This window comes from Oncorhynchus kisutch, linkage group LG21 (assembly GCF_002021735.2).
Source record: "Oncorhynchus kisutch isolate 150728-3 linkage group LG21, Okis_V2, whole genome shotgun sequence".
NCBI lineage: Eukaryota > Metazoa > Chordata > Actinopteri > Salmoniformes > Salmonidae > Oncorhynchus > Oncorhynchus kisutch.
The window spans coordinates 14,238,963-14,383,141 of NC_034194.2; the positions used below are offsets into that span (position 1 = coordinate 14,238,963).

General features: G+C 42.9%; 7 protein-coding genes across 8 annotated transcripts in view; 3 read left to right on the forward strand and 4 right to left on the reverse strand.

Annotated features, from left to right (window-relative positions):
- Nucleotides 1-474, forward strand: part of LOC109866510 (E3 UFM1-protein ligase 1) — a 9,511-nt gene extending 9,037 nt beyond the window's left edge. The window contains exon 19 of the mRNA XM_020455211.2: nt 1-474. This exon is cut by the window's left edge and continues 1,171 nt beyond it. The gene's annotated coding sequence lies outside the window, so the exon portion shown is untranslated.
- Nucleotides 475-8,766: 8,292 nt separating this feature from the next.
- Nucleotides 8,767-21,840, reverse strand: LOC109866536 (probable G-protein coupled receptor 63). Its single transcript, XM_020455251.2, has 2 exons — nt 21,333-21,840; nt 8,767-10,635 (listed from the first exon to the last, which is right to left on the reverse strand). Exon 2 carries the CDS (start codon nt 10,504-10,506, stop codon nt 9,244-9,246), a length of 1,263 nt encoding a protein of 420 aa, XP_020310840.1. The 5' UTR covers nt 10,507-10,635; nt 21,333-21,840; the 3' UTR covers nt 8,767-9,243.
- Nucleotides 21,841-23,877: 2,037 nt separating this feature from the next.
- On the reverse strand, nt 23,878-27,120 carry ndufaf4 (NADH:ubiquinone oxidoreductase complex assembly factor 4). The gene is made up of 3 exons (XM_020455212.2): nt 26,879-27,120; nt 26,390-26,481; nt 23,878-26,299 (listed from the first exon to the last, which is right to left on the reverse strand). Exons 1-3 carry the CDS (start codon nt 27,009-27,011, stop codon nt 25,991-25,993), a joined length of 534 nt encoding a protein of 177 aa, XP_020310801.1. The 5' UTR covers nt 27,012-27,120; the 3' UTR covers nt 23,878-25,990.
- Nucleotides 27,121-28,988: 1,868 nt separating this feature from the next.
- Nucleotides 28,989-56,027, reverse strand: dse (dermatan sulfate epimerase). Of its 2 annotated transcripts, XM_020455183.2 has the most exons (6): nt 55,867-56,027; nt 53,230-53,704; nt 46,534-46,787; nt 38,403-38,642; nt 33,123-33,330; nt 28,989-32,431 (listed from the first exon to the last, which is right to left on the reverse strand). In XM_020455183.2, exons 2-6 carry the CDS (start codon nt 53,658-53,660, stop codon nt 30,685-30,687), a joined length of 2,880 nt encoding a protein of 959 aa, XP_020310772.1. In that variant the 5' UTR covers nt 53,661-53,704; nt 55,867-56,027; the 3' UTR covers nt 28,989-30,684. The 2 variants fall into 2 exon arrangements, with proteins under 2 accessions (XP_020310772.1, XP_031656568.1); XM_031800708.1 differs by lacking the exon at nt 55,867-56,027 and having other exon boundaries at nt 53,234-53,340.
- Nucleotides 56,028-56,227: 200 nt separating this feature from the next.
- On the reverse strand, nt 56,228-110,471 carry LOC109866463 (5'-nucleotidase domain-containing protein 1-like). The gene is made up of 12 exons (XM_020455148.2): nt 110,030-110,471; nt 109,262-109,353; nt 108,906-108,977; nt 108,605-108,714; nt 108,361-108,440; nt 108,163-108,244; nt 76,275-76,449; nt 73,659-73,756; nt 65,804-65,925; nt 61,633-61,806; nt 59,166-59,334; nt 56,228-58,138 (listed from the first exon to the last, which is right to left on the reverse strand). The coding sequence occupies exons 1-12, from the start codon at nt 110,120-110,122 to the stop codon at nt 58,023-58,025; spliced, it is 1,383 nt and encodes a 460-aa protein (XP_020310737.1). The 5' UTR covers nt 110,123-110,471; the 3' UTR covers nt 56,228-58,022.
- On the forward strand, nt 101,736-107,999 carry LOC109866462 (collagen alpha-1(X) chain). The gene is made up of 3 exons (XM_020455147.2): nt 101,736-101,861; nt 102,361-102,505; nt 105,509-107,999. The coding sequence occupies exons 2-3, from the start codon at nt 102,376-102,378 to the stop codon at nt 107,362-107,364; spliced, it is 1,986 nt and encodes a 661-aa protein (XP_020310736.1). The 5' UTR covers nt 101,736-101,861; nt 102,361-102,375; the 3' UTR covers nt 107,365-107,999.
- A 24,048-nt stretch (nt 110,472-134,519) lies between the features above and the next one.
- Nucleotides 134,520-144,179, forward strand: part of LOC109866598 (tyrosine-protein kinase SRK2-like) — a 14,997-nt gene continuing 5,337 nt past the window's right edge. The window contains exons 1-4 of the mRNA XM_020455350.2: nt 134,520-135,245; nt 137,072-137,193; nt 139,141-139,304; nt 141,289-141,457. Coding sequence (XP_020310939.1) covers nt 134,869-135,245; nt 137,072-137,193; nt 139,141-139,304; nt 141,289-141,457 — 832 coding nt within the window. The 5' untranslated portion in view covers nt 134,520-134,868. The remainder of the gene's footprint in view (nt 135,246-137,071; nt 137,194-139,140; nt 139,305-141,288; nt 141,458-144,179) is intronic.

Consider the following 144,179-nt stretch of genomic DNA (forward strand, 5'->3'; position numbering starts at 1 on the left):
TACTGTTTTTCTGATCCAGGCGCCTAGCTTTTTTTGTAAGGTATCTGTATTCCCAGTCATGTGAAATCCATAGATTAGGGCCTAATGAATTTTTCAATTGACTGATTTACTTATGAACTGTAACTCAAATTTGAAATTGTTCAATGTTGCATTTATATTTTTGTTCAGTATATTTGTAGATCAGTCAGTCACAATTTCCCCACAATGCAGATTTGATGTTCTCGAACACGGCCAATGAATGACCAGAAATCTAGGCAAAAATATGAATTAATGATGAAATACTGTATGTGGTAGAGTTGTAAATGGTCCTGTTATTGGTGGTAAATTCCAAAAGTATTCAGCCCCTTTGGATTTGTTCACATTTTATTATCGCAAAGGGGGTTTAAAATGGATTTAATGGCAATTTTTTGTCAACAATATTCTCTAATATCAAATGTTTTATAGATAATTTAAAATAAAAAATACAAAAGTGTGTACATGGCTATATAGTCGTTGCATATATATTCAGCCTCTTTTTGTTTAGGCAAGCCTAAATTAGTTCAGGAGTCAAATTTGCCTTGTCAATCCCTTTGTAACTTATGTGATTTGTTATGATTTTTGAAGATTTATCCTTCCTCTGTCCCACATAAATACATCTGTAAGGTCCCTCAGTCAGGTATTGAATTTCAAGCACTGATTAAATTACAAAGACCAAGGAGCTTTTCGAAAGCCTCATAAAAATGGTAGTGATTGGTAGATGGGTGACAATAACATTGAATATATCTTTAAGCAAGTTAATAATTATGCTGTGGGTGACGTATTTAACCACCCAGGCACAAAGATAGCCATTGGTGATTTTAAAACAGCTACAGAGTTCAATGGCTGTGATGGGAGAGGACTGAGGATGGATCAACAACATTGTAGTGACTCCACAATAATATACTAAATGACAGAGGGAAAAGAACACAAATATAAAAAGTATTCAAAAAAAATTATAATGTATGCAACAAGGCACAAAAGTAATAATGCAAAGCCCTATGTGTGGGGCAAATCCGAAACATCACTGACTAACTGCCTCATTTTCAAGCATGGTGGTGGCTGGATCATGTTATGGGTATGCTTGACATTGGCCAATACTGGGGAGTTTTTCTGGATAAAAAGAAATGGGATAGGGCTAAGCACAGGCAAAATCCTGAAACCTTTTTCAGTCTGCTTTACACCAGCCACTGGGAGGGGAATTCACCTTTTCAGCAGGACAATAACTGACAACAAGGCCAAATATATACTGGAGTTGCTTACCAATACGACGGTGAATGTTCTTAAGTGGCCACAAGTTTTGACTTAAATTTGCTTGAAATACTATGGCAAGACTTGAAAACGGCTGTCTAGCCATGATCCCCAGCATCTTGGCAGAGCTAGAAGAATTGTTTAAGGAGTAATAGGCAAATATTGCACAATCCAGGTGTGCAAAGCGCTTAGGAGACTTACCCAGAAAAGACACACAGATGTAATTGCTGCCAAAGGTGTTTCTATCGTGTGGTGGACTCAGGGAGCTGAATAGTTGTGCAACGACTACATTTTATTTGTATTAATCCTTTTAAAATACATATAATTTGGCTTCCGCTTTGACAGAGTATTTTGTGTAGATTGTTGACCCAAAAGAAATGACAAATCCATTTCAATCCCACTTTGTAACACTATGTGAGGGCTCCAAATAGTTTTGCAAGGTAATTCTGAGGTGGCAACTATCTTTGCTTATTTCACTTCAAAATTCACAAGTAGCTAGATATTTCTCCTTAGTAGTCCCAAATCACTGCTTCATCCATGCTACTACTGTGTCTTCAGTATTTTTTCCCCCTTGTAACAAAAGATGCCTAGAACACTGGCACCCTCCATTGGTAACGCACAACACTGGGAACAACTAAACACGAAACTTGTATTATGCTTTTACCCTATGACATTCTAAAGCACAATATCATAATCATAACCATTTGTGAGGTGAGTACTGAACTGCAAAATAGACTGGAATTATATCAAGTATTTTCTAAATTAAAACGTTTTTTCCCCCCTTCAATGTCCCATGTCAAGAGTGATAAACTGCTCAGATGTTGAGTGGCTTGGATAATATTATATAATATTATTAATATTGTCTGGGTTGCATGTCGGATGGAGAAAGAAATTGCCGCTTTCAAAGGGAATTCCAAAGAGGTTATGTAACTGGAAGGTAGTAATCAACATTCTATAGCTTGCTGAATGATACATTTAATATAGACTGCTTTAATAGAACAATTTTATTATAAAATGCTTGTTGTGGTTTTAGGAAGGTCCGTGTCTTGACCGTAGAGCTGTGATGGTCATGTAATTTTGGGTGGTGGTTATTGGGTCAGCTAAATGACCACGGTCACGTTATTAAAAACAAATGCTCCAGGCTGTATGTTTTGCAGAAAGGGGGGCGTTGCTTAGGCAACCAAAGACTTGTTTGCTACAACACCTTGTGTCAGCAATGAGCAAGAGTTCCATCACTTTGTAAATAGTCCAATGCTCAGGAGTTCCGTCTTCAGTCAGCTGTTCGTTCCACACACACACACAAAAAACGGTTATGACGGTTATTTTATTTTCATGACTTTTCGTCATCCGTAATCGTTGGTTACACGATTATGCAGTAACTATGCCAGGCCCGACTAGACGCATTTAATTTTCTATCATGCCGTAGTTGTCTGCACAGTAGTTATTTTAGATGTGTGGAATCAGATTTTCTGTTATGCAGTGTGACTGCTACACGTGTGCTTGACTGACTATGGCAACACAGAGCGATGGGGGAAGAGTCTGTCTCTTGGGTGGTTTTCACATGCTGTAGACTCGCATGCGCTCCACTAATGATCAGGAGGGACACATGCAACACACAAGCCTCTCCACAGGCACATGTCTGCGATTGCCATGGAAACCAGCAAGAGCTGAAACCGGAGGAGTTATGTGCATGAAAGTAATAAGAGACTGAACTGTCTTATTTTTTGTTCCAAGGTTTCAGTGGATTTTGTATCTTTAGCCTCTAATGTATTAGTCAAGTGAGTGGGCCACACTCGGAGGCCGTCCATCTCTTTTCAGATGCTGTCCATCTCCTGTCTACGTCCATCTCTTTTCGGGAGCAAGAACAGGATATTTGATCAAACTCACTTCGAAATGTCCTTGTCTTTGAAAAGAAAAGCACATTTTTTTGTACATTAAAATAACTTCAAATTGATCAGAAATACGGTTTAGTCATTGTTAATGTTGTAAATGACTATTGTAGCTGGAAATGGCAGATTTTTTATGGAATATCTATATAGGCGTACAGAGGCCCGTTATCAGCAACTATCACTCCTGTGTTCCACTGGCACATTGTGTTAGCTAATCCAAGTTGATCATTTTAAAAGGATAATTGATCATTAGAAAACCCTTTTGCAATTATATTAGCACATCTGAAAACGGTTGTGATTAAAGAAGCAATAAAACTGTCCTTCTTTAGGCTAGTTGAGTATCTGGAGCATCAGCATTTGTGGGTTCGATTACAGGCTCAAAATGGCCAGAAACGAAGAACTTTCTTCTGAAACTCGTCAGTCTATTCTTGTTCTGAGAAATGAAGGCTATTCCATGCGAGAAATTGCCAAGAAACTGAAGATCTCATACAACTCTGTGTACTACTCCCTTCAAAGAACAGCACAAATTGGCCCTAACCAGAATAGAAAGAGTGGGAGGCCCCGGTGCACAACTGAGCAAGTGAACAAGTACATTAGAGTGTCTAGTTTGAGAAACAGATGCCTCACAAGTCCTCAACTGGCAGCTTCATTAAATAGTACCCACAAACACCAGTCTCAACATCAGCAGTGAAGAGGCGACTCTGGGATGCTGGCCTTCTAGGCAGAGTTCCTCTATCCAGTGTCTGTGTTCTTTTGCCCATCTTTTCTTTTTATTGGCCAGTCTAAGATATTACTTTTTCTTTGCAACTCTGCCTAGAAGGCCAGCATCCCGGAGTCACCTCTTCACTGTTGACGTTGAGACTGGTGTTTGTGGGAACTATTTAATGAAGCTGCTAGTTGAGGACTTGTGAGGCGTCTCTATCTAACAACTAAAAAAAGACAATGGTATTAGTCCATCGTCATTATGTGAGTACTTTTCAGTATGTGCTGTGGAAATGCCCAGGGGTGGTTGAATTCTGGAGGAAAGTCAACTATGTCATCTCTGTACTTATAGAAAAAATACTGCCATTAGATACAATAGTGATGTTGCTTTGTGATATGACTGATTTGCACTTGTCAGAAAGCCAAAGGAGAGTGTGGTTGGCAGGAACCACAGCTGCTAAGAAAATACTTGTACAAAAGTGGATTCCACCTCATCAGTTACCATTTCAACAATGACTGCTTACATTTAAGGAAATTGTATTTATGGAGCTCTCCACAGCCAGAATCCACAGGGCCAAGGTGTCCACTCTGGACATTTCTGATCTCTTAGCCAACTCTTAACCTTTACATCCATGAATGTGTATCAATCATTTGTCACTATTTCTGAGGCAATATGATGAATTGTTCAACAGATTTACTATGTAATATTAATTGATTTGTTTTTATTCCATGATTTATTTTTTACATGCTATCAGATTGCCGGTGGAGATTTATTATATAAATCCTATGAATTGAAATCATAAAAATACTTATTACCTCAAGAGCTGACAGGATGACTCAAGGGGTACATGGGCAATGGGTTGTCTGCTGTTGCTGCTGACCTGATAACACTAATGCACTTTTCAAGCAAAACCCATTTCCGGGAAATATTTTTGATGTATTTGGCTCGTAGAAAGTACGCCAGCAACTGCAACATCATAGAATAATCAGGTCATGGCACAGGTCATATACCATTTATTGGACATTTTAATTGAATATCATGAGTGCTGTGTACAACAAATGCTATACACAAAAAAATATATATAAATACAACAATGATTTTACTTAATTACAGTTTATATAAGGAAATCAGTCAATTGAAGTAAATTCATTAGGCCCTAATCTATGGATTTCACAACTGGGAATACAGATATGCACCTGTTGGTCAAAGATAACTTTTTTTTTTAAACATCGAGGAGGTTCATCAAGGAACCTCCTTAGTTCTTGGGGAGTTCTTGCAAGAACTAACTGCCCAACTGAAACATTTGAATTTGAGAAAACAGCAGATGTAGGCACTTACAGTGGGGCAAAAAATTATTTAGTCAGCCACCAATTGTGCAAGTTCTCCAAAGGGTATATAACAAAGTATTGAAATAAACTTTTGTTATTGACCAAATACTTATTTTCCACCATAATTTGCAAATAAATTCATAAAAAATCCTACAATGTGATTTTCTGAATTATATTTCCTCATTTTATCTGTCATAGTTGAAGTGTACCTATGATGAAAATTACAGGCCTCTCTCATCTTTTTTAAGTGGGAGAACTTGCACAATTGGTGGCTGACTAAATACTTTTTTGCCCCACTGAACATTTTTAAGATCTCAGTTTAAGGTATGACCTAAATTGATATTGTTTTATGATGATGCCATCTATATTTTCATATTTGTGTAAGAAAGGTAGGGGGTGGATCAGAAAACGAGTCAGTATCTAGTGACCATCATTTGCCTCATGCAGCGTGACACATCTCCTTGATCGGGCTGATGATTGTGGCCTGTGGAATGTTGTCCCACTCCTCGCCAAAGGCTGTGCAAAGTTTCTGGATATTGGGATATTTTCAGCTTCCAAGAATTGTGTACAGATCCATGCGTCATGGGGCCGTGCATTATCATGCTGAAACATGAGGCGATGGTGGCGGATGAATGGTACGACAATGGACCTCAGGATCTTGTCACCGTATTTCTGTGCATTCAAATAGCCATTGATAAAATGCAATTGTGTTCGTTGTCCATAGCTTATAACTGCCCATACCATAATCCCACTGCCACCATGGGGCACTCTGTTCACAACATTGAGATCAGCAAACCATTCGCCCACACTATGCCATACATGCTGTCTGCCATCTGCCCGGTAGAGTTGAAACTGGGATTCATCTGTGAAGAGTGCACTTCTCCAGCATGCCAGTGGCCATCAATGGTGAGCATTTGCCCACTGAAGTCGGTTACGATGCTGAAGTGCAGTCAGGTCAAGACCCTCGTGAGGACGACGAGCACACAGATGAGCTTCCCTGAGACGGTTTCTGACAGTTTGTGCAGAAATTCTTCGGTTGTGCAAACCCACAGTTTCATCAGTTGTCCGGGTGGCTGGTTTCAGACAATCCCGCAAGTGAAGAAGCCAGATGTGGAGGTCCTTGGTTGGCATAGTTACATTTGGTCTCCGGTTGTGAGGCTCGTTGGATGTACTGACAAATTCTCTAAAACGACGTTGGAGGTGGCTTATGATAAATTGAATTCCCTGGCATCAGCTCTGGTGGACAATCTTGCAGTCAGCATGCCAATTGCACACTCCCTCAAAACTCGAGACATCTTTGCCATTGTGTTGTGTGACAAAACTGCACATTTTAGAGTGGCCTTTTATTGTCCCCAGCACCCGGTGCACCTGTGTAATGATCATGCTGTTTAATCAGCTTCTTGATATGCCACACCTGTCAGATGGATGGATTATCTTGGCAAAGAAGAAATGCTCACTAACAGGGATGTATACAAATTTCTGCACAAAATTTGAGAGAAATAAGCTTTTTGTGCACATTAAACATTCTTTGGGATCATTTATATCAGCTTATGAAACATGGGACCAACACTTTACATGCGTTTTTATTTTTGTTCAGTACATAATGCATGTTATATAAACACAAGGCTCCTCAAGAGGAAGAATACACCTTTTCCTGAACAATACCAGATCCACCTTCTCTTGAGACACCCCCAAGTTGCTGTTGCTTAGTAATAGTGCTCAGAGCTATGATTAAAGTGAGCTTCAAAGCCCCAAGCACACTCATTAGTCACTGCTGGCAGAATAATGAATTCCAAGGAGGAAGCCGATTAAGAAAACCATCCTTTATATTCTTCAAGCTGAGAAGAATCGCCTTGGTCCAACTGTGTTCTTTTCAATGTATCTTTATCTAAATGGACCTGGCCCGGCTGCAAAGGGCCACAGAGGCAGAAGTCTCTTTGAGGATAAATGTCACCATTGGAAATCAACCTTTTGACCTTTCAGTCTAGCATCTGTTTTAGATGATGTTGCCTGAGACCTGTCTGCTCACTCTGCCACCTCGTTCTCTCTCTCTCTGTTAATTGTAAAAAAATAAAAATATTTAGAGATTACCTTTGATTGTATGTGTCTTTTAGATTCACATTAAAATAAATGGCTTTGAAATTAATTTGACCAAGTTAGCTGTTTAGCTATTACTATCCATTCCAGATAAATACATCCGGAGAATTCCACTAAAACCTCTTAGCATATCAAACAGAGCCATATGCATAAACACTTTCAAACAGTCCAGGCATCAGACATGACTGGTAATAGGCCATGACCATTTCCATATTCAACACTGTTTTATAAGTGGTGTGACAAATGCAACATTGAAGTGTGTGTAGCTAATATCAACAGCCAAGATGGAGGCAGACTTATGGAAATAAGCGTATGGTGAGATCATGTGTTAATGCACAGTGGAAATGTTTCACACGTGTGTAGCCGCTCAGTGGAGGGGCTGACAGGAAGTCCGGTCCCTGATGAAGGACACCACTGGGTGATGCAGAGATGTGCTTCATTAACCCAAACCTTTAGAAAAACCTTAACTGGTAAACACAGAAAATAGTCTTGCTGCATGTGAAACACACTGATTGTACAAAACATTAAGAACACCTGCTATTTCCATGACAAACGGACCAGGTGAAAGCTATGAACCCTTATTGATGTCACTTGTTAAATCCACTTCAATCAGTGTAGGTGAAGGGGAGGAGACGGGTTAAAGAAGGATATTTAAGCCTTGAGACAATTGAGACATTGTGTATGGTGGGCCATTGAGAGGGTGAATGGGGAAGACAAAAGATGTAAGTGCTTTTGAACCAAGGCACTGGTAATGGATGGTTTCCATGTGTTTGATGCCATTCAATTCGTTCCGTTCCAGCCATTATTATGAGCCGTCCTCCCCTCAGCAGCCTCCACTGGTGTGAACGGAGTATTGTAGTTTTATTCGATTTTTTATTTAACCTTTTTTTAACTAGTCAAGTCCGTTAAGAACAAATTCTTATTTACAATGACGGCCTACCCTGGCCAAACCCTAACGACGTTAGGCCAATTGTTCGCCGCACTATGGAACTCCCAATCACGTCCGGTTGTAATACAACCTGGAATCGAACCTGGGTCTGTAGTGACGCCTCTAGCACTGAGATGCAGTGCCTTATATGGTAGTAGGTGTCAGGCACACCGGTTTGTGTCAAGAACTGCAACACTGCTGGGTTTTTCACGCTCAACAGTTTCCTGTCTGTATCAAGAATGGTCCACCATCCAAGGACATCCAGCCAACTTGACACAACCGTGGGAAGCATTGGAGCCAGCATCCCCGTGGAACGCTTTCGGCACCTTGTAGAGTCAATGCCCCAACGAAATGAAGCTGTTCTGAGGGCAGATGGGGGTGCAACTCAATGTTTGGTATACTGAGTGTATCGTCACTCATCCACAGTGTCGTACGTCTCTAAAGTGTATGGTACACAAATAGGATTCAAGCCAAGGTTGAGAAAAACATCTAAACAAATAGATTGCTGCAATTTACATTTGTTTAACCATTTTTCTATAAAGCTCTGAGTGTGTTTCTGAGTCAAACATTTGAGACATTTCTCTGCCTTTATGACATTTGTATAATTGCAGAAAACTTCCATGAAATCTAACATGAGACATAAAGAAGTAAACCAGAAGTAAAAAACAAAGACTGTATTAACAAGGTAAGAAATGTCAAAAATGTTTATTAGATTCAAGTACAGTACACTGAAATTGCAAATTTTCACCAGATGTAGCAGCATTATGACTGGTATAGACTAACTAATAGGCACAAAACAATTACATAGAAATATCAATGACAAAATGTAATCTTGGTGGCCTTATGACCATATTCAAAACCACTGAAGCAGTTAATTGACATGCTTTGTAAACAGATTCTACTCAGCTAAAATATACTGTCGAAACCGCAGTCTCAACTCATTCATTTGACTGGCGAGAACAAATTGGATAAGTGGTCAAACAAAACCTACATGGCAGTGAAGTCAGTGTTCTCCAAGTCAGTCCAGTGTTATTAGACCACAGAGCGATGCTCCCCACACACATACACAGCGCTGGGTCGGATACGTCGCTTTGTGTGGCCGGGCAGCTGAGGAAGAAACTTGAAATACTTGGGCATCAGGTCAAGGCAGGCGTCGCGGAACTTCTTGATCCGCCAGTAGTAAATGAGAGGGTTGAGGGCCGACTTGAGATAGCACAACAAAAGGAACCAGGTGCTGACTTCGAAGAAATTGGCCTTGTGGTAGAAGGGGCTGCTGAAGGTGGAAACCAGGCTGTAGGCGGTGAAGGGCGCCCAGCATACGGTGAACACCGAGAAGAGAATGAGGATGGTAGTGAAGGCACGCGTCTTGAAGCTCATGTCTATGTTCATCTGAAAGGGCCTCTGCAGGCTCATGAGGCCCAGCTTGCTGGCCTGACTCAGACAGATGCTGTCCGGGTGGCTGTGGATGCGCACGGCGTTGTGCCGTATGGTGTTCAGGATCCCCATGAAGGTGTACAGCATGACCATGAAGGGGATGAAAAAGAAGGCCAGCATGAGGAGCAACGCGTAGGCGTGGTAACGCGGCTCGCTGGTGTAGCCGAACACACACTGTGGAGCTCTAGAGGGGATCTGGAGTGATGGGTGGCCTATGGCTAGTGGGAAAGAGAAACATAAGGAGACAGTCCAAGCGATGACTATGAGCACTTTGGCTCTGTGGGGACTCAATTTGTCCTGTTTCTGGACTATGATCAGGAACCGATCTATGCTTATTATAAGCAGGATGACCATGCCCTCTATGACAAAGAGCCAGAAGAACATGGCCGACACTCGGCAGAAGACATCCCCGAAGATCCAGCGTGTGGTCACCACAGTAACCAGGGCAAAGGGCATGTTCAGGACGGCCAGCATCATGTCTGCGAAGGCCAGGCTGGCCAACAGGATGTTGATGGCGGATCGCATGGCGGCGCGCTGGTAGACCATCAGGACCACCACCACGTTCCCTAGGAAGGCCACCAACAGGATGGAGACCATGGCCATGCAGAAGAACACCTGGAGGGGCAGGCTGACGCCCTGAACACTCCCCTGGGCCTCGGCTGTTCGCGTGACTGTGTCCAGGTCCAGAGGTGAAAAGGAGGAGCCATATGAGCTGTTTTCCATAGACATGTCTTCCGTGTCAGGCTGGCCGTGGAGGAGGTGGTCAGAGAGGTTCAGCAGCCCTGCCGTGACGAGGCAGCAGATGCTGGCTTTATTGGTCTCCCCTGCCTCCACAGGGGGAACGACAGTGGAGTAAACCATTCTTCCACAGGGGGTGCAGGCTCGGGTTTAGGCATCGTTACTGGAGCTCTTCTCTTGCCAAACATGATGCCTCAGATGCTGTTCTTAGTCCAACTGAAGAACCCAGCATCTTAGCATGGAGGAGAGATCCTGGGGAGACAGAAAGGGAAATGGAGGCAAAACAGAAAGCGGGGACATTAGCAAGAGAACATAAACATCAAATGCTATGTCTGTTTTTCCTTGATGATAATACCTTAAAATGATTATTCTTTGTTTTAAAATGTTGCCTTTCTCAAAAGACAATATTGTGTATCAAGTGAAATTTTGTCAAACTGAAACGTTTATATACACATTGATCTGCATGTACAATGCCTTCGGAAAGTATTCAGACCCCTTGACTTTTTCCACATTTTGTTACGTTAGCCTTGTTCTAAAATGGATGAAATATAAAAACAATCTCAGCAATCTACACACAGTACTCCATAATGACCAAGCGAAAACAGTTTTTTTTTCTCCAAATGAATTTGAAATATAAATACCTTATTTGCATAAGTATTGAGACCCTTTGCTATGAGACTCAAAATTGAGCTCAGGTGCATCCTGTTTCCATTGATCATCCTTGAGATGTTTCTACAACTTCATCGGAGTCAACCTGTGGTAAATTCAATTAATTGGACATTATTTGGAAAGGCACACACCTGTCTATATAAGGTCCCACAGTTGATGGTGCACGTCAGATCAAAAACCAAGCCACGAGTTCGAAGGAATTGTCCGTAGAGCTGCGAGACAGGATTGTGTCGAGGCATAGATCTAGGGAAGGGTAAAACAATTCTGCAGCATTGAAGGTCCCCAGAAACACAATGGCCACCACCATTCTTAAATGGAAGAAGTTTGGAACCACCAAGACTCTTCCTAGATCTGGCTGCCCGCCCAAACAGAGCAATCGGGAGAGAAGGGCCTGGGTCAGGGAGGTGACCAAGAACCCAATGGCCACTCTGACAGAGCTCTAGAGTCCCTCTGTGGAGATGGAGAACTTTCCAGAAGGACTACTATCGCTCAGAAGCCAGTAAAAGGCACATGACAGACCGCTTTGAGTTTGCCAAAAGGCACCTAAGACTCTCAGATCATGAGAAACAAGATTCTCTGGTCTGATGAAACCAAGATTGAACTCTTTGGCCTGAATGCCATGCATCACGTCTGGAGGAAACCTGGCACCATCCCTACGGTGAAGCATAGGGGTGGCAGCATCATGCTGTGGGAATGTTTTTCAGCAGCAGGGACTGGGAGACGAGTCAGGATCGAGGCAAAGATGAACAGAGCAAAGTACAGAGAGATCCTTGATGAAAACCTGCTCCAGAGCGCTCAGGACCTCAGACTGGGGCAAAGGTTCACCTTCCAACTGGATAATGACCCTAAGCATACAGCCAAGCCAACGCAGGAGTGGCTTTGGGACAAGTCTCTGAACGTCATCACACACAAGAAGACTTAAGGCAGTATGCAGTTGCAGTCTGGCTATTTACATGTAAGCCTGGCTACTACACTATTATAAGAATGCCAACACAACCAGGCTGTATCACATCCGGCCGTGATTGGGAGTCCCATAGGGCGGTGCAAAATTGGCCCAGCATCGTCCGGGTTTTTCCGGGGTAGGCCATCATTGCAAATAAGAATTTGTTCTTAACTGACTTGCCTAGTTAAATAAAGGTTAAATAAAATTTTAAAAACTGGCTTACCAATGCTCTCTATCGCCAAAATGTCCTAACAATTTCATGAATTATTTGATCCGTGCCAGGGAGAGATTTTTTATTCCAAGTCAATGTTTTTCTGGGGACAACTCAAGACTTCAATAAAAAAGGCTTATCACTAATATAAACATTGGATACTGTTATTTTAGACCGGCTGGTATCATTTACAATGGCTCATTGGCAAACGTCAAACAGAAAATGTCGGACCCGCTTTTCCTATGGAAGATTAGGACTGGTGGTGTTAAAAGAGGCAGACTATAAGCAGTCTTATCCATGGAAGCGATTTTGTCTTAGATTTCCGCAGCACTTTTCAAATATGCTCTCTTCTCTCATTTCTAGGTTTAGTCATTCCATGTGGGTTGAACAGACAAAGCGATACAGGGGATTCAAAGCTTATTCAATAACTGTCAGTAAAAATGTAAATTTGTTCTAATATTTCTGTACACTGCCGGGAGGATATGATTGTGTGACGGCTGTCGCTAGTCCGAAACCTTGAGGCAAATTCTATCCATTTACCATGCTGCAGAACTATAATTATGTCAAAGTTACCCCACCAGAGTAAAGGAGAGGGTAAAATGTTGTATTCATTAGATAAACAGGCTACCATAATAGAACAGGAACAAGTGTATTATTAGGCAATAATAGACTGACTGAGGCATTGTGGGTTCTTCCTCTTACCTTGACAACAGGGATAGAATACGCACGGCTAGATTATGATTAAAACCAAAAGGATACGTGTGGATGTGTGCAAACAAGCCTCAGACTGAAATCTATGTCTGCCTCCCGACTTCTCACTGACACGGACTGATCTTAACGCTCTGCCCTCTCCTCTCATTAGGATGCTATGACAGACACTGCTGATATATAAAGCCGCACCAATTCTGCACTGTGTAGCAGTCTTTGTGCTCTAATTTGCACATAATTCCTGAAATTAAGTATATGGTCAATTTTGTCATTACAGAGTTTTCAGTTGTCCAAAAGACAATCCTTTGTGCTAAATGAAAGGGCGCATCATGGCCCTAGAGTATCTCTTCCCTTTTCACACAGAATGACTCAAAAGTGATTTGGCGGCTATAAAACAAAGATGACCCATAAAAGCACCCTTTTAACCTATCACTTATAAACATGAATTGGGGTGGTTAGAACAGAATATTCAAATATTCATCATAATACAGTCATTTAAAAAATGTGATGGAAGAGAAAGAAAAATATTAGAAGAACATGTTTACTATTTCAAGTACATATATCCACAGAAACCATAGTAACTGCTTAAAAGGATCTGCCTGGTACCTTGCAAGTCAATGATAACACTGCATGTTGAGTAGTTGTGGAACCTAGCAACAGGGACCTGCATCCAGCTAGTATTTCTATCGGGTGGCTTTGTATCTCTTTCAAAAAGCTTTTGAGAATTTTAATAACCACTACAAAATAAACTAGATATGTGTCATACTATTTTGAATTATTTAGTTGATGTATCATATAGTCCGTTTAGCCTTAGATGATTATTTGCCCCGGTAACTAGCCTGAGACTATGGGAGAAAGTTGAAAAAGCAGTCAACAATGGAAATTGTGTTTCTTATTTTTGAGTGTACGAATTGTAATTACACATTTGTTACTGAGCTGTATAATATTGTTCAGTTATCAAAAGGTGAAATAAAACATAATAAAGCTGAGTAATTCTTAGAGTAGCAAAGTTACAAATAATAGTAGCAGGGCTGCTGACTTTTGAAGAAAGCTTGGAGTAAGATTTTGCCTGGATGGGGTCTGGGGGTCCTCCCCTAGGAAAATTGTACTGTTTTAAAAGCTAATTTCCTGCAGTTTTACGTATTCGACATGGCTTAAGACCAGGGTGAAAAAAACACAGGTCAGGTGTTTGAGATTTGTTTTTTTGGTAGGGGTGAAATCTTAGGTGTTTTGACACTTTATTCAGACACTAATGAAATTAGAGGGGGAGATAGGCAAATGAGGGAAGCAGTGTGGAGGTTGGAAGCAGGGATCCCTGTTGTCAGGTAGAAAGTGTTGGGGGGTGTTACCACTACATCAATGCTCTGCACAGGAAATACTCATTTTAATGGTTGATGTCAGTGGGTAACCAAATCATAGACTGCAGTCTCCTTGTCCATAGATTGCTTTCAAGGTAAGGACAAAAACACATAGTATTTTGTCATTTGGGTGAACCATCTCTTTAAAATAGGTCCGGAAGAAAATCTTGATTGCTCTCTAGGAGGGTTGAGCACCCCTGATCTATGTTTCCCATGTGCTGGGGGTTTGAAAATATTATTTTTATAAACAATTCATTTCTCAAAATCACCCAACCTTCAAGAAAAATCCCAAATGCGTGAGCGTTGGCAGCTCTGCAGTAGTCCAGTTTAACATGGTAAGAGGAGTAGAAATTAGTTACTAGTGATTAAACTAAAACTATAGCCTACAGTCAGCCATTACAGCTGTCAATTTAAAATATTATGGAATATCTCATCACTGGAAATGATTGATTGTGAGGGTATATCATTTCAAAGCCTACACACTACTGGGTTGCAGGCATTGGGTCACTTAGTTGGGTTGTTTTCTTTAAAAATAGCACGCTTGGGTTGTTAATACTGGGTTATTGATGTTGGGTTATTGAGATATGACCCAGTGGGTCGGTTAATTCTCCCACCAAATCCAGATGATCAAAGTGATCTGGCAAGCTTGTGAATGAAAATTGTCGCAGCTGTTTAGCAAGTCTAACAGGCAGTCAAGGTTGCCATATATGCAACTTTCATGATAAATTGGGCTACTTTGAATACAATGTCGCGGTGAAAATGTATTGGTCGTGGGTTGCGGGTTTTTGGGCTACTTCTAAATTGCACCGCAGCCACCATGGCAATTTCTTAAAATATACAGTACCTGTTAATAGTTCGAACACACCTACTCATTCCAGGGGTTTTCTTTATTTTTTAAACTATTTTCTACATAGTACAATAATAGTGAAGACATCAAAATGATGAAATAACACATATGGAATCATGTTAGGAACCCCAAAAAATATTAAACACCCTTTGCCTTGATGACAGCTTTGCACACTTTTATGCAAAAAATATGTTGAAACGATATCACAGGAGTAATTGCAAATCAATTCGTGCCGCTTGTGTAGCATACCTGTACCTGGCAAACAGATTGAATAAAAAGCCTATCATTTCAGTTTATTGTTGTTGTAGCCTTGTGTTATTAAGCAATTATTAATGGCCTTATTTAGTTAATCAAGTTGGAAGTTATCAATTGTGATCATGGTCACAATCCTATCGCAATTGCCGATCAGCTGTTGTTAGAGTGCATTAGATTGATGGTAACAATCAGTCAGATTAGGCTGCAGGTAAAAAAATTAAAAAACAAACACTATTCAGTTCATATCCATATTTTTAAATGTGATTCAGTGATTGAAATTATGGCCCCATTGTCAGTAGCCTATTCCAGCAGGCTATTGGGCAACTCAAGCACTTCCTACCTAGAAATTGCCTCTGTTCATGTTGAATAAATTAGTCTGTGTATTTGAACTATGCAAGCTGCTAAATCGTTTATTTCACATCTTTCCTAGGCTACTGTACGCTATCTGAAATTAGATGTAGACCTATCAGGTGCTAGCCTATAGGTTACCTGCATCTAGCTAACCAAACCATGGCAAAGTTGAATTACAATCATAAAACCATATTTTAGTCAGTAGGCCCAGCCAATGCCTATTGAAATTATAAGTCAATCTTACAAATTTATAATGGTTTATAGTCTTAACATCTGGCACATAATAACGGCATAATTGCCAGAAAATTGCCTAACATTTGTTTTTTATATATTTGAAGTTTATATTTGAAATTATATTTACTCTTGCAACATATTCAAATTCCTTTATTAGCCACATTAGCTCGCAATAATGATTATTTAGATGGAAAACCAAATGTATCTTTTGAAGTCGTTAGAAGTTCAATTGAGATTCCTTCTTAATTCACCCGATAATGTAATGGAAAAAGGGTTTATTGGCTAAATGTGGCAACTCCTCTCTTGCTGCGAAAAAACACATTTTGGGCTAGTTTTCAGGCCTTGTGGGCAGGTTTTGAGTAGTCATTGGCTACAATTTTAGCTTGACCTGGCAACCCTGGACAAATGGGAAAGGTGTTGTGCTTGACCAAAAACAGTAAGTAAAAAGCTAGCTAACTAACATTACACATTTTCATTCTGGAATAAATTACCTAGCTATACTGACTTGCCTAATTAAACAAAGGTAAACATTTTTTATTTATTTTTTAACTCCCTTCCTTGACAACAGTTCTGCACTGATCCACAAAGCGCAAAAATAATGAATTCCCTGACCTCTGTTGAGGCGATATCACCATAAATCCTGCATGGCCAATGCATAAGTCGGCTTGACCATGCGCCCAGATGCACAATGCACTCCTCTCCAGAATGGACTCTCTCCCGTCAATTTGTGCACATACATTGTTTCATAATTGCATTTTGTGAATGGTTTGCATTTGATTGTTAGTGTATATCAATTCCCCATTACATATCACCAGTAGTACATTTACCATTCATTCCTATAATTTCTCATCTACAATGTTTGTTACTTTGATTATGGTCATTTATTTTCATGCATTCAACCTATGCTACACTTGTGACAAACACGTTTTGGTATATTTCATTCCATTCCATTTAGTTTTGTCAATTTAGTCATTGTCGTTTGTTTGGAGAGCTCCTGTCAATGTTGAGTAAGGACACGCATGGATAGAAGTAGGCCTATAGGCTACCTGGCCTTCGAACAAATGTAGGCATATAAATGTGCCCATTTGGGGATCTGATTAGTTTTTCTAATTGATTTAACGCACCAACACTAATGACCTGTGGAGCTTCTCAAAGTAATGTTTTCTTCACCTCAAACAACAAGCAAACAAAGTCTGTTTTTACATCCATTGCGAATTACGATAGTTCCTCAATGTATTTGGAAAATATTTCCAGATCTCTTTCGATAACCACTCAGCGTTAAAAGGGAAAAATGTAATGCTCCAATCCAGTGGAAACCTCATAAAATAGGCCTACCTGATTACTTCTTATCAGTGCTTGACTTGGACTGAAATAGGTTCCGGTAGTCATTTTGGGTGCTGCTACTGTTTATATTTAGGTGCAGGAGATACACAATACTTTTGAGCTAATACTCTATAAGAGGAACAGGAGCTCAAGCAGTAGAACATTTGAGGTGCCGGACAGCTGATCGTCCTCGCAGTGGCAGACCACATGTAACAACACCTGCACAGGATCGGTACATCCGAACATCACACCTGCGGTACAGGTACAGGATGGCAACAACAACTGCCCAAGTTACACCAGGAAGGCACAATCCCTCCATCAGTGCTCAAACTGTCCGCAATAGGCTGAGATATGCTGGACTGAGGGCTTGTAGGCCTGATGTAAGGCAGGTACTCACCAGACATCACCGGCAACAACGTCGCCAATGGGCACAAACCCACCGTCGCTGGACCAGACAGGACTGGCAAAATGTGCTCTTCACAGACGAGTCGCGGTTTCGTCTCACAAGGGGTGATGGTCGGATTCGCGTTCATCGTCAAAGGAATGAGCGTTACACCGAGGCCTGAAATCCTCCTCTCTCATGTGGTACCCTTCCTGCAGGCTCATCCTGACATGACCTTCCAGCATGACAATGCCACCAGCCATACTGCTCGTTCTGTGCATGATATCCTGCAAGACAGGAATGCCAGTGTTCTGCCATGGCCAGCGAAGAGCCCAGAACTCAATCCCACTGAGCACATCTGGGACCTGTTGTTGAATCGGGCGGTGAGGGCAAGGGCCATTCCCCCCAGTAATGTCTGGGATCTTGCAGGTGCCTTGGTGGAAGAGTGGGGTAACATCTCACAGCAAGATCTGGCAAATCTGGTGCAGTCCATGAGGAGGAGATGCACTGCAGTGCTTAATGCAGCTGGCGGCCACACCAGATTCTGACTGTTACTTTTGATTTTGACCCCCCCCCCCCAAATTTGTTCAGGGACACATTATTCAATTTCTGTTAGTCACATGTCTGTGGAACTTGTTCAGTTTATGTCTCAGTTGTTTCTTTTTTGCTGAGTTTTTTATTTTATTTATTTGTGTGTGTGTGTATACAGTGCATTCGGAAAGTATTCAGACTCCTTCATTTTTTCAACATTTTGTTACGTTACAGCCTTATTCACCCCTCATCATTCTACATACAATACACCATAATGACAAAGCAAAATCAGGTTTTTAGACATTTTTTTTATTTTTATAAAAATATATATAAACATATATATATCAAATTATATATCAAATTTACATAAGCATTCATCCCCTTTACTCAGTATTTTGTTGAAGCACCTTTGACAGTGATTACAACCTTGAGTCTTCTTGGGTATGACGCTACAAGCGCCAAACCCCTCAGGTTTGGAGGGGAGTGTCGCTGCACAGCTATTTTCAGGTCTCTCCAGAGATGTCCGATCGGGTTCAAGTCCGGGCTCTGGCTGGGACTCTGAAGAACATTCAGAGACTTGTCCCAAAGCAATTCCTGCGTTGTCTTGGCTGTGTGCTTAGGATTGTTGTCCTGTTGGAAGGTGAACCTTCACCCCAGTCTGAGGTCCTGAGGATCCTTATGTACCTTGATCCTGACTAGTGTCCCAGTCCCTGCCGCTGAAAAACATACCCACAGCATGCTGCTGCCACCCACATGCTTCACCATAGGGATGTTATTGGCCAGGTGATGAGTGGTGCGTGGTTTCCTCCAGACGTGACGCTTGGCATTCAGGCCAAAGAGTTCAATATTGGTTAAATCAGACCAGAGAATCTTGTTTCTCATGGTCTGAGAGTCCTTTAAGTTCCTTTTGGCAAACTCCAAGTAGGCTGTCATGTGCCTTTTACTGAGGAGTGGATTCCGTCTGGCCACCTGATTGGTAGGTTGCTGCAGAGATGGTTGTCCTTTTGGAAGGTTATCCCATCTCCACAGAAGAACTCTGGAGCTCTGTCAGACTGACCATCGTGTTCTTGGTCACCTCCCTGACCAAGGCCCTTCTCTCCCGATTTCTCAGTTTAGTCGGGCGGCCAGCTCTGGGAAAAGCCTTGGTGGTTCCAAACTTCTTACCTTTAAGAATGATGGAGTCCATTGCGTTCTCGGGGGAATCCTTCAATGCTGCAGACATTTTTTGGTACCCTTCCCCAGATCTGTGCCCCGACACAATCCTGTCTCTGAGCTCTACAGACAATTCCTTCGAACTCATGGCCTGGTTTTTGCTCTGACATGCACTGTCAACCGTGGGGCCTTATATAGACAGGTGTGTGCCTTTCCAAATAATGTCCAATCAATTGATTGACAGGTGGACTCCAATCAAGTTGTAGAAACATCTCAAGGATGATTAATGGAAACAAGATGCACCTGAGCTCAATTTTGAGTCTTATAGGAAATGGTCTGAATAATTATGTAAATAAGGTATTCATGCTTTTATTTTTGATACATTTACAAAAAAATTAAATAACCTCTTTTCACTTTCTCATTTTGGGGTATTGTGTGTAAATTCATAAGGAAAATACATATTTAATTCATTTTAGAATGAGGCTGCATTGTAACAAAATGTGGAAAAAGTAAAGTGGTCTGAATACTTTCCGAATGCACTGCACACAAAAAAATGGGTTAAAAATAACCCAATTTCGGCTATTTGGTAACTCAGCACTGGGTAAATATTGGACAAAACACACACTAGGATACTTTGACCCAGCCAGCTGGGTTGTGTGAATAACCCATGTTGGGATGTTTTATTTACAACAAAAACGTAGTTATTTTGACACAGCAGTGGGTCGCTTTTTACTCTTTTGCTGGCTTATTGTTTTATATGTATTTTTGACCCAGCAATGCATTATTTCTTACTTTATTGCTCGGATATATTTTTTGTTCCGTCTCTATTACAGAATCTGTTTTTCCATTCCACAATTGTCTAGTGTTTGTGATGGCGTGCCCACTGGAACCGATTCGTCTTGTTTTTAGCAGACAGGACTGGAACCCGGTGTGGTCGTCTGCTGCAATAACCCATCTGGGACAAGGACCGTTATTTGCCAGTTTGTGGCCCGCCTGTTAGCTTGCACGATTCTTGCCATTCTCCTTCGACCTCTCATCAAAGAGCTGTTTTCACCCACAGGACTACCATTGACTGGATGTTTTATGTTTGTCGCATCATTCTCGGTAAACCCTAGACCCTAAACCCTAGGAGGCCAGCAGTTTCAGAAATACTGTAACCGGCGCACTTAACACAAGACGATCACACCACGCTCAAAGTTGCATACATCAATCACCACATGACTCAACTCAATAACATCTTCAAAATAGGCAAACCATTTTCTTGAACGGGTTAGTGTACTTAATAATCTGGCCGCTGAGTTTATATCCCAACATTGGGATAGTTACCACTGTTATAATATGTATATAAGAATGTTATTAATCTTATAATCTTATATTTGAATATCTAATGTGCAAAAATAATCAAGGAAAGTTTAAATGTGCAGTGTACAAACTTAACATGATCAACAGGAATGACATGTACTCTCACAAGTGGCCAAAAATAAGTATCTGGATTGCATTAAAAAAGACCCAGCATGAAAGTGAATAAAAACCCAATTGATGGTTAAATTAAGCCTTGGGCTATCCCTACAAGCCCCGAGTCTCTTTACTTACAAATTAACCCATGTTTGTGTAATTCCAAAAACCCAACTGACTGGATCAAAATAACCCAACTGGCTGGATCAATATAACCCAACTGGCTGGATCAATATAACCCAACAGGCGGGATCCAAATAACCCAGCGCTGGGTTACCAAATAACCCAAATAGGGTTGTTTTTAACCCAGCATTGTTTTGAGTGTAGGCCTATTTATTTTGATATTTTTGATAACATTATTATTATACTGTGGAATTAAATGTAAGATCAAATGCTTGTTTGATGAGAACCTAAGATTAGTTCAATCAAACAAGCTGAATTGTTTGAAAATACGTTTATATTGTATCAATTAAACCACTTTTCAGGGAGTAGTATTGTTTGTTACAGCAGAATCCCCCAAGTGAAATTACCGTTTTCCTTCCAAAGTCAGGTTGACATCGTTGGGTTTCAGTAGACAGACAATTGCTCGCGGCTCATTTCAGTCTTTCAGTTGATCCAATTCGCTGTCCAGATGCTTTTTGTAATTCCTCGAAGTCACAACTAGATATACTGTATTAATACCTCATTGCACGCGAATTAATAAATCTAATCAAATAAGATTATTTACAGTGCGAAACACGGGCAATGCCACCTACACAATTCAACAAAAGCGGTAAGTAAAATGTAGTTCCGCGTATCATTCTGCCTTTGTTTTGCAGGGAATGGGTTCTCCGACAAAAGAAAACACCGCTAGATTGGTTTACAAGACTAAATCATGACTCAAAGAGGCATTAAACAATTTGATTGTCAGTCATTTCATTTTCTTTCCAACCCTCATCTTTCTGTTATCCTGAGAATGATCATTTCGTCTTCCACTATTCGGGGTTCACGGTATAATATTCCATCTCTGTTACGAACTACGATCACTGTCCGTATACTGGTTAACTGACAGTCTCATCATCCAATAGTATGGACAGCTCGGGTAGGGTCCTTTGTTATGACGCGCCCATTATCTAGAGCTCCAATTGAAATGACAAATGGCCATAAAGAGGCGTAACGTTGTGGTTCAAGAACTAGGCCTTACCGGGCACGTGCATATAAGCGTTGTATTGTTACGTTGTATACAATCAAACACAGAGATAAATACAATATTACAAGGTTCCATAAAGTATAGGGTTTGGTCATTAGATGTTCTTAATATTACACGTTTTGTGCATGTAATAGATAGCCTGCATCCCCTTCTTGGACATAAATTAATTATATACAGTGGCAAGAAAAAGTATGTGAACCCTTTGGAATTACCTGGATTTCTGCAAAAATATTGGTCACATAACTTGATCTGATCTTCATCTAAGTCACAACACAGTCTGCTTAAACTAATAACACACTAACAGTTATAGGTTTTCATGTCTTTGTTGAATATACAGTGTAAACATTCACAGTGCATGGTGGAAAAAGTATGTGAACCCCTGTTCACCCTCCTTTGGCAGCAATATCCTCAACCAAACATTTTACGTAGTTGCCGATCAGACCTGCACAACAGTCATGAGGAATTTTGGACCATTCCTCTTTACAAAACTGTTTCAGTTCAGCAATATTCTTGGGATGTCTGGTGTGAACCGCACTCTTGAGGTCATGCCACAGCATCTCAATTAGGTTGAGGTCAGGACTCTGACTGGGCCACTCCAGAAGACGTATTTTTTTCTGTTGTTGATTTAGTTCTGTGTTTTGGGTCGTTGTCCTTTTGCATCACCCAACTTCTGTCGAGCTTCAATTGGCGGATAGATAGCTTTACATTCTCCAGCAAAATGTCTTGATAAAACTTGTCTTGCCACTGTATACCCATTGATTCTTGAAGAATATAACTTATAAATGCCTAATGAGCTTGCTTCAACAGTCATACCCCATCAGAACCAAAAATACAAGATTGTTTTACTCCAATGTTTGTAAACAATCTCCATGTAAACACTGTACAACATTGTTAAAACTATACATTTCAATATCATGGATGGTTAGTCCTTGCATCCATAGCTCTGGGCTGGGAAATTGAGTTTTGGCGCCGGTACAGCCGACAAGCACTAGCTAATGCTACCTGTATACAGATTGATACTTGGAGCCAAATATCGATATATCCTCCCAAAATAACATTGTGATAAGTAACTGTATAGATTTCCCCCTCCATAACTAATAGCTCTGTGTACTGTTAGGGACCACTGTAGCAAGTGTTGACTTTAGTATCAGTCTGTTCCAGGTGCCCTGAGCTGTTGAGGGTAACCACTAGAGCAAGCAATAGTTCATGGGTGGCAGGTAGCCTAGCGGTTAAGAGCGTTGGGCCATTAACTGACAGGTTGCTGGTTTGAATCCCCTGAATCCCCGAGCCAACTAGGTGAAAAATGTGCTCGAGCAAGGCACTTAACCCTAATTGCTTGCAAGTCACTCTAGATAAAGAGCGTCTGCTAAAATATAAAATGTATGAACTTGAGTGGTTACATTTCTCAAAGGCCATCCCTCTGCTTCCTACCAAAACACAGGAGGAGTGTCCGCTTTGTCATTCTTTTTTAAACAATGTCCACTATTTTGCTCAAATAATGTGTTTGAGGGCCTCCCGGGTGGCGCAGTGGTTAAGGGCGCTGTACTGCAGCTGTGCCACCAGAGATCCTGGGTTCGCGCCCAGGCTCTGTCGCAACCGGCCGCGACGCACAATTGTCCGGGTTAGGGAGGGTTTGGCCGGTAGGGATATCCTTGTCTCATCGCGCACCAGCGACTCCTGTGGCGGGCCAGGCGCAATGCGCGCTAACCAAGGTTGCAGTGTTTCCTCCGACACATTGGTGCGGCTGGCTTCCGGGTTGGATGCGCGCTGTGTTAAGAAGCAGTGCGGCTTGAGTTGTGTATTGGAGGACTTTCAACCTTTCTCTCTGAGACAAGACAGTAGCTACTAAAACAATTGGATACCACAAAATTGGGGAGAAAAAGGGGTAAAAATTCAAAATAATGTGTTTGATTTATTAAATGAAACATCACAACAATCCACATCATCAACGGAAAGTAAACAGCATCATCATGATTCTTTTATGAAATAAATGGCCCTGCAAAGTACAGAGTGTACAAAACATTAGGAACACCTTCCTAATATTGAGTTGAACCCACTTTTGCCCTCAGAAATGCCTCAATGGACTTTTCAAGGTGTCGAAACCGTTCCACAGGGATGCTGGCCCATGTGGACTCCAATGTTTCCCACAGTTGTGTGAAGTTGGCTAGATGTCCTTTGGGTGGTGGACCATTCTTGATACACACAAGCAACTGTTGAGTGTGTAAAACCCAGCAGAAATATTGCAGTCATGCAAACTCCATAGACAAACATTGGCAGTAGAATGGCTTTACTGACGAGCTCAGTGACTTTCAACGTGGCACCGTCATAGGATGCCACCTTTCAAACAAGTCAGTTCGTCAAATTTCTACCCTGTTAGAGCTGCCACGGTCAACTGTAAGTGCTGTTATTTTGAAGTGGAAACGTCTAGGAGCAACAACGGCTCAGCCGCAAAGTGGTAGGTCACACATGCTCACAGAACGGGACCGGCGAGTGCTTAACCGTGTAAAAATCACCTGTCCTGAGTTGCAACACTCACCACCGACTTCCAAACTGCCTCTGGAAGCAATGTCAGCACAATAACTTTTCGTCCGGAGCTTCTTGAATTTGGTTTCCATGGCCAAGCATGCCTACGATTACTATGCGCAACGCCAAGCTTCAGCTGGAGTGCTATAAAGCTCGCCACCATTGGACTCTGGAGCACTCTCTGGAGTGTAGAATAACGCTTCACCATCTGGCAGTCTGACAGACAAATCAGGGTTTTGGCGGATGCTAGGAGAACGCTACCGGCCCGAATGCATAGTGCCAACTGTAAAGTTTGGTGGAGGAGGAATAATGGTCTGGGGCTGTTTTTCATGTTTCGGGCTAGGCCCCTTAGTTCCAGAAGGGAATCTTAACGCTATAGCATACAATGACATTCTAGATTATTCTGTGCTTCCAACTTTGCGGCAATAGTTTGGGGAAGGCCCTTTCCTGTTTCAGCATGACAATGCCCCCGTGCACAAAGCGAGGTCCATACAGAAATGGTTTGTTGAGATAGGTATGGAAGAACTTGACTGGCCTGCACAGAGCTCTGACCTCAATCCCATCGAACACTTTTGGGATGAATTGGAATGCGAACTGCGAGCCAAACCTAATCGCCCAACATCAGTGCCCGACCTCACTAATGCTTGTGGCTGAATGGAAGCAAGTCCCCGCAGCAATGTTCCAACATCTAGTGGAAAGCCTTCCCAGAAGAGTGAAGGCTGTTTTAGCAGCAAAGAGGGAACCAACTCCATATTAATGCCAATGATTTTGGAATGAGATGTTTGACAAGCCGGTGTCCACATACTTTTGGTCATGTAGTGTATATAATCATGATACAGTACTTAAAACACAAGTGCTTGCTTGGATACCCACGGAAGACAAACAAAATCCGACATCAAAATGTTTTCCCACTCTTAATAGGAATTACAGAAATACATAACATTGGCTCATATAAATGAAAAATTGAAGAGAGTACATTGCGATTTGTATAAAGATGCCAAATTAGCAAGTGACAGTCAATTTACTGTCAGTTGTGATACAGGGATGAAAGCCTTGTTAGGAAAGTAATTAGCGAAGTAGTATGAATGGATTTGCAGGCCAATATCGCATCATTCATACAATTATAGAATTGGTTGATTTTGTCATTATTAAAATTTGTATCGAGATTTATTAAAGACTGACACAAATCATACAGAGTAGTACGACCTTGCCATTTACAACACTGATCACCATTCCCACAATGAAGCTAGTTTTCTTGGGAGTGGCGGTAACACGTCTGGCTCTGAACAGTAGTGTACTGGGTTTAAATCATGCGTCTCCCTCGTTTCGTAACAGAACAACAAATAATCCCACACTTACTCTATTCCTATCCTGAACCTTGAAGCAAGGCAGACAACCCGATAGTACATTTACATAAATAAATAATTCACTTGGCTGATAGATGTCTTGAAAGGCCAGGTATACTGCATATCTGTCCTAGGTATCTTTGATCTGCTTTGAATCGTCCTTTGTCTTGGGAGGTATGATCTTAACCTCGAAGGGGATGAAATGCTCTAGAAGTGCTTTAGTGTCTTTCAAGTCAAGAGAGTACTCCTGGGCAACCTTGTCCAATGTCCACGTTTGGGGAGCATTCTTGTGATTGTTAAGAGCTTTTAGGGCCTCAGCAATAGACAGTTTGCCTTTGGGGACATCAGTGAGCTCCACGATCCCATAGGGGTCCCCCGGTAGGTTGAACTTCAGTGGCCTGCGCTCCTCCACGTTCTCCTCAGTCACCTCCTTTGGAGCCTGTTTGTATTGAAACAGAGTTGGGTGCCAATCAAGCAAATAGTCCTCATTTGAAATTTCAATTGAATAGTCATTATTTTAGGCTCTCACCTCGGTAGGATCCTTTGATTCCACATACACCGACTTCAGCAACCCCAGGAGGGGGTCGTTTCTCTTGTGGATGGCATCATTGATCTCAGTAACTGAAGGAAACAAAATCGTTTAGTCCTCAGGGGACAAAGAACAACATATTAAAGAAGTGTGACTGTGATACAGACTGGTATGTTACTGGCAGCAGATCATACCGTTAGAAGTAAAGGGTAAACCCTAGTGTTGAATGGGTAATTTGCCATCTTTGCTGCTAACTAGTTAGGTATCTTAGCTTGTGCTTGTTACAGAATTGGAAAACCACAAATACGTACTCAATACCAAAACCTTGGTTTCAAATAGCTACAAAGCTGTAACGTTAAGAAACACTAGCCAGGACAGCAAGCTATGGTATACTTGCTAACAGCCTGGCTGGCGTAGCTACAGGCTGAGTTGACCCTCCCGACTTACACAAGTTCTTCAACGCAATAACAAAAATCCCTATGTACTCACCCTCTGTACTCTGAACAGAATCAATATGGGTCAGATGTCGGGGTGCCACTTCGGGTTTTGCCTTCCCAATCTCACGATGTACTCGGTTTTCTAAATTAAAATCCCTAAACAACCGTGCAACGCGTGCCCCCATTTTTGACACAATCACCTCCAGGAACTCTCAATGCACATTCCATGCTCGAACCGTCTCAGCCCTCTCTCCGGAGAACGGGTTCCAACATTTTCGACGGAGAGCGAGACGGTTCTATCATGGTAGCTGGAAATTATACAGCGACCCCGTCTGGCGCAGAGGACATCGAGCATCTTGTTCCGCGTCCATAATGATGCGAAGGCACACAATTACCGACAGGTGGCAGCAGAGCCCTGGAGCCTATTCAGTACGAGCACAGTACAGTGTCGGTAGGCAGAAAGGATGGGAAACCTTTATGATGCCTCTAGTGTAGTGTACAGTCTGTTCTATGAGTGAGTGTGAGTTACACTTCTAATCTGACGCTCAAACCGAAGATGAGCTGGTTATCGTAGGTAAAGGTAAACACTAGAGTCTTTACAGGTCTTCAGTCTTTTTCCCCCCTTTAAAAAAAAAAATAGGAAAACATTATCATGCAGGTTTTACATCCAGAAATGCAGTAAATATAACATCTGTATTTGTTAGTGTATCTATAGGTTGAGTTTGAGTGAGTCTGACTTGGTTGTGGATTATATAGGAGCCTGGTTTGTGTTTTTTCTCTCTTGAGTAGCTTGGCCAGCCAAATCACCTTTACATAAGGGAACCCCACAGAGCACATCTGGCAATGATCTACTGCCAAGGACAAATATCAAAATACTGTAGCCTACAGTATTGGAGAGACAGACATTTTGCCTATACAGTGCCTTCAGAAAGTATTCACACCTTTTGACTTGTTCCACATTTTGTTGTGTTAAAGTGGGATTAAAATGGATTTAATTGTCATGTTTTTGTCAACGATCTAGTTGACAAAGTAAATATATATATATTTTTTTACATTTGTAAAAACAATTATGAAAAATAAAACAGTAATATATGTTGATTAGATAAGTATTCAACCCCCTGAGTCAATACATGTTAGAATCACCATTGGCAGCAATTACAGCTGTTAAGTCTTTCTGGGTAAGTCTCTAAGAGCATTCCACACCTGGATTGGGCAACATTTGCATATTATTATTTTCAAAATTCTTCAAGCTCTGTCAAATTTGTTGTTCATCATTGCAGGACAACCTTTTTCAGTTCTTACCATAGATTTCCAAACAGAGTGAGTCCATGTCACTTATTATGTGACATAAGCACATTTTTGCTCCTGAACGTACTTAGGCTTGCCATAACAAAGGGGTTGAATACTTATTGACTCAAGAAATTTCAGCTTTTAATTTTTTATTAATTTGTAAACATTTCTGAAAACATAATTCCACGTTGACATTATGGGGTATTGTGTCTAGGCCAGTGACCCCCCAAAAAATGTCAACTTAATCCATTTTAAAATCAGGCTGTAACACAACAAAATGTGTAAAAAGACATGTGGTGTTCTTTCTGAAGGCACTGTATATCATTGACTCGTGTGCCACTACTCACGTTCATAGGAATTGACAGCTTAAGTGGCATTTGAGCAATGATGAAAATGTGTCAAAGGTCAGGGACTACGTACATTTGATATTGCCTGGCTACCTCACTACCTGGGTCATGTTTCTGACAGTCGGATCAGTCATAAACACAGCCACGGCCATTGAGATGAATGATGAACTCATTGTACTACAGTACCAGTCGAAGGTTTGGACACACCTACTCATTTAAGGGTTTTTCTTTATTTTTGCTATTTTCTACATTGTAGAAAATAGTGCGCAAAGTAGCCATCAAGGAAAAAGGTGGCTACTTTGAAGAATCTAAAATATATTTAGATTTGTTTAACACCTTTTTAGTTACTACATGATTCCATATGTGTTATTTCATAGTTTTGATTTCTTCACTATTATTCTACAATGTAGAACAAAGTAAAAAATCAAGAAAAACCCTTGAATGAGAAGGTGTGTCCAAACCTTTGACAGGTACTGTAAATCACCACAACATTTGAGACATGATACTGGTACCCTTTCAATCACATTTGATTTTGCATAAAACTCTTTATTGAATGACATGACAATGATAAAAGGCAGTGAAAATTCATTTTTTAATGAGATGACAAAACAATGAATTCTGATTGTTGCTAGCCAGCTCTGACCAAAAGATGCTACCTGATTGTCACGAGGGCTTTCATAATCTCAGCACCCAGAACTAAATCTCTGCACTGTCACAAGAGACTAGGGCTTCCATGACTCATAGTTTAGGTAAATTCATTAGCAAGATACAGCAGACTTAGGCTGTAGTGGTATCGTGGATTGAGCTCCCCACCCACCTAATCAAATTGAATTCAACTAGCGGTGTGTTGTGTTGTAGCTCCTCCCCCTACAGGCAGAGGAGTCATGTGTCTAGAATCTAAACTGTAATGTTGGCGTACACATTTTCAGTAGACACACCTGGGAATTTACCTGAGACAGTGCCCACCCTCACATGTCCAAAACACACCAGAGGAAGTGAAGACTTGTTAGCATGTCTCTCCTTATTATCTGTGTGACTGAGCAGGAGTGAGTAAATATTGATACAACCAACCTCCTGATCGGAGGATAACTTTATCATACACTCATTTGACGACAGATATGCCAATACAGGTACAAGTCTATTTACATACAGTATTTCCCCTCCAAATCTCCTCCACCAATGCCCACCAAAAATCGACCCCTCTCCTATAGCATTTGAGTTCTCCCTTTCCTCACATATCCATGACTAGCATAGTAGTTGTTTCCTCCCAACCAAAGTAACACAAAGGTCAAAGGTCCTCATCCCTGTAGTGCCGCCTGTAGATCCATTAGTTAAGAGTCAGGAACAACAAGAAACATTGGTTCCCAACGATTCCACATCATAACATCAAGAGGAGGAGCAGGTTGTGTAATTATATTAGGTGGGTTTGGTGATGGACAATAATATGAATCTATGCTAGCATATAAGTGAATGGGCTTCACCAACATACTGTAAGTAGTCATACAGGTGAGAGCCTGAAAGCAAATCTGTTACAGTTGGAGAGTAAAATATACTTTCCCAAGTGTATTACTCTAAATGGAATTACATGGACCCTGACAGCTTAAGAACAATATCACAAGACTTAAATTGGGGTGGTGGGGGTGACAATGTGATCGGTTATGCGGGTAAGCCAATTTGGTTAAATGCAATGGTATTATACTGCAGTTATGGACACAGAGAGGACCACCGACTGAGGTAACATATTTCTATAGCTTTTTATCTGCAAAGTCCCCACATTCATCAGGCAAAAGCAAATACACAATGAAAAAACACATCTATGCATATTGTTCTTTTCTCATGACAAAGAGTAGAAATAATACCACAAAAATATATCTTGTTTGAACATATGTACATTCTTTCTATCATGGCCACAGAGAGAGGCAGATATATCTGCATTTTAGTGGCTAGCAATCTTTGATATAAAGCAACATGTTCCACTCTAAATGCTACATTAAAAAAGTTCACACAGACTCCATTCTAAAGCTCCACAGAAGCTTAGGATCTCAAAGGTGGTCTGGCTTCATTTCGAATCTATCAATTCCTATTTGGAATGAATTCTTTCCTGGACACTCATCAGGTAGACTTGGCTCAGACTGAGGCGTATGGTGCATTTGATTCACCCATGGCAAACGGTTCAATCGGTCTGCACATGGACTATTCCCCTCGCCGCACAGTGGTCATGTCAACACTGTGCGTGAGAGCAGGAGGAGTAGAGGCAGAGTAAGATGAAGCTGTCGATGAGCAGGATGCCATAGAAACACCTCTGGGTGTGCAGACTTCTGCCTCTCTGGAAGCGTGTCAATAACACAGACAGTAGCAGGAAGAAGGTGGCTATGTTTAAGATGAGGAATAGTCTGATATAAGAGGATGAGTTCGACAGACTGTCACTGTTGGCCGTCGCCAACACGTGGACCTCCTTGAACTTGCGACCCTTCACGAAGCCTCCCTTCCGGCCTTTTTTGGAGTCTCCATAATCCATAAAGGCCCTGGAGTCGCCGTCTTCCTCGGGGCTCTCCTCAATAATCCTCTTTGTTGTCTTCGATCTCTCCTTCTTCTCCTTTACCTCGATCTGTCCAAAGATGTCCGGCAGGCTCTCTGAGAACTTGTCCCCAAGGTTCCCCAAGGCTTTATTGGCCCCCTTGCCCTTGCCCTGTTTATTAGTCAGAGCAAACATTTTCTCAATGGCCTCCGTCTTCTTCTTGTCGGAGAACTGGAGGAGGCGCTCGGCCGTCTTGCGGAAGCTGGCCGTGTTGAGCACCCGGCCCAGGATGTGTCTCTCCAGCTGCTGGAAAACAGGCTTGGCGTGCTGGAGGTTGTCCTCTACTACGTTGACATACTCCTCTACCTCCTCCGGCGTGCTGTTCTTCACTCCTGCTGCTTTCTCAAATACTATTTTCTTCTGGTCCACCAGCACCATGGCGAACAGAGGCTTGGTGGTCACCTCCCCGGTCAGCAGGTAGATAGTGTAGGTGTGCTCGTTGGTGGCCAGGTAAATGTCCACCCTGTTAGCATCGCCACGCAGACTAAAGCTCTGCACGTCCACCCCTGGCCCAAAGAAGATGTAGGCCACCCTGGTATGGGGATACCTCAGAGGCATTGTCACATTCACATAGTTAGAGCCGTTATAGGGGTAACCACGGGGATAGTTCCAGTACCCCAAGACCCCTTTCTCACTGAAGCCTGTGTCATCCATCCAAAACATTTGATATGGGTCTTCCCCATGTCTGACAAAGGCTCCGTGCACACCGTCTATTTTGGTGTCCTTAAAGGGCAGGTCCGTGTTGTGGAAGAAGGCACTCATGGCCCTGGTTGGGCTGTCTGTCTCCAGATGGATATGATCAACCAGGACCAGCAACTGGGGGTGCAGGAGCAGCAGGTTCCTCTGGAAGCTCTTGATCTTCAGGTCAGGGTTGTAGGCCGACTGGCCCTCCCCACGGATGAACACCATGCCCTGCCTTTCCAGAGCCGCCTCCACCCTGCCCTGGGCGTCCGCCGGCAGCCCCACCTTGTACTTCAGCCACTTGGAGTCGCAGGCCTCTGTGACCTGGCCGTCCCATGGCTTGAAGCAGCTTCCCGAGGTAGCCGGGGAGAACAGCACTGCGTTGTTGAGGAAGGTGTACTTGGGCCCGTACAGAGCCTCCGTGATAAAAGGAACACCGTTAGGGGCGAACGTAAAGCTGTTCTGGTCAGGGTGCTCGTGGCCAGCGTTAAAGTTCCGCCACCCTTTGATCCAGTCTTTGTACTTGTTCCTGTGAACGATGTCAAATATGGCCCGTCCACCCAGCTTCCCCGACTTAAAGGAGAGGAAGGTGTGGTTGGTGTCTGCGGGTAGAGAACTTCCATAAGTGACGACCCCCCAGTCCTCAAAGTAGTGGAGTTGGGATGTACCAAAGTCTGATGGAGCCCTGGGAGTCAGGCTGGGATCATACCTGCAGAATGGAAATAAAACAACAAGAAATAAATGTCATACATTTGAATTCAGTTGCTCTAAATCAGCGTATACACTGAGTGTACAAAACATTAAGAACACCTTCCTAATATTGAGTTACATCCTTTTTGCCCTCAGAACAGCCTCAATTCGTCAGGGCATGGACTCTACAAGGCGTCGAAAAGCATTCCACGGGGATGCATATTGACTCCAATGCGTCCCACAGTTGTGTCAAGTTGGTTGGAAGTCCTTTGGGTGGTGGACCATTCTTAATATACACAGGAAACTTTTCAGCATGAAAAACCTAGCAGCGTTGCAGTTCTTGACACACCCAAACCAGTGCACCTGACACCTACCACCATATCCTGTTCAAAGGTACTTAAATATTTTGTCTTGCCCATTCACCCTCTGAATGGCACACATACACAATCCATGTCTCAATTGTCTCAAGGCTTAAACATCCTTATTTGACATGTTTCTTCCCTTCACCTACACAGATTGAAGTGGATTCAACAAGTGACATCACCTGGCCAGTTTATATCATGGAAAGAGCAGGTGTTCCGAATGTTTTGTACACTCAGTGTATGACAATACACTTCTACCAATAGAGAGAGAAAGAGCGAGAGAGAAAGAGCGAGAGAGAAAGAGACAGAACGAGAGAGAGAGAGAGAGAGAGAGAGAGAGATTCTCACCAGATGAACTCTGTGTGCAGTGTGCACCATCTCTGTCCCTTCCCGGCCTGTCCCGGCCCCTCCAACACCCGGTTCTGATGGATCCGCTCAGCCAGCCAGTTTCCACTGCCGTTCCTCATCACATAGCGATCCAGGAACACCAGCTGGCTTTCGGGCCCGTAGAACCAGTTGTAGTTGGAATCTGCTATGGCTACAGTCCTCTGGAACCCTGGTGAGATGGAACAGGCCAGGGCAAAAGATCAATATGGATTATTTTACAGTTAAAATATAGGAGAAGGCAACTTCAATATAGTGGCCTTTCATACGGGTTTGTTGGAGGATTATTGAATGTTATTATCATAAAACTCTGACAAATATGAAGTGACAGCTACATATTGTCCAAGGTCCAGTTCAGCTGTACTAACCACATAGCTTTCTATTTGATTGAATGCCACTTGGAGTCGCAGGCCTATGCTACAAAATCATGATTCATTTCTTTCCTTTTCTTACTGAATAGATCACAAAAGCTTTTACACCCATGCATGCCATGTCCTTAACATAAGGAAATGAGCCAAACTACAGGCCCTGTTGAGATCGTAGCTCCCTAGCTTTATCGATGAAGCCATTTCCCCAACACAAAGAATGGCAGTCTGGTGCCAAAAGAGATCTTAAAACCTAGCAACCGGTAGTAAATACTTAACCACAATAAATCACATGTAAGCCAAAAACAAGAACGGCAATAACCAAAATCAGTGCACAAGCGGTACGACAATACGCTTTTACATTCCTTCTGTGATGCAAAACTAGACCTTGGATAAACAAATGCCCAATCCAAATGATGTGGGGGTGTGTGTGCAGGAACACTCGGGTGATATTGGTTTGTTCACGGTCTGTCTTTGTAAGTCCAACACAAGATACATTTAAAACACGGCTCCTGTTTACAGTCTAACCTGTTGGAACGCCAACAAACCCTATCATTTGAACACAGAGACATACAGTGGGTTACGGAATTATTGGATCTCTTGATAAAGATCAGCAAAAAAAGACTGTGTTGTCAGCCTCCCGGCAGAGGCAACCAGGTTTTTGGCAAAAATGTCCTGCTACTTGGTCAAGTTCATAGTGCCGTTGACCTTAACAAGGACCACAGTACCAGTGGAAGCAAAATAGCCCCATAACATCAAAGATCCACCACCATATTTAACTGTAGGTATGAAGTACTTTTCTGCATTTGCATTTTTTCGACTCCAATCCAACCACTGGTGTGCACGGCCAAAGAGCTCTATTTCCATGTCATCTGACCATGAGGTGACATGAAAATATAGCTCTTTGGCATACAATATAGCTCAGCATTTGTATTCTTTACTTTATAGTCTTTTTCCACTCATCTTTATCAAGGGTGCCAATAATTATGGACCTGACTGTACAGGGTCAGTGAGTGCAGTGCAGTCACATAGTCCGCTCAGGCAGAAGGTAGTTAGGCAGGATAATCTGGGAGAGAGAAAGCTGGCATTGTGGGTATTGAGTCCAGCGTTCTCCTGGCTGCTGCAATTAAGAGCTGCTCTCTGAATGCAGCAGTGGCGCCCAGCCCCAGTCACAATACAGAGAGTGTTGGCAGGGGGCTATAAAATGTCCAGACCTGAGAGCCCCTCCTCCAGCGCTACCCTCCCCCTGACCATAAACCAGGAGAGGAGAGAAGAGGAGAGCAAAGGAGATGAGGGAAGGGGGAGATGGGGAGGGCTGGATCAGCATTATTCTGACAGCCCCCCAGGAAGGTAACGCATGCATAACCCATATCAAGACAAACGAGCAGTCACCCTCTCTAACATGGGGGTAATGCACCCAGGGGGGTTTCATGCCTAATCTACTTATAACTTGGACAATGTTGCCAAGAAGTGCCACAGAGGTTTGTTAAGGCATTTAGGAACACATACAGTTGATGTCGGAAGTTTACATACACCTTAGCCAACTACATTTAAACTCAGGTTTTCACAATTCCTGACATTCAATCCTAGTAATTCGCTGTCTTAAGTCAGTTAGGATCACCACATTATTTTAAGAATGTGAAATGTCAGAATAATAGTAGAGAGAATTATTTCTTTCTGCTTTTATTTCTTTCATCACATTCCCAGTGGGTCAGAAGTTTACATACACTCAATTAGTATTTGGTAGCATTGCCTTTAAATGGTTTAACTTGCGTCAAACGTTTCGGGTAGCCTTCCACAAGCTTCCCACAATAAGTTGGGTGAATTTTGGTCCATTCCTCCTGAAAGAGCTGGTGTAACTGAGTCATGTTTGTAGGCCTCCTTGCTTGCACACACTTTTTCAGTTCTGCGCACAAATATTCTATAGGATTGAGGTCAGGGCTTTGTGATGGCCACTCCAATACCTTGACTTTGTTGTCCTTAAACCATTTTGCCACAACTTTGGATGTATGCTTGGGGTCATTGTCCATTTGGAAGACCCATTTCCGACCAAGCTTTAACTTCCTAACTGATGTCTTGACATGTTGCTTCAATATATCCATATAATTTTCTTTCCTCATGATACCATCTATTTTGTGAAGTGCACCAGTCCCTCCTGCAACAAAGCGCCCCCACAACATGATGCTGCCACCACCATGCTTCACGGTTGGGATGGTGTTCTTTGGCTTGCAAGCATCCCCCTTTTTCCTCCAAACATAACGATGGTCATTATGGCCAAACAGCTCTAATTTCGTTTCATCAGACAAGAGGACATTTCTCCAAAAAGTATGATCTTTGTCCCCATGTGCAGTTGCAAACCGTAGTCTGGCCTTTTTATAGCGGTTTTGGGGCAGTGGCTTCTTCCTTGCTGAGCGGCCTTTCAGGTTATGTCGATATAGGACTCGTTTTACTGTGGATATAGATACTTTTGTACCTGTTTCCTCCAGCATCTTCACAAGGTCCTTCACTGTTGTTCTGGGATTGATTTGCACTTTTTGCACCAAAGTATGTTCATCTCTAGAGACAGAACTTGTCTCCTTCCTGAGCGGTATGACGGCTGTGTGGTCCCATGGTGTTTATACTTGCATACTATTGTTTGTACAGATGAACATGGTACCTTCAAGCATTTGGAAATTGCTCCCAAAGAGGAACCAGACTTGTGGAGGACTACAATTATTTGGCTGATTTCTTTTGATTTTCCCATGATGTCAAGCAAAGAGGCATTGAGTTTGAAGGTAGGCCTTGAAATAAATACATCCACAGGTACACCTCCAATTGACTCAAATGATGTCAATTAGCCTATCAGAAGCTTCTAAAGCCATGACATCATTTTATGGAATTTTCCAAGCTTTAGTGTATGTAAACTTCTGACCCATTGGAATTGTGATACAGTGAATTATAAGTGAAATAATCCGTCTGTAAACAATTGTTGGAAAAATTACTTGTGTCATGCACAAAGTAGATGTCCTAACCGACTTGCCACAACTATAGTTTGTTAACAAGGAATTTGTGGAGTGGTTGAAAAACAATTTTTATTTTTTATTTTTTATTTTATTTATTTTTATTTCACCTTTATTTAACCAGGTTGGCTAGTTGAGAACACCTTTATTTAACCAGGTTGGCTAGTTGAGAACACCTTTATTTAACCAGGTTGGCTAGTTGAGAACACCTTTATTTAACCAGGTTGGCTAGTTGAGAACAAGTTCTCATTTGCAACTGCGACCTGGCCAAGATAAAGCATAGCAGTGTGAGCAGACAACAAAGAGTTACACATGGAGTAAACAATTAACAAGTCAATAACACAGTAGAAAACAAAGGGGGAGTCTATATACAATGTGTGCAAAAGGCATGAGGAGGTAGGCAAATAATTACAATTTTGCAGATTAACACTGGAGTGATAAATGATCAGATGGTCATGTACAGGTAGAGATATTGGTGTGCAAAAGAGCAGAAAAGTAAATAAATAAAAACAGTATGGGGATGAGGTAGGTGAAAAAGGGTGGGCTATTTACCAATAGACTATGTACAGCTGCAGCGATCGGTTAGCTGCTCAGATAGCTGATGTTTGAAGTTGGTGAGGGAGATAAAAGTCTCCAACTTCAGCGATTTTTGCAATTCGTTCCAGTCACAGGCAGCAGAGTACTGGAACGAAAGGCGGCCAAATGAGGTGTTGGCTTTAGGGATGATCAGTGAGATACACCTGCTGGAGCGCGTGCTACGGATGGGTGTTGCCATCGTGACCAGTGAGCTGAGATAAGGCGGAGCTTTACCTAGCATGGACTTGTAGATGACCTGGAGCCAGTGGGTCTGGCGACGAATATGTAGCGAGGGCCAGCCGACTAGAGCATACAAGTCGCAGTGGTGGGTGGTATAAGGTGCTTTAGTGACAAAACGGATGGCACTGTGATAGACTGCATCCAGTTTGCTGAGTAGAGTGTTGGAAGCCATTTTGTAGATGACATCGCCGAAGTCGAGGATCGGTAGGATAGTCAGTTTTACTAGGGTAAGCTTGGCGGCGTGAGTGAAGGAGGCTTTGTTGCGGAATAGAAAGCCGACTCTTGATTTGATTTTCGATTGGAGATGTTTGATATGAGTCTGGAAGGAGAGTTTGCAGTCTAGCCAGACACCTAGGTACTTATAGACGTCCACATATTCTAGGTCGGAACCATCCAGGGTGTTGATGCTAGTCGGGCATGCGGGTGCAGGCAGCGACCGGTTGAAAAGCATGCATTTGGTTTTACTAGTGTTTAAGAGCAGTTGGAGGCCACGGAAGGAGTGTTGTATGGCATTGAAGCTTGTTTGGAGGTTAGATAGCACAGTGTCCAAAGACGGGCCGAAAGTATATAGAATGGTGTCGTCTGCGTAGAGGTGGATCAGGGAATCGCCCGCAGCAAGAGCAACATCATTGATATACACAGAGAAAAGAGTCGGCCCGAGAATTGAACCCTGTGGCACCCCCATAGAGACTGCCAGAGGACCAGACAGCATGCCCTCCGATTTGACGCACTGAACTCTGTCTGCAAAGTAATTGGTGAACCAGGCAAGGCAGTCATGACTCCAACCTAAGTGTATGTAAACTTCAGATTTCAACTTGCACTGCTTTAATTTCAAAATAGCCTGTCTTGCTGCCTATATGGTATCTGTATCACCTTTGCATCTATCACGTGACATCTAGACTAAATGCACTGTTAGAGATAAAAAGTCGATCGAACCAAGCAACTTCTTCAAAGGGAACATTAAGAGGAGAAAAAACACCATTAAGAGGAGAAATGAAGTTATATTGAATAGAATGGCAGAGCACACACACACACACACACAACATCTATAACAGCTGTATTACCTGGCAGGATGGTCCTGTACATGAAGGCAAAGTGTTTGTGGAGCCAGGGGTGGTCGAAGTGGCTGATGGAGAAGTGTCTCTGCACCAGGAACATGTACTGGAAAAGAGAGCGGGTGGTGTACGTCCCGTAGGCCACGCCCTCATACAGCGAGCCATCCGTCACGTCCTGCAGCAGCACCATAGACTTCTCCATGATGGCCAGGACCTGCTTGGTCCACAGGTAGGCCTCCTGCAGGTAACCTGGAACCAAACAGAGGAGAAACCAGGGTCAGCTTATTGCTTTTCGAAGGAAGGTCATGTTCGTCAATGTCTCTAGAGCAGTGGCTCCCAAACATTTGTACTGTCCTGCTGTCACCCAGCCAAAGTGTTTGTTTTCTTGAGACATACCCCAATTAAGCTCGGTGTAAAGTGTGGTCTCAAGTGAGGTTGATCCTAAATATAGTTACAGTAAGCTACTCAGTCAGTCACATTCCCATTTTCTTTCCCGGAACATCATACTGGAACCTCCCGTTATGCATGGAAAGTATGAAACTACCATACCAGACTAATGTATAGTCTCTCTCTCTCTCTCTCTCTCTCTCTCTCTCTCTATGAGAAGAAGTGACCACATAAACACTCCAGCCGCAGTTCATTGAGAATCCCAGTACATCATGGGTGCCTGGCAGCTACCCGGTGGACTGGATCCACCCGGACACCACAACCCACAGCCCACAGCCCAGCTCCGGAGCCGGCGTCCACCCCAGTGTTTGGTTTGGTCTGGGAGACCAGTGGCCTACACAGAGCAGGTATTTACCATCAAACAGGAACTGCTGGCACACAAAGACCACATTTACACAAACGACATCTCACTACGCTCACACCCCGGCTCCTCACAGTGTTTGGACTGTTCTGCATTTTCCATTATTAGACATAGGCATCATGTATATAGGAATTAATGAACCCCAAAAAAAATCCAATTAACCCTACGAATTCAAAAGCTAGAAATGTCTTCTCCCACCCATGGCTCAATCACATCCCATATAGTCACCCTGTGCTTTAGCAATGTCCTCCTCTACCCCTCTAGGATTTAATGATGTTGCCTTCGTTGCTGTTATTAGGGGCTTTTCTTCAGCCATGCTGTTAGTGATGTTACTGGCTCTAGATCTCTGGAGCTCCCATCAGTACACATTAGTCATCCACACGTTGAGAGCCACTGTTTGGGGAAGGTCTGGTCTGTTAACTCCCCAAGCACCATCACAATGAGACCTGTAGGAATGTGGGAGGTCAAGGGATGGTGCCATTTGACTTGACTTCTACTCCTTTGAGGTTCTTCGCTAATTATGATTAGATGAGACATTGAGACATTTCTGGTTCTTCTTAGTTCATTTTCAGGAATGGACAAAGAATGATTTCCTAAGAATGGAATAACTTCAAATGTTATGTAGGATCAATGAGTTACGCTCCCGAGTGACGCAGCGGTCTAAGGCACTGCATCTTAGTGCTAGAGACGTCACTACAGACCCTGGTTCGATTCCAGGCTGTATAACAACTGGACGTGACTTGGAGTCCCATAGGGCGGTGCACAATTGGCCCAGCGTCGTCCCGGGTTAGGGTTTGGCTGGGGTAGGCCGTCATTGTAAATAAGAATTTGTTCTTATTAACTGACCTGCGTAGTAAATAAGTGGTTAAATGTTTATTAAAAAATGTAACTGATAGTTGTCTACCAAGAGTTTATGCTTCATTTATTGACATGATAATCATGCATTGGGAGAATGAACAAGTCTAGACAATTGCTTCAACCTGCATCCAGTAGAGAGAAATATAATTTTCCACACTGTACCCAACGGGCAAAGACACTCGATAGACATTCAATTTTGCTTGACATTTGATTAAGTTGTCAACAATCTTAAACCAAACCTGTAAACCCTGTTTGTGGTTGAATATAAGGTCAATTACATTGAAATAACAAGGGAACTACGTTGACTCAACCCATTTGGTGTAAAATAGACACTTTACCACAAATGAATCAAGTGTTCACGTGTAACAGCTTTCAAGGAAGCAACACAATGTGGTGTGACTGTGGCTATGACTTTGAATGGTTCCCAGAGTCCCAACATTCTGCACCAGATAATAAAACTCAAGCACCTGGGTGGCCGTAGCAGAGAACTGGGTGATTGAGGCCTTAGGTTTAACTACTGATGCTTAACTATAGATGAACTCAGGGTAAACTATGCCACATATGACTGTCCAATTAGGAGCGGAGCTAGGCAGCCGCAAAGCACCAACATGCAGACACCTGCATCAGGAATGCACTGATCCCCTGTAAGCTGCTGTCCTGTGATCTAGTCATCTGGACAGAGCCCATACAATATCCCCTCTGACTCACAATCAAGGCATGGAATGATACGAATACAGTATACATACAGTACCTACATGCTGTGCTTAACATTCCCATACGGGTCTTAAGACGCTTTATGCTTTGGACAGATACGGTATGTCTCCCTTTATTTTCAACAGATGGAGCCTATCCCTTCCTTATGAATAAATGCTTCAAAATGGCTTTTTGGCTTCGCCCTTAAAATAATACACAGGAAAAGAGGTGCTGTGTTATTCCATAAATCTGAGTAATATAGACCTGTGCAATACAATAGCTCTGGAAGAAATGTGACACGAGGCCAATGTTTGCTTGATTTCTTCTGGCAGTACCTTACAGGCAAAGTTCCCTTTATTCACTGAGATCTTAATGGAATAATATTTGAGCGTAATGTCATACTTTTGCACAGGATATGAATGACAAATCCGTGACAAGGGAATGCAGGAAGTGAATAGGATCGTGAGCAGAACACACAGTCAAATACTTATGTGGGAGTTAGGCCCTTAAATGAACTGGTCCAAGAATGAGAAAGCGAACATTTAGCACGTTCCGTCAATCTGTCGCACTCAAAGCAAATACTGTATGTTAGTTAAGCCACCTTCTAATGAGAGTCTCTTAACAATTTGCAGCCAAATTAAAATGTTGAAGTGCAAAGTCAGAGGGGTGCTATAATTCTCCAGAGTCTGCACCTCCTGCCCCCCCCCCCCTCCCCCCCCACTCACTACCACAAACCAGCCTCAAAGAAAAACCACGGTGACCACAGTCATCTCCATGCCTGTTGTCATTTAGTTTACGTCGACTCTTGTTCTTTTTCTACCAGAAACATTTCCTTTGTAATCAAACTAGGCTGTACAGCAGTGCTGGGAACAACAAGAACAACTTCACGTTCCTCTGGCCTCGCTGCCTCTGACTTAAACATCCAAGAATATACAACCAGGACATTTCAACCAAAACAATAGAGGGAACAGTTTTCAAATGTACAGTAAATAACAAGGCTATTTTCTAGACATACGTTCCTTCCTTTCACACTGAATCTACTAAGGAAAAACATTGGGAAAAGGTCCATCCAGAATGTTATGGAATCGTGTGGAATGTTTCCATTGTATTTGTATTTTTTAAAGAAGAAGAAAATTCCCCTTTACTTTACCAGGAAGGCCAGTTGAGAACAAGTTCTCATTTACAACTGCGACCTGACCAAGATAAAGCCAAGCACTGCGACAAAAAACAACAACCCAGGGTTACACATGGGATAAACAAAAGTACAGTCATTAACACAATAGAAAATTATATATACAGTGTGTGCAAATGGCGTAAGGAGGTAAGGCAATAAATAGGCCATATGTGCAGATGATGATGTGCAAGTAGAAATACTGGTGTGCAAATGAGCAAAAAAAGTAAATAAAAGCAATATGGGGATGAGGTAGGTAGTTGGGTGGTCTATTTACAGATGGGCTGTGTACAGCTGCAGCGATCGGTAAGCTGCTCAGATAGCTGATGCTTATAGTTAGTGAGGGAAATATAAGTCTCCAACTTCAGCGATTTTTGCAATTCGTTCCAGTCATTGGCAGTAGACAACTGGAAGGAAAAGCAGCCAAAGGGTGTGTTGGCTTGGGGATGACCAGTGAGATATACCTGCTGGAGCACGTGCTATGGGTTGGTGTTGTTATTGTCACCAGTGAGCTGAGATAAGGAGGCGGTTTACCTAGCAAAAACTTATAGATGACCTGGAGCCAGTGGGTCTGGCGACGAATATGTAGCGAAGGCCAGCTGATGAGAGTATACAGATCGCAGTGGTGGGTGGTATATGGGGCTTTGGTGACATAATGGATGGGACTGTGACAGGCTGCATCCAGTTTGCTGATTATAGTGTCGGAGGCTATTTTGTAAATGACATCGCCGAAGTCAAGGATTGATAGGATAGTCAGTTTTACGAGGGTATGTTTGGCAGCGTGAGTGAATGAGGCTTTGTTGCAAAATAGGAAGCCGATTCTAGATTTAATTTTGGATTGGAGATGCTTAATATGAGTCTGGAAGGAGAGTTTACAGTCTAGCCAGACACCTAGGTATTTGTAGTTGTCCAAGTCAGAGCAGTCCAGAGTAGTGATGCTAGTTGGGCGGGTGTGTGCAGGCAGCGATCGGTTGAAAAGCATGCATTTAGTTTTACTAGTGTTTAAGAGCAGTTGGAGGCCAAAGAAGGAGCATTGTATGGCATTGAAGCTTGTTTGGAGGTTTGTTAACACAGTGTCCAAAGAAGGGCCAGATGTATACAGAATGGTGTCGTCTGCATAGAGGTGGATAAAGGAATCACCCGCAGCAAGAGCGACATCGTTGATATATACAGAGAAAAGAGTCGGCCAAAGAATTGAACCCTGTGGTACCCCCATAGAGACTGCCAGAGGTCTAGACAACAGGCCGTCCGATTTGACACACTGAACTCTTATTTGAGAAGTAGTTGGTGAACCAGGCGAGGCATTTGAGAAACCAAGGCTGTTGAGTCTGCCGATAAGAATACGGTCATTGACAGAGTCGAAAGCCTTGGCCAGGTCAATGAAGATGGCTGCACAGTACTGTCTTTTATCAATGGCGGTTATGATTTTGTTTAGTACCTTGAGCGTGGCTGAGGTGCACCCGTGACCGGATCGGAAACCGGATTCCACAGCGGAGAAGGTACGGTGGGATTCGAAATGGTCAGTGATCTGTTTGTTAACTTGGCTTTCGAAGACCTTAGAAAGGCAGGGTAGGATAGATATAGGTCTGTAACAGTTTGGGTCTTGAGTGTCACCCCATTTGAAGAGGGGGATGACCGCGGCAGCTTTCCACTCTTTAGGAATCTCGGACGATACGAAAGAGAGGTTGAACAGACTATTAATAGGGGTTGCAACAATGGCGGCGGATAACTTTAGAAAGCGAGGGTCCGGATTGTCTAGCCCAGCTGATTTGTACAGGTCCAGGGATTGTCTAGCCCAGCTGATTAGTACGGGTCCAGGTTTTGCAACACTTTCAGAGCATCTGATATCTTGATTTGGATTAAGGAGAAGCTGGGGAGGTTTGGGCAAGAAGCTGAGGGGTGTGCGGAGCTGTTGGCCGGGGTTGGGGTAGCCAGGAGGAAAGCATGGCCAGCCATAGATAAATGGTTATTGAAATTCTCGGTTATCATGGATTTATCTGTAGTGACAGTGTTTCCAAGCCTCAGTTCAGTGGGCAGCTGGGAGGAGGTGATCTTATTCTCCATGGACTTTACAGTGTCCCAAAACCTTTTGGAGCTACAGGATGCAAATTTATGTTTGAAAAAGCTAGCCTTTGCTTTCCTAACTGACTGTGTGTATTGGTTCCTGACTTCCCTGAAAAGTTGCATATCGCGGGGACAATTCGATGCTAGTGCAGTACGCCACATGACTTTTTTGTGCTGGTCGAGGGCAGTCAGGTCTGGAGTGAACCAAGGGCTATATCTGTTCGTAGTTCTACATACTTATTTTCCACCATAATTTGCAAATAAATTCATAAAAAATCCTACAATGTGATTTTCTGGATTTTTTTCTTCTCATTTTGTCTGTCATAGTTGAAGTGTGAAAATTATAGTCCTCTCTCATCTTTTTAAGTAGGAGAACTTGCACAATTGGTGACTGAATAAATACTTTTTTGCCCCACTGTAACTGAGGAGGAATGAAGTTGCCAAGATGAGACCACATTATTCCAAAGAGGAAAATGAATAGGCTGAGCAGAAAACGACCAATCTACCAATCTACTGAATTTATACAGTTGAAGTCGGAAGTTTACATACACCTTAGCCAAATACATTTAAACTCAGTTTTTCACAATTCCTGACATTTAATCCTCGTAAAAATTCCCTGTCTTAGGTCAGTTTGGATCGCCACATTATTTTGGGGTGGCAGGGTAGCCTAGTGGTTACAGTGTTGGACTATTAACCGAAAGGTTGCACGTTCGAATCCCCGAGCTGACAAGGTACAAATCTGTCGTTCTGCCCCTGAACAGGCAGTTAACCCACTGTTCCTAGGCCAAGAATTTGTTCTTAACTGACTTGCCTAGTAAAATAAAGAAAGAATGTGAAATGTCAGAATATTAGTAGAGAGAATGATTTATTTCAGCTTTTATTTCTTTCATCACATTCCCTTGTGGGTCAGAAGTTTACATACACTCAATTCGTATTTGGTAGTATTGCCTTTAAAATGTTTAACTTGGGTCAAACGTTTCGGGTAGCCTTCCACAAGCTTCACACAATAAGTTGGGTGAATTTTGACCCATTCCTCCTGACAGAGCTGGTGTAACTGAGTCAGGTTTGTAGGCCTCCTTGCTCGCACACGCTTTTTCAGTTCTGCCCAGAAATGTTTTATAGGATTGAGGTCAGGGCTTTGTGATGGCCACTTCAATACCTTGACTTTGTTGTCCTTAAGCCATTTTGCCACAACTTTGGAAGTATGCTTGGGGTCATTGTCCATTTGGAAGACCCATTTGCGACCAAGCTTTAACTTCCTGACATTTTGCTTCAATATATCTACATAATTCTCCTTCCTCATGATGCCATATATTTTGTGAAGTGCACCAGTCCCTCCTGCAGCAAAGCACCCCCACAACATGATGCTGCCATCCCCGTGTTTCACGGTTGGGATGGTGTTCTTCGGCTTGCAAGCCACCCCCTTTTTCCTCCAACCATAACGATGGTCATTATGGCCAAGCAGTTCTATTTTTGTTTAATCAGACCAGAGGACATTTCTCCAAAAAGTAAGATCTTTGTCCCCATGTGCAGTTGCAAAGCGTAGTCTGGAGCAGTGGCTTCTTCCTTGCTGAGCGACCTTTCAGCTTATGTCAATATAGAACTCGTTTTGCTGTGGATATAGATACTTTTGCACCTGTTTCCTCCAGCATCTTCACAAGGTCCTTTGCTGTTGTTCTGGGATTGATTTGCACTTTTCGCACCAAAGTACGTTCATCTCTAGGAGACAGAACGCGTCTCCTTCCTGAGCGGTATGACGACTGCGTGGTCCCATGGTGTTTATACTTGCGCACTATTGTTTCTACAGATGAACGTGGTACCTTCAAACGTTTGGAAATTGCTCCCAAGGATGAACCAGACTTGTGGCGGTTTACAATTTGTTTTCTGAGGTCTTGGCTTCTGTTGATTTTTCCATGATGTCAAGCAAAGAGGCACTGAGTTTGAAGGTAGGCCTTGAAATACATCCACAGGTACACCTCCAATTGACTCAAATGACGTCAATTAGCATATCAGAAGCTTCTAAAGCCATGACATAATGTTCTGGAATGTTCCAAGCTGTTTAAAGGTACAATCAACTTAGTGTATGTAAACTTCTGACCCACTGGAATTGTGATACAGTGAATTATAAGTGAAATAATCTGTCTGTAACAATTGTTGGAAAAATAACTTGGGTCATGCACAAAGTAGATGTCCTAACCGACTTGCCAAGACAATAGTTTGTTAACAAGAAATGTGTGGAGTGGTTGAAAAACGAGTTTTAATGACTCCAACCTAAGTATATGTAAACCTCCGACTTCAAATGTATATCTAGGCCACAGAGTAAATACTAAAGGAACCGTCTGAAATCTGATAACGCAGTAATCATGGTGTTTCTCTGCCCGCCCGCACGCACACACACACACACACACACACAGACACACACACACACACACACACACACACACACACACACACACACACACACACACACACACACACACACACACACACACACACACACACACACACACACACACACACACAGTGCATGAATCAATGGTACTCACCCTGGGTCATGTAAACCAGGCTGCCGGTGAGGAGAGCCACACAGTTGGTGGGCTGGTGGTTGTGCAGGTACTGGAAGCCCCAGCCACGGATGTAGGACTTCTCATACATGTAGCGCGTAGCGTTGCCGATCACCTGCAGGAAGCGCTCCTGCTGCACCTTGCTCAGGTACTCATACAGGAAATCATACGCTGTGGCAAAGCCAACCAGAGAGTGGGCTAGAGGAACCTCATCCCAGGGAGCATCCTTTACCAACCTGCAAGACACAGAGAAAAGGATAGATAAGTATAGTCATATGTAAGAAATACATGTTCAAGACTTAACCCTGTGAGACACACGGTTGTAAAATTGCAACGCTGCCTGTTCAGTACGATTTCTAGGCATAAGTGACATTAGCGGCCGCTAGGGGCCCCGGCAAAAAAAACGTTTTTTTTTTTTTTTAGGGGGGGCGAGTCAACTTACTGTTATATAGAGTAGTAGTAGAATACAAAATGTGCAATTTCAAAATTTGGTTGTGCATCAGCAGTTTTCCTCTTGTTACTCACTCAATTAGCCCATGTCAGCTAAAATTTCATAGATTTCTAGGTTCGTTAGTCTAGCCAGCTATCTAAACCTTTTATGAAGCTGGTTGAGAGAATGCCAAGAGTGTGCAAAGCTGCCATCAAGGCAAAAGGTGGCTACTTTGAAGAATTTAAAATCAAAAATATATTTACATTTCTTAACACTTTTTTGCTTACTACTTGATTCCATATGTGTTATTTCATAGTTTTGATGTCTTCACTATTATTCTACAATGTAGAAATAATAAAGAAAAACCCTTGAATGAGTAGGTGTGTCCAAACTTTTGACTGGTACTGTATGTGTGGTTAATGAGGTCAGAATACTGCCATTTACAACCATCAATTTTAACATAGAGAAGTAATTAATCCAGAAAGGACAACTACATATTGCTAAAAGTAAGTTATAGTCTGCATACAAAGAAAACCCACAAAATAGTTGATCCTTTCAAATATATACACTACCGTTCAAAAGTTTGGGGTCACTTAGAAATGTCCTTGTTTTTGAAAGAATAGCACATTTTTGTCCATTAAAATAACACTAAATTGAACAGAAATATCAGTGTAGACATGGTTAATGTTGTAAATTGCTATTGCAATAGCGTTCCACATCCGATGAGCGTCAGAGCCGGTGTAGTAGGATTCAACCTTAATCCTGTATTGACGCTTTGCTTGTTTGATGGTTCGTCTGACGGCATAGCGAGATTTCTTATAGGCGTCCGGATTAGTCTCCTGCTCCGTGAAAGCAGCAGCTCTAGCCTTTAGCTCGATGCGGATGTTGCCTGTAATCCATGGCTTCTGGTTGGGATATGTACATAGTCACTGTGGGGATGACGTCATCGATGCACTTATTGATGAAGCCGATGACTGACGTCGTGTATTCCTCAATGCAATTGGAAGAATCCCGGAACATATTCCAGTCTGTGCTAGCAAAACAGTCCTGTAGTGTTGCATCCGCGTCATCTGACCACTTCCATATTGAGCGAGTCACTGGTACTTCCTGCTATAGTTTTTGCTTGTAAGCAGGAATCAGGAGGATAGAATTGTGGTCAGATTTGCCAAATGGAGGGGAGAGGGAGAGCTTTGTATGCATCTCTGTGTGTGGAGTAAAGGTGGTCTAGGATTTTATTTTCCCTGGTTGCACATGTGACATGCTGGTAAAAATGTGGTAAAACTGATTTAAGTGTGCCTGCATTAAAGTCTTATAGTGTTGGTTGAGAGCGGTCTTAGTGCCAGCTTCGCTTTGTGGTGGTAAATAGACGGCTACGAATAATACAGATGAGAACTCTCTTGGTAGATAGTGTGGTCGACAACTTATCATAAGGTCCTCTACCTCAGGCGAGCAATACCTCGAGACTTCTTCAATATTAGACATTGCGCACCAGCTGTTATTGACAAAAAGACACACACCCCCACCCTTCGTCTTACCAGAGGTAGTGTCTCTGTTCTGCCGGTGCATGGAAAATCCAGCCAGCTCTATATTGTCCGTTTCTTCATTCAGCTACGTCTTGTGAAACATAAGACGTTACAGTTTTTAATGTCCCGTTGGAAGGATAATCTTAATAGTAGGTCATCAATTTTTGTTTCTAAAGATTGCACGTTAGCAAGGAGAATGGAAGGCATTGGGAGTTTACTCGCTCTCCTCTGGCTTCTCAGAAGGATCCCTGATCTGCGTCCCCTTTTCCGGTGTCTTTTTTTCACGCAAAAGGCGTGGATCTGGGCCTGTCCAGTGAAAGCAGGATATCCTTCTCATCGGACTCATTAAAGGAAAAAGTTTCTTCCAGTCCCCGTGAGTAATCCCTTTTCTGTTCAGAAGTTATTTTCGGCCATAAGAGACGGTAGCAGCAACTTTATGTACACAATAAATAAAAAAATAAGTTACACAAAACACACACAAAAATATCAAAATTGCATAATTGGTTGGGAGAATGTAAAAACGTCAGCCATGTTCTTCGGCACCATACTTATAGATCAAGTTGATCAATTTAGCTATTTCAGACAAAATATGACAATTTCAGATGTACACTACATGACCAAACATGATCATGGAGGCTATAACAGCCTCCACTCTTCCGGGAAGGCTTTTCACTAGATTTTGGAACATTGTTGCGGGGCATGCTTCCATTCAGCCACAAAAGCATTGGTGATGTCGGGCACTGATGTTGGGCGATTAGGCCTATCTCGAAGCAATTCATCCCAAAGGTGTTTAATGGGGTTGAGATCAGGGCTCTGTGCAGGCCAGTCAAGTTCTTCCAAACCGATCTCAACAACATTTCAGTATGGACCTCACTTTGTGCACGGGGCATTGTCATGCTGAAACAGGAAAGGGCCTTCCCCAAACTGTTGCTTCGAAGTTGGAAGCACAGAATCGTCTAGAATGTAATTGTAAGCTGTTGCGTTAAGATTTCCCTTCACTGGAACTAAGGGTCCTAGCCCGAAACATGAAAAACAGCCCCAGACCATTATTCCTCCTCCACCAAACTTTACAGTTGGGACTATGCATTCAGGCAAGTAGCGTTCTCCTAGAATCTGACAAACCCAGATTTGTCCGTTGGACTGCCAGATGGTGAAGCGTGATTCACCACTCCAGAGAACGTGTTTCCACTGCTCCAGTGTCCAATGGGGGCGAGCTTTACACCATTCCAGCCGACACTTTGCATTGCACATGGTGAACTTAGGCTTGTGTGAGGCTGCCCGGCCATGGAAACCCATTTCATGAAGCTCCCGACGAACAGTTCTTGTGGTGACGTTGCTTCCAGAGGTAGTTTGGAACTCGGTAGTGAATTCTGCAACCGAGGACAGACAATTTCTATGCGCTACATGCTTCAGCACTCAACCGTCCCACTCTGTGAGCTTGTGGGGCCTGCCACTTCGAGTTTGAGCCGTTGTTGCTCCTAGATGTTTCTACTTCACAATAACAGCACTTACAGTTGACCAGGGCAGCTCTAACAGGGCATACATTTGACGAACTGACTTGTTGGAAAGGTGTCATCCTATGACGGTGTCATGTTGAAAATCACTGAGCTCTTCAGGAAAGCCATTCTACTGTCAATGTTTGTCTATGGAGATTGCATGGCTACGTGCTCAATTTTATACACACAATTTTATACACAACTGGTGAGGCTGAAATAGCCGAATCCACTAATTTGAAGGGGTGTCCACTTACTTCTGTATATATAGTTTATATACCATAAGACAATATTTTCCATCCCATCAATGCTTTTGATACATTTTTATGTGATTTTTATAGAATTTCAAAATGTTCTTACAACAAAATGTTCCTACCATTGAAGCTCAATGGTGTTTCTTTGCAACGTTTCCATAAAATTGTTCTACAAACTTGAAATAAAACTAACAGATTATTTTCATAATCAGAGGCCGATTAGAAGTATTTCTGAACGGTAAATACACGATTTTCCTCGTTTGGATCTATGCTTGGGTCTCACAGGGTTAATACACAAGAAAACAGTAATATCACAACGTAGTATCCTTACAAATAGTCTTGAATTGTCTGAAATTCCGTTTTCACACTAGCCCAAGCAAGGCTGCAAAAACAGAAAGGGTAGTATATATATATATTCTGGAAAGTGAAATGTCATCAAAAGCGTAGAGTTAAACTAATCCTTCTCAGGCTATTTGTATAATTTGTCCAAGCTTGTAATCAGCTACTAAATAGCTTTTTGTTCTCTTTACAAAAGAACATGCAAAACAGCATTTTCACACATGCTTTAAAGTCCTACTCCAACATATCCTGCCTTTTAAAGTGCTGTTTAAAGTGCACTATGTGCTATTTGTAAAGTAGCTGGCACCTCAGAATGCTGACTGACTTCTATTTCTAAGAGGTACTAATTGTTCAATTGGCAAAATAGTCCATGCCCATGCATTAATCTCATATACCACCTGCTAAGAGGTGTTCTTTAAAAGCTCTTTCTGTGTAATTATAGTCAAATTGACTTCAGATGTGGCAATAAAAAATAAATCCAAAAAGCAACCTGTATTTTGAGCAGTTGCTATTAAAGTGCGTGCCATGTAATTACATTTTCAGCTCCCTCTTGACAATCGTTCCTCTCAGAACATCTAAAAGACATAGGTTGAAATCCATTCCCCTCATCACATGGACCCATAAACTTTACTCAGTGCCAAATATCAAAACAGCTGCCTGCTTTTCTTTTAAATGCGACTCTAATATTCATAAATACCAAAGATATGCCGCCACCCTCTGGCAGCATTTCTTCCATTTGATTTAGCTAATACATTATTTCCATTTGTCAACGACCTGAGGAAGTTCATTGGGAATAAATGTTCCTTCTACATGGGTTTAAATTAAATTGAATAAAAAGGGATTTCAACTTTATTCATCAAGAAAGGAGTTTACATTATGTTTCATTACAGTCTTTGGTTCACCAACCAAGTTTAATGCACTGTATAAGTAGTTAGAATGAGTGAAGTGATTCTATGTCACCACTGTACTGTATATTACATTACGCCAAAGCACACAAGACGTCTCTTCTGTGTGTTTACACATGAACTGCCTTAAAAACCGAACCAGGGAACCAGTGCGCCACAAGCTGGAGTTGGAATATGGAATATGGCTCTCCTCAACAAGTTGTTGGAGACATAATTGAAGGTCACAGATACCACAGTTGACTGATTCCTGGAGCCACTTTTAAGGATCCCTGAGAGATTCCAAAGCCCTAGTAAATGTGCGGTTGAGGAGAGAACTCACATTGTGTGTAGTTAAAATGTGAAAACGTCCTTGTGGGTTTTCATTTCTCAACATGTGGCACAGACTTCCATTTTGTGAGAAGTTTCACAAATTTGAACTAATGGTAAACTGTACATGTACCAATGAACACTGACCCTAAAGAAAACATTTTTCTCTGAACTAGGTTGGCTAGACACAGCAGCTGATGACTAAATAGAGGATTAAAACAACAGAGCTGAGGTAATGCTTATTTCTGAAAAGGAATGAGAGAAAGGTGACACTTGAAAAGGGAAGCCCCCTGACCGCGAGGCTGATAGTAGAGACCAGACGTCCTGAGAACGCTGGCGACATGACTAAATTGGCAACGGACAGTGAAACGCCTTGCCCGATATATCAGAGACCCCTCCTTAACACTGAATTCCTTGGCTTGGGACGTGCAGAGAAAGCTTGCTATAATGCACTTTCCTAACTGCACTGCATGGGGGAAAAAATGAAACCACTGAAGTTTCACAACCCTCACAGGCGGCCAGGGGTCTTCTGAAGTACAGTACTGTAAGGGTTGGCTAAATATACAGCAACAACATGAAGTCTCATTGCTGGCCACTTCTTAGCTTATTATTCTTATGCAACAGAAAGCGAAGAAGTCTGCAAGATAGTACAGCCTAGTACTGTACAATGAAAATGAAACATAACATCATCCAGACTACCTAAGCTATTCCCCTCTGAGTCTATAGACTGGGAGAGTCATTCGCCCATCCCTTAGGTTGGGGCTGAACAATGTGAGATGCAGATGAGATTTCCCATGTAACCCCTCTGAGAACCCAGGTAAAATGTGTTTCTTAGCCTCTCACCACCACCTGAATCCTACTCCACCCATCCCACTGCACCAGGCCATTCAGCTCAACATCTGAACATTTCATTTCCTTTGAACGGGAGCATGTTAAGCAATAAATTCATACAGCTGCTAAACACATTTCCTGGACCACAGGGCATCTCTTCCACAGGTCTGACCGGCCACAGTGAAAACTGAACAGAGATACTATGGAGGGGGATTGAGTCAGTTAAAGGTCCTCTGGAGAGGAGGAGGATTTGGCATTTATCCCCAGTGGTCACATGGTGATAGGAAGGAGAAATACAGATAGCAGGCAGCATCTGTACCTTCTCCAAAAAGACCAGTATTGTTCACGTAATGAGAAAAACGTGTGGGAGTTTTTCTTACCGCTAAGGGTAGGCTAAGCGATTTTCTGCAATTGAGAAGTGGGCAATTCACTTATGGGTTGAATTTGAGTAACTACACAGTAACTGTTTCCACAGGGGCATATCTGATTGTATCTCTTATTTCGTGTCCCTATAGGTTAGGGATGCTATTCACAGACAATTGATTGCAACTGAAAATTCACACAAAAATAGGGGAAAAACAAAGATAGAAAATATACCAACTAGGCTGAGCTGCCATCCTCTCCATGTAATCCTTGGCCAGGTCGAGAGCCCCGGCCCTGTGTGGGTAGAGCAGACAGAACATAGACAACACTCCCAGGTTGTTTCCATACACCTCGTTCCAGCGGGCGCTGAACTCGGCCGGGCTCCAGGGGGGCAGGTACTCCTCAGGGTGCTCCAGCATGGCCTCCCCCGCCTCGCGGATCCTCGCGGCCATCTCCCGGTGTGTCCCAGCAGCCGCCGACTGCAGCTCCTCCACCTCGCCCTGGCCGAAGTACAGCATGGGGTGTCCATCGTAGTTCCCTCCCATGAAGGGTATCCCTCCACTGGGGTCTATCGTCTCCTCCGCCACCCCCACCACCGGGGCCACCAGGGGCCACAGTAGACTTATGAAGAACACTGTGGGGGCCCCTCGGGTGTAGGTCCTCATCCTCACATCAGAGAGGGCGCAGTGGCATTTCCAACAGAGCTCAGCTGAGAAGGAAAGGAGAGGGAGAAGAAAAGACTTGAAGAAAGCCAGACAGCCATATTCTCTCTCTCAACTCTCCCCAGCTTTTTCATATGAGGGCTACATTCCTTGAATAATTGGATACAGCTGTATTCCTGATCATTCTGGCTTCCCCCTACTGTTCTGACAAGTTTTGAAACGCTTCAAGTAGACTGTAGACTGTGACAACTGAAAGGGAAGCTCAGATCTCTGTTGTAAAAATGCAACTTATCTATATGAATAATCAAAATAGACCCACCCCCCCCCTTCCTCCTCCCCCATGTGTATCTTGAGAAGAGGTAGCTGTAATGTGTATAGTGTGCTATCATTCCTCAGATTGATAGTGTATCCAGCTATTGGCGAGAGGTGTGTTCATCAGGGTAGATAATCCTTACATTTGTTTGGCGGTGTCTCAGGTGAATCGAGCCATGTACACCCACATAGTCAGAAAGATGGTCCTCAACACTCTAAAGGTCATAAAGGTCTCTGTGGTATTCTATTCGTCAGTTATAGTGGTTTGGCTTAACCAATGACTAGCATCACCTGGTACATCTAACACTATGGTGGAGCAAGTCATCTCTTCTCAAGAACGTGGACATCCATTTCAGTGCCTTACTCTTGGCACTTGCCTAGGGCAAAATCAAACGGTGGTGATTTTGAAGGTAGTCTAGAGAGACTCTAGACTCTGGTCAGTCCTATTCGCGTGAGTTTTATCGGTAGTGTATTTTAATACACAATTTAGTATTGCCTACTAAAAATGACACCAATGGGGACGAGGGAGCTAAATGTCCATTATTGTGCAGATGTTGCTTCACTTGACCAACTAGCTAGATATGACACCTGACCTCATAAACGGGCACATTCCAGTTTAAAGAGGCATCTGTAGTTTGAACAATAACAAAGGGGTCAACTTTGTAACAGCTGAGGGATGAGGCTGGAGAAATACAACCATTCTCAAACTCATGGACAGAGATAATAGATACAAGGACTGACCATCCATGACATACAAACTATTTGTTTGAACCATTTTGAGGCTAACAGTATTTGTTTACATTTACATTGTTCACAAAGCGTAAAACAACTTAATGTGTGGGGTTCTGATGGGGTATGACAGTTGTACTGAGCTCATGGGGGGGATCTATAAATTCTATCCTTCAAGAATCAATGGGTATATTTAATTAAAATGTCTACAAATGGATGTAACAACTGCAGATTGCCCATTTAAAGACATAATCAGATAGTCTACCATTACTGCCATAAAACCCATGAACCCTGGATGTGGAAGTGAAACCTATTCCTGCTGTGTTTAGGGACGTGGAGATTGAGCACTGATTGGTTTAGGGGAATAAAGGAAACCAGCTGAGGGGGACAGCTGTCCCTCTCCTGGGCTGGATTAACCTTTGACTGCTTTGTTTTCTTTCAATTTACACAAAAAAATGACAAACGGATGGCACAAAATGGGCAAATCATTCTCAAATAGACGTTTAGTTTTTAAAAGACCTGTGCCTTTGAAACTTGATAAGACTATTTCAAATGACCACGTTGAGAAACAAATGACTATAGAATGTGTATTATGAAAACTATTCTATACTACTCCATCACTCGAAAGTAGGCCTAAATACAAACCCTAAACTCAAGGGTTTACATTGGCAACCACCAATTTACAGTAAAGTAGCTCCACATATTATATTTCCTACCTGGCTGCTCACACATCTCCTTACCTTGGATAGTCTACATTCAGGTCGCCAGCGTTCTAACAAATGTTTTAGTCATATAAAAAGACACCTTTGCCTAAGTGTCCGTTTTTTTCATATCAGTAGGCTAGTTTTCCTCAGGTCATGGGAAATAAAATGGTCATATTTTAATACGTATACACAACTCTGACAATATCCTACACTTGTACATATCGTATCTAATGACAAAAAAAAACATTATTCCGTGTAAATATGTACATCTACTTACATAAATAGTACTTTTCTTAAATGTAACTAGTGAATTATTATTCCAACATCGAAAAACGTTTAATAACACACGGCATTAACGTATAAATATGCGCAGATAGCACACTGGATCCGAAGTCTTAAAAAAAAAAAATCGATCGGTGGCTTGTTGTAAAGAAAGAACAATACACTGATCAAGATTAGCCTACCTGTCAAAACCCGTTGTTGTACAATTGTAGTCCAGATTTGACACTCCCCCTACAAGTCATTTCTGTGTTATAAATGTAATCCCCGTGACATGCATCGATACGTTGATTCTTCAAGTAGTGAAACAAAGTATACCCTCTTTGCGCAAGGTTTTGGAGAGAAGAACGTCAGCAATTCTGCCGAATGAGGAGGGGCAGTAGAGGAAAGTGACTAAAGAAGTAGGGGAGAGACAGAAATGACTGATTTGTAGACACAAACATCCAGGTAGAGAGAACATATGTGTAGAATTAAAAGTAGCCAAACAGTCTATAAAACACATTTTGAAACAGTCGAATCCCATTTTGTAATGATCTGACGTCGACACATTTTCAGATGTTTTATTTGAACTTTCAAGAAAAGTCAAATCAGAAAAATGCAGTGTGTAACAAAATTGTATAACTTTATTTATTTCACGGACAGTACATCGAACACTATCCCTGCATCTTCTCTAGAACACTAAAATACCACTAATGAATTGAACGTAAGGCAAATGAGCAAATAAAAGTTTCTAAATCAGATGGGGGAAAAAAGTAAATGGAATAAAATCACCAAAACTGCACTGCATTTAACACCAACACACACATTTAAAACAGAAATAATCCAAAGACCAATTAAGGTCTGCTATCCTCTCTAAAGTACTTCCTGTAAAAATACTTCTACAAGCAAGCAAATTAAGACGTGTTTCTTATTATTATAATACAAATAGTCTATATGCAGCTAACCAACACATGTAACCATTCAGAAGTCAATTAAAGCATATCTTCAAATTGGTACTGCATATGAAGCATAAGTATAACACATTTTTACACAGTAGTCACTCCAACAGCACTATAGTTTACTGTTGCACCAAAAGAATAACAGAGTACACAGAGCATAATCTTTAAGCATCCAATATTACCGTTTTATTATTTTATATTCAACAAAAAGGTAACACTAAGGACTGATTGTGCCATTTCTTCAAGAACAATCCTCTTAAACACCTTCCACAAAATCAATACTGTTACGTTGCATAAATGATTGGCGACAGGCGCAGGAATACATAATAGGGGGTTTTAATACTCCACCCAAATTAAACAACATGCCATGAAAGGCACGGGGACGATGCCCAGAACAAATACAAAAACACACTGGGATGCAACCCAAACAAAAGAACGAGGTAAGACCCGTAATAACAATTGTACAAAACACGCAGCACGAAAGCCGAAACAACACAGGTACTCACAGGACCAACGGGCATGGTGACAATGGTGAACAGAGTATATACAATTACTAATAAGGGGAAATGGGAACCACGAGTGCGTAATTAGACAGTTCAGTGAAGCCTAGAAGGCCGGTGATGTAGAGCTCCGGAACTGGTGCACGGAATGAGCAGCAGTACCGGGGGGAATCTGTGACAAACACAGGGGAAATGCTTTATCTTAAAGGACATCTTAAGTTACTGTCACTGAAATGCATACAGTGAAACAGAAAACCAAAATGGCTGTTTGTTATGTATTATACACACACACACACACACATCATACCAAAGATACTGGACATAATGAATTATTAGGAATTTCTCTCTGGAGACAACAGACAACACCGCTGTGACTGCAACGTTGCACTCCAGCTCCGATCATGTTTTTTGAGGTAAGGAAACACACCAAAAAACTAAATGTAGGACAGTATTTACAGGGCGTAAAGTTTTTTTTTAGTACTCTGAAGAGTTATTAACTTACATTGAATGATGTACTTGTAGGGGGTTTAACTGGAACATCAATTACCTATCTAGCTACATTACAAAAGTGGTCTTCACAGGAAACAATATGAATAATATGCTTTAAAATCAGCACTGTTTGCTGACACGCCCACACACATACAATTGGCAAGTCACATTTTTTCCACACACATGTACAATAATCCACGTACAGAACAACGTTCAAATGTAGCCAGGTTACTTGCAGAGAGAGATACTGTGCTCTCACATTCCCATGGTTTCTACCAATGTGAGCGCGATTTCCTGTGCCAGTGGGATCGATGGCGTGGTTCAGGTGTGGAACTACAGGCGAGATGGAGGCACATTCCTCCCCTTTAGGCTGAGGAGGGCGAGGGGGGGGCGACTCTGGGGAGGAGGGACTCTTTAAGACGACTGACTCTGGAACTTTCTCAGCAGGGAATCTGGGGGTCTGGGGTAGTAGCCAGTGGTGCAGGGTTTGTTGGGACAGAACCTGGGGAACTTGTAGTTCAGAGGCAGATCTATGGAGGAGGACGAGAGATTAAACTAGTGAGAATTATGTCATACCAACCAGTTTTGCCTGCTTAGCTAGGACATGTAACCCTCAAAGTTTCCATTCTGCACACATCATCAACAATAGCTAGGAGTGGTCCATGACTAAACATTTTTCTCTCTCTGATTTCTGGAAATTGCGCAAAGCTCTGCCAAAGCAAACCGTCACGAAAAGGAACAAACTGTTTTAGAAAGCACTTCGGCAAACACTTTATTTGGATAGTCCATCTGTAGATGCTCAGTAACATTAAACTATCTATCTATCTATCTATCTATCTATCTATCTATCTATCTATCTATCTATCTATCTATCTATCTATCTATCTATCTATCTATCTATCTATCTATCTATCTATCTATCTATCTATCTATCTATCTATCTATCTATCTATCTATCTATCTATCTATCTATCTATCTATCTATCTATCTATCTATCTATCTACTAACCCTAACCTTAACCCGTATCCAATCCCTAAACATAACCCCTTAACCTAACCATTATTCTAAACCTAACCTTAACAATAACTGTAACCTTAGTAAGCAGTTGCTTATCAACAGTCTATTCTACAGATGGTCATACTATCTGGACTATCCAAATAAAGTGTGACCAGCACTTCTTAGCAAGAATAAGGAACAGGTAGTAGAGGATATCTGGGGTAAAATTACTCTTTAAACTAGCAGAGCACACCTCTCTCAAGACAAGAGGCACTGTGGTCTAAGGCACTGCATCTCAGTGCTAGAGGCGTCACTACAGACACCCTGGTTTGAATCCAGGCTGTATCACAACCGGCCATGATTAGGAGTCCCATAGGGCAGCGCGCAATTGGCCCAGGGTCGTCCCGGGTTCGGCTGGTGTAGGCCGTCATTGTAAAAAATAATATGTTCTTAACTGACTTGCCTAGTTAAATAAAGGTTAAATAAATACATACAGCAATTTGGTAGGTCATTACGCAACACAGTGTCAGTGGGCCCCCGTAGCCCTCTCCTCCCTGTACCTGCAATAGACTCCACACTGGGGATGGCCATGGTGCTGTATTTGTGGATGCTATGGCAGCACCAGGTGAGTTTCTGGCTCTCCTCGTCCCCTTCACCACTCTTGTGTGAGTCCACAAAGTAGGATCCCCACTGTTCTGATGGAGCAGAGGGCGCCTTCATGCCCTGGTCCTGAAAGCACATCACATGGGTTAAAGAGGGAGTGATTCACTGACCAGAAAGAGGTACGGGGCAGCAGATAGCCTAGCGTTTAAGAGCGTTGGGCCAGTAACAGAAAGGTTGTTGGTTCGAATCCCAGACCTGATTAGGTGAAAAATCTGCCGATGTGTCCTTGAGCAAGGCACTTAACCCTAATTGCTCCTGTAAGTTGCTCTGGATAAGAGCATCTGCTGAATGACAAAAACTGTAAATGTAAGTCCTCCTACTAGGGAGGAAACGTGTGGGTAATAATGGATCCACTTTTCAACATTAGAAGCAGTGTGGAGTTGGGTCACTTTGCCAAGAGAAAACCTATACCCTTCTTACTCATACTTATCAGTGCCATTTGTCTAACATGTTAATAACAGGATGTGGTTAACAAGCATGAACAGATAACAAATCAAAACAGAGGTGGCAGAAGAAATGTATAAATCTAAATTAGTCAACTCGTCCAGATACTTCCTTAAAATGGGATTCAGTTCATCTGGGAGAAAGGTCAATGCTTCAAATGAAAATTGTTGCTACTTTTTCCCTCTCTTGGTGGAAAGTGTGATGAAGACGTTATTCTGAATGGTGAAGCTTTTTGACTCCCAATCAGACTTAGAGGCGGAGTTGCTCGCTGAGAAAAACGGTTTATGTTAAAAGTCATCAATAAGATTCGATGAATCCAGGGCATGAAAATATTCTGTCTCAAACTACTGTGCTAACTACTTCTCATTCTTCCCTAGTTTTGAAGCTTTTCTACATGACACAGAACCTCATAATTCATCATTAATAACTGGCAAATTGATGCACAACAGTACATTGCCTATTCACGTGGAAAATTCCCACCAGATATTGAGAGCCAAAATGTAACCAAAAGGAATCTGGGGGAAACTGATGAGAAACATGTTGTTCCAGGCAGCTTTCTGAGACTGTCTAATGTGTTACATACACTTTGGCTGCAGCGGAGCTACAGCTCAGAGCTGACACACCACAGTGGAGAGAGAGAGAAACCTACTGGAGCTTCCAGGAGTCAGAGGATAACAAATTTATCCTAAACGAGGCAAATGGGGAAATCGGTTTTAATAAGGAAAGGTGAAGTGAAAAGAGGAAGTGGAGCGAAGAGAGAAAGAGAAAAGAGAAGAGCGTGAGAAAGAGAGGTAGAGGTAGTGAGTCTATGCCGAGACGATCTGTCCACCGACAAGGCCCTGTGCTCCGATCTGTCTTTAGAGTGCGTTCGTCAATACACTCTGGCTATCAACTCTTATTTCAGAGCATTCTCGTCTGAGTGTGCCAGAGCACAGAATAACTGACAAATTTATGAACGCGCATCACCCGTTGAATATGACCGGTGTCAGTAAACATTGGCCAAAAAATATATATAATTAAATTGTTGCCAGCAGCAGTTAGTCAGCAATGCTCTGGATAACATGAAATTAGCCAGACCAGCTCTGCTAGGATGAGTAAAATGGTCAGAGTGAGGTGTTCTCTCATTTGTGTCTGGAAGTAACTAGCAAGCAAGACAACTTTAGCCAGTTAGCTTGGGTGCTTGACTGCCGTTGCGAGGACGGAACGCTCAGATCAACCCTACTCCTCGGGCAGTGTCTCACGGGTGCTCTCTGAACGCTCCCAGAGCGAAACAATCTGAATTTACAAAACGGCCAATCTGGCAATGCTCAGAGTACATTCCGAGCGCACTCTGGCAATCCAGAGTAAATTTACGGACACACCCTTAGTGGTGTCCTATCCAAACCAGGTGGTTCCTCTCATCGTTCCTGGCAACATATATGCTGACTCACCTAATTCCCTCTCAGGAAGCACTGACCCCTCTGGATATGGATAGACTATGGCCTGGTCAGTGAGGGAGAAGGCAGCACTGACGATATTACATAATAGTTGTAAGAATGTGTTTATAGTTTCCTTCCTTAGCAGTACGTCAACTGCCGTGAGCATTTTCTTTGCCGACTTTCCTGTACTGACACTAGGCAGTAATACAGACTCGTATAAACTTGTTTCAGCATGACCGCTTTTACAGATTTCGCCATTAGCTGTGGAACTGTAATTATACGAAACTGCCACGGAACACTTACAACACTGTAAGTCTTGTGACAGCGCTTACAAAATGAACAAGCCCATGTACCCACTCAGACACGACACAGGCTATGGTGGGTATATTGTGGCATTGAGCAAAGCAAAGGGGCTGGAGGTTGGGAGGATATGTCTTTCAGGGAGCAAGGTAAAAAGGTGGGAGAGCGCTTTGAACGGAAACAGCTGCTTGTGTGAACTAACCTCAAACTTTCCCTTCTTGCCCCGAGGCTCCGCTTGGGCCTCGTTGGTCTTCGCTGCGTCGCACCTCGGGACGCCCTCTCCCTCCATTTCCTCCACGATCATCACCGTCTCCCACTTCCCGAACGTGCTAGCAGGGAACATGTCCGACCGCATGCTATCCCCAAAGTACACCACCTGTATAGGGTAGGAGACAGGATAGACAATGAATGAGGCCACATTCGCAGCCGCTCAGTAACTGAAGTTGACTTTTCTATGTTATAGTAATTACCCCCTCATCTGATTAGTAAAGTGCTGTAATAAAATAGCATTTTTCTTCTGGATTCGTTTCAAGGGAGCGCTCAGCAGTAGTCAAATTCAACAAATCCGACATGTGTCTTACTGCCCCTTAGGGCGAACTAGACCAGACACGATGGGGCTGCAAAAACCCATCACGTCTTCTTTGACCATCATTTCTGGTTTTGTACTCAAGAAAAACACGTTAAGACAGGCTTAGCTGAACAGCGTACCAAAACTGACTGGCAACCCATTTCCTTACTTTTGAAACCATTGAAATGCATAATAGTTGAATTCCTTGCAAACCCAGTGGAAACAAAGGGTTAAGAAGAGTGTCAGATTAGGGAACAACTAGAGGAAGGAAAAAAACAAGAATGCTGCCATAATGGAAACAGCTCTTTAGAGGAAATAGCTCCTTGAGTTTCAGCACATCACAAAACTCTGACTTCTCAAGGGGTCCATTTAAGGAGAGAAGAAAGGTTATGACCCCAGGCCACTGGTGTCAGTGTTCTATAAGGATAATGAGAAAATCTTGGTCCTAAAGACACACACTTAAAGAGTCCTTCACATAGCTCTCTGTGTGGAATGCAGAGTGGGGTGTATGTGTTTGGGAGGGTGGGGGGGGGGTATAGATGTGGCATCCATAAAGAGGAGGGGGGTGAGGGAGGAGTGGAGGGTCTCTAATGAATTCATGTGGGCCGCAGGCCTCGCTCCGGAAACCCCCCCCCCCCTTCTCAGGCCCTTTACAGAGTCTATGACCAGGCCTCGCAGTCCCACGCATAAATAAACAGGACAGTCGGCCAGCCTGGGGCCCAGCCTGTGGAGCTCTGGGGCTGGGGCGGGCTCAGAGGCATCAGGTTTCCAGGCTTTCCCAGAAACTGGCCACAGAGATGAAGAGAGAGGACTGCTGCGGAGTGCACCGATCGTTTTTCAGCTCCCAACTGCAGCCAGAGGCATTGGATCAGTATGATAAATATTTACAGGGCCAGGAATTCCAACACAGTGGCAAAATATTATAGAGAGGCTTTCATGATAAACAGTTTCATTAGGCTGGGACAGATAATGCAACAGAATTCAGGTTAACTCGGACTTTCTCCATAATTTGTAACTACAGTTGAAGTCGGAGGTTTGCATACACTTAGGTTGGTGTCATTAAAACTCGTTTTTCAACCACTCCACAAATTTCTTGTTATTAACAAACTATAGTTTTGGCATGTCGGTTAGGACATCTACTTTCTAAGTAATTTTTCCAACAATTGTTTACAGACAGATTATTTCACTTATAATAATTCACTGTATCACAATTCCAGTGGGTCAGAAGTTTACATACACTAAGTTGACTGTGCCTTTTAAACAGCTTGGAACATTCCAGAAAATTATGTCATGGCTTTAGAAGCTTCTGATAGGCTAATTTACATCATTTGAGTTAATTGGTGGTGTACCTGTGGATGTAATTTCAAGGCCTACCTTCAAACTCAGTGCCTCTTTGCTTGACATCGTGGGAAAATCAAAAGAAATCAAGACCTCAGAAAAAAGGTTGTAGACCTCCACAAGTCTGGTTCATCCTTGCGAGCAATTTCCAAACGCCTGAAGGTACCACGTTCATCTGTACAAACAATAGTATGCGAGTATATGGGACCACACAGCCGACAGCCTTGGGACTGACAGCCATGGGACCACACAACCGTCATACCGCTCAGGAAGGAGAAGCGTTCTGTCTCCTAGAGATGAACGTACTTTGGTGCGAAAAGTGCAAATCAATCCCAGAACAACAGCAAAGGACCTTGTGACGATGCTGGAGGAAACAGGTACAAAAGTATCTAGTATCTATATCCACAGTAAAACGAGTTCTATATCGACATAACCTGAGAGGCCACTCAGCAAGGAAGAAGCCACTGCTCTAAAACTGCCATAAAAAAGCCAGACTACGGTTTGCAACTGCACATTGGGACAAAGATCGTGCTTTTGGAGAAATGTCCTCTGATGAAACAAAAATAGAACTGTTTGGCCATAATGACCATCGTCATGTTTGGAGGAAAAAGGGGGAGGCTTGCAAGCCGAAGAACACCATCCCAACCGTGAAGCACGGGGGTGGCAGCATCATGTTGTGGGGGTGCTTCGCTGCAGGAGGGACTGGTGCACTTGGATATATTGAAGCAATATCTCAAGACATCAGTCAGGAAGTTAAAGCTTGGTCACAAATGGGTCTTCCAAATGGACAATGACCCCAAGCATACTTCCAAAACTGTGGCAAAATGGCTTAAGAACAACAAAGTCAAGGTATTGGAGTAGTCATCACAAAGCCCTGACCTCAATCCCAAAGAAAATGTGTGGGCAGAACTGCAAAAGCGTGTGCGAGCAAGGAGTCCTATATACCTGACTCAGTTACACCAGCTCTTTCAGGAGGAATGGGCCAAAATTCACCCAACTTATTGTGGGAAGCTTGTGGAAGGCTACCCGAAACGTTTGACCCAAGTTAAACAATTTAAAGGCTACCAAATACTAATTTAGTGTATGTAAACTTCTGACCCACTGGGACTGTGATGAAAGCAATAAAAGCTGATATGAATAATTCTCTCTCCTATTATTCTGACATTTCACATTCTTAAAATAAAGTAGTGATCCTAACTGACCTAAGACAGGGAATCTTAAGCCCAGCTTAATGAGCCCATTGTGCTCCACTGTGTGCGGCCTGACTGGGACAGACAGAGGCCGTGTCCCAAATGGCACCCTATTCCCTACATAGTGCACTACTAGCAGGGCACCGGTCAGAAGTAGTGCACTATTTAGTGAATAGGGTGCTATTTGGGACGCAAACAGACAAGCGGGAGGGGGAGATCACATATCTGACATGAGAGAGCCAGGGAGATAAGGACTATAATCCATGTTACTTAGCAACGCTGCTGATATGCAACTAATGAAATGGTAAGAACACAACTGAACTGCAATATTCTGATGCTGTCTTTCTTGGATTACAGAAATTACGTAATCTTTCAATCAATGTGAATATGTGAAACTGCCAATGTATAGCAAATGCCTTATGATCACACCAGGCTTATACTGCTCTTTTAATTGAATTAAAAAACTAGCGCCATTTCAATCATTGACTCACTGAGTCTGTATGAGATGGGCAGCTCAGTGTATAAGTTGTGATCCTACACATAGCAGCCAGGCCTGTAAAAACTGCTACAGGGGACCTACATGGGACTGTAATCTGCTCTGAATGCCTCCCATTCAGCCGGCCTACTGGCCTACATTAAGTCCTATCAGGTAAAAGTGAAGAGAACCCAAAATGTCGACCGCCTCAGGTCACTCCAGAGTGGCTGCCTTAAAGCTGCCACAAGTGCAGGTTGACACTGCATTCCGCGAGTGCTTTCTCCACGTGGCCCGATAATAGAGGGGGGCATTGAGCGCCCCTGGCCGGGTTGGAGGGGTGGATGTTTGGAGGCGGGAGAGGAAGGAGAGGCTGAGGACGTGGATAATGATCATGCCTGGGTGCACTCGAAGGGGCTTGACACAGCTGTTGCCGGGGCCTTTCCTCAAGAGCTGAGACAGAGCACAAACAGAGTCTCAGAGTCAGATGAGCTAGCTGCCTGCCAGAGATCGTATAGGCTGTGTACGAGGCCATGTTTCCCTCTCCGTCACACCGGTGTAAATCTCCCTGAGCTGATTTATATAGGACGTCCGATCTCTGTGCGTTTGCCAGGAACGGAAGCTCACTGTCCTGTGGATAAACATGGAGACACAGATCCCAGGATAGTATGGAAGTGATGGTTATTTGGATACATGTATAACATTTGCTAGTTACTTCAACAGCTGAGCATAACTTCCTCTGTAAGGACAAGAAAATATTCAACTAACCCATCAAACAAACAATCAATGAATCAACAAATCTAACCTTGGGCTCAGGTTTCCCAGTCATTGTTTTGAGCAGCTGGTGGAGGTGGGGCCAGTTTCCTTGAGAGTACCAGCCAGGCTTATCCAGGGACGGCAGTCCTTCACTCTCCTCCACATCATTCACTGCAAGACAAAGTGAGCAACCTTACCACAGGGTCACCACACGGCTCGACCACGCCGCTCAATGACACGAACATACACGACCACACCGCACAACACACAACCACACCTCAAATATTTCCATAGTTCAATATACAGTACTCTTGTGAGGGATTTAAAAAAATGTTGAAAAGGGCGATTTTTTCACAGGGGAAATGAACCTATTTGGAGCTACTTCCACGAGTATGTTTCCTAAACAGTTCATATTTAGGTCTCAGCATGTGGTCTAATTCTGGATATCTATTTCAGCGGCCATTACATCAGCACAGCAAGGGAAAAACAGTTCTCGGAGTCAAAACAGAGTCATGGGCCTGCGTCCCAAATGGCACGGTATTAGCACACTAATGAAGCATTTAAGGTGGCCCTGGTCAAAAGTAGTGCACTACAGTGCCTTGCGAAAGTATTCGGCCCCCTTGAACTTTGCGACCTTTTGCCACATTTCAGGCTTCAAACATAAAGATATAAATCTGTATTTTTTTGTGAAGAATCAACAACAAGTGGGACACAATCATGAAGTGGAACGACATTTATTGGATATTTCAAACTTTTTTAACAAATCAAAAACTGAAAAATTGGGCGTGCAAAATTATTCAGCCCCTTTACTTTCAGTGCAGCAAACTCTCTCCAGAAGTTCAGTGAGGATCTCTGAATGATCCAATGTTGACCTAAATGACTAATGATGATAAATACAATCCACCTGTGTGTAATCAAGTCTCCGTATAAATGCACCTGCACTGTGATAGTCTCAGAGGTCCGTTAAAAGCGCAGAGAGCATCATGAAGAACAAGGAACACACCAGGCAGGTCCGAGATACTGTTGTGAAGAAGTTTAAAGCCGGATTTGGATACAAAAAGATTTCCCAAGCTTTAAACATCCCAAGGAGCACTGTGCAAGCGATAATATTGAAATGGAAGGAGTATCAGACCACTGCAAATCTACCAAGACCTGGCCGTCCCTCTAAACTTTCAGCTCATACAAGGAGAAGACTGATCAGAGATGCAGCCAAGAGGCCCATGATCACTCTGGATGAACTGCAGAGATCTACAGCTGAGGTGGGAGACTCTGTCCATAGGACAACAATCAGTCGTATATTGCACAAATCTGGCCTTTATGGAAGAGTGGCAAGAAGAAAGCCATTTCTTAAAGATATCCATAAAAAGTGTCGTTTAAAGTTTGCCACAAGCCACCTGGGAGACACACCAAACATGTGGAAGAAGGTGCTCTGGTCAAATGAAACCAAAATTGAACTTTTTGGCAACAATGCAAAACGTTATGTTTGGCGTAAAAGCAACACAGCTCATCACCCTGAACACCTCATCCCCACTGTCAAACATGGTGGTGGCAGCATCATGGTTTGGGCCTGCTTTTCTTCAGCAGGGACAGGGAAGATGGTTAAAATTGATGGGAAGATGGATGGAGCCAAATACAGGACCATTCTGGAAGAAAACCTGATGGAGTCTGCAAAAGACCTGAGACTGGGACGGAGATTTGTCTTCCAACAAGACAATGATCCAAAACATAAAGCAAAATCTACAATGGAATGGTTCAAAAATAAACATATCCAGGTGTTAGAATGGCCAAGTCAAAGTCCAGACCTGAATCCAATCGAGAATCTGTGGAAAGACCTGAAAACTGCTGTTCACAAATGCTCTCCATCCAACCTCACTGAGCTCGAGCTGTTTTGCAAGGAGGAATGGGAAAAAATGTCAGTCTCTCGATGTGCAAAACTGATAGAGACATACCCCAAGCGACTTACAGCTGTAATCGCAGCAAAAGGTGGCGCTACAAAGTATTAACTTAAGGGGGCTGAATAATTTTGCATGCCCAATTTTTCAGTTTTTGATTTGTTAAAAATGTTTGAAATATCCAATAAATGTCGTTCCACTTCATGATTGTGTCCCACTTGTTGTTGATTCTTCACAAAAAAATACAGTTTTATATCTTTATGTTTGAAGCCTGAAATGTGGCAAAAGGTCGCAAAGTTCAAGGGGGCCGAATACTTTCGCAAGGCACTGTATATACAGAACATGGTGCAATTTTGGACACGGCCAAGAAGGCTAGCCTGCTTCCTCCTCTCATACCTCTGTGGGTGCAGTGGCTCAGCCTGGCCCGGTGTAGCCGCGTGTCAAAGTGCGTCCCAAAATGGCACCCAATTCCCTATGTAGGGCACCACTTTTGATAAGGGCTCTGTTCAAAGTAGTGCACTATATAGGGAATAGAGTGCCATTTAGGAAACACCCTCAGCCACCAGGCAATGTTTCGGCTTCTCAGTGAAGAGGAACACTTCATAGAAGTCACAGAGGTCACACATCAATCAGTACAAGAAAGTGTGTCAATGACCTCATAGAAGTATTTACATAAATAACACTCTAGGGTCTTTCCAGGCTTCAGGTACATGGTTTATGTCTTGACGCTCGACAACAGCCAAATACTCTTCACTTAGTCATTCCTAGTTGATTGGAGGGGTTTTGGTTTGGGCTGTTTGGCTGCTGCTTAGCAATAACCCCAGTCTGCTTCAGTTTGAGCAAGGGGGCATTGGAAGACAGCCAAAACAAGATAGAGAGGGGCTGGAATGTAAACCACCACACAACTTCTAGAGCATTACACACACTCTAGAAACTGCAAGGCGGGGAGATCACAGAAAGTTCCTCGAAAACAAATCTAATGTTTAGCTGAAAAGAGAACTCAGTTAAACAGCTAGGGTTTAGGCCTGCTGGAGTCTCCATTGAGTAAATAAACTCAGCAAAAAAAGAAATGTCCCCTTTTTCAGGACCCTACTTTCAAAGATAATTCATAAAAATCCAAATAACTCCACAGATCTTCATTGTAAAGGGTTTAAACATGGTTTCCCATGCTTTTTCAATGAACCGTAAACAATTAATGAACATGCACCTGCGGAACGGTCGTTAGGACACTAACAGCTTACAGACGGTAGGCAATTAAGGTCACAGTTATGAAAACTTAAGACACTAAAGAGGCCTTTCTACTGACTCTGAAAAACACCAAAAGAAAGATGCCCAGGGTCCCTGCTCATCTGCGTGAACGTGCTTTAGGCATGCTGCAAGGAGGCATGAGGACTGCAGATGTGGCCAGGGCAATAAATTGGTATGTCTGTACTGCGAGACGCCTAAGACAGCGCTACAGGGAGACAGGACAGACAGCTGATCGTCCTCGCAGTGGCAGACCACGTGTAACAACATCTGCACATCCAAACATCACACCTGCGGGACAGGTACAGGATGGCAACAACAACTGCCTGAGTTACACAAGGAACGCACAACCCCTCCATCAGTGCTCAGACTGTCCGCAATAGGCTGAGAGAGGCTGGACTGTGGGCTTGTAGGCTTGTTGTAAGGCAGGTCCTCACCAGACATCACCGGAAATAACGTTGCCTATGGGCACAAACCCACCGTCGCTGGACCAGACAGGACTGGCAAAAAGCACTTTTCACTGACGAGTCGTGGTTTTGTGTCACCAGGGGTGATGGTCGGATTCGTGTTTATCGTCGAAAATAAACGCAGTTGACAGTGAGAGGACGTTTCTTTTTTTGCTGAGTTTAGTACCTTATAAACTGGGTGGGTCGAGTCCTGAATGCTGATTGGCTGACAGCCATGGTATATCAGACCGTATACCACGGGTATGACAAAACATGTATTTTTACTGCTATGATTATGTGGGTAACCTGTTTATAATACTATTAAGGCACCTCGGGGGTTTGTGACATATGACCAATATACCACAGCTAAGGGCTGTGTCCAGGCACTCCGCGTTGCGTTGTGTGTAAGAACAGCCCTTAGCTGTGGTATACTGACCATATACCACACCTCCTCGAACCTTATTGCTAAAGTATACCCTTTGCTGCCCAGCTTTTAGGAAGCCTGCACTTTGAAGTGGGTGACTGGACAGGAGAAGAAAACAGTCTTTATGAGACTGATGGGCGCTTAAGACCAGCAGCAAGAGAACCTCTACCTTCTTTTTTAGAAAAAGACAGTCCTTGACAGAGTGGGCTGCACCAGGTTCACGCTAAGGTTAAATATGCTATAAATATTGTGGCAGAAGAGAGAGACAAAGCACAGACTTTAGTTTGTGCAATTCAGTTAGTCACACACACACACACACACACAAACACACACACACACACACACACACACACACACACACACACACACACACACACACACACACACACACACACACACACACACACACACACACACACACACACACACACAGTATAACAGCTGTGAGGATGCAGGGACCTTAAGAGAAAGTGGAATGAGGAGTATGTGGTCTCTGGAACCCCAGAAAAACTGAGCAAAGAAACACACAGGCGCGCGTGCACAAAGAATACCGGTCACCTGTTAGGATGTGAAATCCTGTGTCGTTTTCACTGTAACCAGGCAAATATTTAGAGAGATCTGGCATCCTCTGGACAAATGGCTGCTGAAGGCCTTGGTCACGTCTCAAATGGCACCCTACTGCCTATACAGTGCACTACTTTTGACCAAGGTCCATAGGGTTCTGTTCAAAAGTAGTGCACTATATAGAGAATAGGGTGCCGTGTGGGATGCAACCCACGCTTAATAAGAGGCTGGGAGGAGTCTGATGCTAGCAGCCAAAGTAAAGGATTGGTTTATAAAACCTCTCAGTCTAATACAGTACCTGGCAGGAACTGAGCTCTTATGAATTATATAATGTAGCTACTCCTGTCCTGTGTAGGAACCCATTTAATGACACACATACAGTATTTGAGCCACTCCATCAAATGAGGCTGATGTTGGAAAAAAATATCTAAATTGAGATTACATTTTTTTTTTAGGTAGGTCCAGAATTAGTGAGCATTAAAATAACCTATAACCTCTTGAATATTTCTGGACATAAAACTGCACACATACACTGAGTGTACAAAACATTAGGAACGCCTTCCTAATATTGAGTTGCACCCCCTTTTGCCCTCAGAACAGCCTCAATTCGTCAGGGCTTGGACTCTACAAGGTGTCGAAAGTGTTCCACAGGGATGCTGGCTTTGTTGACTCCAATGCTTCCCACAGCTGTGTCAAGTTGGCTGAATGTCCTTTGGGCAGTGGACCATTGTTGATACAAACCGGAAACTATTGAGTGTTAAAAACTCAGCAGCGTTGCAGTTCTTGTTGCTTTGCCCATTCACCCTCTGAATGGCACACATTCTCAATCCATGTCTCAATTGTCTCAAGGCTTTAAAAATCCTTCTTTAACCTGTCTCCTCCCCTTCATCTACACAGATTTAACAAGTGACATCAATAAGGGATCATAGCTTTCACCTGGTCAGTCTACTATGTCATGGAAAGAGCAGGTGTCCAAATGCCAACAAATTAAACTGGACTATATATACATACAGTGGGGTCCGAAATGATTGACACCCTTGATAAAGATCAGCAACAAACTATCAAATAAATCATTCAAATACTGAGCTATATTGTATGGTATAGTTTTTAGGGGAAATTATATTATACTAATACAATTGCCTAGAGAAAGAGATTTTGTTTAACAATAAATAATACGTTTTTCTCAAAAGTATATATATATATATTCCACCCGTTTTCAATACCTCACCTTGCGAGGATAACGGGACTGAGACTTGGCCGCAAATGGATCTTCCAGCAAGACAATAACTCCTAGCACACATCAAAATCCACAAAGAAATGGTTAATTGGCCACAAAATCTAAATTTTGCAATGGGCATCTCAGTCTCCGAACCCATTGAAAACCTGTGGTTTGAATTGAAGAGGGCAGTCTACAAGCGCAGACAAAGGATATCAAGGATCTGGAAAGATTATGTATGGAGGAATGATCTAAGTTCCCTCCCAATGTGTTCTCCATCTCATAAAACATTTTAGAAAAAGTCTCAGTGCCGTTATCTTTACAAGGTAAAGTACTGTATCAAAAGATATTGAAAACAGGGGTGTCAATCATTTTGACCCCTACCTTTTTGAGAGAAAAAAAATGTTACCTGTTAAACAAAATATCTTTCTCTGGTCAATTGTAATAGTATAAAATAATATAGTTTCCTCATTTCTTTGGAGCATACGATACAGCTCAGTATTTTAATTATTTATTTTACGGTCCTTTTTTCTCATCTTTATCAAGGGTGTCAATCATTTCGGTCCCCACGGTATATGTGGACAAGATTTCAACCTTCTGATAGTAAACTAGCCTTTGACCTCCTGAACTAAGACGGACCTTGTCAACTCAGCTTTATCCGATCAACTTAACAGCATCACTATAGCAACACTTAGAACATTACAATAGAGGCACATAAGTAGTGCACAACAGTGATGTTATATCCCAGAGGCCAATATCTCTGTATGGATGAAATAAGAAAATTAAATCAGATATCTCTCCAGTATGGAACAGAACCAGCCACTGACTGAAGCTATATCTGCCAACGTGGCGAGGGCTGGAGGAGGAGTGAATATTTGAGCGGCTGGGTCATTGTGTTTCAACACATAACGCTTCGCTCCAGTGTTATTCCTGGCGGGAACGCAGTCCAGATGGGGGAGCATTCCAGAGCCGGTGCACACCTTCAGGAACCGATCGGGATTAAATATAAGCTGCCTGAGCAGGAAAACTGGGACCATGTGTGGATCACAGATCATATTAGAAAATACTGACAGCTAATATGAACAAAAAAGATGTTGGATCTTAATTTGATCACCCTGTTGCAGGATCACTTTTCTGCAATACATTTAAACTTGTAGTGTATTTGGAGGTTTAAAAAGGCTTCTTGAAGTTTGTAATTCCCATATTGAAATTTCAGACTTGGTTTTCCCCTACAAAAACGTCCATCAATGATAAAAATCACAAAAAAATTCACTTTTTCTGTCGCTGCAGGATTTTTCTCCTGCTGTAGCAGATTGGCTCAAATGAAGATCCTACATTTGTAGTTTGATGTTCACCACCTGTCTTGATGCTAGTTTATCCTACTGGTTTCACTTGGGTTTTGAGAGATTATTAGATGCACAGATTTTTTTTGCTGGACTCCAACTCCACAAGTATCAGAACCAGAAAAGTGATCCTGCAACAGGAAACTGCACCAAATACCCTAGTTTCGTACTCCTAATTATCCCGAGTGGCACAGCGGTCTAAGGCACTTCATCTCAGAGCTAGAGGCGCCACTACAGACCCTGGTTTGATCCCGGGCTGTATCACAACCGGCCGTGATCGGAAGTCCCATAGGGCGGCGCACAACTGGCCCAGCGTCGTCCGGGTTAGGGGAGGGTCTGGCCGAGTTAGGCTGTCATTATAAATAAGAATTTGTTCTTAACTGACTTGCCTAGTTAAATACATATTTTAAAAAATCCTTAAACGTCTGAAGACTCACCTCCATGCTAATTGGAAGAACTAGTATTTTATCTCTGAACACAGCTTTATCTCCTGACTGTTGGATAATGGGAACCTGGTGTGTTAACATCACTCAATGGAGACTAACAATCCTGACTGCCAATCAGTCCAACCTGAGACCTGCCCCCCACGATAAGTTTCAGTAATCACCATCATGAGATCCCATTGGGGTGTAAAATCTACAGCCCTGCAAAGCTCTTTTTGATGAAGGCAAAGGGCTGTTCCACAGTGCTTAGTTTTGCTGTGAAGTGTACTGTACATCAGGTATCTTGTGTGAAAATGCAGACATACAGATAGGCAGGCCGGCAGGAACTCACCCAGAGTCCTGAAGGGCCTCTGTTGGGGCACCAGGGAGAAGAACCCAGGCTTCAAGGCGTTGGTGATGATGATGTCAAACAGCTCCTCCCAGTCCTTCCTGCAATAGCCAATGAGAAATGATCCATCTGATTATTACAAACAAATACAGGCTTAGTGTAAGGTCAAAGTTTGGACGTCATCCAAAGTTTGGACGCCATTCCTGTTTAGCACAAGAACATTTAAAAAAACATTGCTTGAACTAAACATTAGGGAGCTGATGAAAACCAGTCAACCATAAACAGTGCATTTATGGAAAGGGAACGGAGGGAAATGTTAGGGAACAATATCAACATTTCTCCAGAGAGAAATAAACTCACAACAGACCAAAAAAAGACAAACACATACACTCATAGGGATTATTAACACTAGGTCAGCATCAGTGTCCAGCTCCAAGCACTAGCTAGCAGACATACCGACCAGGGTTGCATCCTTAGGAGCTAGTCAAACATATTCCTGACATAGCATAACATTATCGCTACATCCTATTCTAGCCAGCAAAAAGCATAGCAGGGAAGTATAAAAAATATCTGTTGTAGACTTATGGTTTCATCTTCCCACGGCTGGCCATGCCAAGGAGTCACCTAGATACTCCTGGAGCAGACCATCGGTCCTGGTTGGTAGGGGCCAGACTGGCAGCCCTGGTCTTGTTGTGACACTTCTGACTGCTCTCCGTCCCTGGCCCACAGCCTGCAGGGCTACAGTTGCCAGACTGCTCTACCGAGAGAAGCGTGGGCTTTTAAGAGGGCAGGAGAAACGAGTTGTTCTTCCTGACGGAAAACAGAAGTCAGATCAGGTGAGAGTCTCATTCTTCACTGGGGAGTGCCTATGCATTATAGAGGTGTCGAAAAGCATTTAGCTCATAGACTCCAGCCTGGGGCTGCAGGAGAAAGAGTCATACATCTGAGTCTGTTGACTGTGAAGCCAGACATTGTCCTACCACAACAGCTACTGTGGACAACAACACAACACACAGGAGGATTAGCATGCAGGGCAGCCCGTACAGCAGAACAAAGCAAAGCTTATCCCAGAGCTACCACAAGACGCAGCCTGCGCGATTTCCTCGCCTCAGTTATCGCAACATAAATCAGGCGTCCTCAGGCCTTGTAAACTGATTCTCTGAACACACTATATTGCACACACAGTCCTCATGCCTTGTAAACTGATTCTCTGAACACACTATATTGCGCACACACAGTCGGGCTCCCACCTGACATGGCGGCTCCTTGGGAGGTGACATATGTCGAAGGGTTAAAGGTGGCGAGGAGGAAAGGGGGCGGCCAGTGAAACAGTGGAGGAGAGACAGGGGAGGGGGGGGGGAACAACAGAGACCGGGCCGAGCCAGGCCAGGCTGTTTGACAGGAAATGGCTGTGGGGGAAAGTCTGGGCCATAGAGGTCCCCGGGGACCTAGTAGACATTCAGAACAAACGGTTGATTTCAGCCCCCACCGCCCCTCTCTCCCCCGAGTCTAACTCTCCATAACGGTCAGCTATAATAGCAGAGTGGAGCAGAAGAATAGATCATCTGTGTGGTTGGTTTCTTACCAGATGGGCATCAAATCTTACTTTAGCTAGGCTATGGCCTTGGATGGATTAATACTCATGATCAAGTTCTCCACTGTGAAGTAATACTGGTGAAGTGTGAGTGTGTCTGTTAGCTGTTTAGATAATGGGCAGAGACACTTCACTAAGGCATTCTATTCAGCCACAGCACCAGTCTGCTTTCCGCGAGTCGTCCTCTTGCCTCCTGACCGAGTGTGTAAGAGGGTTTAGGCTAGAACAATAACCCTAGACCACATAGTGTACACTGCAGAGAGAGAGAGAGGCACCACTGACACAGTCCAGTCCTCTGGTCTAGGTCAGCCCACAGCTAGTAATAATGAGTCTATGGAGGGCCGGCTAGGACAAACATCACCATTGCATATGGTCAGGCAAAGTTATAGGGAAGACTTACTAGTTTAATGTGCTGTTGTATCTCTGCTGGGCTGGGTGGGAATGAGAGCTGACAGGGCACAGTGGTGAGAGGGTGTGCAGGTCAGCAGGCTAGCTGACAAGGGTGTGAGTGGTGTGTGATGGTGATTGTAACCCAAGACAGCCATATAAAACCGGGGGTGACTGAAGCAATGAGGGATAGAGGCATATGGGAGCTGTATGCAATGTGGGATGCGGGAGAAGAGCCAGTAGGGCTGAAACCAGTCGGGGCTCATCATAAAACCATTAAAAAAGTCTGGACTTTAGCCCCGACTGGTATTCTCTCCCATATTGGGGCTCAACCAGTTTGGTTAGTGCCTGGCCCCAGTGAGGTGTGGTTTATGCTGTGTATCCCAAATGGCACCCATCTCCCTAAATAGTACACTACTTTTGACCAAAGCCCTATAAGCTCTGGTCAAAAAGTAGTGCATTATATAGGGACTAGTGTGTCAATTGGTATTTGGTCAAAAGCAGTGTTGGTACACGGTGGTAAAGACAGGCAGGCTGGGTCTTGGCTGGGCCCTGGAACCTGGGACCTGGCTGGATGCGGTCAGTGCAGTGTGTGGTCTCTGGTCTGGTCTCCAGACCGATTCCCTCTACTAACTCACCCCAGGATGTGGTCACAGATGAGCCTGCAATAGTCACTGTGGGAGCTGGTGATCAGCAGGAGGACCTTCCCAGCACTCTTCATGCTCCTCAGCCAGGTCTTGACGGACTCTGAGCAGGGCTGCAGGTAACGGCCAGGGTCCCTCTTTACACTGGGGAAGTACCATCCTGCATCCTCTGAGGGGCAGGCAAACAAAACAAAAAAACATCTAACCATGCACATGCAATAACTTCACTTATACCATGGCATTGTTGAATACTCCTTTCTGATTGGCTTGAAGGGCATTCTAGAGAGGGCATTATTTTGAGTGATAATGCCCTCGAAGCCTGTGTTTGGGAGACATAGGGCACGGGTTGAGGACCGGCCATATAGGGCATTATAATTTTTATACAAAGGGTTACTAACATATTCAAATACTACTACTAATAATAATAATGATTGACATTTTCATTAAAAACGTTGTTTTGATGAATTTATTCATACTATTTCTTCCTTCCACAAGATATAGTCCCGACACAAATCTAGGGTTGCTACCCAAGCCGGCTGATCGTTCGTTTTATCGATTCGGTTGCCAGAGACGCTACCCAGTCGTTCATTCTAAATGTTATCCCTTGCTTGCTAGTTAGCCAACTACGACTAATTTAGTCACGTCAAACAATGCAGCCAGAATAACAACAAAGTAGCTGCCTTTGCATAAGCTATTTTCTAGTGATATTTATTTGGATAAATCCATAAAAATGAGCTAATGAGGCGCGATTTCACCTGGCATAGAACATGTGCTCTCTCGTCAGGACACTGTTGTTCAGAGGAGCTAGGCAACAACACAACACAGACAGACAGCAATGTGTATACAAATCTCTGCTGTTGAAAACTAAATGTTAGTCTCAAAGAAATGTGAGATAATGTCTAGATACTTTTTTATAGTGGAGATCAAGTTTATAAATTGCCTGGCATTCAGAGACTTCTCCGGACATTCAGAGACTTGTCCCGAAGCCACTCCTGCATTGTCTTGCCTGTGTGCTTAGGGTCGTTGTCATGTTGGAAGGTGAACCTTCGCCCCCAGTCTGAGTTTCTGAGAGTTCTGGAGCAGGTTTTCTTCAAGAGTCTCGCTGTACTTTGCTTTGTTCATATTTCCCTCGATCCTGACTAGTCTCCCAGTCCCTGCCGTTTCCTCCAGACGTGATGCTTGGCATTCAGGTCAAAGAGTCAGACCAGAGAATGTTGTTTCTCATGGTCTGAAAGTCCTTTAGGTGCCTTTTGGCAAACTCAAAGCGGGCTGTCGTGTGCCTTTTACTGAGGAGTGGCTTCCGTCTGGCCACTCTTCAATAGTCCTGATTGGTGGCGTGCTGCAGATATTGTTGTCCTTCTGGAAGGTTCTCCTATCTCTACAGAGGAAGTCTGGAGCTCTGTCAGAGTGACCTCACTGACCAATGCCCTTCTCCCCTGATTGCTCAGTTTGGCTGTGAAGCCAGCTCTAGGAAGAGTCTGGGTGGTTCCAAACTTCTTTCAATTAAGAATGATGGAGGCCACTGTGTTCTTGGGGACCTTCAAATGCTGCAGAAATTGTTTGGTACCCTTCCCCAGATCTGTGCCTCAACACAATCCTCTCTCAGAGCACTACGGACAATTCTTTTGAACCCTTTGGTTTGGATTTTGCTCTGACATGCACTGTTAACTGTGGGACCTTATATAGACAGGTGTGAGCTTTTCAAATCATGTCAATTGGTAGAAACATCTCAAGGATGATCAGTGGAAACAGGATGCACCTGAGTTCAATTTCGAGTGTCATAGCAAAGGGTCTGAATACTTATGTAAATGTCATATTTCAGTTTGATTACTTTCTTAAATAAAATGTCAAAAGAAAAAAACAGTTTCTGCTTAGTCGTTATGGGGTATTGTGTGTAGATTGAAGAAGAAAACACACACACACACACACACACACACACACACACACACACACACACACACACACACACACACACACACACACACACACACACACACACACACACACACACACACACACACACACACACACACACACACACACACAGGGTAAGCATGCCCGGACAGAGAACAAAGCAATTTCATGACAACAATTCAACGGGGAGTGTTGAACATTAGCAAACCGCTCTCTCTTTTTAAAAAGCAGTCTTCCTCTAAGACTTTGTGAAACAATCATCGAGACACAGAGCATCTATTTTTCTCATAAACAACAACTCATGAGTAACATTTATGTGATGATCTTCCGCTCGTTCGATTTTCCACGTAAAGGTTGGAGTATTACAAAAGTCATTTGGCAGACAGCCCTGACCAAGTGGATGAATAATATTCAACACGGCTGTGTGACATCCTGGCAGGCCAGGTCAGAAGACAGACACAACTCCCCTTCTAACCCAGTGGATTGTCTGTTTGAAGTTCGAAGGCTCTCAGCCAGTCTATGGTTTTCATTAGAGAATAATAAGCACCAGACACACTTAGAATGCATCCCAAATGCCACCCTGTTCCTTATATAGGGCACTTCTTTTGACCGGAGCCCTATGGGCCCTGATCAAAAAGTCAAAAGTAGTGCACTATAAAGGGAATAGGGGACCATGTGTGATGCAGCCTAAGTCTTCCCAGGATAATGAAACACTGTCCTGAGACACTCTGACGCTGACTGGTCTGATTGGAATGAAGGAAAGGACTAGCTCATGTAGAATGAAACAGAGTGGACGGGGGAAACCGATTAGTACAACGGCACTAGGACTGTCTGGGACACCCACTCCCTGACCCATGTCACAGGAAGCAGCAGGCGGTTAGGGGAATGTGTGGGTCATCTCCCACCCCCACAGAGAGACAGCGATTCGGGCAGCCTGCTCTTTAAAGATCCCCTGCTGCGCCCAAGATAGTAGGCCAGAGCTAAATATGGTACTCTGCTCTGATCTCAGTCAAACCGTCCCACTTGACCGGCCGTACTGAAAAAACCCTGATGAATGGAAGCATCAAAAGCAATAAATACATTATAATGTGAGGGAGTCATTTGATACAGCAAGGCAACACACGCTTTTCTACTACTTTGTCTGAGGTGAGGAATCCATGGATTAAGTCGCATCGAAGTACCCAAACAGGAATGCATTTGATTGTCTCCTGTGAATACGACAAGTCTAAGGCCAAATTGAAAATGAACATGGACACATATGCAAGCTTATTGAAACCGGACATAGTTGAATTTGCTGTGGAGCAGTAAAATGCGGGCCAATATACGTGAGAAGTAGCGCTGCTTTTTTTCACGAGTAGGAGAAAAGAAGGCTTAGGGAAACATCGCGGGTGCAGATGAGTAGGGAGTGTATTCATCAGGCCAAGAGTTTACCCTGGCACAGAGAGGAGATGGGAGGAGCACTTAGGGAGGAAGCGTCACAGTGCCCAAACTACAGCCAGCAGGGATAGGAGAGCACACTCACACCCACTCACCCTCTTCTCCACTCCCTCTCTCCCACTCTCAAGGCAACACAGGCCTCACCTCACCAGAGGTCATCATAAGCTACAAACACCAGAGGCTCATGGATAAATATCTAGCTGCATAGCGTGGGAGTAGGGTGAAGTTGCCCCTAGACGATGATCTTGGGTCAGTTTTGCATCTTCTTCACTATGGTTAAGGTTAGGATGATGGGAGGGGAAGCTGATCCTAGATCTCCCGAGTGGCGTAGCGGTCGAAGGCACTGCATCTCAATGCTAGAGGTGTTACTACAGACCCTGGTTCGATTCCAGGCTGTATCACAACCGGACGTGATTGGGAGTCCCATAGGGCGGCGCACAATTGGCCCATCGTCGTCCAGGTTTGGCCGGGGTAGGCCGCCATTGTAAATAAGAATTTGATATTAACTGATTTGCCTAGTTAAATAAGGGTTACATTAAAAAAAAATCTCTACCTAGTCAAATGCAGTGTCAGTGCGTCGGAGGTGAAATGCCAAATACAAACAGTCTCACATCCGCGTACTATGAAGGAGTTGTGTTTCCATATGCAACATGCATATATACAGGTGAAAGACTAAAGGGCATCTGTTACAGCTCCCACATGGTGTAAAGAAAATAAACATTTTTGTCAAGCTCCTCTCTGTACTGAAAATGACCCTCCGCTTCCACAAAACAAACAGGACTTCCAGGCTGTGAAAGATTTGCGCATGCTGCCATCATGTGGTACAACAGAAACATTGCATTAAGCAAGAACAAGACCAACCCTAATGAAGTACAAGCCTTCCGACAGGGGAGATTTGTACCCGAGATCAGACACTCTGAATGTTTCCAAAATAACAAAGCATGCATTGCACAGAAAAGCATATATTTAGTAAGGCCAAAAGGAAAACAAATATTACAACAGATTTTCTGTGGAAGCTTTATTTATCATGTTAAAAGTTTTGTAAAGCTAGACTTTAACAGCAGAGGGCAGCATTGGACCAAAAAAACTAACAGATACTGAACAGCACAAATCAGTCGCACAACCAACTCTTCAGATTCTCATTCAATTGTGTCCTATGAAAGACTACACAACTGATAAACACTGGGCCAAACGGATTCATGTGATATCCTCCAGTAGTTTTATGAAATTATGAAAAAAGGGTGCTGGGATCATTTCACAAACATCTGGCTGTGATCTCCAGGCCCGTCGTTCCCGCCAGTGTTTTTCCTCACGCTCCATTTCATCTCCAAATAAACAGAACAGGCCGCCCTGGCCAGCGTACAAAGTGTCTGCCTGGCCCGCCTGACAACCTCTGCTGGGTGGACCCTGCAGGACCCCACTCTCCCTCTGCTACAGTTAAGACACCCAGGTCGTGTCCCAAATAAGACACTATTCCCCATGTAGTGCACTACTTTTGACCAGGGCCCAAATGATTCTGATCAGGGCCCATATGACTCCAGTCAAAAGTAGTGCGTTATATAGGGCGCCACTTGGGACAGAGCATTAAACACGGCTATACACTACCTACTGTATCCAATGATTCTCACGTTTAAAACTCAAGATACGGATACACTGATGCCTTCAAAACACTCACAACTTGAATAGGCTCCGCTTCCTGCCTTCCTCTCTGGTTGAAATTGTAAAGGAGAAGTCATATCCTTCCTTATTCATTTGCCTAGCTTGATGCATCAGAGCTGTTCAAACAGTCAGCCCAAAAATTATTTTAGGGGCATAGTGGTATGGTGGCGCACAGAAAAGAGGACCCTTTGATCAATCTATCAACCTGTGTGTGTGTGTGTGTGTGTTTACGTGGCTTTAAAAGTGAATATGTGGGGAATGCTCCCTTCCACCTGAAGCCTGGGGCTGGGCACAGTAACAGTAAGAGGGGGAGGCCTGATTGGAGCACTGCCCAGCATCGGAGGCCAGCACCACGTCCAACAGACCAGCTCTCTCTCTCTCTCTCTCACAGACATCAAAGACCGACGACAGGATGAACAAATCAACGGTTACAGTGCAAATTAGGGCAGTGCTCAGTCGACGCACAAACAGCTGCAACACAAGTGAAGGGGAAAGAGCTCGAGTCGCACAAGCATTTTCCTTACCATCAACAGAATCAACAGGGAAGACATAGGTTATCAAAACGAAGATACACTGTGCATTTATGTAGTCCTAATTGACGTTAATAGATAACAACTACATGACCGTGTATAAATCGTTTAGATGGAAGCTATAATCTAGGGTAACATGGGGATATGTTTGGCTCCACCTGCTTGTACCCTGGGGAAAATGTGGCAACTGCCACCAGCGGCCGAGCATTGGCCATTTTTAGAAGACTGACCACAAATTGCTGCATCATGTCCCATGACGCATTTCTCTATCTCTTTGAGGCCAGCAAAAAGACGAGGATAATCTTAATTTGTGTCCCATGGTAACAATAATGGCATGGTTCAAGAAAGCCAAAGACTCTTATTTTATCTGTTTTTCCTTCTGCGTCTACCGTAGCGAATGGACACAAACATTTTGTAAGATGGTTCAACATACATCTGTGTCTTCAGGATTGGGTGCCATCTGTAACATCAGCCAGTATCCTTTAGTGTCTGAGTTTAAAAAGATGATACTAGGCGGGGATTTGCATGTGATTAAGACCACAAGAGAGCATGCGAAAACTGAAGGCCTGGGGCTGATGTCTGCCACCCTGGCACCTGATACCACAGACATTATGAAGGCAAGTCCTTCCACAGAGATAAACACCTTTCAAAAGGACACCAGCTCACCAAGTCTGTTGTGATGATATATTGAGATATACTGAAAAATATATATAAATGCAACATGTAAAGTGTTGGTCCCATGTTTCATGGGCTGAAATAAAACATCCCAGAAAAAAAAATATTATTTTTCAAAAATGTTGTGCACAAATGTGTTTACATCCCTGTTAGGTGAGCATTTCTCCTTTGCCAAGACAATCCATTCACCTGACAGGTGTGGCATATCAAGAAGCTGATTAAACATCATGATCATTACACATGTGCACCTTGTGCTGGGGACAATACAAGGCTGAATAATTTCTGCACAAATTGTTAGAAACTGTCTCAGGGAAGCTCATCTGCGTGCTCGGCGTGGTAACAGACTTCAATGGGCAAATGCTCAACTTTGATGGCCAGTTGCACGCTGAAGAAGTGTGCTCTTCACTGCCGAATCTCGATTCCAACTGTGCCGTACAGATGGCAAACAGTGTATATGGCGTTGTGCGAGTGAGCGGTTTGCTGATGTCAACGTTGTGAACAGAGTGCCCCATTGTGGCTGTATGGTTTGGGCAGGCATAAGCTACAGACAACGAACACAATTTGGGATTTTGCTGATGGTAATTTGAATGCACAGAGATACCATGAAGAGATCCTGAGGCTTATTGTCGTGCCATTCATCCGCCTCCATCACCTCATGTTTCAGCATGATAATTCACGGCCCCATGTTGCAAGGATCTGTACACAATTCCTGGAAACTGAAAATGTCCCAATGTACCAACATGTCACCAAATGAGCATGTTTGGGATGCTCTGGAACGACGTGTACAAGAGCATGTTCCAGTTCTCGCCACTATCCAGAAACTTCACACAGCCATTGAAGAGAAGTGAGACAACATTCCACAGGCCACAATCAACAGCCTGATCAACTATATGCAAAAGAGATGTGTCACGCTGTATGAGGCAAACGGTGGTAACAGCAGATACTGACTGGTTTTCTGATCCCCACCCCCAATTTTTTTTTTTTACGTATCTGTGACAAACAGATGCATATCTGTATTCCTATAGATCAGGGCCTAAGGAATTTATTTCAATTGACTGATTTCCTTATTTGAACTGTAACTTAGTAAAATATTTTTGGTTCAGTGTATTTAAAAAAAGAAGAGACAGAAAAGTGATACACGAAGAACAACAGATGGCAATTCAGATGAATGAATAGTGGATTTGGGACACCAATGTGCAGTTACTATAGCTTGGGGAAACTGATGCCAGTTGCATAGTCACTCTCCCCCAAAACGCAAAAGTGTGGACATTGCAATCTGTCATTATATAAAACCGAGACTATATTTAGCATGGGACATCTTAGAAAAAGAAGAGATGGGTAGAGCTGCATTTAGGATCTGATCTTCAGGGAAGTGAAGCCTCATCTCATTTTATACTCCCCATACACATCAGGGTGAAAAACCTGGATTATTTGCTGCAAATATCATGGCATGGCCTAGTATTGCAAAAGATAACCCTAATGCCCATACGTAACACTAGCCCTCTAATATTATCTAGCGGGAATACACTGATTACAAGATGTCCATGCCCATGAGATACATGTGTCTGTTACGTTAAAGGACCTCAGAGGGCAATGCCGCCCCTATATCAATGTAATTCCTGTTCTAGAGCGAAAATGCTTGTTTAGGTGCCACCTCCAAAGAATGACTCAGGCTACTTATACATATTCACAAATTGGGGGTGGGATGGAATGGTGAGGTGATTTCCACATGGAGTGAAGAAATATCCACAAATAGGGCACTGACAGCTGAAAGTGTATCTAGCTAGCATGCTAACCTCTAGCTACAGTAGCTAATGTTTTCTGTTGCTGTTTTTTTCCCTTCACTACACTGTATTTAAAAGATTAGCTAGCTGGCTAGGTTTTGGAGCTGGATTTGTCATAAGCACTTAGGGAAAACTTCACCACAGATAGAAACCAGTATCTTTGACCTTGCCATCTTTTGTTATCGCCAAAGTTTTGGCATTTTCCAAAAACACACATAAAGGATGAAGCTCCGGAAATATGGATAACTATCGAAAGGTTGAAAGATGTGCATTTTTCTACATCGTAATACACACGGTGCATGCAACCTTTGGTAGGTAGGCAGCTAGCGGGCTTCGACTACGGTACAGCAAAGCCAAGTCAGCTCATGCTCATGTTTCTCACAGGGGAAGTAAAATGATAGGCTACAATGATAGGCTCGTGATGCACGCCGCAAACAACACCCTGAGCGCATCGGACACAAAACACCAATACAAATGTAACAAAAGGCACAACAAAATAGGTAAACAATGGCTCCTTCAATTTTCTTTCACAGATGCCTTTCAATATAGCAGACAATTTGAGCCGCACCAAAATATACTTTTTTAAAAGCTAAAATTACACCAACAAAACACAAAAAAATGTATTACTAGTAAGAAGTAATGTGGTATATACTGTTTAATAAAAAAAGTACCAACATTTCACAGATGAGACACAAATGTTCACCTGCCCTGTTAAGGGTTACCATGGTAAGGCAACTCAAGTCATATTTGTGCCTGTGAGATTGAGTCGGACTAGTAGCCGCGCTGTCGTCTCTTCCCTAAAAGTTGAAACTCAAACATTGAAAAACAACCTAGCTTGTGAAAAAACAAACATTTTCAAAAGCCAAGAAACAAAAGGACAAAGTCTCAGTTCAGTAGACTTTCCTTTCAAGTAAATTACATCTAAATCTACCCACATGTGGACATTGGCGGGTGTTCATTTTAGGCCCCGGATATAGTCCTAAAATGTTTTGCATGTTAACAATCAAGTTTTCAAGATATTTAACTTTCAAAATACAGAAATACAAACGGTATGATGCTCCTCCCAGGTGGAAGCTACTGGTCACAAAACTGCTGAGTCAGGAAGGGGAAAAAAAGGAGGCAAAAAGGACTGAAACAGAAAGTGAAAAGTCCCAACAAGCAGCAAGTCCAGCCAGGTTCTGTTTTAATGACAGAGGCTTATGGCACTTAAGGAGATGAATGATCCCCCCCCTGTCTACAGGTACAATCTCCATAAACAATGCTTTCAGATCTGCCACTGGGCATGTCCCTAGCCCCAAAAGAGACAGTTATTTATAGGTAGTGGTAGAGACACCGTAAGTGGGATTCATGGGTAGGGCTATGACGTTCATTGAATTTAGGATGACGGTAATTGGCAAGTAATCACTGTAGCAACAAAAAAAAACTGCACATGTTCTCCTCTCCTCCATTCCTGACTGCATGTGCTGCCATTCAAGTCAATGGTGGCATAACGGGTGGACTGGCAGCCATTGCAAGTGTACCTATAGGAGCAAAGCAGGAAGTAAAATATATGCTCAAATATTTGCTGTGATCTGTTGATTCAACTGACATTACAAAAAAATACAGCGCATAGATGCGGTGAAGAGGTCAATCGAACTCGACCAAAACAATGGAATTGCCATGGAAACGTGTGGCGGCAAAGGCCATGGGGGAAAGATCAACAATCTCTTTATTGCCCCCCCCCCCCCAGCAAAATTAGGCCACATTTAGGCTATTGTTTATATGTGTATGTCACACTGTTGAGGCAAAAATTGGAGTATAATGCTAGTATGGATGTCAACACATGTTCATGTCATCGTCACCAATCAACTGCATTAAAGACAGACTACCACCACCGATTTCTGTATGCTAGCTATGCTGCCAGCTTATACAACTGGGAGTTAGCATTTAGAAGTTACTTCTTCTAAACCTGAAAAGGGACAACTTCTAAAAGTTATGCAGCGAAAACAGCCAAATATATCCTCATCAGACTTAAAGTAACCACATTGGTGACCTGTTACAATACATCTACCGTGACGGATATCCACTTTGGTAGATAAGATTTGCTGAATGTGCGGCCATCTGGTCAATGGAAAGGTCTGTGTTCCATCGATCCCTTTGCCGCGTCTATTGGATGATTTTGAATGAACATTCTACATTACCGTGGAAATGATTGCATAACAATACCAGGCAGCCATTGCGAGTGTACCCCTGAGTTTACCAGTCAAACTGCCAGGGTTAGAAGTTCCAAGCCTGTTCTATTCATTTTATTTCTATGTGTGCTGCTGCTGCATTGTGGTCATTCATTGAGCTGTTCGTGACGGTCTTTATCCATAACTGTCGGTTACACGGTTATATATTAATTGTGCAAGCCCTATTCATGCGATCCATCATACAGTATGATTTATGGCAACATCAAGGTGCTACCGTACAGTGCAACACAGTTAAACCCGAATTGCTAACAGGGATACTGAAAATAGTGCTGAATGACAACTGACTTTTCACACCCCTAAAGAGGCCACCTAATGGTTGCATGTCAGTGAAACATTTGACTCTTGATGAATATAAACATGCTGAACTCATGTTTCTGATCAAATAAACTTTAGAAGTATGGCTGCTTAAGTCTACAATGACTTTCTGGTCTATTTGGTTTTGCACAGTATGTACAGATGTAGGATCTTAATTTCATCCATCTTTTGTTGCCAAGAGATTTCCTGCACATGTGGATGAGCTTCATGATTTACATAAATTCACTGAAAACCAACACTAACACACCGTTACATTAACAGCATTGCACTTTTCATGTAGCTTACTTTTGGCCAGCCCAGGGAAAGTAGCAGGTGCCTTGACGACAGCTAATGGGGCTACTAATAAAATACCTAAGCCTAACCACTGATCAAGCAACATTACGGACTAAACGTTCAAATGTGACAATATGGGTCAAATTAAGATCCTACACCTGTACTTCTGCTGTTATTGTTGCATGCAAAACAGAAGCTTGACTAATCTCACTAATCTAGCACAGATCAAAGAACAAACTAAACTGGGACATAATTTGGAGTGTCAGACATAACAGTGTACATTCCCACCCTTTGAAGAATGATGCCTTACCAGAAGTCGTATGAAAACAGACGTAAATTTATTACGCCACACTGGTCACCATACTTGCACCCTACCCTACTTGCCATTATCAAACAAAAATATGAACTAAACCATACAATGGATTAAAATATTCAAGAACCAAAACCTGAAAGTCTTAACAATATGGAGTGTTTATGTTAATTGGTCAAATAAGAAGCTGTGTCTCCCTAATGAAAATGGGAAATGCTGTTGACACAACTAGAGATACACACTCCTCAGAGACAAGCAGATGCAAATTGTGCCCTTCCTGTATATGGACACAACCCTGAAAAAAAGCTTCTACCTCATTTCAAAGACAACCTTAAAAAACATAAAAGCAGAAAATTGTGATAACTATGGCCATGCCACTGAAATAAACCAAGAGTTATGGATAGTGGATACAACACAGAGCACTCAGAGAGTACTGTAGCAGTCTGGCCACAATGACTGCTAGAAATAAAGACCAGAGAGCCTGGGATCTTCTACTATAGTACAATGCCTCAATGATTCACTCCTTTCATGTTTCTGCAAATAAGCATTGGACAACTCAATTCACAGTTGTTATGGGTGCACTGTAAATGTAAACCTAGACAGCCAAATGACCTTTCTGCCCAGTTTTCCACTGTCGTATCGTTCGGAACATACAGTGTGTGACGACATGAATGACTTCATGGTACCAAGTTTAACATGTAGCTTTACAAAGCTGTAAAAACATGGATACCGTTGCTATGTCAACACGGGATGCATGCACACGCTCAATTCACGACAAGTAGGCTGCAAGATTAAACCATTGCATATGCGTGCTTAAAAAGATTACAACCGGAAGGTCACAGAAGAAAAAATGATTTTGCTCATTCAAATTTCACAAGTGTACCAAAGTTTCATTTGACAGTGCGCCAAAAGTCTGGTGACCGTCCTGATCAAGAGCGTGTCCCGACCAGATCAATTACTACTTTTAGCCCAGAGTCTGAATGGATACAGATGGATGAAATATGGATGACGACCAAGCAAATCCACTTGAGGGACCCAAGTAGACAGTGATGACAATGCCGCATAGATGGCTTTAGATAAGCTGAGGTGAGAAAAATATACCCTTTGGTAATCAAGTGTCCTTCCACTCCAGTTGGGGCCCTTGTGTTAGACCAGGTAGTTACTCAGAAAATAAATACCATTTCAGGAGGTAAAGGTCGGTAAATGGCGTGGCTCACTCATCACGGCTGCGGTGGACTGTAGTGAGGGAAACTTTAATTAGATAGAATTTGAAGGCACATGCCATGTCTATGAAAAATAAATAGGAAAACACCTGCACACTGCTGTTCATGTTCCCAGGGGACTTTATCGTTAGAACGCTTCGACCCTTAGGTCTTCACCAGGGATCCGTGGAGACCTAAGGGTCAAAATGTTGCAACAAAATCACCTGGGAACATGAACAGCAGTGTGCGCTGTTTCCCTTCTTATTTTTCAGGGATTCACCTAGAACTCCAGCATCTGCAAAAAAGTACCTGGATGTGCGTAAGTTCCTCAGCTTTAGTATATGCCAAGCCATAAACTTCATTTTTTCCCCCTACCCCGTTGACCAGAGCAGTTTGAATCTTGACAGATTTGCACCTATGGACCATGGCTAAAGACTGTTCTTGTGATTTATAACATTAGTTTGGTTGAATAAGTATATAAAAAAATATATATATAAAAAGGCTCACAGCTCAGAAATACTTTGAAGCCGTTCTACATTTTTGTTGTTGTAAAGGAACAGAGTACAGGGGCGGTTTCCCAGACACAGATTAAGCCTAAACCAGGACTAAAACTATATGGATATTCTCTATTGAGAATGCTTTTTAGTCCTGTTGTAGGTTTAACCTGCGCCTGCGGAAACTGACCCAAGAAATAGGAACAACAAAGAATGGTCAAACTAAGGGTAGAAAAACAAGTTTGGCAAATCTATATATGGAACACACGAAGGGCAAAGGGTGGTCAAGGATGTGGCCTAGTTTGATATTTTCTGCCTTTAAATGCTACCCTTGACAAGCATTAGCTAACAAACTAGTTCTTATTTAGATCTGCAGGATTGCCAGGGCAACCAAGCACATTTCAGTGTTGCCTTACCCCAGTTTACTGGTACAATTAAAAACGTATATTCTCATGTGTGCTCCTCCCAGTCACTCCGTAAAACTCAGGCAAAGTGGTGGAGTAGGCTGCATGTGCTGGTGTCCCCAATGTGCAGTAAAATATAAGTATAGTTGTTCCAGTGGTTCTGTTTATTTTTTGCCAGTAACACACATCTTTCCAGCTTTAATCCACTTTTAACAACATGTGGACTAGGCTAATACACTTTCCCTTGGTGACATGCATGTACAGTTGTTTGGTGATCATTTTCATTCTCTCATTTAGCGTGACACTTCATTGTCATCACCAGTATCTTGAAAAGCATATGTAAGCTCACTGGTATTTACCAAATCAGCAAATCACAACCCTAAAGCAAAAAGTCACTTTTTCCTTGCACCAAATACTTCAAAATAAGCAGTCTTAGTACAACCATTTTTGCTGATGATGGCTGGCTATATTTGATTAATTCTGGCTTAATTGCTGAAAACACCAAGAAGAATTGAGGGTTCCATTCATCACTTTGTTTTCCTTTGCTAAGTCAAAAATACTTCCACAGAGCGAACCTGACTTTCATGCCTTCATAGTGATTACATCGGGGACATGGTTAACAAGCCTTCACCAGTGCTCATTAAAGTGCAGTTATAGAGCCCAATGCAAGTTAAACCTGGCTCATATCTCACATGCTCCCTTTGCATCACCAACGATTGGTTTATGATTTGTGGAGAAACAACTTGAGCCTTTTCAAGTGGAGGAAGTGGACTTCACGACCTTCACCTCAAGTTGAGTGAAAGTTAGTTTCTAAACACTGCCACTTACTGTAGCTTATCTAAACAATCTGGGACTCCACGTCTTTGCCTTTGTCAGACTGCCACATCACTAGCAGTGCCTGGTGCTAGATGCCATTTGGGGAACTGCCCCGCGGACCCCACAAAAGGCGTGCGTGCAACACCCACACTGTTCAAATCACAGGCAAATGGATCTTATTTAGCCTAATAATGATGTGAGCAGAAGACTGCCTCAGTAACAATGGTAGGCTATAGATTCATGGGTACTTGGTAATTGGCTACTCTTTAGTAGCTGACTAGAAATACATTTAAATGTACAAATTAGGGCTCTCGCCTTATTTTCCGATAAGGTGGTGCTGATGTAGGCTTAAGGAAGTTGGACAATTTACCTGTAACTGCCATTTCCTGAAACCTAGAGTCATAAATTATATAAAAAATGGTTGCCAACACAGAAGTCTTGTTTTTGATCCTAAATTAAATTGAGGTGGTCTCAATGACAGTTTCACATTTTTCTGGATGTGAATAGTTTAATGAAAAAGTCAACTGTGTTCTTTTTCATCACAATTCCAGTGGGTCAGAAGTTCACATACACTAAGTATGACTGCGCCTTTGAACAGCTTGGAAAAATCCAGAAAATTATGTCATGGCTTTAGAAGCTTCCGATAGGCTAATTGACATCATTTGAGTCAATTGGAGGTGTACCTGTGGATGCATTTCAAAACCTACCTTCAAACTCAGTGCCTCTTTGCTTGGCATCATGGGAAAATCAAAATAAATCAGCCAAGACCTCTGAAAAAAACATTGTAGACCTCCGTAAGTCTGATTCATCCTTGGGAGTAATTTCCAAACGCCTGAAGGTACCACGTTCATCTGTACAAACAGTAGTACGCAAGTATAAACACCATGGGACCATGCAGCCATCATACCTCTCAGGAAGGAGAAGTGTTCTGTCTCCTAGAGATGAACGTACTTTGGTGCGAGAAGTGCAAATCAATCCCAGAACAACAGCAAAGGACCTTGTGAAGATGCTGGAGGAAACAGGTACAAAAGTATCTATATCCACAGTAAAATGAGTCCTAAATCAACATAACCTAAAAGGCTGCTCAACAAGGAAGAAGCCACTGCTCCAAAACTGCCATAAATGTCACGTTCTGACCTTTATTTCCTTTGTTTTGTCATTATTTAGTATGGTCAGGGTGTGAGTTGGGGTGGGCAGTCTATGTTTGTTTTTCTATGATTTGGGTATTTCTATGTTTCGGCCTAGTATGGTTCTCAGTCAGAGGCAGGTGTCATTAGTTGTCTCTGATTGAGAATCATACTTAGGTAGCCTGGGTGTCACTGTGTGTTTGGTCCGCCTCCCCTTCAAGTCAAGAAAACCGTTACAGAATCACCCACCACAACAGGACCAAGCGGCGTGGTAACGGGCAACAGCAACAGCGGCGCAAAGAGGAATGGACATGGGACGATGTATTGGATGGCAAGGGTTGCTACACATGGGAGGAGATCCTGGCGGGAAAAGATCGACCTTCCATGGGAACAGGTGGAGGCAGCTAGGAGAGCAGAGGCAGCCGGAGAGAGGAGCCGGCGATATGAGGGAACACGGCTGGCAAGGAAGCCCGAGAGGCACCCCCAAAAATGTATTGGAGGGGGGCACACAGGAGGTGTGGCGAAGCCAGGTAGGAGACCTGAGCCAACTTCCTGTGCTTACCGGGGGGCGAGAGAGACCGGGCAGGCACCGTGTTATGCTGTGGATCGCACGGTGTCCCCAGTGCGGGTGCATAGCCCGATGCGGTACATACCAGCTCCGCGTATCGGCCGGGCTAGAGTGGGCATCGAGCCAAGTGCCATGAAGCCGGCTCTACGCATCTGGTCTCCAGGCTTACATGGCACCAGCCTTGCGCATGGTGTCCCCGGTTCGCCTGCATAGCCCATTGCGGGCTATTCCACCTCGCCGCACTGGTAGGGCGACCGGGAGCATTCAACCAGGTAAGGTTGGGCAGGCTCGGTGCTCAAGAGCTCCAGTGAGCCTGCACGGTCCGGTCTATCCAGTACCACCTCCACGCACCAGCCCTCCGGTGGCAGCCCCCCGCACCAGGCTGTCTCTCCATCTCATCCTTACAGGTGCTCCCGCCTGTCCAGCGCTGCCGGAGCCTTCCTCTACTCCAGCGCTGCCGGAGTCGCCAGTCTGCCCAGCACCGCCTGAGCTACCCGTCTGCCCAGCGTCATCAGAGTCGCCAGTCTGCCCAGCGCCACCTGAGCTACCCGTCTGCCCAGCGCCGCCAGTCTGCCCAGCGCCGCCAGTCTGCCCAGCGCCGCCAGTCTGCCCAGCGCCGCCAGTCCCGCCAGTCTGCCCAGCGCCGCCAGTCTGCAAGGAGCCGCCAGTGCCGCCAGTCTGCAAGGTGCCGCCAGTCTGCCAGGGGCCGCCAGTGCCGCCAGTCTGCCAGGGGCCGCCAGCGCCGCCGGTCTGCCAGGGGCCGCCAGTCAGCCAGGGGCTGCCAGTGCCGCCGGTCAGCCAGGGGCCGCCAGAGCCCCTCAGCCCAGAGGCGCCAGAGCCCCTCAGTCCCGAGCTTCCTCCCCTCTGTCCCGAGCTGCCGCCCCTCTGTCCCGAGCTGCCCCTCTGTCTAGTGGGGTCATTTAGTAGGGTCGCCGTGGTTAGGAGGCCACGGAGGCGGACAATAAGGCGGACTAAGACGATGGTGAAGTGGGGTCCGCGTCCCGCGCCAGAGCCGCCACCGCGGACAGTCTGTTCATGTATAGTTTTCTTCATTAAAGAACCATGAATAGAAACCACGCTGCATTTTGGTCCGCCTCTCCTTCAAGTCAAGAAAACCGTTACAATAAAAAAAGACAGACTAAGGTTTGCAACAACACATGGGGACAAAGATTGTACTTTTTGGAGAAATGTCCTCTTGTCTGATGAAACAAAAATATAACTGTTTGACCATAATGACCATTGTTGTGTTTGGAGGAAAAAGTGGGATGCTTGCAAGCAGAAGAACACCATCCCAACTGTGAAGCACGGGGTGGCAGCATCATGTTGTGGGGGTGCTTTGCTGCAGGAGGGACTGGTGCACTTCACAAAATAGATGGCATCATGAGAGAGGAAATTTCAAGACATCAGTCAGAAAGTTAAAGATGGTCGCAAATGGGTCTTCCAAATGGACAATGACCCCAAGCATACTTCCAAAGTTGTGGCAAAATGGCTTAAGGACAACAAAGTCAAGGTCTTGGAGTGGGCATCACAAAGCCCTGACCTCAATCCTATAGAAAATTTGTGGGCAGAACTGAAAAAGCGTGTACAAACCTGACTCAGTTACACCAGCTCTGTCAGGAGGAATGGGCCAAAAAATCACCCAACTTATTGTGGGAAGCTTGTGGAAGGCTACCTGAAACGCTTGACCCAAGTTAAATCATTTATAGGCAATGCTACCAAATACTAATTGAGTGTATGTAAACTTCTGACCCACTGGGAATGTCATGAAAGAAATATAAGCTGAAATAAATCACTCTCTACTATTATTCTGACATTTCACATTCTTAAAATAAAGTGGTGATCCTAACTAAAACAGGGAATTACTAGGATTAAATGTCAGGAATTGTGAAAAACTGAGTTTAAATGTACTTGGCTAAGGTGTATGGAAACTTCCGACTTCAACTGTAGTACTGTACTCTAGCTTACTGTAGGCTATTTGAAATATAAAACAACTAATGTAGGCCTAAAATGAGCTTGTTTCAGATCTCCATCCCTGACCTAATCCACCCAGTTTGGTAGCCTAGTAGGGAGACCTTTCATTTAAACACACCTTGTTGTCATTGGTGAAATTACTATTATCAAATCCTTAGCAGCCTACTGTTGACATACAGCTATATCAAGAGGACAGATCAAGAACTGATTAATTGACATAGACTGTTTAAGATTTAGTAGGACTAACATCACTTTCTGTGAAAGACGGTATTAGTTTAACAGCTCTCTAACATGTCTGTTTCTATCCACGCAGCGACGCGCACTGAACAAACGCACACCGCACGTTTCTTTGCTGTCAAAGCATGTCTGGGCAAGAAAGTGTTCTCGCTTAGTTGACTAAACGCTGTAGCTAACTACCTTTGTCATAATGATGCCTTAGCTAAGGATCTAACTACAAAATAGTAGTGGCAATGTGCTTGACTAACACATACAGTTTTGGAAAATGTATTTGGCAAACAGCTCGTTCTCCATTTTCCCTAAACTTTTTCCTCACACATCAGTGGTATCAACCGACAAAGTGGAGAGCTGAGGGGGGGAGGAAAATAGTCCTCAGACTATGGAGAGCTGATTGGCTAAGTCGTCTGATTGGCTCAGCTTCAACTTCAGACGGTTCATTCAAAAATCACAATGCGCCAACTAGAAGCCTGTTGTTGCATATTTTCGGGTAGTTTTCCGTACCAGCGTACTTGAACCTCGAATTGTGTGCATGGTACGCAAAATGCGTGCAGGTTGGCAGGTCTGCATTTGAAACCAAATGATCACAGAGACAAAAAGCCTTTCAAATAGGTTATATGTTATGATTTCTTTCCTGGTAGGAAAGTGCTTTGAAATCGAAGTTCAGTGTTGTACAGACCTATTTCATTCGTCTCCTGCGATAGCAGGAGGCCAAACACGTGGAGAAAATGGGAAAATGCTTGATTCCACACAAAGCCTAATTGGACACACGAAGCACCCATTTTGGGATGAGACGAGAACCTAACACTATCTTTAAATGTTCTGTACTTTCTGCTCCATGCCAGAAAGTATGTGTAATTCTCCTCCCACGGTTTATTTTCTCAAAACACACCTAAACAACAACACGTTTCAACAGGCTTTAATGTATGGATTTCGAAAGAGCTAAGCTGATGATAGTTACACGCATACAACACCTAGACCTATGCACTGAGGGTGCAAAACATTAGGAACACCTGCACTTTCCATGACATGGACTGTCCAGGTGAATACAGGTGAACGCTATGATCCCTTATTGATGTCACTTGTTAAATTCAATCAGTGTAGGAGACAGGTTAAAGAAGGATTGTTAAGCCTTGAGACAATTGAGACATGGACATGTGCCATGTATCAAGAATGGTCCACCACCCAAAGGACATCCAGTCAACTTGAAGAGCATTAGAGTCAACATGGGCCAGCATCTCTGTGGAACGCTTTTGACTTCTAGTAGAGTCCAAGCCCCGACGAATTGAGGCTGTTCTGAGGGCAATATTAAGGTGTTCTTAATGTTTTGTATACTCAGTGTACATAGCCAACAACAATTGTATAAAATGAGGGAACACATATAGTGGTGAACTACAAAAGATCATTTACATTTTTCTAACACTGAGTAGTAAAAATATAAGAGAAACTGTTATCCAGACAATTTAGTACCATCGAGAATAATTGGGTGAGCAGATATGGGATCCTTTTTTAGCCAGCCTAATGAGAGTAATTTGATTTAAATAACATCAAAAAGGAAAGTGAGCTTATCCCTTGGTATTCAAGAGAAAAGTGTTATTCAGAACTTCTTCCTCATTCATTGGCACTGAATTTCTGTTGAAAAAAAATAAGTAGCTAGCTTACCTCTTAAAACTCTACCAAACAATCTTACCACCATACGGAGAGTGGTGTTCAGGGATTCTTCCCAACCCACACCTAAAATAAAGGTTGAACCAAGAAAAACAAAAACAGACCTTTGACCCCAGAAAGGGGATATCCACATGTTTTAGTGCTGCAGGCCACCAAGGATGATCGGCCGCAGCTTCAGAAGCACCATAAACAAATTGTGTGTGCAGACATTACAGTGTAATGGCACGGTGTAAAACATACTGTAGGTATGAGGATTGGCATTATATTCATGTAAGGTTGGTAGGCAACTTAAAAAGTGAACCTACTGCATCCGTGTGGGTTTTTCACACACAATACCAGTGGTGGTTTGGCACTCTGCAGTTCAGGTTTTCAACCATATCCTGGTCTAAAGACCGAAGTGAAAACGCAGCATACTAAGATAGCCCTAAAAAATATAGCTATGGGTTGTTTACCAACATGCAAAGGCTTGGATTTTCCATAGTGCTTGAGAAAGGCTTATTCTTTGTTTTCATCCAACCATGATTATTTTGAGAGCTTCGTGATTTGCTAAAACACAGGAGCTCCTTCCAGTGAAGCAAAAACTAAAACGCACCATGGCTGGTCATGTTGGTAGGTGTCAGACGCCAAAGCTATCTCCAACACCACCTCCAGACAGTCGAGCCAGCCCGGCCAAGCCCAGGCAGAGCCCTCTAAGCCCCTAGGCAAGCCCCCAGGCTCAAGGGCTGGACTTTGGGGCTGGGTTGGACATGCCAAACTAGACAGGAGCTGATCTGATTCAACAACACAGAAGTGCATGGGAAGCAGAGTGAGGGATAATGGAAAAAACATGGAAAACATCCCATAGTCTTTCAAAGGACTGTAAGATTATATGCTTTTGGTGAATATAACCACATAGGCATATAACCATATAAGCAGACTCCCCATGCTTTATAGTGACCATTAATCAAAGGTTTAAACGTAATGTAAATTAGACATGCAGTCAGTGCACACATGGCAGCCTTGGCCTCTTCAGGAACTCAAGCCAACCAAATAGGATATACTAGCTTTCCCCAGTTACTCATTTTAATGGCATGTCACATCTCACTATAAGACGACTATAATAATCCTACAAAAACAGCTAACTCTGATAAGCTGGCAATATACATCCACCAAAGCTACATGCACCTTACACAATACAACCTTTGGCTTAGTTCAGAGTCAAACAAAGATATATAGTCGGCAGATTTCAATCCAGGAGGCAGACTTTCCGATCCATAGTAGAAAATATTCTGCAAATTACAGAAAATCTGTCAGACTCAAGAATGTTGCCCTTTGGACAACATGTTGAATCTTACTTTGTTGGAGTTAAAAACACATTTAGAAGAAGATTGAGCGACAGTGGCGGTGTCTCAACACCAGACAAAAGCCATGGGATTGGCTCAAGCATCCATGTGAGCCGTTTGTTCCACTTAATGGGCTCTGGAGGGTGTGGAAGGCATAGTTAAACTTAAAGGCACTAGTCATTAAGGCTCTGCGTCTTTGTTGCGTCCTGCCTCGATGAACATAATTGACTTCTAACAATCCCCTCCCATTACCTGGTCCTCAAGGAGAGCCTAAAATTGGAACCAAATCTGATTTGAAACATTCTCAGGCTTCAGCGTGAAAAAAATTAAACATTGGCCTAAATTCCCCTCTTTCTCTGATTACCAGCTTTTCAGTAATTTCTCTAATTAAATACTTTCATCTTGAAATGACAAAAAAAAAAAGTTGGGAGGGATGCATTTTGGGTTCCTATTCTGAAACAACCTCAGACTCCTCAGGTTGTTCGGTTCTGCTTCCGACCGTGATTTCGAGACGTTTGTCTTTCGGGTCTCTGTAATTGCACCCACACTAAGCCTGGAGGGCCAACATCAACCCTTCCATTCATAAAGCTGCAACTGCCTCTTAGTGGCATATTGGGTTTATTAAAATGTTAAATCTGTATCCCAGCCACTTCCCAGCTAAAACATGCCATCTTTAGATTCCCACTTTCCATTCTTCTGACTAGCTTAGTCATATCATCAACCTGCAATTATTTCCTCCGTTCTCTCAGGCAGCGTGGCATTCTCAAATCACCGGGAACAAACAGAGGAGAGAGATTCATAAGAGACTAAATGTATCTGTCTCACCCAGACTGCGTCTTCCCCAGCACTCTAAAACTGAACTTGGGCAGCAAAGACAAGCACAGGGAAAATGTATGATGATTTTTGAGACAATTTGTGAGGGAAATTATGATGCTATAAATCATTGGGTTTTTTCTGAACTGCCCATTATAAGATTTAAAATGCCTTAATTGTATTTGTAGTCCTAGCCACCAGTCTACCAACTTTACCCATGAGAATAAATAGACTACGAAAAGCAGTAGGTATTTTGCACACCAGACATAAAAAAACATGATAAATGCAAAAGACCATTTCAAACAGATGGAAAAAGATTCAGCTATCAATTAGCCTAGATTTAAGACATTGGTCTTGTGCTTATTAATCAGAAACAAATTATAGCAGAGAGCAGATTTGATCTACAGCATGCCTGTATCCCATACTAAGATAACGGGGTAAACGGTTGGCACCATTGTCTATGTTGTGTGAGAATCCCAGTCATTATCATAGCAATTAAAAGGAATGAAAGTGAATTAGTCACGTCTGGAGAGAGAAGCTGCATATTCTTCTACAGTGTCAACCGCAGCGCTCTCTCCAGAGCCTTTCATTGACTCAGAATGCCACCACATCATAAAGTGGTTCAGGTGTGCTGTAATAATAACAATACTAATACATGTATTTGATATAGTGCTTTCATACAGAATCTCAGTCAATTGAGAAAAAAAATGAAAATGAACAAAAACAAATTCAGGGAGCTGGCAGTTCATGGGAGATGGTCTTCCACAGCTAGATGACGATGCAGTTCAGTAAAGGAGTAACTGGCTTGAGTGGAGGTTGGGTTGATGGTAAAGCCAGGGAGGGAGAACATCAGTCAGACAGGCATAGAACTTTTCACCAGGCACCGCTTTCTCTGAGGTTCACGGCTACTCCTCCTCTGTAGGTAGGCAGCACGGAGCATCCACCAACCGAAAGTGAAGCACGCACCTGGGTGATGCTTCGGCAGCTAAAAGCGCCTGAGAGACCACCACACCTCGGCAGTAAATCAGTAACAGTGTCCTACGAGGCAATGTATATGATGTGATCGATGCTTATTGTAAAAAGGCCAATGTTTATGCCATTTTGTTACAGGCCACAGGGTCACAACGCAAAACTGATGACAAGTACAATAGAGGGATCTTGAAGGTGTTTCACTTCTATCCCCGTGCAGAAAAACGATCTGTAAGACCTGGTACTCCTCCTTTCAAACCTCACAAGGTATTTCCAGTACACGTCTATTCATGTGCCTCTAGTCTAGGCATTATCTTACGTTAAAATGACACAGTATGCTTTTAGATAGGGAGGAATGAATCCTGACACACCAACAACAACAAAAATCATGGACCCAAATAAAAAATGAACACGTTGCCACTGTGTGGTCTACACGGCTTTCATGGTGAAAGTGTGATGGAGGGACTGGAGCCTGCAAAGTTTTTAAGTGTTGACTCCACCTCCTGCAAACTCTGTCATTTAAACTAAAGGGGTTTACCAAGGATGCCCAGTGGCTTGATTGACTTTCTTCTGCAGGCTGTAAAACTAAGAGTTGGAAATATGTCGGAGACAAAAAAAACGCACACACTATTTCGGGTTTTTCTAAACCTAAAACATCCTCGAGCCCATTTCAGTCTACTCCAGTAAAACTTGACCTGGCAAGGATTAACAGGTGCAAAACAGCTCAAAGACAAAGAGAAATACTGCAGATTAGGAGATAGACACACAACATATACAAAAGGAGCAATTTGAGGCACAGCTTCTGTATACAAAATCGAAGGCTATCTTGACACTGTGTGTAATAACAACGTCATTATTTCGGGAGTAGGCATTTCCTGCTAGCGTGACATCACAAAACACAGTTGCTAGACTCCAAAAGGCAGGTACTGTCAGTAAGAGTAGATACAGTGCCTAGTGAAAGTCAACACACCCCTTGCGCAATTCTCACATTTTGTCGCCTTAAAATGTCATCTTAAAAAGGGAGTACATTTAGATTTTTTCCCCTACAAATCTGCACAACCTGCTACACATTTTCAAAGTAAAATAAAAAGAATAAAACATTTTCTAAATTAATTTGAAAAAATATAAAAAATAAACATAATGATTTACGTATGTCTTCAAACCCCAGAGGTGGAAGCACCTTTGGCAGTGATTACAGCTGTGAATTATTTCGAATAACTCTGCACAACTCTTGTGGCAACACATTGTTGCCCAAAAACCCACATTGTTTTTGTCAAATTTGGTTAGGAAATGATTGATATGGACAAGCAACATCAAAAACTTGTCTCTGAATTTCAAACAGATTTAGGTCAGGACTGGGACTAGACCCCTTAGAAACAATCATCAACATCTCTTGGAAACCCATTCTGGTGTGTATTTGGCATTAACATTTGTGTAATTGTCCCACTGAAAAATACAATTCTATCCCAGGGTTAGGTATCCAGAAGACTGAGACAGGGTCTCTAACTTTTTACCTGGGTGTTGATCATTTATTTATTTGGATTCTGACAAACTCTCCAGTCCCTGCCTGTGACATGCATGCCCATAACATGATGTTGCCGCCACAATACTTGAAAATACAAGACATCTGCATTTTTTATTAAATTTTTTATGTTATTGTGAAAATGTTCCATACTTTTTCTTTCATTTTGAAAATGTGGAGCAGGTTGTGTAGATACATTTTTTATTCCTATTAAGATTTCATTTTAAAGGCAGAAAAATGTGACAAATGTGCAGGATAGACTTTCACAAAATAATTTGGAGGTGACAATGGACATTTGAGAACCAGACCGCCAGAGGTCTGAGGACAGAAACTAAACTCTGCCCTCTGGTGTACCCATCTTGCACTGTGGCTCAGTGGAGGCACAGTACTGCTATATGCACTCTACACCACACACAGTTTAAACAATTTAACTCTCCAGTAAATAAATGTCTATAAATGTAAGTAATGTTTACCAGAGTCCATTAAGCTGACATAGTGTATTGATTTTGCTACCACAATCTAACATTAAAATCCTGTTAAGAAAGCAACACATGTGTTTGCGTGTACAAGTCTGAAACTTCACTGTTGCCTGGAAGTTCCCTCAATAAGGACTCAATGGTCTGGGCCATTCACAGTGTTATTTACTGTTACAGACAGGGACTCCATGGGATGACAGGAGGAAAAAGCTCAAGTACAGACCGTCTTTAATTTTCCAGGGCAAAAATGCTCACTCTGTCAATAAAATTATTTTGGAGACAATGAATGTACTAAAGCCTTTCCCCAGCACCTTTATTTGAGCAGTCGAAAATATGCAGAACTGGGTAGAAGAGGGGAACACTTATGTTGTTTTTCTAATTCATCTATAAAAAAAACAGCAATTAAGATGTCAAAGACATCAAAGAATCAAAGTGAATACCCATATAGCTTTGTGCATTATTACGACTTGAACATTCGACCACATATACCCACAAATGCCAAAGAGTTCAGAAACAAAAAAGATAAAAACGTATCTTTAACTGAATTAAATCTAGTTCAGTCCTGCTCCATTGAGGATGGATGGATGAGGGAGGAGCTGTGGGGTTTTTGAAATGCTATGAGAGGACTATCATCCTGAAGTGACATGCCTTCTCTCTCGGAGGATATGGCACCCCTCATTAAAGCTGACATCACAACGGGGTGGGGCTTTTATACTAGGTAGATTCTGGGTGATGCTGGAGACAGATTTGGTATAAATACCCCATACCCAGTGGCCTGGGTAGCAGCAGCCAGACTAAGGACTATACAGTACCGTGCCAGGACAGTAGCCTCCCGACCCTCACTGATCTTTTGGAGCCTGCCTGCTGGTAAGTGTATCCTGCCCGCTGTCTCTAGTCTGCTCTCTGGGTGTATGTGAGTGTGGCCCTCTGTGCCTGGTGCTGTGAGGTGCAGAGTGCATTGGGCCATTGGGGAGGCAGTTGGGGTCTTGGGGGCATGGTTGAGGATCAGGTTGGGGCAGTAGGTACTGGTGGCATCTGGCCTCAAGTCGTCCTCATAGCAAGTGTCTTAGCTATCTATCGTTGTGATGAGATGATTCACTTGGCGAGGGAAGGGGATGACCCATACATGGGAGTCTGAATCTGACTTAGCTCTGGAAGTCTGACTAAAGATTTGGGGCCTGCAATGTTCCCTCCTGTGCTCGTTTCTTGTCATTCATTCTGTTCGTTTGTTGTTGCAGGCCCTGCTGTAGTGACAATAGAACTGCAAAGCTACTGTATGAGAAATACTACACTGCCGTCTCCTGTGTCTCTGTATGTTGAAGACCGTTCACATTTCAACATTCTGTTCTACATTTCTTTCTTGCAGGTTTAGCTTCACAGGATGGACCTCAGAGTGACAAGCGTTCTCCTCCTCCTGGTGGCCTTGGCCGTGGCAACACCAGAGAGATACTACCATGTACAGAAAGTAGCCAAGCAGCAGCAGCATTATCCTACCAAGAGCCATGTCCAAAGTAAGTCTCAACGTATTCATGTCTATTTGCACGCTGATGTTCCCGAAGATAATTCTGTATCAGCTTTAAGGTACATTCTCTTGGTGAAAGGTTTATGGAAGGTTTCATTCATTACAATTCTAGACTGTACTGGAGGTTTGTCATTTGGGCCAGGAGGTTTTCTTGGCCACCTAATAGCCGTCAGTGCCAAAAGGAAAATACTGGGTGCAAGTACACCCCAAATGTCAAACTGGAAGATACTTGGCTGTTTTGAATTCCATATAGCTTTAACAAATGTATTTAAGCACAGCATGGTAAAAAAATAAATATAAATATAAATATATATATGGACAAATAAACATATCAAAATGAAAAAGTGAAATCAATGTAAAACAGCAAAATATGCAGCATAATTTTACATTTAAAAAAACGTTAATTACTGTGGAAGTTAATTACTACCAAAACACTCACAGTATTAAATCTCGACATACTTACCTTATGAAACACGATTGATAGTACATTATCCTTTACAGGGGAACAAGTCAATTAAACAGACTTATTGATGCATTCTGAGGCAATGTCTCAGTCCAAATTGTTGAGGGTTTTCACCTGCCCATAGATGTCGTGACAAATTGGAAACCGTGGACCAATGCATCCTTCCACAGCTCCCAAGAGAGGACACAGTCATTCATCAACAGAAAGTGGATCATAAAAATATGATTACAGTAGTTAAGATAATAACCATTCTCCTGCAACAACGCTGACAGTCAGATCACAGAGGTTCTGTAGCAGTGAGAGCCAGGGGCAATTATCGCTTCTGTACGCCTCATAAAAAGAGCACCCAACGCACCAGTTAAATGTCGCTAGCTTCCACAGAACACTGCTTTCCAGATTCCATGTCACTCTTGACAAATATTGAAATATCCTAACAAGATATCCTACTATCCTCTCTTCAGGAGAAAGCTCAGAAGACAGCGGGGAAAAAGTATAGAGAGTAAGAGAGTGGGGCTTGACAAAATGGCAGAGATGGGACCATTCGGTCAAGAATACGGTCCGGAGACGAGGGTTGTCGCTCAACCAGACTACGTCACTCAGTAGCTTTGCTTAAGATGTTTCGATGCATTTTCTTTATTTATTATTATGGCCTCTGACAGAAATACAAAACTTTCCCACACGTCAACAATGCAAACAGATGTTACTGGGCACACCCAAACAAACCGCTTTGTAGTGCTTAAATTGTCCCAGACACGTCTCAAAACAAATGCCCTACAGTAGAGTAGACACAAATGCAAATCATCTTAAATATGCTGTAAGACATTAAAAAGTGCCATCCTCAGGATGTATAATGTGAGAGCCATGGCATGGCCTATATATAGAACGGTATGGTTTGAGGCTGTCAATAGACATAGGATCTAGGCCTAACTAGACAAGTCAAGGTTGAACAGCTGGCTATGCCACAGTGTTGTCACCTTCCAGTTTCTGAGGAGGTTTGACTTGGCTGCCAAACTGTCCAGTTTTGTCACTTTCTGTTTTTCCTCAGGTTTCAAACCTACTCCTCAGTGGCTTTCAAATTACAGCCTTGTCTGGCCATTTTGTTATCAAAGTGCTATTCCAAAACAGGAAAAGGCAAACACTTTATGTGCTTTTCTACAAATCATCAGTCAATTAAACTTCAGTCACTTTAGCTAAATGTTTCCTACTGACTTCTGTAGTAGTACCTTACACCATGGCACTACTATACCACACATTACTTGAGCAGCAACAGCCTTGCCAGTAAATTATAAAATCACTTTTAATAATACAATTTATACATGAATTGATAAAAACTGATAATAACTGCTAGTGCCTTGAAGTTTTATATCTAATAGGAAACTCTGTTTCAAAGGTCAATGTCCCTTTACCAACGTCCGTCAAAAAGGGGGCAGGGTCATCAACTCGGTGATGCAGCCAAGCTACAGCATAAGGCAAATACTGACCACTATGGACTGAATTCTGATATCTGAACAGTGGTAAAATGCCACAGACTTGACACAAATAGCTCAAGCGAACAGATTAATGGTTATACAAAATGTTAGGCATAATATGCAACAAACAACATGGCTTCGGGAAAGTTATTGATATAGGCAAAGGCGTGGAGGTATTGTGGGCTAACCGCTCAAAGACACAGGGATAAAAGTAGCCCTTCAGAATTTCACGACCTAGGCCAGAGTTCAAGGCGATGCACATACGTCAACTGGAGGACCACTAACCATAAACACGCACTACAGACAACTTGTGAAATTAAAGGGTTCAACATAGCGTGGGCAAATGAAACTAAAATAACTGGCTACAGTAGTCTAATGTGGTCTCAATATGCTGAGCACTGTACAAGGACCCCAGTGTTTATATGAACATATTCTCGGACCACTGGTGCTGTCAAAATGACCCTGGGAAAAGCAGTCAGTGCCCGCAAACTCCCTCCATAATCACAGAGCCTACATCCCCTCGGTTGTTTAAATCTCATTGTGGTGTTTTAGAGTGGAATACCAAAGCAGAGGTAACTCAAGGAACCAATTGACAAGCCGAGTTGTCCCCCCCCCTCCCCCGATGCTATATGTTTGCAACAGGACTCAATAGGACACAACAACCATGACTGGATCAATACGTGTAACAACTGGTGCATGGCAGAGTTGTTCATCCACACCCATACAAATAGGGCGCAGATATCAGTCATCAGCTTTTCAAAACATCTAAGATCCATTTGGGGCATCGCCGAGAAAACGTCAATATATCTTTCCATTCAAATTCAAAATGAAATAGACAAATGTTTCAGATGCACCCCGAATGAAAACAGGACTACATGAATACTCTGTTAACAGATAACGTACTTGGATAAATTCATCTTGACTGAAACCTAATGATCTACTCTGGAAAAACGGACAAACTTAATGAAATGAAAAAAAGATATCCTAAAATCTAAACCAATTACAGTTAACTGCAGTTGTTACCTGCATCTTAGGTAATTACGCTTATCCATTTCCACAGCTGTTTCAGGTGAGCCAGGTATTCCCGGATCCCCTGGTGAGCCAGGACCTATGGGCCCCCCTGGGCCTCCCGGCAATAACGGCGTGGGACATCAAGGACAACAGGGCCCACCCGGGGCCCCCGGACCCGCTGGCTACTCCGCAGCTGGCAAGCCTGGCAATCCAGGTGGTCCCGGGAAACCAGGTAGTAACGGAATGCCCGGTGAGAAGGGCCATACTGGCGCACCTGGAGCCATGGGTCCAAGAGGATCACCCGGTTCCGCTGGAAGCCCAGGACCTGCTGGATACTCTTCTGCTGGCAAACCTGGCCCACACGGTCTGCCCGGAGGCATGGGGCCAAGGGGTGAGAGTGGACTTAAAGGGCATCCAGGTATCCCTGGTCTGCAAGGACAAAAGGGAGAGAGGGGAGTTGGTATTCCTGGGGCACCAGGTGCAAACGGCCAAGTGGGCCCAATGGGACCCTCTGGTATGCCAGGGCAACCCGGAGTTGGTAAGTCTGGTGCCACTGGATACCCTGGGGAGCCTGGGAAGTCAGGTACTCCAGGTAGGGATGGAGCTCCAGGAGCTATGGGTCAGCCAGGGCCAAAGGGCCACAATGGAAACCCTGGGGTAGGAGCGCCAGGAAAATCAGGTGAGAATGGCAGTCCAGGTATGCCTGGAAATATGGGACCTAAAGGTCCCCAGGGACATGCCGGACAACCAGGTGCACCTGGCTTACCAGGAGTTGGTAAACCAGGAGCTAATGGCATGACAGGTGACAGAGGATCCCCCGGTACATCAGGAACCACCGGTCAGAAAGGAGAGCCAGGGCCAACAGGTTACACTGGGGCAACAGGTGGTACTGGCCTTATGGGTCCAGCTGGGCCACAGGGTGCTAGAGGATTCCAGGGAGAACCAGGTGTGCAGGGATCTAAAGGAGATGTCGGCATGCTGGGAGCTCCAGGGGCAAAGGGAACCAAGGGGGATCAGGGACATCAGGGTTACGCAGGGAAGGCAGGTATCCCCGGGGCAGCAGGCCCTCCTGGTGCAACCGGCGCTACAGGACATCAGGGTAACAAGGGAGCTCAGGGCCATGCTGGCTCTCCTGGTCAGCCAGGTTCAAATGGGCTTGCAGGAGCAAAGGGACACCCAGGCACACCTGGAGGCCCAGGGAAACCAGGCGAGAGCGGCATCCCAGGGACAAGAGGACCAGTGGGGCCTTCAGGTCCAGCAGGTCAAGCAGGTCTTAGGGGTCATGCAGGTCTTCCCGGCGCACCCGGCCCAGCTGGCCAGATGGCCAAGGGAATGTCTGGTCCTATGGGTCCACCTGGAGCTCCTGGTTCCAGAGGTAACGATGGTAACCCAGGTGCTATGGGACCTCCTGGCCTACCTGGTCCCCCTGGTGAGATGGTCTACCATCACGAGAAGAGCATGCCCATCAAGTCCCATGAGATTATGATGCCTCATGAGATGATGAAGGCCCCTATGTCCGCCTTCAGCGCGGTTCTGACGGTGGCTTACCCATCAGCGGGTTCACCCGTTCCATTCAACCAGATTATTTACAATGGGGAGCAGCACTATGACCCCCAGACTGGCATCTTCTCCTGCCAGGTACCAGGTCTCTACTACTTCTCCTACCATATGCATGTTAACGGTGCTAATGCATTGGTGGCACTGTACAAAAATGGTGAGCCAATCATGTTCTCATACGATGAGTACAACAAGGGCTTCTTGGATCAGTTGTCTGGCAGCACTGTACTTATGCTGAATGCCCATGACCAGGTCTACATTCAGGTCCCTGATGAGGAGACCAATGGTGTCTTCGCTGCCGATAATGTTCACTGCTCTTTCTCTGGGTTCCTGATTGCCTCAACGTGATACAATCACTAATAACAGCTTAAAAGAAACTACCTAAAGAAATAGTTCAGTTTGTAACTTCCATCGAGATTGGGTTGTCATTGTAGAATAAAAGATTGATGTAATATTCCACAAGTTAATTTGTCATTGAAAAGGCTGAAAAGGCAAGAGCAGCAATTCTCTCAAGTTTTCTATTAAGAAGGGCTTTCGGTTCATGGAGGCATTTAAATTAAATGAGAAGAAGAATATAATTTAGGAATTCAATTGTTTGTCATCACTATTCCCTTTCCCAGTATATGAACAAGTATTCAGCAAACAATGATCAAAGAATACAAACCAGTCTGAATAATTCACAAAATGGTGCTCTTTGACTGCCTGTAACATTTACAGCAGATTTTTTGTTGTTGTTTTCAAAGTCTTTAATAAATATCTTGTAATATACATGCAAAGGAAATCATGCTTGTTTTTTAAGGCAATGTTGTAAGTCAGATCGCAACACCTTTAACAAACCAGCCGTGTGATATTGCAACACACAAGATGAAAAACGGTCACAAAAAAAGTATTATGTCAAAAACAACTCTATGCCTGAGGATGCATTATGCTATGTTCAACTTATTGATCAAAGTAAAAGAATAAAGTCTTATTTCTGAAACTGACGGCGTTGTCTTTTCTTTTCTGTGTCAGTCTACAGTACAAAACTGAAAACCTTGTTTTGAGTTGGACTATTTCAGCCCACTGATATGGCCAATTTGAAATAGTGATTTCTGATATGGTCCACTGTTTCAACAACTGAAAGTGATTTGATTATAATAAGCATACCTTTGAATGCAGATGTGTTGTAATTGTGGTCGATGGCAGCAACAATGTCTTTCCAGAAGTCTGAATTCACCTCGTTCCCACGCTGTTGACAAAAACAAAATCATGTTCTTGAAAGGAGATACAATTTGGAGAAGATTTTTTTTTTTAAACATATTCATTATCTATTCATAACTCACTTAAAAACTTTTACATTTTTACCTTACGCAACATATCCACAACCCTTCCACAGAGAAGAGCCCCGGGTAGATCAAAATAGTTGTCATAAAAATAGTACTTTGCTGCAGAGAATAAAACACAACATATTTATTGTAAGAAACAATCCAATCAATAATCACTCTTTAGTCTTTCACATATACATTTTTTTTAACTGCATAGCAAAAATAAAGCAAAAACTGCTTTCACAATGTGGATGGGACACAGAGATTCAAGATTACAGACTTACTAGATTTGGTAAATGAGGTATTAAGGGTATTAAAGTTCTTCCATTCCCTTTTTGAACCATAATGTTTAATGATCTCTTCTGTGCTGAGGTTATTGGTCCCATGGGTTGCTCTGATGAAAACAGGTTTAAAAATCAGGGGTTTTAATTCATTTGCGGTGGAAAGAGGAGTAACAAAAAGGCATGCCCAAATATTGTACATTGATACAAACACTTAAAAACAGGCATTTTTCCCCCCTATCAATATAAAAAGGAACCCAATATCAGAGCGTGTAGTTGACTGTATCATTTACTGTTACCCTACCGTAAAACGGTTCCATCTTCAGCCAACTTAACCAAGTTTCCATCCTCAAGGTCTACCACTAAGCCTTTGAAACTGGACATACAGAACACACATTTCATAGTGGTCACTGGCAAACGACAAGCGTGTTGATCAATCTCCTATGCTAAGCAATAACAATAAGAATCTGTATTGATATTCCCCAGAGCACCGTGCATTCATCCAATGCCTTTCATTTTTTGAAAATGCCCTTTATCTAACCTGAAAATGGGGTAGTCATTCACAGCAGTGGAATGATGCATGCAGGTAGTCTGAAATATTACAGCCTATTGAACAATGTGTTTTCTGCAGTCGTTCTGCTGCTGCTGCTTGTGACTCACCAGAAATCCCAGGAAGCAGGGGTCAATATAAGAAGGTCCTTGTCATAGTCTTTATGCTCTACCAGATACCTGGTAAAGCTCTCATAGATCAGCTGCAAAGAAGCACAAATATATAAGGTCTCACTTGCATTCTATTCTATCCACAGGTGGGGTTGAACATTCAGTGACACTGAACCTTTATGTTTGTATGATACATAAACACTGTGCTGTATTGACAACTACCGTGATGGAGCTGGCATACACTGTAAACCTATTTATAAAGTCACGGCTTCAATGTCATGTATGTGTTCCTGACAGAGAGGATGCCGTTGGGTTTCTGCAGCTGGCAGTCAGATGTCACACAGACTCAGCTGTGACTCTGGCTGGACTGCTGGCTAATTTGTTGTTGCATATTGCTTATAAATCAAATGTACGCATGCTATAAACACATACTATACGGTGTTGTTAGGTAGGTAGTTAGACGTTGCATTGTAACAATGTCGTTTTTGGGGGCGCATGCATCGCAACTGCAATGTTTACCATATTAACACCATGTAGCTAGGATGTATGTATTCTATTCCATTCGTTCCATCATACATTGTGAGTATTAGCTATTGATCAAATGCAGCGAGCCATGAACGACTAACTTAACACTACCAGCTGGAAAGGATGGTTTATGTTGAATGCCAGCGTTAGTATACTTAGTAGCTAGCCAGTCGGCTAGCTATTGTTACAGTATCATATTGTCAGAAATCACAAGGACAGCCCGTGAGCTATAAATAAACTCACCCTAGAGGTCTCCTTCAAATGGTACCGACAGAGAGTGTGGTCCAAATCAAAACCAATTACATCACAATCTGAAAGGGAAAAATATTCGCTCATTTTAACGAGGGCGCTAGAAACAATCGAAACCAAGGATATTGTACTGTTGGCTACACACGCCTGCACACTGTATCTGTCAATGTCGAATCTGTACCCTCCAATATATTTGTTCCTACGGCAACACGTGGGTTGCTGTTACAAGGGGATGCTTTACAGAATGTCTCCAATAACCAGGCACTGTCGTACACATATAGTAATTGAAGGTCTACGAATTGTTCATTCATTGTTTGACATTCCGCATCAACCGCAATAATGATATAAGGTGGAGGTGCGCAGAACGTGCACAAAAGGTTTGTGCCCGAAGCTTCCGGTCAGGGTGTACCGTAGTACGTCAAATAAATGTGCATAGGTATTCGAAGAGCGGGGCTTTTCTGATAGGGTCCACACATATCCTAGACCATTTGAAGTTCTCAAAAAGTTGTAGCCTTAATTATTTATGCTAGTTAATTAACTAAACTAAAAGCCTAACATTTTGCCCACACATATGGATAGGCCTAGCCCAAGAATCTACTCTTAAAGCTAGAATCCTTAGTTGCTTAAACAATGTTTGTAAATAACATAAACAAACACTGTATATACTCAAAACACAGTTAAAACTATAATTTTGATATAATGGATGGTCAGTTCTTGCATCCAAAGAGCTGTCAATTAATTTGAGAGTGGTTACATTTCTAGCATGTATCAGATTTATACCAAAACAGAGGCGGGGTGCGCTTTTACCATTTTTACCAGAACCATTACCTCCAAGCGGTCGGGTAGGCTGATTGGAGTGTTTATCAGATTGGATAAAAAATGTATAATAAATAATATTATTATTATTATTCTAAAACCAAAGTTACACCCCTGATTATTATAGTCCTAATTACATCCCAATGAAAATTCAATGTGTGATTAGGAAACACCTGAGGATTTCCGAAATATATAATGTGTTGGATACAGTCAAATCAAATGTATTTATATAGCCCTTCTTACATCAGCTGATATCTCAAAGTGCTGTATAGAAACCCAGCCTAAAACCCCAAACAGCAAGAAATGCAGGTGTAGAAGCCCGGTGGCTAGGAAAAACTCCCTAGAAAGGACAAAACCTAGGGAGAAACCTAGAGAGGAACCAGGCTATGAGGCGTGGCCAGTCCTCTTCTGGCTGTGCCGGGTGGAGATTATAACAGAACATGGCCAAGATGTTCAAATGTTCATAAATGACCAGCATGGTCAAATAATAATAATCACAGTAGTTGTTGAGGGTGCAACAAGTCAGCACCTCAGGAGTAAATGTCAATTGGCTTTTCATAGCTGATCATTAAGAGTATCACTACCGCTCCTGCTGTCTCTAGAGAGTTGAAAACAGCAGGTCTGGGGACAGGTAGCACGTCCGGTGAACAGGTCAGGGTTCCATAGCCGCAGGTAGAACAGTTGAAACTGGAGCAGCAGCACGGCCAGGTGGACTGGGGGCAGCAAGGAGTCATCATGCCAGGTAGTCCTGAGGCATGAACCTAGGACTCAGGTCCTCCGAGAGAGAAAGAAAGAAAGAGAGAAAGACAGAATTAGAGAGAGCATACTTAAATTCACACAGGACACCGAATAAGACAGGAGAAGTACTCCAGATATAACAGACTGAGCCTAGCCCCCCGACACATAAACTACTGCAACATAAATACTGGAGGCTGAGACAGGAGGGGTCAGGAGACACTGTGGCCCCATCAGATGATACCCCCGGACAGGGCCAAACAGGCACGATATAACCCCACCCACTTTGTCAAAGCACAGCCCCCACACCACTAGAGGGATATCATCAACCACCAACTTACCATCCTGAGACCAGGCTGAGAATAGCCCACAAAGATCTCCGCCACAGCACAACCCAAGGGGGGGCGCCAACCCAGACAGGAAGATCACGCCAGTGACTCAACCCACTCAAGTGACGCACCCCTCCTAGGGACGGCATGGAAGAGCACAAGTAAGACAGTGACTCAGCCCCTGTAATAGGGTTAGAGGCAGAGAATCCCAGTGGAGAGAGGGGGACCGGCCAGGCAGAGACAGCAAGGGCGGTTCATTGCTCCAGAGCCTTTCCATTCACCTTCACACTCCTGGGCTAGACTACACTCAATCATATGAACTACTGAAGAGATGAGTCTTCAGTAAAGACTTAAAGGTTGAGACCGAGTCTGCGTCTCTCACATGGGTAGGCAGACCATTCCATAAAAATGGAGATCTATAAGAGAAAGCCCTGCCTCCAGCTGTTTGCTCAGAAATTATAGGGACAATTAGGTGGCCTGCGTATTGTGACCGTAGCGTACGTGTAGGTATGTACGGCAGGACCAAATCGGAAAGATAGGTAGGAGCAAGCCCATGTAATGCTTTGTAGGTTAGCAGTAATACCTTGAAATCAGCACTTGCCTTAACATGAAGCCAGTGTAGGGAGGCTAGCACTGGAGTAATATGATCTAATATTTTGGTTCTAGTCAGGATTCTAGCAGCCGTATTTAGCACTAACTGAAGTTTATTTAGTGCTTTTATCCAGGTAGCCGGAAAGTAGAGCATTGCAGTAGTCTAGCCTAGAAGTAACAAAAGCATGGATACGTTTTTCTGCATCATTTTTGGACAGAAAGTTTCTGATTTTTGCAATGTTACGTAGATGGAAAAAAGCTGTCCTTGAAACAGTCTTGATATGTTCATCAAAAGAGAGATCAGGGTCCAGAGTAATGCCGAGGTCCTTCACAGTTTTATTTGAGACAACTGTACAACCATCAAGATGAATTGTCAGATTCAACAGAAGATCTCTTTGTTTCTTGGGACCTAGAACAAGCATATCTGTTTTGTCCGAGTTTAAAAGTAGAAAGTTTACAGCCATCCACTTCCTTATGTCTGAAACACAGGCTTCTAGCGAGGGCAATTTTGGGGCTTCACCATGTTTCATTGAAATGTATAGCTGTGTGTCATCCGCAGAGCAGTGAAAGTTAACATTATGTTTTCGAATGACATCCCCAAGAGGTAAAATATATAGTGAAAGCAATAGTGGTCCTAAAACGGAACCTTGAGGAACACCGACATTTAGAGTTGATTTGTCAGAGGACAAGCCATTCACAGAGACAAACTGATATCTTTCCGACAGATAAGATCTAAACCAGGCCAGAACTGGTTTAGAATGTGATGATCGATGGTATCAAAAGCAGGACTAAGGTCTAGGAGCACGAGGACAGATGCAGAGCCTCGGTCTGACGCCATTAAAAGGTAATTTACCACCTTCACAAGTGCAGTCTCAGTGCTATGGTGGGGTCTAAAACCAGACTGAAGCATTTCATATACATTGTCTTCAGGAAGGCAGTGAGTTGCCGCGCAACAGCTTTTTCAAAATATTTTGAGAGGAATGGAAGATTCGATATAGGCCGATAGTTTTTTATATTTTCTGGGTCAAGGTTTGTCTTTTTCAAGAGAGGCTTTATTACTTCCACTTTTAGTGAGTTTGGTACACATCCGGTGGATAGAGAGCCGTTTATTATGTTCAACATAATAGGGCCAAACACAGGAAGCAGCTCTATCGGTAGTTCAGTTGGAATAGGGTCCAGTATGCAGCTTGAAGGTTTAGAGGCCATTATTATTTTCATCATTTTATCTAGAGATATAGTACTAAAACACTTGAGTGTCTCCCTTGATCCTAGGTCCTGGCAGAGTTGTGCAGACTCAGGACAACTGAGCTTTGGAGGAATACGCAGATTTAAAGAGGAGTCCGTAATTTGCTTTCTAATGAACATGATATTTTCCTCAAAGAAGTTCATGAATGTATTACTGCTGAAGTGAAAGCAATCCTCTCTTGGGGAATGCTGCTTTTTGGTTAGCTTTGCGACAGTATCAAAAATAAATTTGGGATTGTTCTTAGTTTCCTCAATTAAGTTGGAAAAATAGGATGATCGAGCAGCAGTGAGGGCTCTTCGATACTGCACGGTACTGTCTTTCCAAGCTAGTTGGAAGACTTCCAGTTTGGTGTGGCACCATTTCCGTTCCAATTGTCTGGAAGCTTGCTTCAGAGCTCGGGTATTTTCTGTATACCAGGAAGCTAGTTTCTTATGACAAATGTTTTTTGTTTTTAGGGGTGCAACTGCATCTGGGTTATTGCGCAAAGTTAAATTGAGTTCCTCAATTAGGTGGTCTGTAATGGATCTCGTCCTCCTCTTCTGAGGAGGAGTAGCGAGAAGGATCGGAGGACCAATTTGCAGCGTGGTAAGTGTTCATGATGTAATATTTAATGAATCAAACTGAACACTGAAATACAAAAAAAATAAAGTGAACGAACGAAAACCGAAACAGTCCTGTCTGGCGACATACACAAAGACAGAAAATAAACACCCACGAAACACAGGTGGAAAAAGGCTACCTAAGTATGATTCTCAATCAGAGACAACTAACGACACCTGCCTCTGATTGAGAACCATACTAGGCCGAACACAGAAACCAACATAGAAAAACAAACATAGACTGCCCACCCCAACTCACGCCCTGACCATACTAAAACAAAGACAAAACAAAGGAACTAAGGTCAGAACGTGACATGGTCAACTGATTTTTGTCTTCTGACCTCCTTGGGTAGGCAGAGGGAGTCTGGAAGGACATCAATGAATCTTTGGGTTGTCTGAGAATTTATAGCACGACTTTTGATGCTTCTTGGTTGGGGTCTGAGCAGATTCTTTTTTGCGACTGCAAACGTAATAAAATGGTGGTCCGATAGTCCAGGATTATGAGGAAAAACATTAAGATCCACAACATGTATTCTATGGGACAAAACTAGGTCAAGAGTATGACTGTGACAGTGAGTAGGTCCAGAGACATGTTGGACATGTTGGCTCCGAAACCCTTTTGGAGTGGGTCTGTGTACTTTTCCATGTGAATATTAAAATCACCAAAAAGTTGAATATTATCTGCTATGACTACAAGGTCCAATAGGAATTCAGGGAACTCAGTGAGGAAAGCTGTATATGGCCCAGGAGGCCTGTAAACAGTAGCTATAAAAAGTGATTGAGTTGGCTGCATAGATATCATGACTAGAAGTTCAAAAGATGAAAACATCTTTTTTTTTTTTTGTAAATTGAAATTTGCTATCGTAAATCTTAGCAACACCTTCGCCTTTTCGGAATGCACGGGGGATATGGTCACTAGTGTAACCTAGAGGTGAGGCGTCATTTAACATAGTAAATTCATCAGGCTTAAGCCATGTTTCAGTCAGGCCAATCACATCAAGATTATGATCAGTGATTAGTTAATTGACTATAACTGCCTTTGAAGTGAGGGATCTAACATTAAGTAGCCCTATTTTGAGATGTGAGGTATCACGATCTCTTTCAATAATGGCAGGAATGGAGGAGGTCTTTATACTAAGCATCGCCATGTTTAGTTTTGCCCAACCTAGGTCCAGGCACAGACACGGTCTCAATGGGGATAGCTGAGCTGACTACACTGACTGTGCTAGTGGCAGACTCCACTAAGCTGGCAGGCTGGCTAACAGCCTGCTGCCTGGCCTGCACCCTATTTCATTGTGGAATAGGTGTGCATTAAGGAAAGTGTTCAGACCCCTTGACTTTCACGTTACAATATTATTCTAAAATAAAATCTCCTTATCAATCTACACACAATAACCCATAATGACAAAGCAAAAACATGCTTTTAAGAAATGTACACTACCGTTCAAAAGTTAAGGGTCACTTAGAAATGTCCTTGTTTTTGAAAGAAAAGCACATTTTTTGTCCATTAAAATAACATAAAATTGATCAGAAATGCAGTGTAGACATTGTTAATGTTGTACATGACTACTGTAGCTAGAAACAGATGATTTTTAATGGAATATCTAGATAGGCATACAGAGGCCCATTATCAGCAACTATCAGTTCTGTGTTCCAATGGCACGTTGTGTTAGCTAATCCAAGTTTATCATTTTAAAAAGCTAATTGATCATTAGAAAAACATTTTGCAATTATGTTAGCACAGCTGAAAATGGCTGTGCTGATTAAAGAAGCAATAAAACTGGCCTTCTTTTAACTAGTTGAGTATCTGGAGCATCAGCATTTGTGGGTTCGATTACAAGCTCAAAATGGCCAGAAACAAAGACCTTTCTTTTGAAACTCATCAGTCTATTCTTGATCTGAGAAATGAAAGCTATTCCATGCGAGAAATTGCCAAGAAACTGAAGATCTTGTACAATGCTGTGTGTAGCTCCCTTCAGTAACCACGAGCACAACCGTTCCTTGATTTTAACTGGCGGCTTTATTCTGTAGTTTTAGTCAGAATTATCACTTTCCGTGAGAACTATAAAGTAAATGAAAATACAGTTAAGCACACTCTTACAACCTTATCTTACGAGTGACTTATTAGCTTGGTATAACTCTGAAGTGCTTACATACATAAACAGTTTAGCCGGAGCTATAACAGTATCAGATTAAACACATGAATAAAGGAAAAATACCTCATTGGCTGCTTATTACAGAAGAGAGGAAATCAAACTTCACACTTATTATTCCTGGCATGAATTCACACTTCATCCTTAATTATTATAACGTCACCATCATAACATACACGCTTCAACTTTTACGAACTACACCCGATGACATGAAAACTTAGCTAACACATCGCGGGATTGCCTTCCCTCCAAAGGTGTGTTGCTACAATAATGTCCCTGTTACAACAGTTATTAGCTACGTAGTTCCGCTTGTTTGATCATTTAGCGAACACGTAAACAATTCAAACAAAAAAATGACAGACTTACAGGTTACTTGTCAGTTACACTGTGTACTACTCCCTTCACAAGACTGGGCAAACTGGCTCTAACCAGAATAGAAAGAGAAGTGGGAGGCCCCGGTGCACAACTGAGCAAGAGCACAAGTACGTTAGTGTTTAGTATGAGAAACAGATGCTTCACAAGTCCTCAACTGGCAGCTTCAATAAATAATGCCTGCAAAACACCAATCTCAACAGTAAAGGGGTGACTCCAGGATGCTGGCCTTCTATTTAACTAGGCAAGTCAGTTAAGAACAAATTCTTATTTACAATGACGGCCTACCCGTCCAAACCCGGACGATGCTGGGCCAATTGTGTCGTTGTAACAGTATAACTTTAGACCATCCCTGGGCGCGAACCAGGGACCCTCTGCACACATCAACAACAGTCACCCACGAAGCATCGCTCCACAAACCCATCGCTCCACAAAAGCCACGGCCCTTGCAGAGCAAGGGGAACTACTACTTCAAGGTCTCAGAGCAAGTGACATCACCGATTGAAATGCTATTTAGCACGCACCACCGCTAACTAGGGTAGCCATTTCACATCCGTTACACCGCCCTATGGGCCTCCCGACCACAGCTGGCTGTGATACAGCCTGGGATCGAACCAGGGCCTGTAGTGACCCCTCTAGCACTGTGATGCAGTGCCTTTAGACCGCTGTGCCACTGAGAAGCCCTACATAAATTGACATTATGAAGGGCAAAAAAAAATCCAATGAAACAATGCAAGGCCAGCTTGGGTCACACTTGCACGTTTTTTTTGTATAAACAAATAGGCTGTGCCTGGTCCGCAAATTTGTTTTTGCTTTTTCAATACGGCCCGGGCTAGCATATACATTTATGTAGCTAGATATTTATTTTGCATGCTAAAAACAGAGGTGTGGACTCGAGCCACAAATATGATGACTTATGACTCGTGACTCGTCTTGAGCCTTATGACTCGACCTGACTTGATACCCTCCCCAAGCCCAAATATAAAAAATGATGCTATTAAAAAAAGTGTGCAGCGCATCAACTATTTAACGGATTACAGGTTGAATCGGACAGCAGCCAATCAAATTATGCGTGGCAGTGCAGAGGAACGTCGGCGGGTGAATTCAGATGGAGCACTTGCAATGATGATACCCCCAAATTATTATTTTCGGATATGAAGACGACGTTGTAACAACAAAAAACGGACCGCAACTTGCAAAACATGCAGGAAGAAAATTACAGACGGAGGCACAACAATTTCCAACTTTGTTCGACATTTGAAGCTGCACAAAGAACGGTAAATCGTGGCTAATATAGCCGACACACGAAGTTGTGTGTTTTATGAGTGTGTAACTTGTTTCATGAGTTTCTTTTTGCTGGCTTGTCTGGAGCCTGTATTGTTATGTGCGCTCCTCACTGCTTGCCTAGGTTAGACTTGCAGATTGACTCGCCACCACTCTGTTTGGAGCTGGAAAATATCAAATGAGCACATTTGTGGCAGAGTGCCTCCTAGAATGGTTGTGTACTTTTCCTAACCTGCTGATTACAGCGAGTGCTTGAACCTCTGATTGTGTTCATGCTTAACACAAATCCCACCATCCCCCTCTGCTGTCCTCCGCAGTTTTGAGCTTTCTCCATTGATAATGAATGAAGAATTGCGGGTTATTTCATCTGAGGCACCACATTCAGATAGTTTTCCAAATAGAAATGCAATATATATATCTGTACCCCGATTCTATATTCTACACCGCAAAGGCTGTTGTGGGTGATGCATTTCTATGCAACCACCCCACACGACCCGACACAGCCTACCACGCCTCTCCCGCTGTCACAGGGAGAGAGGGGGGTCTTTCTCATGGCTACCCATGTATTTCCATGGAAATATAACGTTTATTTGGAAAGTAATAAATATATATATATATATATTTTTAAAAGCATTCATGATTTGCGTAAATGTAATATACTATTACTCTTGTTAATAATGTAACGACCCTGGGTTTATAAACGCGGAAATCGACTCTACCGGCTTGAGGATGCTTTTGCGGCAAGGCTCGAAGGTCGAGGGTTCGAGACCTGCTCCCTGCTGTTTCATTACAATAATATGAAATGGTATTACATTTGGTGAAGAGCACATTATGACTTGTTTAGGACTTGATACTTGACTGTCTTGACTCGGACTTGCCTGTCTTTTTAAATTGTTTAATTTCACCTTTATTTAACCAGGTAGGCTAGTTGAGAACAAGTTCTCATTTACAACTGCGACCTGGCCAAGATAAAGCATAGCAGTGTGAACAGACAACAACACAAAGTTACACATGGAGTAAACAATAAACAAGTCAATAATACAGTAGGGGAAAAAATAGTCTATATACATTGTGTGCAAAAGGCATGAGGAGGTAGGCGAATAATTACAATTTAGCAGATTAACACTGGAGTGATAAATGATCAAATGGTCATGTGCAGGTAGAGAGACTGGTGTGCAAAAGAGCAAACAAGTAAATAAATATAATCACTATGGGGATGAGGTAGGTAAATTGGGTGGGCTATTTACCGATGGACTATGTACAGCTGCAGCGATCGGTTAGCTGCTCAGATAGCAGATGTTTAAAGTTCGTAAGGGAAATAAAAGTCTCCAACTTCAGCGATTTTTGCAATTCGTTCCAGTCACAGGCAGCAGAGAACTGGAAGGAAAGGCGGCCAAATGAGGTGTTGGCTTTAGTGATGGTCAGTGAGATACACCTGCTGGAGCGCGTGCTACGGGTGGGTGTTGCCATCTTGACCAGTGAACTGGGATAAGGCGGAGCTTTACCTAGCATGGACTTGTAGATGACCTGGAGCCAGTGGGTCTGGCGACGAATATGTAGCGAGGACCAGCCGACTAGAACATACAGGTCGCAGTGGTGTGTGGTATAAGGTGCTTTAGTAACAAAACGGATGGCACTGTGATAAACTGCATCCAGTTTGCTGAGTAGATTATTGGAAGCTATTTTGTAGATGACATCGTCGAGGATCGGTAGGATAGTCAGTTTTACTAGGGTAAGTTTGGCGGTGTGAGAGAAGGAAGCTTTGTTGTGGAATAGAAAGCCGACTCTAGATTTGATTTTAGATTGGAGATGTTTGATATGAGTCTGGAAGGAGAGTTTACAGTCTAGCCAGACACCTAGGTACTTAAAGATGTCCACATATTCTAGGTCGGAACCATCCAGGGTGGTGATGCTAGTCGGGCGTGCGGGTGCAGGCAGCGAACGGTTGAAAAGCATGCATTTGGTTTTTACTAGCGTTTAAGAGCAGTTGGAGGCCACGGAAGGAGTGTTGTATGCCATTGAAGCTCGTTTGGAGGTTAGATAGCACAGTGTCCAAGGAAGGGCCAGAAGTATACAGAATGGTGTCGTCTGCGTAGAGGTGGATCAGGGAATCGCCCGCAGCAAGGGCGACATCATTGATATATACAGAGAAAAGAGTCGGCCCGAGAATTTAACCCTGTGGCACCCCCATAGAGACTGCCAGAGGACCGGACAACATGCCCTCCGATTTGACACACTGAACTCTGTCTGCAAAGTAGTTGGTGAACCAGGCAAGGCAGTCATTAGAAAAACCGAGGCTACTGAGTCTGCCGATAAGAATATGGTGATTGACAGAGTCGAAAACCTTGGCCAGGTCGATGAAGACTGCTGCACAGTACTGTCTTTTATCGATGGCGGTTATGATATCGTTTAGTACCTTGAGCGTGGCTGAGGTGCACCCGTGACCGGCTCGGAAACCAGATTGCACAGCGGAGAAGGTACGGTGGGATTCGAGATGGTCTTGACTTGGGACTTGAGTGCTAAGACTTGAGACTTACTTGTGACTTGTCAAACAATGACTTGGTCCCACCTCTGGCTGAAAACACGGAGCCTAACGTTAGCTAGCTACCTGCTGTGAGGATGTTATGTCATTGGAGGAGTAAGTGACCGACTTCCCCTCATATCGTTGTTCAGTGTCTAGAGATTGAGATGCAGCAGGTGTCATGTTTAGCATAAATTCAGCATAGCTAGCTAACTATGGATAACAGTTGTTTATCTTAGTTGTCAATCAAATGTGTTTGTCAGGCAAGTTCCCATTCAGTTGTCAACGTGGATTGGGACAAGCATGCATTGGCAGGCAAGCTGCAGAAGGAGGAGCAGACTACTAATTCCAATCATTTATCAGTGCAATTTTGACTGCAAACTAGCTGAAAAAGTTTGAGAGGGTTACCCTCGTTAGATTTTAGCTCAACTCGCACTGGCTAGCATTAGTTGATCTTGTTGTTGATGTGCATAGGCAGCAGGGAGTGAACCTACCTTTTCATGGTTGTTTGATCAATAGGAAGGTGAACTTGCCAAATGTAAGAGGACTACCGTGATATTTACATATTTTCAGAAATCCATTGGTCTATTTTGTGGCTTGGTGATGCATTATAATGATCTAAAGTCACGCTGTTGCTACCGCCTGTAAACACACAGTCCAGTTCAAAGTGAATGGCAGGGCCCTGTCTTGTTTTGCACACTTTGTACAAAATAATAAAATATTTCTTAACATAGCTCTTTATTAGCTAGCTATAACTCTCATGTTCACTTATCTCCAACCGTGATCAACTGACCATGACCTAACCATCTGGGTGGTCTTAACCAATCATAGCACAGTATGATACGGCGGTAAAATGCATCCAATTATAATTCAGTATGTTTACACATATGAATATTACATCCCCCTTTTAAAACCAAATAAAGTGTTTACATATTCTAAGTGTTTCTTTTGAAAACATGCTCTGCAGTTTGAACTCAAGTTAAGTAACCATTTATATTGCATACTACAACTGAATCCACATACTCTGAAACAATGATCCAACATACTGTTACTTTTCCAACAAGAGATTCTCAGCTTTCACAGTAGAAATGACATCTTAACATTTCAAACAAATACAATACCAAAGCATTAAGTGAACTTTCAATAACAAGTTTACAGTCTGGAAGTCTTTTAGGGCAGCGATCCGCCTACACCCTTTGACATTTCACAGGTCTAGAACAGCTCTGGGCTTGACCTCTCTTCCTGACCTTGTGCGATATGATGCTGAGCATGCTTGTGTGTCAGTCAACAGCTCTTGTGGTGTTGCAGGTAAGTAGGGTGTCTGTTGTGCTGTGTGTGTGTGTGTGTGTGTAGTCCATCACCTTCTCTTTCAGGGGAACAGTTAATCTCATCAGTGTGTTGTTCTTTTGTGTTCAGTAGGTGACGGTGATTGCGGCGGTACACCGCTCCTTCTGCGGTGAGGACGTGATATGAACGTTCAGTGTCAGCTGGCTGGATGACGACTGCTGGCTTCCAGAGGCCATGCTCCTGGATTCTAACTGACTCCGTCGATCAGTGGTGGCAGTGGTCTAGCTGACCTGTCGTAGTATCGCTGTTGTTGTTGTTGTCTCTGTGCACGTTTTTCATGCATTTCCTTGTAGCTGACGACCTCAGGTTGCAGCTGCTGGTTGGTTCTGGGAAGGCTTGAGCGAAGGCTGCGGCTCATCAACAGCTGGGCTGGTGATTTGAAGTTGTCAACTGGAGTGTTGCGGTATTCAAGGAGACCGAGGTAGGGGTCTCTTGTCTGCTTTTGCTTTGTCCATGAGTGATTTAGCAATCTGCACAGATTTTTTAGCAAGGCCATTACTTTGAGGGTAATGCGGGCTTGTGGTGACATGTGTAAACTCCCATGCTTTTGTGAAGGATTCAAACTCATTTGATTTGTAACAGTGCCCATTGTCAGATATTAAATTATCTACAATACCATGCCTGGCAAAGGATGTTTTCAGCTTGTGTATCACAGCTGCAGATGTGGTGCTGTGAAGCTTGTCGAGTTCGAAGTATCTGCTGTAGTAGTCCACTGTTACAATGTAGTCCTCGTTGTTCCAGGTGAACAGATCGGTTGCCACGACCTGCCAGGGTCGGTCTGAGGTAACATTGGCTCTTTGGTGTTTGAGGGGCGTCGTTCAAGACATATGGCGCATTTACCAACAATGTCCTCTATTTGTTTACACATTCTGGGCCAAAACAAAATGTCCTGTGCTCTCTGATTGCACTTTTCCATGCCCATGAGTCTAGTATGGATCTTTGTCAAAATCTCTTCTGAGACTGGTAGGAATAATGATTTTCTCTCCTTTGAAAATTATTCTGTTGATCTGTGATAGTTCATCACAATGGTTACAGAATTCTGAGACGCTCGGAGGGCATTTTCTACTCTCCTCTCAGGCCATCCATCCTGAATGACTTTCCTCAGCTGTGCGAGTTGTGAGTTTTCTGTTTCTGCTTGGATCTCCTTCAGTTTTGTGTCACTAACTGGTAAGTTGCTGTACACAGTGTGCACTTGCATGTCCATGCCGTCACTGAGGCTGCTGTCCTTATAGGTAAGAAACTTCCTGGAGAGTGTGTCTGCGACAGGGATGTCTTTGCCTGGATGGTGAGTGATTGCGAAGTCGTATTTTTGTAGTTGAAGGATCATTCTCTGTAGCCTTGGCGGGGCTGCGGCTAGTGGTTTCCTCACGATTGACTCAAGGGGCTTGTGGTCGGATTCCACAATGAGTTGTTGTCCATATACATACTGATGGAAACGTTTACATCCGAACAGAATGGCGTAGAGCTCCTTTTCGATTTGAGCGTAGTTGATTTCACAGTCTGAGAGATTTGGAAGCGTAGCCAATGGGCTTTCCTTCTTGCAGTAGCACTGCATCTAGTCCGTACTTTGACGCCTCCACTTGGAGTCTGAGCTCTTTGTTGGGGTCGTAGTAGGCAAGGATTGGTCCTGGTTCTCTCGTGATCAAGTCCTTCACATTCTGGAAAGCAATGTTGTCGTGTTGATTGACCCAGAGAAACTCAGTGGACTGCTTTAGCAGTTGACGCAGGGGTGCATTAGCATTGGAGAGGCTGGGTGCGAACTTGGCTAAGTAGTTGACCATGCCAAGCACTGTTTCCAGCTCTGCACAGTTCTTTGATGGCTCAATTTCTTTTATGGCTGAGATCTTCTGTGGATCTGGCTTGATTCCATTTGCTGTGAGTAGATGTCCGAAGTAGGTGACCTCTGTAGCGCCGACTGTGCTCTTCTCAGGGTTGAGCGGGACCTTTGCAGCATCGAGCGGAGGTTTTGGTCGTGCTCCTCTTTGGTTCGAACATAGACAAGGATGTCGTCCACAATTGCCACAGCTCCATCGAGGCCTTCGTACACTTCGTCGATCTTTCGCTGTAACTCGTCTTGGGCTGAGATAATCCCAAAAGGCAGGCGACGGAACCTGTAGCGTCCAAACGGTGTGTTGAATGTTGTGAGCTTAGATGACTCTTCTGTGAGCTTTATAGCCCAGTAGCCTGATCTAGCTTCCATGACACTGAAGTAGTGTGCTCCCGCTAGCTTGTGTGTGATGCCATCTAGCGTCGGTAAAGGAAAATGGGGGCGTTTGATAGCCTTGTTCAAATCTCTTGGGTCGAGACGTACTCGGAGCTTGCCTGTGCGTGGTTTCTCAAAACACCACTAACTCGTTTACCCAGTCAGTGGATTCTGTAACCTTGGTGACTATGTCAGATTGCTCCATGCTCTCCAACTCTTTCTTCAGACAGGCATGGAGAGCAAGGGGAATCTTTCTCCACAGGGTCTGTGGGCTTGTGCAGCTACCTGCTCAACTGGATCGGTGAAAAAGGGAGATATTTGCAACACATGGACACTTACCGAGGCTGAATCAAAGGTACTGAAAACATACTATTATCGTTTTGAAGCATATGTTGTGCCGAAGACCAATACGATTTTCGCTAGGTACAAATTCCATGACAAAGTACAGGGAGCTAGCGAGTCTTTTGAACAGTTTGTGACTGAGCTGCGTCTGCTTGTGAAAGACTGTGATTATGCGAACAAGGATTTTTTTTTATTTACCTTTATTTAACCAGGTAGGCAAGTTGAGAACAAGTTCTCATTTACAATTGCGACCTGGCCAAGATAAAGCAAAGCAGTTCGACAGATAAAACGACACAGAGTTACACATGGAGTAAAAACAAACATACAGTCAATAATGCAGTATAAACAAGTCTATATACAATGTGAGCAAATGAGGTGAGAAGGGAGGTAAAGGCAAAAAAGGCCATGATGGCAAAGTAAATACAATATAGCAAGTAAAATACTGGAATGGTAGTTTTGCAATGGAAGAATGTGCAAAGTAGAAATAAAAAAATAATGGGGTGCAAAGGAGCAAAATAAATAAATAAATAAAAATTAAATACAGTTGGGAAAGAGGTAGTTGTTTGGGCTAAATTTTAGGTGGGCTATGTACAGGTGCAGTAATCTGTGAGCTGCTCTGACAGTTGGTGCTTAAAGCTAGTGAGGGAGATAAGTGTTTCCAGTTTCAGAGATTTTTGTAGTTCGTTCCAGTCATTGGCAGCAGAGAACTGGAAGGAGAGGCGGCCAAAGAAAGAATTGGTCTTGGGGGTGACTAGAGAGATATACCTGCTGGAGCGTGTGCTACAGGTGGGAGATGCTATGGTGACCAGTGAGCTGAGATAAGGGGGGACTTTACCTAGCAGGGTCTTGTAGATGACATGGAGCCAGTGGGTTTGGCGACGAGTATGAAGCGAGGGCCAGCCAACGAGAGCGTACAGGTCGCAATGGTGGGTAGTATATGGGGCTTTGGTGATAAAACGGATTGCACTGTGATAGACTGCATCCAATTTGTTGAGTAGGGTATTGGAGGCTATTTTGTAAATGACATCGCCAAAGTCGAGGATTGGTAGGATGGTCAGTTTTACAAGGGTATGTTTGGCAGCATGAGTGAAGGATGCTTTGTTGCGAAATAGGAAGCCAATTCTAGATTTAACTTTGGATTGGAGATGTTTGATATGGGTCTGGAAGGAGAGTTTACAGTCTAACCAGACACCTAAGTATTTGTAGTTGTCCACGTATTCTAAGTCAGAGCCGTCCAGAGTAGTGATGTTGGACAGGCGGGTAGGTGCAGGTAGCGATCGGTTGAAGAGCATGCATTTAGTTTTACTTGTATTTAAGAGCAATTGGAGGCCACGGAAGGAGAGTTGTATGGCATTGAAGCTTGCCTGGAGGGTTGTTAACACAGTGTCCAAAGAAGGGCCGGAAGTATACAGAATGGTGTCGTCTGCGTAGAGGTGGATCAGGGACTCACCAGCAGCAAGAGCGACCTCATTGATGTATACAGAGAAGAGAGTCGGTCCAAGAATTGAACCCTGTGGCACCCCCATAGAGACTGCCAGAGGTCCGGACAGCAGACCCTCCGACTTGACACACTGAACTCTATCAGAGAAGTAGTTGGTGAACCAGGCGAGGCAATCATTTGAGAAACCAAGGCTGTCGAGTCTGCCGATGAGGATATGGTGATTGACAGAGTCGAAAGCCTTGGCCAGATCAATGAATACGGCTGCACAGTAATGTTTCTTATCGATGGCGGTTAAGATATCGTTTAGGACCTTGAGCGTGGCTGAGGTGCACCCATGACCAGCTCTGAAACCAGATTGCATAGCAGAGAAGGTATGGTGAGATTCGAAATGGTCGGTAATCTGTTTGTTGACTTGGCTTTCGAAGACCTTAGAAAGGCACGGTAGGATAGATATAGGTCTGTAGCAGTTTGGGTCAAGAGTGTCCCCCCCTTTGAAGAGGGGGATGACCGCAGCTGCTTTCCAATCTTTGGGAATCTCAGACGACACGAAAGAGAGGTTGAACAGGCTAGTAATAGGGGTGGCAACAATTTCGGCAGATAATTTTAGAAAGAAAGGGTCCAGATTGTCTAGCCCGGCTGATTTGTAGGGGTCCAGATTTTGCAGCTCTTTCAGAACATCAGCTGAATGGATTTGGGAGAAGGAGAAATGGGGAAGGCTTGGGCGAGTTGCTGTTGGGGGTGCAGTGCTGTTGTCCGGGGTAGGAGTAGCCAGGTGGAAAGCATGGCCAGCCGTAGAAAAATGCTTATTGAAATTCTCAATTATGGTGGATTTATCAGTGGTGACAGTGTTTCCTATCTTCAGTGCAGTGGGCAGCTGGGAGGAGGTGTTCTTATTCTCCATGGACTTTACAGTGTCCCAGAACTTTTTTGAGTTAGTGTTGCAGGAAGCAAATTTCTGCTTGAAAAAGCTAGCCTTGGCTTTTCTAACTGCCTGTGTATAATGATTTCTAGCTTCCCTGAACAGCTGCATATCACGGGGGCTGTTCGATGCTAATGCAGAACGCCATAGGATGTTTTTGTGTTGGTTAAGGGCAGTCAGGTCTGGGGAGAACCAAGGGCTATATCTGTTCCTGGTTCTAAATTTCTTGAATGGGGCATGTTTATTTAAGATGGTTAGGAAGGCATTTTTAAAAAATATCCAGGCATCCTCTACTGACGGGATGAGATCAATATCCTTCCAGGATACCCCGGCCAGGTCGATTAGAAAGGCCTGCTCGCAGAAGTGTTTCAGGGAGCGTTTTACAGTGATGAGTGGAGGTCGTTTGACCGCTGACCCATTACGGATGCAGGCAATGAGGCAGTGATCGCTGAGATCTTGGTTGAAGACAGCAGAGGTGTATTTAGAGGGGAAGTTGGTTAGGATGATATCTATGAGGGTGCCCGTGTTTAAGGTTTTGGGGAGGTACCTGGTAGGTTCATTGATTATTTGTGTGAGATTGAGGGCATCAAGTTTAGATTGTAGGATGGCTGGGGTGTTAAGCATGTTCCAGTTTAGGTCGCCTAGCAGCACGAACTCTGAAGATAGATGGGGGGCAATCAGTTCACATATGGTGTCCAGAGCACAGCTGGGGGCAGAGGGTGGTCTATAGCAGGCGGCAACGGTGAGAGACTTGTTTTTAGAGAGGTGGATTTTTAAAAGTAGAAGTTCAAATTGTTTGGGTACAGACCTGGATAGTAGGACAGAACTCTGCAGGCTATCTTTGCAGTAGATTGCAACACCGCCCCCTTTGGCAGTTCTATCTTGTCTGAAAATGTTGTAGTTTGGAATTAAAACTTCAGAATTTTTGGTGGTCTTCCTAAGCCAGGATTCAGACACAGCTAGAACATCCGGGTTGGCAGAGTGTGCTAAAGCAGTGAATAGAACAAACTTAGGGAGGAGGCTTCTAATGTTAACATGCATGAAACCAAGGCTATTACGGTTACAGAAGTCGTCAAAAGAGAGCGCCTGGGGAATAGGAGTGGAGCTAGGCACTGCAGGGCCTGGATTCACCTCTACATCGCCAGAGGAACATAGGAGGAGTAGAATAAGGGTACGGCTAAAAGCTATGAGAATTGGTCGTCTAGAACGTCTGGAACATAGAGTAAAAGGAGGTTTCTGGGGGCGATAAAATAGCATCAAGGTATAATGTACAGACAAATGTATGGCAGGATGTGAATACAGTGGAGGTAAACCTAGGTATTGAGTGATGAAGAGAGAGATATTGTCTCTAGAAACATCGTTGAAACCAGGAGATGTCATTGCATGTGTGGGTGGTGGAACTAATAGGTTGGATAAGGTATAGTGAGCAGGACTAGAGGCTCTACAGTGAAATAAGCCAATAAACACTAACCAGAACAGAAATGGACAAGACATATTGACATTAAGGATAGGCATGCTTAGTCGAGTGATCAAAAGGGTCCGGTGAGTGGAGAGGTTGGTTGGTGATTTAGACAGCTAGCCAGGGCATCGGTAGCAAGCTAGCATAGGATGGAGGTCTGTTAGCCACCCCTTACGTTCCGTCAGTAGATTAGTGGGGTTCCGTGTGGTAGAGGGGATTAATCCAAATCACACAACAACAACAAAAATAAAAACAATAGATATAGTTATAGAGGCCCAAGAAGAAAATATAATAATAATAATTAAAAAAATAATTAAAAAAAAATAATAATAAAAAAATTGTCCGATTGTCTATTCAGATAGCAGCCGGTAAGACAGCTAACGGTTAGCAGGCCGCAGATGGGCGTTCAGGTAACGTCGCGACGGAGGAGCCGGCCGAATAACTCCTTCGGGTAGATAACGTCGGCAGTCCAGTTGTGAAGGCCCGGTGGGGCTCCGCGAAGGCAGTAAAACGGGTCCGGATAGGTGACTGCAGCCCAGGTGTGATTGATGGAACTCAGGAGTGATTGACGGAGCTTGCTAGCTCCGATGGTCACACGGATAGCAGCTAGCTAGCTGTGAGATCCGGGTATGAATGTCCAGGGACATGGAGAGAAAAATTGGTCCGGTATGTTCCGTTCCGAGCCGCGCTGCGCCGTACAGAACTGGCGATAGATTTTCGAGCTAAAGGATAGCTGATGACCACAAACCGTGGTTAGCTGAATATTAACGATTTGCCAGTAAAGGAGCTAACTAGCTTCTGAACTAGCTTCTGGATTAGCTTCTGGCTAGTTTCAGGCTAGCTTCTTGGAGTTTCTGGCTAGCTTCTTGGAGGATTACAGATCTGAGGTAAATAATACTTTTTTATAAATATACATTGGTGAGGCGGGTTGCAGGAGAGTGTTTTGAAGATGAGTTGATGGAAAATAAAAATAAAATGTATGTGAAAAAGTTGTAAATATATATATATACAGGACACGACAAGACGAGGACAAAAGACGTCTGAACTGCTATGCCACCATGGAATGAATCAGTGAGATGGTCAGGGACCGTATTGTATTTGGAATACACTCACTGTGAGTGAGAGAAACTTTTGAGTGTTGGGTCTGAGCTAATGCTTGACAAAGCAATCGACATAGCCAGATCTCACGAGCTAGCACTGGCTCAGAGTAAAACCATTTTGCGTGGCAGCACGAGCGCATCACGTGAACAAGCAGTGCAGGCAGACATCAAAGCACACCTCCGGTGCACAGAGAGCGCATTTTAGAACAGAGAGAGACAACTCCAAAACAGAGCGACACAGACTCAAAACGCCCCAAAACATGTGGATATTGTAGATACAAAGTGCATGGCGAACAAGGAAATTGCCCAGTCAAAGGCAAACAGTGTACTAAATGTGGTAAATGGAATCACTTTGCAGAAGTGTGCAGAGCTTGTGGTCCCATATGGCAAATCGTTTATTTTCTTATAGGCCTACTGTAGCTCTGCTTGGCTGTGGCGCACCAGTCTGCATTGAAACACCGGTCCTGAACACGCCAGATAATGTTATTAGGTTTTATTTACTGCAGTGACTATTAATTGTCCAGAACGCACAGCCGTTTTCCCATATTGATATAGAATTTGCACAAATGCCTTAATATACATAATTCCCAAACATTCTATGAATTCATGAAAATGACCATATCTAAGCGTTCTTGCTTATCAGAAAATTTAACAAGCACAAAGTGTCATATTTCAATAAGATGTCATGTTGCTAAAATGCTGCCAGTTCCACTTCAACATCAAAACAGAAAGATAGCCACTGAATGTCAATGATCTTACCGTGTGCTTTGCGCGATGAGCTTCCTGTTTGATGCTCGCTCTGCCCCCCCCCTCCCTCTATCATGTCTGTTCTGTGCTCACTGTGTTTCTTAACAATTTGACAGGATGCTTAACAACAGCCCAATAAAATTCACAAGAGTTGCATTTCTTCATGGCTTTACCAGAGGTGGAAAAAGTAACAAATTGTCATACTTGAGTAATAAATAAAGATACCTTAATAGAAAGTGACCCAAGTAAAAGTGAAAGTCACTTGAGTAAAAGTCTAAAAGTATTTGGTTTGAAATATAATTCATTGTCAAAATATGTCAAATGTAATTGCAAAAATATAATGAAGTGTTGAAAGTAAAAGGAGAAGTATAAATAATTTAAAATTCCTAATTTTAAGCAAACTAGATAGCACCGTTTTCATTTTATTTACAGATAGCCAGGGGCACACCCCAGCATTTAGACATAATTTACAAACGAAGCATCTGTGTTTAGTGAGTCCACCAGATCAGAGGCAGTAGAGATGTTTTCTTGATACGTGTGTGAATTGGACCATTTTCCTGTTCTGCTAAGCATTCAAAATGTAACAAGTACTTTTGGGTGTCAGGGATAATGTATGGAGTAAAAAGTACATATTCTTTAGGAATATAGTGGAGTATAAGTAAAAGTTGTCAAAAATATAAGTAGTAAAGTACAGATTTAAGTAGCACTTAAGTAAATATAATAAGTAATACTTACTTTACACCACTGGACATTACTGGACAAATTTGTAAACTGTGAAAACAATGCTTTACTTAAAAAATGATGACAATACAATGTCCATGGAGCTAATGATGTAAATCAGAAGAGACATTGACAGTAGCTAAACAGACTTAGCTAGCCAGCATCTTGCATAAAGTTACATGGTTTAAATAAACATCAGCTCTGTTAATTTCAGAAATAAACAAGAAATATGTTTAGGGCACAGTGTAAAGTGGTTACAGGTGTGATAGCCACTGTTGCAGTTTTTAGAGGAAGCTTTCTAGCTTGGTTGCTGTTGACAACAGGAATACATGTTTTATTTACCTAGGTCGCTATGGCAACGGCAGCAACCGCTTTCATGCTCTGAAAAAAACAGCCACAATAGGAAATAAAATGAGTGTGAAATGGGTGGAGGAGGTGAAACCACTCAGAGTGGTGATCTGTTCTGATTCGGCTGCAGTGTTGAGTAGTCTGGCAGGTCAGATAGGGGAGACTTATTTGTGGAGATGATGGTACTGTTAATTGGATTGGATAGGAGGTAAGGTAAGGAGCATAATGAGAAGGCTGATGTGGTGGAAGGATGTAGTATAGAGGGTTTGAATTTTTGGGGGGGTTTGAATTTTTATTTTAGTTAAGAACAAATTCTTATTTACAATGACAGCTTAGGAACAGTGGGTTAACAGCCTTGTTCAGAACGACAGACTTTTACCTTGTCAGCTTGGGGATTTGATCTAGCAACCTTTTGGTTACTGGCCCAACACTCGAACCACTAGGCTATCTGCCGCCCCAATGTTGATTTTCACGTTGTGGATGACACAACACTCAGTGTCAACAAAACAAAGGAGATTATTGTGGGCTTCAGGAAACAGCAGAGGGAGCAGCCCCTTATCCACATTGACGGGACAGTTGTGTTTTTTTTTTAAGTTCCTCGGCGTACACATCACGGACAAATTGAAATGGTCCACCCACACAGACAGTGTGGCAAAGAAGGCGCAGCACGCCTCTTCGACCTCAGGAGGCTGAAGAAATTTGGCTTGTCACCAAAAACACTCAAACTTTTACAGATGCACAATCGAAAGCATCCTGTTGGGCTGTATCACCGCCTGGTACGGCAACTGCTCCGCCCACAATCGTAAGGCTCTCCAGAGGGTAGTGAGGTCTGCACAACGCATCACCGGGAGCAAACTACCTTCCCTGCAGGACACCTACACCACCCGATGTCACAGGAAGGCCAAAAAGATCATCAAGGACAACAACCACCCGAGCCACTGCCTGTTCACCCTGCTATCATCCAGAAGGCGAGGCCAATACAGGTGCATCAAAGCGTGGACCGAGAGACTGAAAAACAGCTTCTATCTCAAGGCCATGACTGGTAAACAGCCATCGCTAACATTGAGTGGCTGCTGCCAACATACTGACTCATCTCTATCCACTTTAATAATGATGTAATAAATGTGTCACTGGCCACTTTAAACAATGCCACTTTATTTAATGTTTACATACCCTACATTACTCATCTCATATGTATATACTGTACTCTATACCAAATACTGCCTATGCCGTTCGGCCATTGCTCATTCATATATTCTTATTAATTCCTTTACACTTCTGTGTATAAGGTAGTTGTTGTGAAATTGTTAGGTTAGATTACTTGTTAGATATTACTGCATGGTCGGAACTAGAAGAACAAGCATTTCGCTACACTCTCATTAATATTTGCTAACCGTGTGGATGTGACAAATAAAAATGTGATTTGATTTGAAACAGGTCTGTGATGAGTGTTTAGAGCATGTGTTGATATTTTGTGAACTGTATGACATAGAAATTGTGTGAAAGGGTTATAGAGGCTGGAAGGGGTTGGGTTTGCGTGGTGTAGGGGGGGGGGGGTGTCTAGGGCTCCATTTCACTTAGAGGAACAGGACGAATGGGTCCACGAATCAGGGTCCATATCATTTGGTTCAAAATAAAACATAATAATCAGAGTCGTTCAAATTAACATTAATAGTTGTTTATTTTAAAATAAAATCTTCTGACTCACACAAATCTTCTGACATAAGAGCAGTCCCCCCAAAAAATGGTCATGTGTCTCTGGGTCACAATCACAAAATACACATTTGTTATCAATAGCTATTTTAAATCTGTGTATAATAAAGGTCTTTACAGGGTGGATTCTATGAATGAGTTTGTATGATACTTCTTTCACCTTATTAGATATACAATATTTACCAGATAACAATGAAAATTTGTTCCAGTTCAATTGTCCTAGGGCTACATTTGTTAGACATTTTAGCAGAGGCAATCGTAACATATTGACATAGTTTCCTTATATACATGTTATTACATTCATAGTTTAAAATGTCAATTCCTTCTAATTGTATTGAGGCTACAAAGTCCTCAACAGTGGCACTTGGAGTATTGTTATATTCTCCTAAAAGAAGAATAGCACCTTTTTAGGGACAGCTCTCATAACAATTTGATACTCCTCAGGAGTGAATGTAACATTGTGTGTTCTCATGAATTCTGGATAATCATACAGTTGGCCATCATTATTCAATAATTGTTTCACCCAAATAATGTTGTTGTCGAACCAGTTCTGGAAAAACAAAGACTTGTTTTTGTATTTTATGTCTTTATTATTCCAGATTGTATATCTATGTCAGGGAAAATTGTGTTTGTACATGAGGTTCCAAGTTAGAAGTACTTGTTTATGAACTTTTGCAAGCCTAGTTTTGTATCCTTTTAATCGTAAATATTATATTAGAGGTTTTAAAATCCAGAGCATTCAGCCCTCCCTCACTTTGGGTGCTACATATTACCGCTTTTCTTAAATAATGAGGTTTGTTGCCCCATGTGAAGTTAAATAATTTAGTATCAACCATTTTAGTTACTGACAGAGGAACATCCAAGGCAAGGGAGGTGTAAACTAATCTGGACAGACCTTCAGACTGTGATAAAAGTACATGTCCAGAATAAGAAAGATCTCTTAATAACCAGGAGTTAAATCTGTTTCCAATGTCCTCTACAAAAGGAGAGAAATGTAAGTTGTCCCTTTCTTTCTGATCTTTGCTAACTTTAATACCAAGATATGTGATCACATATTTTACAGGGATATTACATACTGAATTTAAGTCACATCTTTTCAACGCAAATAATTCACTTTCCTAATATTCAGAGATAAACCTGATACATGGGGGGGGGGGGGGGGGGGGGCAGTGCCCCTGTGACAACAATTTTGGACCCCCTTGAGGCCCCCCTACATGTGGAGTATGCAATAATTTTTACATAACTAATTTTTGCTATCATTCTTTGTTTTTTACATTCATTATTAGACAGAAAATGCAAATACATTGTTGAATGATTATGAACATGGTCTTTTTCCTGCTAATGCCTGCAATGCAGTGAAGAAAACGATATGACAACAATAACGTCTAATGCAACAGGCCCCTCTAACAGTACAACTGGCCCCAGCTTACCCCCCCCCCCCCCCCCCAGTTGAAATGGTCTAGAACCGCCACTGGATACAGGTACGCTATTATTGCACTGCAGGCGGTGCAATGGAAGTAAACACCCCTTGCGGGTTGCGCTCAAAGTGCACACAGGTCTCCTCAGCAGCAGATTGAGAAATTAAAGTAGGCTAACCAGGAAACATGGTGACTGTTGGCCTCGTGCAATAAATCGCTTTATTTTACCTTTGGTCAGGGTGTTTTTGTGCTATTCCAGTCCAAAGACCAGGGTTGACAAGACGTTTCTGGAATGAGTGAAACTTTTTAGGATCCAATCTATGATGTGAAATTCGTTCTAACCGAAGTGGAATATTAACGCCAAAAGGGACGGCTAACATTTTATTTGATCACAACATGGTTTAGTATGATAAACCAGTGAGTATTCACAATGGACATTCTAGGTAGGCGCTTGTGGTGTTGTCCGACTGTTTTCCCGTGTTTTAATAAACCGCCGTCAGAATCAGAGCCGGGGAAGGAGAACAGCGAAATCGTGGTGATCAAAAACATTCATGCGGAGCATCCCACCGACAGGGCTTTGCCACCAATACCCCTTGGGAGACCTGGCTACGTTTATATCGCCCTCTATGATTATGCTGCGCGAACCGTGGAGGACTTGAGTTTCAATGCTGGGGACAAGTTAGACGCTCTAGACAAGGGTGCTGGTGATTGGTGGTATGCAAAAGCACTCACTGGACTTTCAGCTGCCAAGAAGGGTTACATTCCAGCCAATTATGTGGCTCCGGTGGAGAGCCTGGATGCTGAGCCGTAAGTAGCCTACCAATATCCATTTAAAATGATTCTATTGAAATAGTTGATCTATGCTACTGTATAGACTAGACTAGAACAGCACCAGGTCAGGTTTGAAGAATGGTGGCTTCATTCAAAGAGGCGAAGAACAAAATGGGCTACAGAAAATAGAGTAGCCTATTAAAATTCATTCTACATCCCTTATAACCTTGACTTATTTTTGGGCAATTTGAGGCCAGAGTAAAGCAGAAAAGACTCACACACTTGAGGCATGTTCCAGAAGGCGGGGACACTAGCTTTCTGACACTCTCTTCTGTTGTGCTCATTTGATTAACCATCATAGCTGACCTGTTGGTATCCCTACACCACTGGACCATTCCAAGGAGGATCTGGCAAATATTTGTATACATTCAGTTTATGAGAATGAGCATGTTCTATGTAGCCTTGGTGCAATCTGGTGTTGAATGTTTATTATCCCAATTAAAAGATGATGAGTCACAATACTGTAAGTGCTTTGTGGATTCCTAGCACTTCCTCATAACCTAGTCTTTGATGAGGCCTCAGATTTGAGTGACTGCTCTCAAAGAAACACACAACACACAACTAACCAACAGTTGACATAGGCTACAGTAATGTCATTTTTTATTTTTTATTTCAAAGTGCTAGTGTTCGGTTTAATGCATGCCAACTTTCCATATTGCGAACAGATTAAGTCAATAGGCAAATGCCACACTATTGGCGCCGTTCCATGTATCTCGACCTAAGTGATTGGTCAAACAAGTTAATGATTGTCAATGACAAGGAAGTACAATGAATGAGTTAATAATTATCCAGATCAGGTTAAAAATACAAATGTAAAAGTGATTCAACTGTAAAGAGATTCAATGTACATGTAGCTGTGTTTACATTTTGACAACCGTTTGTAGGGTCAACACACATACAAGTGCACTGTTTAAATATAGAAAGAAACCGGTTAAGCAAGGGAATTGCACTTGGCATGACATGGCGTAGAGTTTAACTGAACTTTGACCCAAACCGAACAGGCTTTGGGTGTCTTGGTCAAAAATAATGTTTGGGTCATTGCTTTGAAATAATGGAACCGGTACTAATTCAGAAATGGGCTGTTCAAGAATTATGGAAATAATGCATCTTATCATACCCTATTAAAAACAACTAACCACACCTTTTCTTCAGTTTATCAATGCCAGTGAGACGTACATTTCAAAGTAAAGTGTTTCATATGTAAAATATATATATATATAACAAATATTTAACTAATGAGGGGTCCATCTTCTGAACAAAGTCAGTAATTTTATCTTGGGTGTGGCTCAAGTATTGTCCTGGTGATCATCCCCATGAAACTGGTTTTAGTTAAGCTGCAGTCTAATTTTTGCCTTTCTCAACACACTGTCTGTGGGAATGTATATTTGTTTTAAATTGAGCCTTTATTTAACTAGGCAAGTCAGTTAAGAACACATTCTTATTTACGATGACTGCCTACACCGGCCAAACCCGGACGACGCTGGGCCAATTGTGCGCCGCCCGATGGGACTCCCAATCACGGCCGGTTGTGATACATCCTGTGAAACCTTGAGGGTTTTGTCTTGGTAATCAGGACTTGTTTGACTGAAGTATCACGGTCTCATAGTGTACATAAACTAATGAACTTGATCAGTGGATGCCTATAGTATCAATCATATAGATCTGTTTGATGTATTGTTAAAAACCCTAAGCTAAGTGAACACCTTAATGTACCTACCCACCAAGTAAATATCACTGTGCAGTGCCAGTGAATATCTATGATGCTGGGGTTGACTGTTGTTTCCTCCTGTTCTGCTATACAGGTGGTACTTTGCAGACACCAAGAGAGTGGATGCTGAGAAGCTGCTTCTTTCTGAGGGGAACCAGCATGGATCCTTTCTCATCAGACAATGTGAGAGTCAGAAAGGAGAGCTCTCACTCTCAGGTAAGTTTCAGCGTTGTTGTCTTGTACTTGTCGCTTCTGCAAGAGACTAAAGCTCAGATCTGTCCCCCCGCCAAATATGTGCTCTCACAATATGCTCTTGGAACAGGTTTTGAATGACTGTGATGTTTGACACATTTTGTGTCTTCGCTCTATTGTTCAGGATTGTATTTTGTGTTTTTATTTTTTCGATCAGTCTATTTCCGTGTGATCCCGGTACGAGGAGGGAACTCGATGCACAAATAACTCGAGTTGTTTCTTCATTCCTGAACAATCCCCGCCTCACTCTGGGTAAATCACAGCCTCCCATAGTGCACTGAAGTGTTTGATGGTTCAAGGTCATAAAGTTAAACAAATAGGGAGACCTCTACTTCTCAAAAAGAGACTGTGATAACATCAGTTGAGGGCCACATGAGTCTGGCTGGCCTTTTCTGTCGGAAGGAAAAAGTCCCTTGCGTATACATTTACAGTGGTGTGTAAACTTAGTCACGACAAATGCAATAGTCTCATAGTAACCTGATTACAGGAAAGTTCAGTGGTGTTGTTATCTACCAATGCATTGTTCATGTTAATAATAGCCATATAATAATAGTCATATAATATAATAGTCATATAATATAATAATCATATAATAAAATAATAGTCATAATAATAGTCATTTGCGTTTGAATGTAAAAAGCCCCATGAGCACTAACTAATATATATAGTAGTTGGAGCACATTAAATTTGGTGTCAAATGAAGGCTAAGAGTTTATTTTTTATGTTATTAATGCATATATACATTATTCAACCCCCTAACAGTATGGGGATGAGGTAGGAAAATTGGGTGGGCTATTTACAGATGGACTATGTACAGCTGCAGCGATCGGTTAGCTGCTCAGATAGCAGATGTTTAAAGTTCGTAAGGGAAATAAAAGTCTCCAACTTCAGCGATTTTTGCAATTCGTTCCAGTCACAGGCAGCAGAGAACTGGAAGGAAAGGCGGCCAAATGAGGTGTTGGCTTTAGTGATGATCTGTGAGTAACACCTGCTGGAGCGCGTGTTCTACGGGTGGGTGTTGCCACCGTGACCAGTGAACTGAGATAAGGCGGAGCTTTACCTTTCATGGACTTGTAGCCAGTGGGTCTGGCGACCAATATGTAGCGAGGGCCAGCCGACTAGAGCATACAGGTTGCAGTGGTGGGTGGTATAAGGTGCTTTAGTAACAAAACAGATGGCACTGTGATAAACTGCATCTAGTTTGTTGAGTAGAGTATTGGAAGCTATTTTGTAGATGACATCACCGAAGTCGAGGATTGGTAGGATAGTCAGTTTTACTAGGGTAAGTTTGGCGGGGTGAGTGAAGGAGGCTTTGTTTTGCGAAATAGAAAGCCGACTCTAGATTTTATTTTGGATTGGAGATGTTTGATATGAGTCTGGAAGGAGAGTTTACAGTCTAGCCAGACACCTAGGTACTTATAGATGTCCACATATTCTAGGTCGGAACCATCCAGGGTGGTGATGCTAGTCGTGCGTGCGGGTACAGGCAGCGAATGGTTAAAAAGCATGCATTTGGTTTAATTTGCAAACTTTACATTTCCTCTGATCTTCAAGTAAATATGTTAAGTTTTCAGTGGAAATTTTTCAAAGTAGTCCTTGTACATAGTTTATTGGTTTGTTTAATTTTGCAATCAATATTTTGGGGGTTTGGAATTGAGTCTCGGCATCTTTCTGTTACCTTGGACTTGTAATTTCTGAGCGTCTTCAGTACAATGAGCCAAATCACCAAAAAATAATGTTTATCATGTAGGCAGCCCATTATTCCATAATGGCCATATAAACAGTTTCTAACATGGTACTTTCCCCATTTATTTACTCTTCGGCACACATTTTCATGGCCAGGGTTGATTCTACTGTCTTCATTCACACTTTGTAGTGTTCTGCCCTTATGCTTTTCTATGCATCTTTCAGTACTGGACCAGTGCAAAGTGAAGCACTACAAAGTAAGGAAGATGGACTCTGGAGGCTACTACGTGTCGACGTCCAAGAACTTCCTAACTCTGAGGGAGTTGGTGGAACACTACTCAAAACAGGAGGATGGTCTCTGTGTACGGCTGCTTGAACCATGTAAAAAGGTATGGTGTTCCGTTGACTTTCTTTGTTAACTACTGTACCATGTGGAGGTCGACCGATTAAATCGGAATGGCCGATTTAATTAGGGCCGAATTCAAGTTTTCATAACAATCGGAATTTTTGGACACCGATTTGGCCAATTTTTATTTATTTATTTAATATTTATTTAACTAGGCAAGTCAGTTAAGTTGTTTTCAATGATGGCCTAGGAACGGTGGGTTAACTGCCTCGTTCAGGGACAGAACAACAGATTTTTACCTTGTCAGCTCCGGGGATTCAATCTTGCAACCTTACAGTTAACTAGTCCAAAGCTCTAACCACCTACTTCTCATTGCACTCCACGAGGAGACTGCCTGTTAGGCGAATGCAGTAAGCCAAGGTAAGTTGCTAGCTAGCATTAAACTTATCTTATAAAAAAAACATCAATCAATCATAATCACTAGTTAACTACACATGGTTGATGATATTACTAGTTTATCTAGCGTGTCCTGCGTTGCATATAATCGATCCGGTGCGTATCATTGCTCCAATGTGTACCTAACCATAAACATCAATGCCTTTCTTAAAAGCAATACACCCGAAGTATATATTTTTAAACCTGCATATTTAGATAATAAATCCAGGTTAGCAGGCAATATTAACCAGGTGAAATTGTGTCACTTCTCTTGCGTTCATTGCAATCAGAGTCAGTGTATATGCAACAGTTTGGGCCGCCTAATTTGCCAGAATTTTACGTAATTATAACATAACATTGAAGGTTGTGCAATGTAACAGGAATATTTAGACTTATGGATGCCACCCGTTAGATAAAATACGGAACGGTTCCGTATTTCACTGAAAGAATAAACGTCTTATTTTCGAGATGATAGTTTCCGGATTCGACCATATTAATGACCTAAGGCTCGTATTTCTGTGTGTTATGTTATAACTAAGTCTATGATTTGATAGAGCAGTCTGACTGAGCGATGGTAGGCAGCAGCAGGCTCGTAATCATTCATTCAAACAGCACTTTTGTGCGTTTGCCAGCAGCTGTTTATGACTTCAAGCCTATCAACTCCCGAGATTAGGCTGGTGTAACCGATGTGAAATGGCTAGCTAGTTAGCAGGGTGTGCGCTAATAGCGTTTCAAACGTCATTTGCTCTGTGACTTGGAGTGGTTGTTCCACTTGCTCTGCAAGTGTGGAGCGATGGGTAACGCTGCTTCGAGGTTGGCTGTTGTCGTTGAGCCCAGGTAGGAGCGAGGAGAGGGACGGAAGCTATACTGTTACACTGGCAATACTAAAGTGTCTATAAGAACATCCAATAGTCAAGAGAGAAATAGTCCTATAATAACTACAACCTAAAACTTCTTACCTGGGAATATTGAACACTCATGTTAAAAGGAACCTCCAGCGTTCATATGTTCTGAGCAAGGAACTTAAACGTTAGCTTTCTTACATGGCACATATTGCACTTCTACTTTCTTCTCCAACACTTTGTTTTTGCTAAATTGATTTTATTGATATATTATATTAAGTTAAAATAAGTGTTCATTCAGTATTGTTGTAATTGTCATTATTACATAAAATAAAATACAAATCGGCCGCTTAAATCGGTATCGGCTTTTTTGGTCCTCCAATAATCGGTATCTGCTTTTTTGGTTCTCCAATAATCTGTACCGGCGACCTCTAGTATCATGTGATTGCGATAAATCAGATTTGTTTAGTGGCCCTCTTGATCTGAATTGATGTACACGCACTTTATGGAATTAATGTGCCTGGCAAATTTGCTAAAGATATCCAGATCACATAAACCCTCTTAAAATATTGGGCCTAATACAATAGCCTGATGCTGTTCCGTGTCAACCATGTATAGCACCATTAACCGTTCAAGGAAAATAGAACAAAAGTCATGTGGTTTTCCTGAACAGTAAAGAGAACAGGGTGTCAGGTTCTACTTTGGGACAGTTCCTCTGTCTCTGCTGATTTGTTGTATCTCTCGTGTCAGATGGAGGCGCCTCAGACCCATGGTCTGTCCTACAACACTGCCGACCACTGGGAGATAGACCGGACGTCTGTCAAACTGCTGAATAAACTGGGCGCTGGGCAATTTGGAGAGGTTCATGAAGGCCTCTGGAACGACACCACTGCAGTAGCAGTGAAGACCCTCAAACCTGGTAAATAGCCTGTACAACACAAACACAGGACTCAAACCCATAAAATCACGTTATTTCAAATCCTTAATTTTGCATCTCCTTAAAGTTCCAATGCAGTTGTTTTTATCTCAATATCAAATCATTAAGTATATATACACTGAACAAACAAATATACTCAACATGTAATGTGTTGGTCCCCTGTTTCATGAGCTGAAATTAAAGAGCCCTGATATGTGCCATACGCACAAAAAGCTTATTTCTCAATCTTTTTCACAAATTAGTTTACATCCCTGTTCGTGAGCATTTCTCCTTTGCCGAGATAATCCATCCACCTGACAGGTGTGGCATATCAAGAAGCTGATTAAACAGGATGATCATTACACAGGTGCACATTGTGCTGGGGGCAATAAAAGACCACTCTAAAATGTGCAGTTTTGTCACACAACACAATGCCACAGATGTCTCTAGTTTTGCTGGAGTGTTCAATTGGCATGCTGACTGCAGGAATGTCTACCTAAACTGTTGCCAGAAAATGAAATGTTAATTTCTCGACCATTGTCGTTTTAGAGAATTTGTCAATACGTCCAACCGGCCTCACAACCGCAGACCACGTGTATGGAGTTGTGTGGAGGAGCGGTTTGCTGATGTCAACGTTGTGAAAAGAGTGGAATGGGCAGGCATTTTATCGCTGGAAATTTGATTGCAAAGATACTGTGACGAGATCCTGAGGCCCATTGTCGTGCCATTCATCCTCCACCATCACCTCATGTTTCAACATGATAATGCACGGCCCCATGTCTCAAGGATCTGTTCCTTGAGACAATTCCTGGAAGCTGAAAATGTTCCAATTTTCCCATGGCCTGCATACTCACCAGACATGTCACCCGTTGAGCATGTTTGGGATACTTTGGATCGACGTGTACGATAGCATGTTCCAGTTCCCGTTGATATCCAGCAACTTCGCACAGCCATTGCAGAGGAGTGGGACAACATTCCACAATCAGCATGATCAACTCTCTGCGAACGAGATGTACTGCATGAGGCAAATGGTGGTCACACCAGATACTGACTGATTTTCCTATCCACATCCTACCTTATTTTTAAATGTTATTTATATATATACATACATACATACATACATACATACATACATACATACATACATACATACATACATACATACATACATACATACATACATACATACAGTTGAAGTTTACATACACTTAGGTTGGAGTCATTAAAACTCGTTTTTCAACCACTCCACAAATTTCTTGTGAACAAACTATAGTTTTGGCAAGTCGGTTCGGACATCTACTTTGTGCATGACACAAGTAATTTTTCCAATAATTGTTCACAGACAGATTATTTCACTTATAATTCACTGTATCACAATTCCAATGGGTCAGAAGTTTACATACGCTAAGTAGACTGTGCCTTTTAAACAGCTTGGAAAATTCCAGAAAATGATGTCATGGCTTTAGAAGCTTCTGATAGGCTAATTGTCATAATTCGAGTGAATTGGAGGTTATACCACTTCGATGTATTTCAAGGCCTACCTTCAAACTCAGTGCCTCTTTGCTTGACATCATGGGAAAATCAAAAGAAATCAGCCAAGACTTCAGAAAAAAAATTGTAGACCAAAAATTGTCTGGTTCATCCTTGGGAGCAATTTCCAAACGCCTGAAGGTACCACGTTCATCTGTACAAACAATAGTACGCAAGTATAAACACTATGGGACCACGCAGCCGTCATACTGCTCAGGAAGGAGACACATTATGTCTCCTGGAGATGAACGTACTTTGGTGCGAAAAGTGCAAATCAATCCCAGAACAACAGCAAAGGACCTTGTGAAGATGCTGGAGGAAACAGGAACAAAGTCCTATATCGACATAACCTGAAAGGCTACTCAGCAAGAAAGAATCCACTGCTCCAAAACCGCCATAAAAAAGCCAGACTACAGTTTGCAACTGCACATGGGGACAAAGATCATACTTTTTGGAGAAATGTCCTCTGGTCTGATGAAACAAAAATAGAACTGTTTGGCCATAATGACCATCCTTATGTTTGGAGGAAAAAGGGGGACACTTGCAAGCCAAAAAACACCATCCAATCGTGACGCACGGGGGTGGCAGCATCATGTTGTGGTGGTGCCTTGCTGCAGGAGGGACTGGTGTGGATATATTGAAGCAACATCTCAAGACATCAGTCAGGAAGTTAAAGCTTGGTCGCAAATGGGTCTTCCAAATGGACAATGACCCCAAGCGTACTTCCAAAGTTGTGGCAAAATGGCTTAAGGACAACAAAGTCAAGGTATTGGAGTGGCCATCGCAAAGCCCTGACCTCAATCCCATAGAAAATTTGTGGGCAGAACTAAAGAAGCGTTTTTGTCGAGCAAGGAGGCCTACATACCTGACTCGGTTACACCAGCTCTGTCAGGGGAATGGGCCAAAATTCACCCAACTTATTGTGGGAAGCTTATGAAAGGCTACCTGAAACGTTTGACCCTTGTTAAACAATTTAAAGGCAATGCTACCAAATACTAATTGAGTGGTTGTAAACTTCTGACCCACTGGGAATGTGATGAAAGAAATAAAAGCTTTAATAAATCATTCTCTCTACCATTATTCTGACATTTCACATTCTTAAAATAAAGTGGTGAACCTAACTGACTTAAGACATGGAATTTTTACTCAGATGAAATGTCAGGAATGATGAAAAACTGAGTTTAAATGTATTTGG

Bases quoted from the DNA above. Each gene is read 5' to 3' on its own strand.
- LOC109866536 (XM_020455251.2), bottom strand. From the start codon at position 10,506: ATGGTTTACTCCACTGTCGTTCCCCCTGTGGAGGCAGGGGAGACCAAT.
- ndufaf4 (XM_020455212.2), bottom strand. From the start codon at position 27,011: ATGGGGGCACGCGTTGCACGGTTGTTTAGGGATTTTAATTTAGAAAAC. The intron at 26,482-26,878 runs GTGAGTACATAG...TGTTTCCTTCAG, and splicing joins TTCTGTTCAGAGTACAGAGG to TTACTGAGATCAATGATGCC. The intron at 26,300-26,389 runs GTGAGAGCCTAA...CAATACAAACAG, and splicing joins AATCAAAGGATCCTACCGAG to GCTCCAAAGGAGGTGACTGA.
- dse (XM_020455183.2), bottom strand. From the start codon at position 53,660: ATGAGGACCTACACCCGAGGGGCCCCCACAGTGTTCTTCATAAGTCTA. The intron at 46,788-53,229 runs GTATATTTTCTA...TGTGTCTTGCAG, and splicing joins ATGGCAGCTCAGCCTAGTTG to GTTGGTAAAGGATGCTCCCT. The intron at 33,331-38,402 runs GTAATACAGCTG...CCATCTCACCAG, and splicing joins GTACAGGACCATCCTGCCAG to GGTTCCAGAGGACTGTAGCC.
- LOC109866462 (XM_020455147.2), top strand. From the start codon at position 102,376: ATGGACCTCAGAGTGACAAGCGTTCTCCTCCTCCTGGTGGCCTTGGCC. The intron at 102,506-105,508 runs GTAAGTCTCAAC...CCATTTCCACAG, and splicing joins TACCAAGAGCCATGTCCAAA to CTGTTTCAGGTGAGCCAGGT.
- LOC109866463 (XM_020455148.2), bottom strand. From the start codon at position 110,122: ATGAGCGAATATTTTTCCCTTTCAGATTGTGATGTAATTGGTTTTGAT. The intron at 108,245-108,360 runs GTAAAAATGTAA...TTTTGTCAACAG, and splicing joins TTGTGGATATGTTGCGTAAG to CGTGGGAACGAGGTGAATTC. The intron at 73,757-76,274 runs GTGAGTTAGTAG...TGGCTATTGCAG, and splicing joins ATCTGTGACCACATCCTGGG to GAAGGACTGGGAGGAGCTGT.